This window comes from Prunus dulcis, chromosome 6, assembly GCF_902201215.1.
Source record: "Prunus dulcis chromosome 6, ALMONDv2, whole genome shotgun sequence".
Taxonomy (NCBI): domain Eukaryota; kingdom Viridiplantae; phylum Streptophyta; class Magnoliopsida; order Rosales; family Rosaceae; genus Prunus; species Prunus dulcis.
In genome coordinates this window covers 9,504,760-9,610,122 of record NC_047655.1, presented here as the reverse complement: position 1 = coordinate 9,610,122, position 105,363 = coordinate 9,504,760, and the positions used below count along the sequence as shown (strand labels likewise).

The following is a 105,363-nucleotide window of genomic DNA, read 5'->3' as shown; positions in this document are numbered from 1 at the left end:
ACATTATATTCAAAATGTATAGCCACACGGCCATACTATTTAAGAAAAGAGGACCCTCCTAATGGCATTAGTTTGTACTTTATATATATTAATTTGCTAGTTTCAATATATCCAAAGTAGATATTAATCGGCCAATATATAATATTGTAATATAATTTTTGTAACATATATTATTCTTATTCAATAGTATGTGAGAATTATTTGTATAATACGTGAATTTTGTGTGTCTTATTGCAAATTGTTTTTTAAAAATACGTGTATTAAACATTAGAAACACGTATGTACATGTACACTACTACTATTCCACATTTCCTTTTAAAAAAACGTGAGACGTGTATAGAACACGGATGTAGTATTAATAGAGACTTGGGTAATGGCCTAATAGTAATGGATAACTACTCTTATCGATAAACAAAAATCGGGGAAAAAATTAACAGAAGATAAGGATCCCAGTATACATATAAAAGACTATAGCCACTAGTTTATACTATTTATTGAAGACAATTTTTTAAATAAAAAAAAAACCAGTAAAGCGACCTGCCTATACTATTTTCCAAAAACATTTGAAAAAAATCGAGTATAGCCAATCGGCTATAATATTTACTATATAAAGAATATAAAAAAAGAGAATAGAAGCACAGTCCTTTGGTGCTCATGTGTAAAATAGTATACCCTTACGGCTATATTTGAAAAATTAAAAAAACTGAGTATAGCCATGTTGCTGTACTATTTTTTAATATAAAAAAGGACCCTACCGATTAGCTGCCAGAGGGTCCTCTTTTTTCTTTTAAAAAAAGAGGACCCTCTGGCGCCACGTGTCAATAATTAGAGAAGAAGAAAACGAGAGAAAGAAAAGAGAGATAGAAGAATAAATAAAAGAGAGAGCAAGAAGGAAAATAAGAATAGAAAACTAGAAAGAGAGAAAGAGGTGGCAGGGGTGGGCTATTTTTTTTTTTTTTTTTTTCAATTCACACGGGTTGGCTTGTTCTTCCTAATTATTATTATTTTAATTATTTATTTTTAGGTTAAAATCTCTAATTAAATTTAAATATTTAAATAATTATTTTTTAGTCCGACAGAACACTAAACATAGGTCTTCATTATTTTTACAATCCAGCTTCTTAGTTTGACACAACACTAAACGTATGTCAGTACTTAATCCATCTTAGTCCAATCCGAGCTAATCCAAGATAATTCTAGGATTTAGTCCAGTCCATGACAGTCTACCGTACCAAACAACCCCTTAAAGTTTATATAAGGAGTCTAACAAATCTTTCCAGTTGGTAAGGTTATTGTCAAAAGATTAAACTTTACAAGACGTATGGTCATTGGCCTGCCTCTAAAAGGGGATTAATTTCCTATTCCACTCCTGTTTATATATAGGAACTACCTTTAAAAAAAGTAAGCATACATATAATACATGAATTTGCTAACTAGGGTTATCAAAATGGCAGATGCATTGATAGCCCTAAGTGTGGGTGGAATTAACACGTGTGCCAAGGTATACCGACCAGTATTTAGATTAATTTTAGGGCTAGCTAAAATCTGACTTTTTGAGTGCCCATGTGCCAGAGAATTCAAAAGTGGAGTGGAAAGTAAAGAACACCTTTACTAGTGTGAGCAAGACGCAAAGTTTGATATTTTCAAGATCTTATAAAAGGGGAGGCCAACATCAATAGCAGTCATAATCACAAAGCTCAGACACACACATACAATCAGCACCAAATGGCTCAAGCTATGATGCGCTTAGGTGTGTTTTTGGTCATCCTCTTGATGCTTGTTGCGGCAGAGGCAGGAACTTCTCATCCAAAGCCTAAGAAAGTCCAGTGCAAGAACCAGGACTACCCTGATTGTTATTGCCTAGAGCTTACATGTCCTAGTGCTTGCCCTGAGCACTGTGAAGTTGACTGCGTCACATGCAGTCCTGTTTGCAGTAAGTTCACAAAACCTATTGTTTATGTAATTTATTAGAATGTGATTTCCACTAACCTCCTTCTTTTTCCTACAGTAATACGATTATACGACTATACTAGTTGAACATCCTTTACAGTTAATGTGTTAATTGTATAAAAATTATCAATTGCTACATCCTATTAAGCTAGAGTTGTCTAAACATATCTAGCCAAGCTTTTATATTTATTTATTTTGTGTACAATTTATTTATTTATTGTGTGCACAAGTAGTTTATAATGATTTTTGTGAAATTACTCTTTTGTCATAATGATTTAAATCATAACTCGGGAAGAAATAATTAGAATGGATTTTGATAAATCTGGGTTTATAGTAAACTTAGTCACATAATGAACTGATAATTACACACCACTAATATATGTGAGAATATAATATTGCAGACTGCAACAAGCCAGGGGCTGTGTGTCAAGACCCCAGATTCATTGGTGGTGATGGAATAACCTTCTACTTCCATGGCAAGAAAGACCAAGACTTCTGCATAGTTTCTGATTCAAATCTCCACATCAACGCCCACTTCATTGGCAAGAGAAACCAAAACATGAAGAGGGACTTCACTTGGGTGCAGTCTCTAGGTATCCTCTTTGGCAACCACAAACTCTTCATCGGTGCCAAAACCACGTCAACTTGGGATGACTCCAATGACCGTCTCTCCTTATCCATCGACGGCGAACCCATAAACCTCCCGGACAGCGAAGGTGCTAACTGGCAATCAATCTTATCACCAGGAGCACTCAGCATCACAAGGACGAAAAACACAAATTCTATAGAAATCGAAGCTGAAGGGAACTTCAAGATCAAAGCAGTGGTGGTGCCTATAACAGAAAAGGACTCCATGATCCATAAATATGGTGTTACGCAAGAGGATTGCTTTGCTCATCTTGACTTGAGCTTCAAGTTTTATGCCCTAAGTGGGGAAGTGAATGGTGTTTTGGGCCAAACATATGCAAGCAACTACGTGAGTAGGGTTAAGATGGGTGTGGTGATGCCTGTTTTGGGTGGGGACAAAGAATTTGCATCCTCTAGTATCTTTGCCTCTGATTGTGCGGTTTCAAGGTTTACTGGGGAATTTGTTAAGAACAACTCTTCAGACAGCTTTGAGTATATGAATTGTGCTAGTGGGACGGATGGCCGTGGAGTTGTTTGTAAGAGGTGATTGAATATCTCTTGGAGTACTATTGATATATGTAATAAATAATAAAGGCCAGGACTCGTGAGATGGGTATGTCTGGCTCTAGCAGTTTCAATTGATAATGGTGTAATATTGGTCTTGTATTGTTGATTTCTATAAACTCAAGTTGTTATTACGTGCGAAATTATTAGCATAATTTTTTATGTGCTTCTTAACACAAATAAAAGAAATATAAGTATATTCTTCTTAATGGCGGATCCAAATTTGGAACCTCTACTTGGATGTTCTCTATCATGATCTGCTTGACTTTTGTTGTTTACGTGTCACCTAATTTGAATTTCATCCCAAACCAAACGATTGGGTTGACCCATTAGGTTTTATAAAGAAAAACCGAAATGGTTCACATCAAACTACGTATCTTCATCACTCAATTTAATTTTCCTTCAATCTCTCACCATAACCACAAGATATTCCTACTCTATTCCAAGATCAAAATGTGATGGGTGTACAAGAGAGCATATGAAAAATCAAATCTGAGACTAAAATTCATCTATCTGGTTGATGGATTCACTACTACATTTTACGATTTGCGCGACGAAGCCAATTTCGTCGCGCAGAGTTATATTTAGTCACACAAACTCAAGTGCGACAGAAAATTCGTCGGGCGTAATCTGTCGCGCAAAGATAATGAAAAAAGACTGTGCGCGACCGATTGTATCACTCGTCGCGCAAATTTGTGCGACGGTTACTCTTCGTTACACAAAAGTTTCAGAGACGACGCAACAGTTCGTCGCACAAACTTATGCGCGACGAAAGAAGGTTCGTCGCCACAACAGTGCACGGCGAATAATATTCGTCGCGCAATACGTCTCGTAGACATTTGCGGCACCAAGAGTTCTTCGTCGTGCAATTCGTGTGTACACATATTGCACGATGAAACAATGTTGTCGCGCATATATTTTTGCGCGACGAAAATGTTTGTCGCGCCATACGTGCCGTAGACATCTGCGGCACAAAGAGTTCTTCGTCACGCAATTCGTGTCTACACATTTGGCGCGACGAAAAACTATTGTTGCGCAAATCTTTTTTTAGCAACGAAAATGTTCGTCGCGCAAGAATAAATTATATGTATTTTAAAAAATGAATCATTTTTATTTCATAATATATAAATTTGCGCGACGAGAAAGATTTCGTCACGCAAAATTAATATATATAATTATTATATAATTTTAATATTACTTTTTTTTTATTTTATAAAAAAATAAATTTGATTTTTTTTTTTTGGGTAATAAAATGAAATTCCAATAAAAAAAATGAATTGTAAAGAATAGATTTATTATATAAAATAAATGTATGCTGCAAGAGAAATATTTAAAAATTAATTATGAAAATAAAAAAAACTAATCAAATAATGTTACAAAATCTACATTGTCGTCTGGCACATGCGGTTCAGAGGTTTGAGGGTCTTCAGGGGCCGTCGTCTGGTGGGATGCTCGGGATGGACGGGCTCGGAGGTCGGCGCATCAAAATGCGGGACTGGAATGCCGGACTATGCGAGGGACTGCAGAATGACCGACATCTAACTCTGAAGAGTGGTCATCTGTGCTGTCAAAGTAGTGACCTGACTGTTTGACTGCGCTGATGAACAGGGTCTGGGTTCCCTTCGCCTGGCATTCCCCATCCCTCGACAATATGTCACCGGTCTCCTCCCTAGAGTCTGATCCAATGTCTCCGTCAAGATCTGAAACCCAGCATCCTGTGGAGGATCCACAGACTTGATCGGAGTATCGGGAGGAAGTTGGGAGGCGGACTCCTGAAGAACCAACTGGCTCCTCTCCACCATCGTTGTTTGTTTAGCATAACATAAAATATAAATTAAAACATTCATATAATAACCTTTAAACTTGAATGCGTAACATAAGAATTAAAATTAAATAATACTTACATGAAGGGACTCGGCCAACTCATTCCCGGGTCGAACATAAACGTCACCAAAGACGTCGATCTCTGGGAATTTGGACCCCCCTAAATTGAACAAGAGAAGAAAAATATTAGTACGAAAAAATAAATTAAGAATAATGAAATATTAAAAATTAAATAAAAATTATTTTATTATTACCTGACGCCGTGCATCCATCCTATAGGAGAAGGGCCTGGAACCCGAATGATGGAGAAGAGTCTTCTTCTTCCTATTGCCTTTATTGACTTTGGCTTTATTCTGTTATACAAAAAATAAAACGTATTAGTTGAAATTGAAATTAAATATAAAAAATTAAAAAAACATTAGTAAGAAAAATATAATAAATTTGAAATTCATATTACAAATTACCACAAAAGCGGGCGCCTGAAAATGAGCGCAGAGCCACACCCAACTATCCTCCCGCCCCTCAAGCTCCTTCGGGCAACCCTCCTAAAGAGCGACTTGCGGATCATCAAACGCCTCAAAATAGTGGTCCAAGTTGCTCTTCCACTGTTTGTACCTCTCAGAGAAGAGTCTGTTGACGTACGCAAACGACTCGTCGTCTAGGTCCTCCAAGTTGTAGTTCGTCTGCAATAAATTAATTACATACATTTAAATAATAGAAATATAAAGTTTGAAAGAAAAAGAATTAAAAGGCCTACATACCGACAACTGGCTGCGAACCTTTGTCTTGGTCTCGTCAGGCATCACCTTCCAAGACTTTCATTTCATCGGGCAATGGCTCCGAATGACATGACCAATGTCGTGGGCCAAGGAGCTATGCAACTCCGCTGTCGGTGCAGCCCGATGTCGCTCGTCGTATCCGATGTTGATACAACTGTTGGTCACCCGGGTGACCTTCGCCGTCTTCAACTGCCGACACAGCCCTTGGGTGTTCTTCTTGGCTGCAAAGAAAGATGAAATTAATGTTAAATAAATAACAAATTGAACTATAAAATACACACAAAAAACAAAAACAAAAACAAAAAATAAATTAAATTTATAAATTAAAAAAAAAAAAACTGGAGTATAAGGAAATCTATACCTGGCTGTGACCCCAACGCATCAGTGGATGTGGTGTCAGTGGTGCTGGCGGGCCGATAATGCCGCCTGGCGCTAACAGGCTACGCCACTGATGAAGCTGATGAAGCAGGCGCTTGGGACCCTGCGGGACCAACTACCAAGTGGTCCATCAGTGTTGGCGCAGTGGCAGCAGATGTCGGTTGAGCCGGGGGCTCCGAACTCTGCGTAGTCATCACCACCCTACGACGTCTAATTAGGTCTGACATCTGCACAATTTCATTAATACACATACAAATTAATAAAATATACGAATATTTGAAAGCACATACAATTTTATTAAGATTCTTGACCTAGGGTTTGCGAGTTCAGAGTATCCGGGACTCCGATCCAGGATCCGTCGAATCCTAGACGATCTTAGAAATACAAGGTACACCATACGTGACTTTGAGTTCGATCCAACGGTCCGAACATAACAAACCCGGAAATCGCACAATAGGCAAAATCCGTTCGAGACTCAAACGGTAACCAAATTCCAATCCGAAAACACCTACGCGCTCATGACAACTAGGGATTGCACTGGGACCCAATGCATGACTGCTACAGTAACCCACGCGCCACCACACGCGCGGGCAGCGCGTGGGTGTCCAAAGCGATACCAATCTCCAGAAAATTCTAAAAACTAAGGGCCGAGGTTCCTACCCTAGGTTCAAAACATCAATTGGAGCCACTTTTGTTCTCGGACCTACCCCAAAAAATGGCCAGAAGTGGCCGGAATTGAATTTCAAAAATCGGCCGAAACTTAGGGTTTCAACTCCACTGCCCTATTGTAACAATTACAGAAATCATACCCAACCATCAGCTAAAGCATCAAAAATAGGACAGAAACCATACATCAGTTGTCGGATTTGGTCGCCGGAGGAGAGAGAACGATGGCGGCGCAGATTCGGTGAAAACTGAGGAAATTAGGGCGGCTGGCTCGACGGTGACGGCGGGAAAGCTCCGGGGTACCACCGTTGTGGCGGGGCGGTCCAAAATCCACTGGGGTAGGGGGCTAAGCTGACAGCGGAGAGAGAGAGAGAGAGAGAGAGAGAGAGAGTTAGGGCAAAAAAACTAATATGGGGAAGAAGGAGGCCATCGCATCGTTTCTGAAATTTTATTCGATTTTGCGCAACGAACAAACAAACGCGTCACGCAAAATATTTTAATTGACTCTTGTGCGACGACATAAGTATAACTTCCGTCGCGCAATATTCTTAATCCGGCAAAATTTGGTATCAGGGTCGTTTTTGCGCTACGCATAACATCGTATTTCGTCGCGCAATGCTGTCAATCCGCCAAAATTTTGGGACTTAGGGTTTAGCGGAAGAGATTGAAAACTTTGTGCGACGCTGTCCTTATTCGTTGCGCAAATTTGTAATTCCGCCAAAATTTGGGGGTTAGGGTTTATTTGCAGACAGATTGTGCGACGAATATGGACAGCGTAGCGCAAGTCTGCTTTCTGTAAACTCGCAAAAAATTCTGACTAAGTGTCCAAGGAGGAAGAGGGTGAAAGGTGAAAGGTGAAAGGGCTGGCTGAGATTGCGCGACGACGAGGCCTGCGTTCGTCGCGCAAGACTGTTCTCTGCAGGCTTTGTGTGACCAAAGAAACTTCTTCGTCGCGCAATGTTGTAATTCCGCCAAAATTTGGGGTTTAGGGTTTAGGGTTTATTGGCAGAGAGATTGCGCGACGAATATGTACAGCGTCGCGCAAGTCTGCTTTCTGTAAACTCGAAAAAAAATTTGACCAAGTGTTGAAGGAGGAAGAGGGTGAACGGGCTGACTGAGATTGCGCGACGACGAAGCCTTCGTGCATCATTTTCCATTGAAGATTCTAAAAGTTGGTCAGCCACATTGTTGACGTTGTTGTCAGTTGGGTCTAGTTCTGGTATAGCATACACGTTCCTATGATCTATTTGAACAACTTTCCAACTGCTCCCGGCTTTAGGGTCATCTAGATACACAATTTGTGTTGCCATGTTTGCCAAAATGTAAGGGTCGTCATCATACCAAGTTCTGTTAATATTCACAGATAGTAAGCCATGGTCGATTTTAACACTTCCCGGCCTATTTGTGTTGCTATCAAACCATCGACACTTAAACATGATCACTTGGTATCGATCTTTGTAAAGCAATTGAACGACAGTTGTGAGTTTGCCATAGAAATCAATGTTCGTACTTTCGTCTCCACCTGGGACATGGACACCGCTGTTTTGCGTACACAACTTGTCATCTCGTGCAGCCCCCAAAAATTTGACGCCGTTAATATAACAACCCGAAAACAATTCAGCGCGAATCGGGCCGAACGCCAAGTTATATAACTCATCACTGTAAGTGGGGGAATTCGATGATTTCAACTTATTCACCTAATATAATACAAAACCATTCACATGTTAGTCTGACAAAATTAAATACTACAATTTATATTTGTCAAATACAAAACACTTATAACTTACAGAATCAAAAAACCATTGTGGAAACAATTCACGGTGTTTCTGGGCAACTAAATGTGATGGATGTTCTCGCTTCATCATCTCTTCATGCTCATCTAAGTATGCCATTATCTCATCACAATTGTTCAGTACGAACCAATGCGCTACCTCCATGTCATTTCTAGAAAACGACTCTCCTCGTCCAAGATCTCCAAAGGGCCGTGCGCTTTGGGCAAAAACAGAAAGTTTTTCCTTTCTCATACCTCCGTCATTATTGCGTTGAGGACGATTGAAAGCCGTCTCCACATCTTTTAAATACATTCCACAGAAAGTAAGCGACTCATATTGAACCCAAGCCTCTATAATTGATCCTTCGGGCTTTGCCCTGTTGCGTACACTTTTTTTCAGCTCTCCGAGAAGCCTGTCAAAATAAAACGATATGATACAAATTAGCAAGCCTGTGATAATGATGCATACACAAACGATAAGGATTATATACCTTTTTATTGGATACATCCAGCGATAGTTGACAGGACCAGCAAGCAATGCCTCTTCTGGCAAGTGAACCATCACGTGCATCATACTTGTGAAGAAAGCTGGAGGAAATATCATCTCAAACTTGCATAGGACTTGGACAATGTCATGGCGCAACTGAAACATGTCTGTCTTTCGCAATGTTTTTGCCGTCAGTTGGGAAAAAAATCTGGACAACAACATGATTGGCTTCACAACATCTTCCGGCAATAGATGTCGAATACCCACAGGAAGTAGGCGTTGCATAAACACATGGCAGTCATGGCTCTTCAGTCCAGTAAATTTACCCCCGTCAACATTCACGCAACGTGCGATATTAGAAGCATACCCATCAGGAAACTTTATAGACGATACAAACTTTAGAAACTCTTTTTTGTCATTCGGTTTCATAGAAAAGAATGCAAGATCCCTTCTAGCTTTATCACTGTCCCTGTTCATCCATAAACCCCTTCGTATGCCCATTCTTTCCAAATCAAGACGGGCTTTGATTGTGTCCTTTGTCTTGCCCTCGATATCTAGAATCGTGCCCACCAATGTGTCAAATACATTTTTCTCAACATGCATCACATCTAGATTGTGCCTCAATTTGAGTTTCGACCAATATGGGAGCTCAAAAAACATAGGCTTGTGAGTCCAGTTCATATGTGTAGAAGGTCTGGTCCGACTAACTGTTTTTCCGAACGGAGCAAAATCCAAACGGTTAAGCTGTTCCAAGATCTCATCACCGGACCATTCTCTAGGTCTGAGGCGACGCTCTGTGTTCCCGTCGAACTCTTTATCTTTTTCCCGCAACTTGTGGTCCCATGGCAACCATCTCCGATGACCAAGGTAACAAACTTTTCCCGCGTGCCAACCAGAAGTTACATCTTCCTTGCATACAGGACATGCCATATAACCCTTTGTGCTCCACCCAAAAACCATTGCATATGCTGGAAAATCATTCACAGTCCACATAACTGCTGCCCGCAAAGTGAACATCTTCCCAGTTAATTTATCGTACGTGCGAACACCGTTTGTCCATAAATCCTTCAGCTCATCAACCAGCGGCCTTAAGTAAACATCGATTGACCTCCCAGGATCCTCAGTTATCAAAACAGTCATCATCATGTATTTTTTTTTCATGCATTTCCAAGGCGGCAAATTATATGGGAATACGAAAATCGGCCAAGTGCTGTGGTGTTGGTTTAGAACCCCATACGGATTGAATCCGTCAGTGGCAAGTCCCAATCTCACATTTCGGGGATCAGCAGCAAACTCGGGGAACGTTCGATCGAACTCTTTCCATGCCTCCCCATCTGCAGGATGCCGCATCACATCATCGTCTACCCGTTTTTCCTTATGCCATCTCATGTCTGTGGCAGTATGCGTCGACATATACAATCGCTGCAACCTAGGTTTCAGGGGCAGATAACGCATGACTTTTTGTGGGATCTTAGTCGTTCTATTCTGAGATGTCATTTTGAACCTCGACTCATTGCATATAGGGCATGTATCCAACGTTTCATGCTCCTTGTAGAATAACATGCAATTATTTTTGCAAGCATGAATTTTTTTCATAACCCAATCCAAGACCATTCAACACCTTCTGCGCGTGTTTATGGTCTTTCGGCAAACAATTGTCCGTCGGAAGCATTCTCTTGAAAACCCCCAAAAAGTAATCAAAACACAGGTTCGACATACGATACTTTATTTTTCCGTGCATTAGCTCTACAATGGCCGTGAGAACGGAAAAGCTCTCGCACCCCGGGTATAACTCTTGGTTGGCATTTTTTAACAGTTTTTCATATTGTTCAAACTCCGCGCTGTCTATTGGTGTAGGCATGTCATCTTCCCTTTCGTGATTGATGTTGGTCGATGCAAATGGAAAAGCATCCTGTATAATATCCATGACTTGATCATTAGGATCCATAATAGGTTCAACATTGTCCATTCTTGTGGCATTTGAAGACGAAGCATGGTCTAATTGTTCCCCATGAAGGTTCCAAATGCTATATGTCTCAATCATTCCATTCCTTACTAAATGAAATCCAACATTTTCAATTGTCTCCCACAACGTGTTATTACACCTCCTACAAGGACATCGGATTCTAGTTGCACCCGGGTTGTGTCTACGTGCAAACTCAATAAAATCCTCGATTCCATCCAAGTATTCGTCTGCGCATCTATTCGGGTTCTGTATCCACCTTCTGCTCATAATTCCTGAAACCACAATCACAACATAACAATCACAACAACTTCATACGAAGTTATAATGTCACCTTATGCCTCCGGTAAGGGCCCTATCCCATTCGGGAATGCATAGTCCTGTCACGTAACCTACGGCTACATGAGATTAGATTTCAACATGGATGAATTTTGGCAGCATCTCGATACAGTTCTTGAGGTGGGCATAGGTATAAATACCTACGTACCACCCGAAGAACGTACCGAGATGACACCGAAATCTCCACAATCGAAACCTAATCTGTAGCCGTAGATTACGTGACAACACTATGCATTACCAAACTGTCCAAATAGTGGGACAATTCAAGAATTAATTGGACCGCAGTCATGCTTTACGCATCCATGTACGAAATCCAACTAATCTCAAACGGGAAACTAAATGTTACTAAACATACAAATAAAAGTACGAAGTTAATTTCAATTAACTTCGTACATCACAACACATTGTGCTACGTCACGCACAATTTAACAACATAATATAAATATAACTTCACAAAAAAAAATATACACATAACAAACTAACTTTAACATTTTTAATATATAAAACGAATAAAATACCTTGTCAATCGTTCTCCACCAATCGCTAATTACAAATATCCCTAACGAGAACAAAATTAATAGCGTTAGTACGAATTTACATTAATACTTATAAACTAACGACAAAAAATACTTACCTAATGAACGTACTGAATTTCCAGCAGAGGCAGCGGTAGAGAGGTTGAGAGAGAGGCAGAAAGGAAATTTTTTTGCTTTCTACCTCTGCAATGGCAGAATTCTGATATGAAGAAGAAGGACTTTGCGCGACGAAGCATAAATTTCGTAGCGCAAAATGCCGTCGCGAAAAACCATTTCTCCGTCTCATAAAACGAATTTTTTCGTCTCGTAAAAACTTGTCGACAAAAAAACTTTTGCGCGACGCATGACATTTTCGTCGCACACACTTTTGTCGCGCAAATTCTATATATCGTCGCGCAAAAACAAAAATATCCTTCGTTTTCTTACGCGACAATAAAAGCTTTCGTCGCGCTAAGTTGTCTTTTGCGACGAAACCTGTCGTCGCACGAGTTTTCACAGCCAATTAACCTCACCTTTACGCGACGAAGTGTCCTATTGTCGCGCTAGGTTTTCTTACGCGACGATTGCTCTCGCCGCGCAAGTGTTTGGCGCCAACAAAAAACCCGGGTTTTTTTCGCTCACTTTGCGCGACAAAGGTGTATATCTGTCGCGCTAAGAGATTTTGCGCTTCGAAAACTTTGGTCGCGCAAGTTTTCAATTTTTTGCACGACGAAACTTGTTTTCCGTCGCTTTATTGCATTTTGCGCAACGAACATGTATTCGTCGCGCAAATAGTAAAACGTAGTAGTGCATTGAACCTAACAACCCTAGATTTTGACTAATGGGAGCAATAGGCTAGACCAACCTACAAAAATGAAACGGTCCCTCCGTAACCAGTCATCCACAATATCAAATAAATTATTTTCGTTTTTGGTAAATTTACCAAGGGCTATAGTCATATGATCCTTCTATTCAACTACTTCAACCATTTTCGAACACCTCATAGCATTTTCCAAACGTTCGAGGCTTCTATCATTTATGTATTATTTGATTTCTCATACACTGCCCCTTCTTTTGAATGGGTTTCGAATAGAAAAATAATTTATTGGTCAGTAACCTGACCTAGTTTAATCCATGAACTCAATTCGGTTATCCCTTCCTATTCTTAATAACTGCCCGAACCATGAATTGTTTTATGATCCATCAATCAGATAGATGAATTTTAGTCTCAGATTTGATTTTCATATGCTTTCTTGTAAAACCATCATATTTTGATCTTGGAATAGAGTAGGAATATCTTGTGGTTATGGAGAGATTGAAGGAAAATTAAATTGAGTAATGAAGATATGTAGTTCGATGTGAACCATTTCGGTTTTTCTTTATAAAACCTAATGGGTCAACCCAATCTTTTGGTTTGGGATGAAATTTAAATTAGGTGACACATAAACAACAAAAGTCAAGCAGATCATGATAGAGAACTTCCAAGTAGAGGTTCCAAATTCGGATCCGCCATTAAGATGAATATACTTATTTCTTTTAGTTGTGTTAAGAAGCCCATAAAAAATTATGCTAATAATTTCGCACGTAATAACAACTTGAGTTTATAGAAATCAACAATACATGACCAATATTACACCAATATCAATTGAAACTGCTAGAGCCAGACATACCATTTCATGAGTCTTGGCCTTTATTATTTATTACATATATCAATAGTACTCCAAGAGATATTCAATCACCTCTTACAAACAACTCCACGGCCATCCTTCCCACTAGCACAATTCATATACTCAAAGCTCTCTGAAGAGTTGTTCTTAACAAATTCCCCACTAAACCTTGAAACCGCACAATCAGAGGCAAAGATACTAGAGGATGCAAATTCTTTGTCGCCACCCAAAACAGGCATCACCACACCCATCTTAACCCTACTCACGTAGTTGCTTGCATATGTTTGGCCCAAAACACCATTCACTTCCCCACTTAGGGCATAAAACTTGAAGCTCAAGTCAAGATGAGCAAAGCAATTCTCTTGTGTAACCCCATATTTATGGATCATGGAGTCTTTTTCTGTTATAGGCACCACCACTGCTTTGATCTTGAAGTTCCCTTCAGCTTCGATTTCTATCGAATTTGTGTTTTTCGTTCGTTTGATGCTGAGTGCTCCTGGTGATAAGATTGATTGCCAGTTAGCACCTTCGCTGTCCAGGAGGTTTATGGGTTCGCCGTCGATGGATAAGGAGAGACGGTCGTTGGAGCCATCCCAAATTGACGTGGTTTTGGCACCGATGAAGAGTTTGTGGTTTCCAAAGAGGATCCCTAAAGACTGCACCCAAGTGAAGTCCCTCTTGTTTTGGTTTCTCTTGCCAATGAAGTGGGCGTTGATGTGGAGATTTGGATCAGAAACTATGCAGAAGTCTTGGTCTTTCTTGCCATGGAAGTAGAAGGTTATTCCATCACCACCAATGAATCTGGGGTCTTGACACACAGCCCCTGGCCTGTTGCAGTCTGCAATATTATATTCATATATATTAGTGGTGTGTAATTATCAGTTCATTATGTGACAAAGTTTACTATAAACCCAGATTTATCAAAATCCATTCTAATTATTTCTTGCAGGGTTATGAAATCATTATAAACTACTTGTGCACACAATAAATAAATAAATTGTACACTAAATAAATAAATATAAAAGCTTGGCTAGATATGTTTAGACAACTCTAGCTTAATAGGATGTAGCAATTGATAATTTTTATACAATTAACACATTAACTGTAAAGGATGTTCAACTAGTATAGTCGTATAATCGTATTACTGTAGGAAAAAGAAAGGGGTTAGTGGAAATCACATTCTAATAAATTACATAAACAATAGGTTTTGTGAACTTACTGCAAACAGGACTGCATGTGACGCAGTCAATTTCACATTGCTCAGGGCAAGCACTAGGACATGTATGCTCTAGGCCATAACAATGAGGGTAGTTCTTGTTCTTGCATTTTCTCTTTTCTCCAGAGGTCTCTGAAGAAGGGGGAGGTGGAGGATATGAGGAAGGTGGTGTAGAAGTAGTGGGTGGTGGAGGTGATGGCGTGGAAGCAGGAGGTGTTGGAGATGAAGGAGTAGAAGTAGGGGGTGGAGGTGGAGTGGTAGTGGAAGGAGGGGGAGTAGGAACAACTGAAGGTGGAGGTGGTGGTGAGGGGTACGCCTTTGGAGGCGGAGGGGGTGAACGATGATAATACTTTGGAGGCGGAGGAGGGTGCCTACGTCTTGGTGGCGGTGGCGGTGGAGGTGGTGGTGGCGGCGGCGGCGCCTTACAAACAGGTTTGCATTTCTTACAATCCACAACACAAGTGCGGGGGCATGATGCAGGGCAATAGAGGTCTTTGTGGTAACACTTGTAAAACTTTTTGTCTTGGCACTTGACTTTCTTAGGCTTTGGATGAGAAGTTGCTGCCTCTGCCGCAACAAGCATCAAGAGGATGACCAAAAACACACCTAAGCGCACCATAGCTTGAGCCATTCGGTGCTGTATGTGTGTTTTTTAGCTTCGTGATTATGATTGCTATTGATGCTGGCCTCCCCTTTTATAAGGTCTTGAAAATATCAAACTCTGCATCTTGCTCACACTAAACGTAAAGGTGTTCTTTACTTTCCACTCCACTTGTTCTCTCACACGTGGGCACTCAAAAAGTCAGATTTTAGCTAGCCCTAAAATTAATGTAAATACTGGTCGGTATACCTTGGCGTACATGTGTTAATTCCACCCACTTATCCTCCTAAAACTTAATATATCAATGCATCTGCCATTTTGATAACCCTAGTTAGCAAATTCATGTATTATATGTATGCTTACTTTTTTTAAAGATATTTTTGTTTTCCATATAATTCTAAAAATACAAAAATGCACATTTTTTAATGCAAATGTATTATTCGCACATTTTATATGTATTTTGCACGTACTATTGAAAAAAAAATGATTATAAATAACAAAATTTAAATTCTTATATAATAGCCTAATTTTTCACCGTGTGTTTTTAAGAAATTTGCCTAATCAATTTTACATATGTATTATATCCGTCTCTTATTTACTAACTATGTTGATAATTTTAGTTTATAGGAGTAGAGATGTTCCAATTTAAAAAGAGTATTTACAAATCTATTTAATTTATGGTTTCGATGGGATTGACTGCCGACAAATTGCAAAGGGTCAATCACGTACACTTGGAATTAAAGGTAGATCCTATATATAAACAGGAGTGGAATAGGAAATTAATCCCCTTTTAGAGGCAGGCCAATGGCCATGCGTACGTCTTGTAAAGTTTCATCTTTTGGCAATAACCTTACCAACTTGCAAGATTTCTTAAGACTCCTTGTATAACTTTAAGAGACGTTATATAAATGTTGAGCTACGTTGCAGCTGGACCGGCTTTACCTGACCAGAGATTACCACCAAGGGCTGAAGCTAAGGTCTAAGATTTTGAAAATAACGAATTAGCCTACAGACTCTACCCATCTTTTAGAAAATTATTTCTGATTCCGTCCTTTTATCACGTATGTAATTCGAGATGGGTGTTGCAAAATGAGAAAAAATTAAATATGTAAATAGAAAGTGAGTACCTTGGATGAAATGAAACCCGGGTTGTGTACATATATACGTACGTAGTTACTAAAAAAAGAATTTCTTGGGTTTTCTTGATTATCAATATGTATATATGGTTACTGTAATGACCTTTAGTTTATAAATCAATCATTTAAAGACCTAGTCAAATGCAATAAATTAGACATGTACTGTACATGCCTCTTTTACTTGGGCATGCAGTATTTGAGAGAGAGTGGGTTTAGCTTCTTCTAATAGCTATGAATTTTATTTTATTGTTTTTGTTACCAAATAGCTATGAACGTGGACAAACTGAAAGTGAACTCAAACAAAATGTGAAGTGCAAGAGAAAGCAAGGACTTTGAACATTATTAATTGGGTCTTTGGGGCGGCATAAACGCTTGTTGCAGTAGGCATGATAGATGGACTCAATCGCAAGCCTACGCTAGCCTCAGCCTACGTGGACTCGACTTTACCACTAGAAGCCTAAACCCTATATTCAATTTTTTTTTTAATACAAGCGATAGTCTCTAAATTACAAGAGGTATGAGGATTTCTCACACTACCAAGGTGTCATATGGGTTCAAACTTCAAACCTTAGACCATTGGTCTGCAAGTCAAGACTCTTTTCTACTGGGTTAGACCACATTGACAATTCTGTTTCTTTTTTATTTATTTATATACAAGCGATATTTTTCTTTTGAAAATAAATTATGGTTATTATTGATGAACAAACAAAAGTATGGTGCCGAATATGGGTAAATCTTCTCTAGTGACTAAACACAACAACATGTTAAATTGATCTGGATAGAATCACATACAATCCAAAAAATGACTAAAATCCTCAATTAGCAACCAGAACCGTGGCTATTGATTTAAGGGGGAGTTTGTTTTTTTTTTTTGTTGTGGTGTAGCTGTTGCTTTGAAGGGAAGTTTGCCATTGCCTATCCCAAAAAAGGGGAGTAAACATTCTGACTTCAACTTTACTTACATATTATATTTCCAGTCATACATGCTTTCTACTGGTTATTTTTGGTTGTGCATAATTCAGGTTACCTTCTCTATTGCAAGTGGTCTTTTTTTTTTCTTTTTTGTTTTTTTTTGGTTAGGAATTCTTTTCATTCACTTTTAATTCGTTTAGGGGGACATTGTTATGACCAACTTTTGTAATTGGAGTTCTTGTATAGGAAATGCCAAAGGGGGAGATTGTTAGGACCATTTTTGTATATTGGCAATTTCCTATTACAAAAACATAGAGTAGGCTTTTGAGTGTAACATATATTTTTTAAGTGACATTCTGCAATCCTCGATCAATGTGGCTCAAAGATAATGCCAAGGTATGTTTTGCATCCATGCATTCATATTTGCACATTTGGAAGTTCATCAAAAGTGGTTGTCATATGTATAGGGCTGATATATGGTTTCAATCCTACATAATTCAGTGTCAGACATCGGTGAGTTTTGAACGATGATTTAATATGCTTTAGTTGGTGTTTATTTATGCATGGCTTCGATAAAAAGGTTCTTTTATCTTTTCAGCTAAGTACTTAGTTAAGTGGCTTTATTTATTTTAAAGAAAGACTATTTGTGCAAAAGCCCATTTTTGCTTCAAGTCTTTTTGTCTTTGACCTAGTCTTGTCTTGAGCGTGAAAAATAAGAAAGTAACTTCAGCCACTTTGTTCTTTGTGACTTTGAAAAGAAAATCACGAGAGAATATATATATAATTTCCACTCCTTCTACCAAGTACGGCATTAGCAATTGAAGAGCTTAGTTAGGATGGATGGAACTACCTCGAACTGGCTCGATAAAGTCTGGGAAACAACTGTAAGTAGAAGTTTCTATTATACAGGACTTTCTTTAAGAGAGTAGTGTAAGATTGGGGAGTCTAGTAGTGGAGGCTTTTTCGGCCTCCACTATTTTATTTTTTTAGAGAACTTTTGACCATTCATATTGAAAACTCATATGGTTTGTTCCTTGTTGGCCTCCATGAATCATCATCTTTTCATATATTTGTGAGTCCATGAGCATTATGCATGTTGTTGATCAACAATCGTGCCTTGAGGTGTGAGCAGCCGAGACCAGGGTTGTGTTATCTCTTGTTAAAAAGTAATTTATCAATTGATATAATAATTATGAAGAAAAAAAAAAAAAAAAGAAGTACCGAGTGTATAACCTAAAAACCCCAAAATTGATTGTGTTATCAAACCATCAAAGCACCACCATATTCCCAACCATCTAATCCCCCCCAGGCTCATGGCCGTCTCATCATGCATAATGGAATTGGAGATGGGCTGTCTCAGTTTTCATTCCTGCTACGCCACCAGGTTGCTAATATGCCTATATACATGGTCATAGTTCCAAATGAATAGAAGATGAGGCCGCTTGGCGTAGAAGCTGAAGAATTGCAAGCTTTAATCGCCTTCATCCAAATGAACAAGTCCAACAACAACATGTGGCAAAACCCATAAATTTTGTATGAAGAGGGTAAAATATGAAGGAACTTTTAATCCAAAATGGTTGCTATAGATACGGTGCGGCAAGGCAGCGCAACAGTCATCATGGTTGTGCGACGGAGCGGTGGCCGGTGGTAGAGAAGTGGAATAGTAGTGGAGTAGCAAGTCTGGTGCTGGTGGGAACGATGGTATGAGGGCAAGCTTGGTCGTTTAGGATTAGAAGTAGGGTTTTGATTAATTAAGTTTTAAGTTTTATAATTTTTCTTTGTAAAACAAAATTTACTAAATCATAATCCAAGTTAGAATTAATTAATTAAATATTTATGACGTGTTACGATGCCATATTATTTGGAACTTAAATTTGATGTAGAAATTTAGTGTCCTTAACATTATTGATAAATATTATATTATATAGTTATTGATTATATTATATCATAATAATACATGAGTATATTATATTATATCTATATATATAAAGCAAAAGACAGAGAATTGTGAAATATTCAAAAACTCCAAACATGTCCTTGATTAATGCAAACATTAAGAATTGAAATTATTAATTAAATGAGGATAATATGATAAATTCACACTATTTCATATTTTTAAAAATTACAATTAAAAGAAAAATCAAATAATAGATTATATTTTTATGGAACACAACTACCCATTATCTTTTTTTATTCTAAAATAAATTTAAATTTAAAACAAAAAAGCCTCTCTCAGGCGCGGAAGCACGTGCGGAGAGGTTAGTATTTAATTAAAAATAAATATATTACTTATTGGGTCGAGTATGGGATGACGATAACAATACCATCTACGACATGTCTTCGACTAGGGATTTTTAAAATTCAGGGATCCTGTGCCCGCCCTTGATTTTTCCCCAAAATATTCTCCCATTAAAATTCAGGGATGTTGTGCCCGCCCTTATGGTCGGATAAGAACTCCACCTGATGGGTATTTATGTCATCACTCATGAATGTTTGTCTGTGAAACCTCCCTCCCCATCATTTGTTTGGGGAGTGCTAGTAACTTTCTCTCTAACCTTTTCTTTTGGACCTTTTCCCTTCTTCTCATGACAAGTGTCACTTTCCTTACACTAAAAACAATGTCATTAATGCATCACACAAACTAGTTTTTGTTTTCCAATTTTACCCTTATTAAATGTATTAATTTTTTTTAAAATAACAAGCTAATTTTTTTTATGTAACTTTCTTAACACCTTGTTAAAAATTAAATAAGAAAATAAAAACTAAAGTTTTTTTAAATTTTAATTTTTCTAAAGAAAACGCGTGTTTTGTTAAAAACAAAATAAAGATGATAACAATGTCATGAAACAAACTTTATTTTTATTTTTTAAAAATATGACGTTTTTTAATGTTTTTTAATTTATTTATTTTTTAACAATGTGCTAAAGCAGTTATAACAAAATTTGAATAAATTGAAGGAAATATAAAAGCCAACACATTTTAAAAGGGTAAACTTGGAAAACAAAAACTAAATTGTGTTATGCATTAATAACATTATTTTTAAGTGTAAGAAAAATGACACTTATCATAAAGAGAAGGGAGAATATCCAAAAAAGAAAGTTAGAGAGAAGGTTGCTAGCATTCCTCCATTTGTTTTGTACTAAAAAACAAAACCAAAAATGATAGTAACGTGGTGAAATGGCATCGTTGTCATTTCCTCATACTTCAGGGGCAAAATAATCCAAACCGCTTCCCTTTCCCAGATGCGCGTAGAGGCCAGTGACAAAGATGTAGCACTTCCAGAACGCACAGAGCTCTCTCTGAAACTAAAAATGGCGTTCGCTTATCAGAAAGAGGTTTACTTCGTGGCTTAAATCACTCCATGTATGACCAGGTATCACAATCTCTCAGCCTCAGCTTCCTTTTCATATTTTCATATTCATCTTACTCTCAACTTTTATAAACTTTTTGTTTCCAATTTTGACAAAAACAAACACTTTCTTGCTTTTTAGGTTTTTTTTTTCTTATTGCTTTTCGGCAACATGATTTGTTGTTGTTTGAAATATTTTTCTTCTACTTTGTATAAAAAAAATCTTCTTGTAATGGAACAATAGGCTTCAGGAACATGCTTCCTAATTTTGTTTGTTTTTAGAAATTTTAGGAAACAACATTTCACGTATTTTTGACACAATTTGAATGCAATATCATAACTAATTTTCATCGAAATGTAAATTTAGTTGGAGATTTCGTTGGATTTTAGAACATATGTAGGCATGCATGAATAATTCATTCGCAAAAACATTGTACATAGGTGTGTATATTACTATATTTGCAAGTTTAGAAGTATGGGTTAGGAAAGAGGATGCTTCGTATATGGCAGTGAACTATTGGTGTACTATAGTTGGGGAAAGTTGTGAAGGAAGCAATTGGACCAGACTATGATGTAAGAGCAGTCACGTCATACTATGTAAATGCTCAAATCTGTTCTCTTAAATTGACATTTTACTTGTAACTCTGGCTACCCAAAATGAGATTTGTATTCATAATAACATCTTCTCATATTGGATATGGGTTCATGACTTTCCTTTATTGCCTTTTGCAGCAATGAGCAGGATGTTGATTCTCAGAGGCTCGCCGTTTTTGGCTGGTAAAATGTAAACAAGAACAAGCAGGTAATTATGACCTTCATCTGTTAATGAATTCAATTAATTTTTCTTTTGATGGTCATACGAGGAACCCCATATCATGAATGTATTGTCTGTATTTGATGAGTATCAGAGATAAGTATTTATGGAGTCTGCTCTTATAATTGCCCCTCATTTCTAAATTTTAAATTGAGTTTCCTCTTAAAGATATTCAAATAACATGCATACAATTTATAAATGGTTATTTTGTTGTTTTCTATGACTGTTAACTGAATGATTCATTATGCCGAATTACGGATCTCATTTAGATTGCAGATTTGGGTTTTTGTTTTAGGTAAGAAATTATATCATTCACCAAAACGACAGTTTATATTAGAATTATGTGGTTAATTTGCAAGATTTAGCAGAACCCTCACAATCCAATAGACTTTTGATCTAAATTGGCTGTGTCATTGAAACTTGTACTCATCCATCCCCCAACAAATAAATTTTTTTTTCCATATTTCTCTTGTGATCTTGACCTTGTATTGATTTTCATTTCTTTGTACTATTCATTTTAACTTGATAATTCTGGTAACAATATAGTTCCTTTTTAGATGATTGACAGTGTATCCTGACTAAAAAATACTAGTCATATGCTAGCGTTTGGAGCCAAGCTATAGACTAATGTTAGTTCAAAGAAAACAAATACTTCAACAAATATGCTTTTTTTGTTCCATTTTCTTACTTTTATGTATGCCAAAATTTCCTTAGGTGTGTGTGCGCTTGCTTTTATTTTATTTTTTATCCTTTATTTGTGCCCACTTTAATTCTATATTTGTTCTGTTTTTATTCATGTTTGATCTTTCAGTTGCTTGTAGGGCCCTCTATGGGCTACGAATGAAATGTTCCAACTATTAGTCTTAGATTTGATATTTAGGAGCATGCCTGAAGCCCTTTTTTCCTGTAACATGTAGATCAATTTTCCAGGGTTATAGCCTTCGGTAAAAATAAAAAAAAAATATTGGTCGGAAAGTTTATGAAAATTAATTTCAGTCTAACATTCATGTTTTGCGAAAGTATTTGGTAGTTCATTGGATATTATTTCATAGATATCATCAAACATGTGGATGCTAGCACTTGTAATAGGTTGAAAGAAGAATTTCACAGCTAAAACTTATCTGATTCAATGACCATGACTGCATAATTGATTGGTTTATAGTCCCATAAAAGCAGTTTTAGGTAATTTAATGTTTTCTATTTTATGGCTTCATGCATGTATTCCATATGTATTCTGTCTCAAGATGATTGCATAGTTTCACTTCCATGAGTTTGTTTTATATTATCCCTTGGATTGATGCAAGACAACCCTTATAATTGAATGCTGGAGTTTTCCTACACTGAACATTGGTCTCTAGAACTGCAGTTTGTAAGATTTATGGATGGGCATTAAGCTAAAAACTCAGTAAAGCAATATAGAAGTTAAATCATGAGAACAACAAAAGAGTTGTAAGAGAAAAGGATAGGATTTTTACTAGAGCACTGTAATCTTGTTTATGAATTAGTGAAATGTCACCGTTGAAAAAGATGTCTAAGTTGCAGAGAAATACTGGTTTTAGAATTTAAGTATCTTTTAAAACATTTGCTTATATATTCCCAAATTCCTATTCAAATATGGAAATAGCTTATGGTAGCTACTTTATTAAACTGAGACAAGAATGAGTTTGACAAAATTTATGATGGAACATCCAGTAGTTTGAAGCTATAGCCTAAAGGGTTGGGTGCATTATGATTGGTGTTTTTCTTTTGGAAACCTTTAAAGTTTGTTTTGTTTCTGACTCAGCTATTTTCCTTCATGGGGTTCCTTTGATACTATTTATGACAGTAGACTAACGTTTTGGTTTAGGGTAACAGAACATTCAACTTCAGTATTTTGAAGCTTGTTGTATTTCTCATTTCAATCACTAGTTGAATCGAGCTAGAGGCTTCTCCCCACATTTTTTATTTTATTACATCACTATTTAGTGTTTTACGTGCAATGTGATTTTAGGTCATCAGATCATAATTTTGATCCAACACTTGGTGCAGGCACTTCATATAGCTCAATGCATTTATTTGCAAAGGCATGATAGCATATATTCATTATGGTGATGAGCTGGGGATGGTGCATATAAGTAGATTATTAAATGATGAAACTTTCCTAATTGATAGCAACTCTGAAGAAGCAAGTTATTGCTAACCTAGAATGACTGAAAAGTAACATACTGGTAAGTTAACAAGAAAGATAATGCAGGAATATCTTGGAATTGAAATTTATGAGGGATGGTAAGAGGAATCTGATTCCTTAATGGGTTGATACGTTTCCGTTTCATCTCTAGTAATGAGAATGATATAATAATATAATATTCATCTGTGCAAGGCAATGGTTGTCATTATTTATTTATCTGAATTTGTCTGCTTAAGGTTCATGTTCCTTGCGGTTGCAACAGATTCCAGAATATTGTTACTTTTCACAATGTTTTGCATTCTGAAGAACATATATAAACTTTACCGTTTGTGACAGAATTATCTTGATTTGGATTCTGAATAGATCATGGAGCAAAGGGACAGTGTCTGCATGAAGAAATTGAGTTTAGTGGCTGTGATTATGATGTCAACACCGTACTTATAAAGCAATTAGATTTTGTAGAATAAGGGCAAAAATGATGTACTGATAAAGCCAGACTCAGCATTGTCTTAGTTCCTTCCATCTCCCATATTGATGTGCAACCTGGATCTTATCTTTTCAACCCACAATCAAATGCTAGTGTAGAAATCTAGTCCAAGCTGATGCGTTGTTAGAAATGCGCACGAGTTGCTGAACTTAAGAAGTGTGCAGTCCATTCTTGTTCAACACCTATAATTAAACTTGGCATTATACCAAGTATTGGTTAATGAGGCATTAGTGAATATAGTTAATGCTGCAGCATATATAGAATACTACAAAGATAGCATATCCAGCTCAACATCTCCTATTATATTTCCAAATAAGAAATTTGTCGTGTGATTCTCACTGTTCTGCCATGTGGCATGGAGATTGAAAGAACGCAGCTGCTACCATTCAAAACATACTGATAGGGGTCTACTTGAGAGCGTATAAGGATTGTTATCAGTTACCAAAGATTAGCAATTACCATATTTGAACAGAATTATTGATTAACAAATAGAATTTCTTTTCAATACTTTTTATTTATTTATATATTTCCCTGAAGTTGTCCATAAGGAACTTTTAATAAGCCTATTGCAGTAATTGCATACTGGATGCAATGGAACAGATCTGTGTTAGGCACCTGAGTTTCTTTTTCCGTTTCGGATTTTCCTAGTTAGGGCACTGATGAATCCATTTTGTTAATTGATTACTTTGTTTCTATCTGGAAAAGGGAATTGATATCTACCATAGAGCATTTTAGAGTTTACATGTTTATGAGTTTTCTGATAATGAAAAACTAAACTTAATGATACTGGCTGTTGCTTTAGAAAATTTAATGTTTTAGTGTTGGTTAGATTTTATTTTTAAAGCTTGATTGACTATATAAAATATCATATATAATCTTTTCTTAATCACACAATTGATTATATATGAAATGTGATATTGCTATAGATAATTATGAAACAAACAAGGAAAGTATTTGTTTTGGCATTTGCCTGTGACAGTGGCATAAATGTTAATTCATTCATTATATGTGTGAAATCCATAAGACACCATGCTAAACTCACTCCAGTCTGGTGCACTTTGTTTTTATCTGGAACTCATTCCTATAAACCACCCACTGAAGCATGGCCCTTCTCTCCATCGGTTAAAAACTCTCTCTCTCTCTCTCTTCCTCCCCTCCTCTTCAATCAATTAGGTTTTTTTACTGTTGCATATCTGAAATGGCTTTACCAATTCTGAAAGGACTTCTCAGAGGATATGTGCAGTCACTCTTTAATGAGGTGACAGATTCCTGATCAAGTGTTTTCTCATTTTGTTTTCTGCATTGTGGTATTTATTGTGTTGTAAATGAATTTTGGTGTTTCTGGATGATAAAGGAATACCATTGTTGTTGCATATCTTCTTAGCTTGTTCAAGTTATTTTGGGAAGTCTTTCCACATATAAATGTTCCATAGATATTCTGGTTGTGGGGTTTCAATAGATACATTGAATGTCACAGTGTGCTTAATTCAAGTTAATCTGTATTTGTATGAGATGCGGCAGATTTACTAGGTTCAGTAATGTTTGGAGAGTGCTTATTTGCTTTTCTAATGTGGGTTAATCTCATTTCCTGCAGGGTATCGTGAATAATCAGTTTTCACAGATTCAGACCTTGAAGAGTGATGCAGATCCTGATTGTGCTGTGCGGCTGATCAATATATATTTGCTTGATGTTGAAAGAATGTTATCAGAATTGACAAGCCTCAGGTACCCCTGTATCCCCAAAAGAATTAAATGAAGTTTAAGTTATGGTAGCTAGTTTCATGGCGTCAGTGAATTATCTCTCATTCTTGGTACTGTATTTGCAGTGATTTACCTGATGTTGATTTTTCCAAATTGGCTACACTGGCTCGCAGTATAGAGGAGAAAAGCTCATTGTAATGTCATTTTGGATTACCATTGAAATTGTCTTAACTACTTGATAAACATTTGAATGAGTTTGCAGGTTTGATCTTAGACGCGCACACACACACATACACTCTGATGAGTTTGCTCTTCTGCATGTCTGATCTTTTACACACACATGACTTACATGCATCTGCACATAAATATGTTCTCTGAAGAATGAAATTGTACAAAAACAAATATATGAACTAATAAATATCTTTTTGCGATTTCATTATTTTAGCTTCCTTTTTATCATTTCAATAGCATCATTACCATATAAATCCTAAAATTGCTAGGGTAATGGTTCCGTCTGACACTATCTAGATTTTCTGTCACATCTGCATAGTGAATTACCTAATGTGGAAGTTGAGTATTTAGTGTTTTTGTTGCTGTTCTGGATGCAACAAGACATGATTATGACCAAGGGATATTTCTCTTAAATGTCTGTTCTTCAGATATAATTGTCACCGCCAGGCAGAATGTTTTGCTTTGTTACTTTTATATGCTTTTATTTATCTCTTTAATGAACATGTCATAAAATTAAGGATATATTGCAGAGGATCTGCACATCACCTGAAGAACTGGTAATAATTTCAACTCCTTGATAACTTTGAAGTGCCCCTCATATCCAAAAATTTGGAAACCCCATTAACTATGCACACTACATATGCATCAGTGTCATGGAGACGATGTGCTGTCTAATTTATATTGGAAAATCCATGTTCCGACACCAGAAATTTTAGCGATACAGATAATCATGAATACAATTAATGGGCAATAACTCTCTCTCTCTAACGTGCACACTGATAGACATGCATGCACCTACGTAGTATGGGTACAGACATAGGACAGGTTATGACAAGATAACGGCACAATGACAGCAAATCTAAAAAATTTAGGACATGGACATATTTGTAAATAAATTTTTCACTTAGAAATTCATCTAATCTGGGAAGAAGTAGTATCTTATTTTATGCGGACGCATGTTTGACGTGCGTCATCCAAGTGTCGTGCCCAACACATGCCAGAGACAAACATCTTTATCATCTAGAAGTTTTCGTGCTCCATCAATGCTCTGAGTTCCAAGCACATATTCAGATCAAGATCTAGGGTATATGCAAATATGTACCATAGATCATTTTGATTTCATATTGTATAGTTGACCTTTTGAGAGATGAATACTGCAATTCTTAATGTTTTTTTTTTTCTTTTTAAGTAATTATGGTCATTGCACGAAATTTATGAATACTTAGTTTGGGCGTCATTTGTTGAGTTATTATGAATGTGTTATTTAAAGTATCAGCTGTTCAACTGATATTCTGGTAATTAGTGTTGTAATAAAATGATATCTTTTTGTGGTGAATGAATGGTAGCGCAGACTGCAGTTTGAAATTTTATTTTCAGTTCTGGAAGTTTGGAGGTTAATCTTTCCAATCTCTTTCCAAGTCGGAAGTTTATTTTCGTTTCTTTTTAATCTCTTATTGCAGAGTTGGTGCGGAAAATGTGAGAAGTGCATGTGCTGATCTCATTCAGGCTTGCGAACGGATGCACAAGCAAAAGTTAGCATTCTCTCATTCATCCATTTGTAATGTGAAATCTACATACAACTATTATTGCATGTTGTACAACTTATATATATACAGAGAGCTTCAGTTGAGGGATCTTATTTGACGGACACCCTCAACTGAAGCTCTCTGTATATCAGTCCCCTTCAAGATATACACGGTGCTTGAAGATATATATATATATAGGGGGCGGATCCATGGCACCGCAAATTTGACACAAGTTTTGACACAATTTTTTAACCATTAGATTAGGCTACAATGAATGGTTAAGATTAAACAAATTAATTCTTTTTCTTTAAATAATTATTTGTTTAAATTAATTTTAATTTACTTACTATAATATTTTATCTCTTCATTTATGTTTTCCCAACTTCCTAAAAGCATTAACATTTTCTCTCACGTCATCTTCTTTCTTCATGCCTTTACTTCTGTTTTTTCTTCTTCTTCCAAATCTTCTCTCTGCCTTTGACAATTTCTCTATCACTACCGGCACTAAACAAGAAGTAGCTCTTCTCCCTCCCATATTTCACATGTTAGCCATTAATTTTTTCCCCCTAAGATTTCAATCAATATAATAAATAAATGGTATGATCTAATTCTCTGAGTATGATTTTTTTTTTTTCTGATCCTTTTTTAAAAAAAATTTGTTTGGGGTTTGGTTCAACTACTGTCTTTCTCTATCTCAGCAAAATTTGGAGAGGTTTATCTTGCAGTCTTGTATGTTGGTTCTTTTGTTATCTTGAGCTTTGAGTCTCTAAATCCTTGGATTACTTTCTATTCGAATTTCTTTTTCCTCTTACATTTGTGGATTTCTTAATGTCTTTTACCATGAGAAGTTCAAGTTCATTCTCAAACAGTTTAGCATCTAACTGCAGCAAAAAGTATCCATAGCTTCTTAGCACAATTAACAACTAAGATTTTCAAACAATCTCCAGAATATTTAGCGAAAATTGCAGGAAGTGTTGGAATGGAAAAATCTGGAATAGATCCTTGCGTGTTTGGAGATCAACTCAGAACTTTTTTTCCAGATAAAGGAAAAAAAAATTAAATAAAAAAAAAGTTCAAACTCAAAACGTGAGAATAAATGAGATTGGAGGAGATGGAGAGATTTTAGCCTACATTTATGCTACCTTGAAAAGTGGTGAGTTTAATATTTTATTTTATTTGTTATGTTATCGAAATAAAATAAATAAATAATAAAATCACATTTAATCTTTGCCCTTGAAAGTGCTTGCATCTAAAGGCTATAAAATTGTGTCAAAACTTGTGTCAAATTTGTGGTGCCACAGATCCTCCCCTATATATATATATATATACACACACGAAACATTCAATTGAACCCTGAGGTCTGATGTTCATATGGTTTAAAGGCTCCATTTGGGTGGAGTAAATTGAAAGAAAGGATATGGATTTGCCAACAAGAGGATTTGGATTTGACAACAAGACTCACTTTGCAACAAAAACTAGAAAACATTAGAATGGAATGTATTTGAAATAACTAGATGTAGTGCAAATGGATTTGAAATAACTATATGCTAGGGATCATTTGAAATTTATTTCTTTGTTTTCTTTTCTTATTCAAATTTTGGCATACATGGATTGTAATAGTCTAAATAATTTTTTATTTATCTTATAATGTTATCTAAATCCCTAGGCTTGGAATTACTCCATCCAAATGGGCCATGAGCTCTAAGATTTTTCTTCTTTCCTGTTCATCAGATAAGTGTCAGCTGCCAGTTTATTAGCTGCCTGGATTAGTATCTTCTTCACAATACCTTGTAGATTCCCTGAGATTAATTATGGGAAAGTTTGTCAACATGGATGATACTTTATATTGAATTTTTTGTTCCTAGGTATTCATCTGAATGATACAGATTCTCTTGCATGTTTAATACTAATGTAGATTATTTTTTCTACAAGTCAATCTAAGTATTCCACATTTCACATAATTTTCGAATTTTATCTAAGATCAATCCTTTCGAGCTGTATATTCTTTGTGCAATATTCAAGTCAAAACTCAATTGTCATCTTTAAAATTTTGGCACACATCTCATATTGTGGACATTTTCATGTTAGGTGCAACTTATATTGGCAGTTACATGTCCTTGTTTGTGTATTAACTTTCCTTTTATTGTCTACCTTTATTCTGGACATTGAAGGAACTACTGGCTTTTATCTATATGATGAAAATAGAAAGGTTCCTTTATCACTTATGAAGAAAAACTCATTGTTGTGGTAGTTTCTTCTGTCTATGCTAAGCCCGTTTACTATATACATAAGCAAGATATTGACCCCTCTTTTGATGTTGAAATAAATGTTTTGTTTCAGTTTCCTCCGAGCCCTAGGTTGGATAAAGAATGAATTCGCTCATACCCGAAACAAGTTGGACTCCTTTGTTCAGGTACTCCACAATGTTGATTTTGCCATCTCCCTGTTGACTATATCTTTACTTGGCAAGAACTTTGCATATTCTTCATGCTCTTGTTCTTGAGAATAAATGATTTTCTTCTTTGACTGTATTGATTGTCCTTTTGAGAGGAAAAGTGTGAAGCTTTGACTTGTGAAACTGAAGGTTTGCAATAGGTGCATTAGTTGTTTTGTTTTACAGGTGGTGAATCCACATAAGCGCCCTTTATTTTGTCTAAGATATAGTTTTAAGGAAAGAGAATGAAATGATACGGCCCTGCTAAGGAAAGGATATTCTGTTACAGTTTTGTTAAGCAATATTGTATATCCTAATATATGATGTTACTAATACATTAGGTCTTCTGCAGCAAGCAAGGGTGGAGCCACCTTAGGCCCCGCGGGGGGGTGGTGGTGTACACGTGCCCCTTCTGACCCAAGGTGGTCCGCACAAATTTCTAATCAAGTTTATACAAAATTGTGCAAATGTTCTTAGGTTTAGTAGTATAGTCGCCCCCTTGAAAACAATTGCTCCCTCTTTCCTCCCTTCGGCCAGTTTTCTTCCTCTGCCACAGATCTGTAGTATAACTTAAGGGCTTCCTGTTTCTCCCCAGCACCCCTTATATCTCTGGTTAAATTTTTTAGTGATTCTTTGATTCCCTGGGTTAAAACTTAAAAGACTTTTCGATTCAGTTTTGGTACTGCCCTCGTTTTGTTTCTGGATTAATTGGTTATATACCATACTGAGGTATAGTTTATGAGCAATGGACGTTCAACAAATCCTTTGCTAGATTTAAGTCAAAATGGTTCTGTCATGAATTGTTTTCTCTTTTCGATATTCACATGGATAAGTAATTTCTTTCTTATTTTTTTGAGTACTTGCTTCTCTCAAACACATTGGTACAGATGGAGAGGAGGATTTTCAGAGTCGAAGGCAGAGAAGTGAAGTAGAGAGAGCTTGTGTGCAGTCAAATCTCCTCCAAGAGTGAGAGCGTCATAAGGATGTTTGCTTTCTTAGAATAAAAGTACTAGACGAAACTCTGCTGCGGTCTTTGTACTTGTTGCATCTTCACTTGGAATGCTTTTCTATAATAAAAGGGAGCATTGTAGCTCGCCACATTAACCAAAGATGCATGCTCACAACCATCCTTAAATGGTGTCACCTGTCCCATTGTTTTTTTATGAGAATAAAAAAAGAAATCGAAAAAGGGCCCAGAGCCCATCTTCCCCTCCTTCCTTTTTTTTTTTTTTCCCTTTCCCTTCATTCCCCCCTCAAATGGTTTACTAGTTGAAAGCCCTACACCAAAATTCAAAATTAAATGCAAACTAGCCTAACTACAAAACAATAAAATCTTGTTAAATCACAAGTAAAAACATGAAGAAATTCCTTGGAATATTAAGCTTTAGACAAAAACTGACGCTGCAATTGGAACTCCAAACGGCAGCAATCACTTTGTAGTAATTACCTAAACAAACTGCAAGTCTTAGAATAGTAACACTAAGAAATTCATAAACAGAAGATAATGACATTCCACTTTGACAAAATACATTCTGCACCAGCTATAAGATTTTCCAAACCCAACGCCATCTCTCTTCATTCATATACTACCAACATGGTTAACTATGACAATATCATCAATTTATTTATCCATGATCATATACTTTGTTTTGCGATGAATGTGAAGACAGAAGATAGAAGAAAAAGAAAAAGGTGGATAGATAAATAGATGGAGTGACTTACATAGTTTCTGCTGCTCCAGGGAGGCTGTGTTGTAACGTTAAGGGTTTGAGTTGTTTGAACTCCTTCTGGCGTGTATTTTTAATTTTTTTTAGGGTTTGAGTTATTTTGGAATTATAGTAAAGTGGTAAGGGTATTTTTGGAAGTTAATAAGAGAAAGCAGGAATGGGAATCGTATCGACTAATCCCCCCTAGTCGATCTGATACCTAGTTTTGAGGGAATGTGATTACGGATTTTGAGGTGGGGCCCATTTATTTTTTCATTCCTGATTGCAAGTAAACGCAGGGGAAGTCAGGAATGGAAATCATTCCCTTTCCTCCCATACCCATTACTGATACGTAAACATGCCCTAAATGAGATGTCAAATTAACCTGGTCGTACGACCATTTTGACATCTCAGGTCCTAGCTATTGGCTCACCTTGACAATTACTAGTTTCTGTCTTTATTACTCTTTAGAGAGAGAGAGAAGCCAACAAGGAAGTGCAGTGCAGTGTACTCTTCTGTTTATAAAATACAGAAGAGTTTTGCCCTTATTTTATTTTTTGCATCGATAACTTGTTTCTCTCTTGGAAACATCTCAAAAACATCAATAAAATGTCTGATTCTTTGCTGGTCTCTACTGTTTGTTTTTTCAGATATTGATGCTAAACTACTGGACACATTCTCAAAACTTGAAAATGCACAATTCTATTTGTCATTTTCGTTTTCCGAAGCAGTTCTTCAAAAACGATTCTGTTAAATGTTATAAAACGAGCCCTATTCTTCCCCCAGATCGTGTTAGTGGTTTGAGAATGGGGTTATGGCAGCTGAACAAAGGGTAAATAGGGGACATTGCGCTTGAAAAAGCTTTGTAGCCTTGCATGTTACGTTCAATTTTTTCAATTGATTAAAAATTGAAATCGTTAATGTGCCTTAATAAAAATTGAAGGACCTATTTGAAAACCATTTCGTTTTCAATTTTTTTTAACTTTTTTTAAAGTAAAAACATATTTCATTTTTGTTTTAAAAAAAATTAAAAGTAGGTTTCAAAATCACTCTTATTTATGAAAACAACTTTAAAGTGTTTTTAGTTTTTCCCCCCTTTCTCATTTACCAATTTATATAAGCACATATACATTGCACTCAAGTTACCAAAACTTTGTATTTGGGACCTCTCGACTTGGACCTGACCGCTCAACTCTTGCATTCGACTGAAGATCCAATTCGAGCCTCGAGACCTCTAGATCCAAAATTCACCTAACTCCAAAATAATTCATTGAAAAACATTACACAGTCTTTGTAGCATGCACTTTCATTTTATGACTTCAAATTCACAATTTGACTCAAAAAGGATTTCATTTGCAAGTTTCACATAAAACTGAAAACAGTTACCAAATAACTTTTAAATTGTTTTTCGTTTTTGATTTTGAAAAAAAATCAAAATCAAAATTGACTACCAAACAAGTTTTATGATCTCAATTCTTTCTTTTTAAATTAAAACTAAAAACTAGAAACTAATAACTGAAGTAGTTAATAATAGGGACCAAAGTTTTGACATAGATTGGGATGGATGGTGTGTGCAATTTTTTTGCCTTCAAATTATCCTGGGTTTGTCGATATGGACGGACCAAAAATTACAGGGTAAAACCGTCAATTCAACGTTACAAAATAGACACGCACAGCAGCACGTACATCCACGGCGTCGGAGGCCTTATCCTCTTCAGTTCTTCTGCCCCATTGTTTTTCTTCCTAGCGTTATACTAAAATGGCAACCTTACACTTACACAGCGTCCTACCCAATCCGACGTCCTTCAAATCCACCAAGGCCACAACTTCAACTCGGCGCAGGCTCCTAGCGAATTCGGTCAGGTGCGCCGAGGCAACTCAGGTCACCGGCGAGACCCAGCGAGTCACAGTGAGAAACGGGAACGATTCCCTGGACATATGCCGAGTCCTGAACGGAATGTGGCAGACGAGCGGTGGTTGGGGAAGAATCGACCGAGACGACGCCGTCGAGGCCATGCTTCGCTACGCTGATGCTGGCCTCTCCACCTTCGACATGGCCGACCACTGTAAGTCATATAATGTCAATCAAGCCCCCAAATTGTCTACATTTTTCCGCCCAGGTCTTATGTGCATACGTGGGTGTTTTTGATTGGGTGGTCTTGAAATATATCTGATAGGTTGTTAAAGTCGCGCTGCATTAGTCATCCACGTGTGGTTTAACAGTATTGCCCTTAGATGATGTGTGTATTTACAACAAAGGGGGTTATGCTTGTGTGCAAAAATGAAATCAATGGAGGAGAGCTACACTACATATGAAAGCTGATAAGATAATACTTGGTTGTATAAAATTTATGTAGAAGAAGAAAAACTGTGTTTTGTTTACATAGTTAGGCTTTCCCATTTGGAAATTGGAATGGCAGAGTTGTTGCACCATAATTCTTTAAGCAAATTCACCTTTAGTTCCATCAAGAAAACAAGGACCAAAGGAATTCAAAAACTCAGTTGGAGGCCGGTTCAGGGTGTTTTAACTGAAGACATCCGACGGGCCGTGGTTAAGAATGGCAAGGATTCATTAGACATATCCCGGGTTGTGAATGGGATGTGGCAGACGAGCGGTGGCTGGGGTCGAATTGATAGAGACAATGCAGTTGATGCTATGCTTAAATATGCTGATGCTGGACTCACCACTTTTGATATGGCAGATATATGTATAGCACTCAATTATCAATAACTTATAGTGTGTGTGCGCTGATTGCATATCCATCGTGATTTAAGTTGTCATCTTCCCATTTCTGTCTGTCACATTTGGACTTATATATTACACTTTTGCTGAGATAATTTTATGATGGTGACATAAATGGTAGTGAGGTTCTCCCTTCATTCAGAGTTATTGAAACTTTTTCTTGTGAGTTTGGACCTCAATTGCGCCGTTACAGAGCATTTTTCTATTTGTTTGATGGTGGCAAATAAGTTTATCATTTCTTTTTTGTAGTCCTTTCGTTCTGAATCTATCCCTGGCAGTTAATACCTTCTTAAAGAAAAAAAAAGAAGAAATAATTGTGAGTTTATTTCCTGGAGTTTATAGTTTGGCTTTCTGCAATTTGTAGATGGACCGGCTGAAGATCTATATGGCATCTTTATCAATCGAGTTCGTCAGGAGCGTCCACCAGAATTCTTGGAGAAGGTCAGAGGGTGAGTTGCTTCCACTTAATAGGTTGTAAATTACTGGCCGGCTATTGTTAGGAGTCTTCAGCGATTGCATAGAGCAATCATTTTCGCATCTTTGCTTGCATGCATAATAGACTGATTAACGTTTCACTTACTATGTTATATCTGAGTGAGAGTGTAGAATTGGAGAGTTTTACAATTTGTTTTCCCTGCTATATTGTGTGCTGCAGTCTTACAAAATGGGTGCCACCACCTGTTAAGATGACAAGTAGTTACGTAAGGGACAGTATAAATGTTTCACGGAAGAGAATGGATGTGGCTTCCTTGGACATGCTTCAGTTTCATTGGTATGAATTCTTTTTCTCAATGCAAGATGTTGTCGCAAACCTTTTGTCAAGTGGATTTTCCATTTGTTGTTAAAGTATCAATATGTGTTGATATTCAAATTTGAACCTGTAAAAGGGTCATGCTCCAATTGGAACCAAAGTTTTAAACTTGAGCAAGTTTTGATTATTCCAAATTAGTTGTGTTTTGCCCAAATTGACTCAAATCAGCTTACTCCATTTGTTTCTGAATGGAAAGAAATGTTGCACCATTTCCATTTGTCAGGTATATCCCTCATTGCAATGGCAGTGAGTTTTCATTATCATACTAGTTATGCTTGACGTAGGTCAAGAAGGAACATTTTTTCCAATATCAGATTTATTAGTTGTGCACTAACCAGATATTGAAATATCTTGCTGGAACCATGTCTTTGATTTTTGCATTTAATCATTGGCAAACCTTATCTACTAAGTTTCACTTTTTAAAAAAAAAAATTATAACAATTAACCCAGTTTAACATCAATAGTTTCCTGAGACCTGGAGTGCAATGATCACTGCATTAGCTTTCAATTTTATGTAAATTGTCATTTGCTTAACAAGGAAACTCCATTTGAATTGACCATCACATCGTGCACATTGTTTGACTAGTTGCTCCACTAATTCATTCCCAGATTTATCTCACCTGCTACCATCTAATGTATTGCCTATGCTTTCAACTACACTCTTTACCACTGTAGTTTGTGTTCAATGTAATGCATTTCTACATTGAATTACACTTACTTGAATACACCTAAAATTCAAATATTTTTAAGTGAATGGCTTGTGAGGCTAAATTTCTCTTTCTACTTGAGATAGGTGGGATTATGCAAATACCGGTTACCTTGACGCACTAAAACACCTCACAGATTTGAAAGAAGAAGGTAAGTGTATGACACTAGTAATTTAAAATGAAAATCTTGGCCCACATTTCAAGGTTTGATTGCATTACTTCAGCTACTGGTTTGCAGGTAAAATTAAGACCGTTGCCTTGACAAACTTCGACACAGAGAGACTACAGATAATCCTGGAAAATGAGATTCCTGTTGTCAGCAATCAGGTATATGCTTCATACACTCTATTTATTTGAATTTTTTCATATTGATATGATTTGCATCTCCTTATGCTTTATTATCACGTCCATATTACAATGTAATCAGGTCCAACATTCAATTGTTGATATGCGTCCTCAACAGAAAATGGCAGAGCTTTGTCACCTTACAGGAGTCAAACTCATAACGTCTCTCTCTCTCTCTCTCTCTCTCTCTCTCTCTCTCTCTCTCACACACACACACACACACACACACACACATACAGGTGCACACACTCACACACACAAATGCACAATGCACAATGCACAATGCACAGGACGATTATAAATGGTCAATCATCCACCACAACATGCTCTTTGCATCAGCTCTTATCTTAGCTGGGAACATTTCTGTCATAATCATCTCCTTAACCCTGGTGGTAAGGAATTGTACTTATCCCAAAACAAATAATGATCCTTTGAAGGAATAATCAATTTTTTTTTGTTTGTACGTTTAATAGCTTCTGTAGACTTTCAAGCATTCTCTTGTATTCCTTTTGATCATAAAGCTTTCTGTTGCAGGTATGGGACAGTAATGGGTGGTCTATTATCTGAAAAGTTCCTTGATACCAACTTAAACATTCCCTTTGCTGGGCCTCCACTAAATACTCCCTCACTCCAGAAGTACAAACGGGTACGTCGTATTGAACACATTGATTGCGCTGACAAATTAATTAGTTAATGTGGTCGTTAAGATGTACCCCAAGTTGCTTCCAAGTCAGTTTTAGATACAAAATCCAGCAAAAAAATTGGGTGGATGTTGCTTTCACACTTTGCATGATTTGAGGGAACAATTAGAATGAAGCTAGTTGGGAGATGGAATGCATGGCATAACGCAGAGTTGTTATTACCAGGACTCATTTTTGAAAGCATAGAAGTTACAATACTTATCTGTTTCGAATCCATCTTACTAGATTTGTAATGTGTATGGCAGATGGTCGATGCCTGGGGAGGATGGAGTCTCTTTCAAGCTCTGCTTCAGACACTCAAAGGAATTGCTTCAAAACATGGAGCCACAATCCCCAATGTTGCCGTGAAATACATATTAGATCAGGTAGAGCAAGTTTCAACTATTATGTCGGAAGTTATAGGCTTTTTTAACCTCAGAAACTTATTTACATCAATTAAGTCATAATATGCTTATTTCGGTTTTGTTCGTCTTGTAAAAATTGCAGCAAGCTGTGGCAGGATCGATGATAGGTGTTAGACTTGGGTTGTCAGAACACATCCAAGACTCCAATGCTGTGTTTTCACTTGCTCTTGATGAGGATGATATAAGCAGTATACAAGAAGTCACAAAGAAAGGGAAGAATCTTCTTAAAGTGATTGGTGACTGCGGAGATGAATACAGGCGTGCATGAAATTTTCACTCCAATGATCTTGTCGTACTTTTCTATACAGCACCGGGACCAAAACAAACTTTTTTTCTTTCGTTAGAGTATTGGTGCATTTATATACAATTGTCATTGAACATGAATATGTAACTATGTAAAACAAAAGGTTTGTGAACTATTTTGGGTATCCAAGGCATCTAGTTCCAGAAAGATTGATACTTTCCAATCACTTTAAGCTTAAATCGCATATATGAAAACTTTGCAACAACATTTTCATGCACGTTCAATTGCATTACACATCCTGAAGAATTGGAGGTACAAATCACTCCTATTTTAGGCTTTGTATTATAAGAGAAACATTCAACCATACAAGAAAAATATTCAAGAAACGGAAACTTTTCTGTGGCTAAATCTAACGTCTTCTCACTCTCTTGGATGCCTTTCAAAAAGCTTCACCTGCCAAAAAGAATGAAATTGAAATCACAATTCTACATGCTGAAAATTTTCATTTAAGTCTCACATACACTTGTGACTATGCATGCCAATGCCATGTCCAGTTACAAATTCTGCCAAATTAACTGACCACAGTTTATTACAGATGTTAAGACTCGAAAACTTACAACATTTAGGAATCTTGTCATTGCAAATGACTAGAAACAAAAGAATTTATTTAAACAAAAATGCAAAGACAAGCAGAAAAACATACATGACTATAGGGCATTTGAACCCACTTCTTAGAAAACCTGTGATGCTGTGTACTAAACTATCGCACCAAGACCTATTATGGCTTTTACAACGTTATAAAAAGAATTACATCCTTTAGGATTCTAGGTTTTCCAGCCAAAACATCATTTGGTTGCCTTACTTATTAGGATTTAGAAAATGAGTATTGCAATTGTTATATTATATGACTTATAAATCTCAAAAACTATTAAACTAGGATTATTATTCTTTTCTTAAAAAACAAATAGCTTATGTCATTGTTGATAGAGTAGAATATAACGGTAGTTGGAATGAAAGCAAAACCTTAAGAAGTAGAATGAGGTGAAGCTGAAGGTGAATCAGATGGTAAAGGAGGCTGATAGATACGTGCTTTGGTGAGGATTTCAGCCACAACCCAATGCTTACGCTTGCTCAAAGGCCTTGATGGGTCCAACCGCACCTGATGAAATAATTTGCTTAAAACACAATTAAAAGTAATCAAATAAATAAAGAGAAGGAGAAAGAGAAAGAGATATACTCGGTCTCCGATGTTGCACAGATTCTGCTCATCATGGGCCATGAACTTGGAGGTCCTCTTCACATACCGGTTGTAGAGCTTGTGATGGAACAGCCTGTCCACCGCTACCACCACCGACTTCTGCATCTTATTGGAAACTACCATCCCCACAACGGCCTTCATCTCGCTCAAACTCTAATATGAACAACAGCTTACCACTTAACCCTGGCCTTGGGGACCTTCCTGAGAGTCTCACATCCAACATATAATCAGACTTAGAATCGGGTCAAATTAGACTTAGCCCTAAACTATACAATCAGACTTAGCCTTAAACTATGCAATCAGACTAGCACACACATAATTTTAAATGGTTATGGTTCTGTATCATATTTCTCAGCGTAACTCCAAATTCGAGTCAAGTTATGGAACAGATATATAGCTCAATGATATTCATATTACCCACACAAAAAAACAAAAAACAAAAAAAAAAAAAAAAATCCACTTGCATGTAATAATATAAGAAAAAATTGAAGCTTGAAGCTGACTCATAATCCAAAATCTAAAAACAAATCCAAGTAACAAGATTGTAGAGCTAATACTAATTTCTGCTTATATGCTGCTAACTGAGATAACAACCCAGCAACTAAAACCTCTACCTAATCAGAATGACTCTCTGAAAAAACAAACCCAGTTTATGAATTCCCTTAAATCGAAGAAACAACCAGAAAAATGTTTAAATTTTCAAAACGAGACACAGACATTGCAGGCTAGTGAGCTGAATCAAATAAAAACAACACAGCATAATTTGCTAATTAAGTTAACGAAATCTATAACCGAGAGAGAGATTTGAACCTTAAAACTGAAGAGGGATTGGATGCAATGGAGCTCTCGTCGAATTCAGTCTGTGAAAGAGCGAGACGGAGGAGAGAATGAGAAATGTTAGGGTTTACCGGGAAGTCTATTAAAGTGAATGGCTTTTTTATTTTATTTAATTTTGGCCTATTTACTGTACTACCTGAAACTTTGGTCAAATCTCAATTTACCCCTTCAAAGTTAAAGTGACCTACTTAATTCCATTGACTGTGATTTTGTGTTCCACTTTACCCCCATCGTTAAAGACATCCAAAAGAACGTCAAAATTGATGACATAATAAGGGTGTTTAAGTAATTTCATATATGTGGCTTATTTACCCATCAATCTGAGTTGATGATATGGCAAAGTGGAGCCCACAATATAATAAAATATTCTTAGTCTATTAAAATAATTAAAAGAAATATCCTAAATTTATTTTTTTAAAATTTAGCAGCAACCATCTTCTCCACATCGCCACCATCATCCCTCCCGGCCCAGCTTGCTCTACTCTCTCCACTGATCTTCCCGCTCTCTCTCAATAATAAAAACAATCCAATAGCTAATCAAACCTTAAAATGTATTTTCATTTCAGATTTCAATGTTGAGCCAAATGGTGAAACGAATTTCGAGATCACTCGTGAAGTTCGATTTTGCATTCTAAGGTTGATTGAGAGTTGAAATCAGATGAACATGAGAAGAACATCAGAAGGAGAGGAGGAGTGTGCATCGGGGAAGGGAGAAACAAAAGAAGGGCGGCTCAAGTGGAGAGTAATCTCATAGGTTGGTGGGTTGTGGCTGGGGTATTGGATCGCTGGATTTGGTGAGAGAGAGAGAGAGAGAGAGAGAGAGAGAGAGAGAGAGAGAGAAGAAAGACGCACAGGGACAGAGAAGAGAGAGGGGTTGGGGCTGGGTGCGTTGGGTTTGTTATTTTCTCATCTGGGTTCATCTTTGTAAAATAAGGAATAGGCTAATGTTTTGATTCAAGCAGAATACTTTCTCATTACAACATCAATCATATTTATACAGTGGTGATCCTAGAATTAAGGAAATCATCAAGGAGCAAATACAAGAAGTCAGCTGTACTACTAAGGCAACAAATATACAGAATCAATTGTAAATCAATCAACCTAAACTATAGGGATTTCGGTGATATCTCAACACTCCCCCTCAAGTTGGAGAGTGGATGTCAAGAACTCCCAACTTGCACAGCATTGTTGAAAATCCTTCTTTTCCTAAAGGCTTTGTCAGGATGTCCGCCACCTGTTGTGAGGAAGAAACATGTTTTGTAACTATTGAACCATCTTGGATCTTGTCTCTGATGAAATGGCAATCCATCTCAATATGCCTTGTTCTTTCATGAAAAACAGGATTAGCAGCTATATGTAATGCAGCTTGGTTGTCGCAATGTAGTGTGACTGGTTCTGAATGTGTTAGTTGCAAGTCTTGTAATAGACACCGCAACCAAGAGAGCTCACAACATGTGCTAGCCATGGCTCTATATTCAGCTTCTGCTGAAGAGAGAGATACAGTCTTCTGTCTCTTTGTCCTCCAAGAGATCAACGAGTTTCCTAGAAATACACAGTAACCTGTGGTCGACCTGCGAGTCGTCGCACACCCCGCCCAATCAGAATCACAAAACGCCTTCAACTTTAAGTCATCCTGTGTTGGAAAGAGTATTCCTTGGCCTGGAGTGTATTTAAGGTATCTCAAGATTCGAACCGCTGCATCCATATGTGGGATGCGTGGCTCATGCATGAACCTGCTGAGCACATGTACAGCATATGTGATATCGGGCCGTGTGATCGTCAAGTAGATTAAACGTCCCACAAGCCTTCTATACTTGGCCGGATCCTTGAGTACCTCCCCATCATTTGAGAGCTTCATGTTTTGTTCCATGGGAAAACTTACTGGTCGTGCTCCCAAAATACCTGCATCTTTGAGAATCTCCAAGGTGTATTTCCTCTGGGAGATGCATATACCTTGCTTGGAACGGGACACTTCAATCCCTAAAAAATACTTCAAATCACCAAGGCCTTTGATTCCGAATCGAGTGTGCAAAAATTGTTTGAGAGAATTAATCGCAGCTACATTATTTCCTGTAATCAGAATGTCATCGACATAAATTAAGAGAGCTGTAAATGACTTCCCATTTTTGCAAGTGAAGAGTGAATAATCAGCTTTGGATTGGGTGTAGCCTGCAGCTTGTATGGCTTCTGAAAACTTTGCAAACCACTGTCGAGATGCCTGTTTTAAACCATATAGAGACTTGTTAAGGAGACATACCAAATTCTCCCCCTGTCGCCGACAACCAGGAGGCAGAGACATATAGATTTCCTCATGGAGATCCCCATGAAGAAAAGCATTGTGCACATCAAGTTGGTGAAGTGACCAATTGTGGGCAGCGGCAAGAGAAAGAATGCACCGAACAATGACCATTTTTGCTGTGGGAGAGAAAGTGTCGTGATAGTCAATGCCCTCTGTCTGGGTGTACCCTTTAGCCACCAAACGAGCCTTATAACGCTCAATGGATCCGTCTGAGCGATGCTTGATTTTATAGACCCATTTGCAACCAATGGGTTCTTTGCCAGGAGGAAGAGTGGTGATGGTCCAGGTGTGATTGGACTCTAAAGCATGTAGTTCCGAATCCATGGCTTCTTTCCAATGAGGATCAAGTGCTGCCTCTGCAAAAGAATGGGGTTCCATGCTTCTACTAATGTTGGCAATAAAAGAGAGATGTGACGGTGAATAGCGCCGGTAAGACAAATAATTACAAAGAGGATAACGAGTACCTTTAAGAGGACTTGGCGAGGAAGACGACATAGGGTCATGTGGGGGCATCGTCACCTGTGAACAAACATAATCGTTGAGAAGAACCGAAGGTGTCTTATGGCGATGGGATTGTCTCAAAGGTGGTGCGGAAACTGGTGGTGGAGAAGAAATTGGCAATGGTGGCTCTGGGGTGATATGCGGGTCATGATGTGGAAGAGGTGGTGTTGGTGTATTTGGAGTGGTGGTATCTTGGTTGTTGATATCTTGGCTGGGTGATGGGCTAAGTGGCGCATCATAAATAGGAATAGGTAAGACAGATGTTGTTGTGGTAGAAGATTGGGGCGCCAGTGATTGATGTGGGAAAGAATCCTCATGGAAGATGACATCTCTACTAGTGAAGAGTTTGTGAGTAGCAAGGTCATATAATTTATAAGCCTTTTGTCCAATGGGGTAGCCAATGAAAACACATCTCTTGGCACGGGAAGCAAATTTATGAGATGGGTTGATAGAAGTTGCATAAGCGAGACAACCGAAAACTCTCATGTGTGAATAAGAAGGAGGCTTAGCATATAGCATCTCATATGGGGTTTTGTGTGAAAGAATAGGTGTAGGGAACCTATTGATTAAATAAGTGGCTGTTAGCACACATTCACCCCAAAAATGGAGTGGGAGATGAGCTTGAAAACGTAATGCCCTAGCCGTCTCAAGAATATGCCGATGCTTGCGTTCCACGACACCATTTTGTTGTGGTGTGGAAACACAAGAGTGTTGAAAAATTATCCCATTATCCTTGAAAAAAGCACGCATAGAAATAAACTCTCCCCCATTATCCGCACGGATTTTTTTTACTTGAGAATGAAATTGGGTTTGAATAAAAGAAAAAAAGGATTTAAGTAGACTCTGTGTTTCACTTTTATGGTGCATGAGAAAAATCCAAGTGAACCGTGAATAATCATCAACCACTGTTAAAAAGTAACGTGCCCCAGAAAGTGAGGCAATTTTATAAGGCCCCCAAATGTCACAATGAATAAGAGAAAAAGGCTTCATAGTTGAAATAGAACTAGTATTGAAAGGTAAACGAGTTTGTTTGGCCAATGGACAAACATCACAAATATTATTTGAATGGAAGGGAAAATGTAACAGAGTTTTAGCCATGAATTGTAAACGAGATGAAGATAAATGGCCCAAACGCTGATGCCATAAATGGGTAGAGGTGGTGACAAGACTGCAGGAAGATTGAGGTATGGGAGAATAAGGTTTGGAATCTGAGGTTGCAGAACCCAACGCCACAAGGTGATAGAGACCCCCACTTTGTTTACCCAAACCAATCGTCGTCTTCGTAGCCAAGTCCTGCAAAATGCACCCAGTAGGAAAAAAGGTTACTGAACAATTCAATCCTTTTGTAAGTTTACTTACAGACATAAGATTAACCTTGAAAGAAGGGATATGTAAAACATCTCGTAAATGAACTTGTGAATTTAAAGATAAAGTCCCAGTAGAAGAGATAGGAGCCTTTTCACCACTAGGCAAGACAACAGGTGCCATTGAAGAATTTGAGCATTTAGAAGTAAGTGAATGCGAAGATGAAGTGATGTGATCGGTTGCCCCACTATCGATTATCCATTGATGTAAGGGCAAACTCGATCTTAACAAACCTGATGACAGAGCAGCAGCGTTTGCCTGGGACGATCCCTGGTCATTCATCTTCTCATTCATCATGGAAAGCATTTGTTGGTATTGTGTCTCAGAAAGATTAGGTACAGCAGCTTGTAATTCTTGCAAGGTGGGACTAGAAGTCACATGGTTAGCCGAGAAGGATGCAGCCCCATGCTTGTCACGATTGCCATTCCAATTAGCTTTCTTGGATTTGTGGAGGCGGTGTCCTGGAGGGTAACCATTCATTTTCCAGCATGTCTCAACAGTGTGATGGTCAACGTCACAGTGTGAGCAATGGAGAGGCCTACGATTGGGATTGGAAGTTCTTTGACTTTGTCGAACCGCCATGGCCGCAGTCTCTACAGCGAGTCGGGAGGATCCCAATTCCCGTTGTTTCTCTTCTTGGGAAATTAGGGAATATGTCTTGCGAAATGCAGGCAAGGGTTGCATGAGAAATATTTGTCCACGAGCCGCAGCATAGGACTCGTTGAGTCCCATGAGAAACTGCATAATTTTGTTTCGTTCTTCTTGTTCAGCATGAGTCTTCATTGCCCCACAGCTACAAGGAGAGACATTGTTGTATGATGCTAATTCATCCCAGAGACCTTTCAACTTTGTGTAGTACGCAGCGACGGTCATCTGATCTTGAGTAAGTGAAGCTATGTCATGCTGGATTTGGAAAATCCTGGGTGCGTTGCTTTGGGAGAAACGTTCCTCAAGGTCCTGCCAGATATCATGGGCTGTGTCTGAATAAATCACGCTATCGGCTATATCTTGTTCGAGTGAGTTCAGGATCCAAGATAGGACCATGTCATTGCAGCGCCGCCATAGGGAAAAACCTTCTGGATCAGTCTTCACTGATGGTCTTTTGACAGATCCATCGACAAAACCAAGTTTATTCTTGGCACTCAGAGAGATCTTGATGGAACGACACCATGTCCCATAGTTATCTCCATTCAAAAGCTTGGAAACGATGACCATTCCTGGATGGTCTGAATGATGAATAAAAAAGGGACTGGAAGTATCGTTAGTGCTTCCATCCTTGGAAGAATGTTTTTTGGTTGAGTCGTCAGCCATGATAGAGAAAGAGGGACGGCTATGCAAAAGGAGGGCTAGGGTTGGGATCCCTGCTCTGATACCATGTAAAATAAGGAATAGGCTAATGTTTTGATTCAAGCAGAATACTTTCTCATTACAACATCAATCATATTTATACAGTGGTGATCCTAGAATTAAGGAAATCATCAAGGAGCAAATACAAGAAGTCAGCTGTACTACTAAGGCAACAAATATACAGAATCAATTGTAAATCAATCAACCTAAACTATAGGGATTTCGGTGATATCTCAACAGTCTTAGATCTTCGAGAGCTAATAGAAAATGTTGGATCTAAGCAATAAAGTGAGTAATATTCTAGGTTTGAACAAAGAAGATCCGAATGATAAAAAGGGCAAGAGAAACAAGCAGCTATGTGATGATTTGAAACCGAGACTATTTCTCGAAACATTGGGACCTTTCATCAAGTAAACAAATCCCAGCTGCACTATAAAAACTAATCATTGGGACCTTTCATAAAGGAAACTAGAAAAGAAAATAGCAATGGAAATGTTCCCTTCTTGGCCAACGAGATCCACCAAACCTAAAGGATACTTCTTTGACTTTGCATATCTCTGTCCTTGATTTCTATTCACAATTTGCAAATTGGGCTTTCCTCTTTTTCTTGTTTTGTTTCTCTTTATGATATTCATAACTACACAGATGGAGATTTGATTAATTTTATGTGGGGATCTGATAACTTTGTTTTGTAATCAGTGGGAGAGACCGAGAGGGGCAAGGGGAGGGGTGGGGGATCTGAGTGGGAGGGGTTAGGCTGCTGGAGGGATAGTGGTTGATATGGGTAGGGTTTTTTAATTTTGCAAATTTTTTTTAAAATTTATTATGTAATATAATTGATTTTTTAAACTTAAAAGTAAAGAATTTTTATTAATTTCTATTTGAAAAGCATATGGGGTCCACTTTTCCACGTAGGATGCTAACTATGCTCAGCAATTGGCTACCGTAATGACCCTACCACGTCAGTATTTTTGACGGTCTTTTTGATGTTGTTAACGGTGGGGGGTAAATTGAAACACAAAATCATGGTCAATGGGGTTAAATGGGCCACTTTAACTTTGAGGAGGTAAAGCGAGATTTGACCAAAGTTTAAGGGGGTACTACAATAAATAAGTCTTTAATTTTTTAATACAACCAAAAATACTTTTTTAATGCCCCTTACCAAAAGCATCTCCCTACTTTTTCACTGAGGTAGAATTGGTTGGCATAAGAGCACTTCCACCCGTGCAGGCCAGCACGAGCAAAAGGCCTCTTAGTTCCCAAAACCCAACTCCAACGGTGAAGGCCAGCCCGGGCGAGGAGTGGGCTCCATCACATTCCCATGTAGACTTGAAAAAAAAGGCAATACGATATCAATATAGGAGCACTAAGGAGGCAATACGATGCTACTATAAGGGCAATACACCAGACATAATTGGTTTTAATTAATGTGTCTTTTTATGTTCAATTCAAATACCTAAATCCTTGCCCTAAATTCCAAAATTTGAAAGAAACTGAATCAAGAATTCAAATAAAAGAATAAGACGAAGAATTAAATATAGGAGCTGTACTATGGCAATACAAAAACTATATAATCCCACTACACACACTTGAAAAAAAAGGTGCTTGGGAGGCAATACAGTGGCAATATGACTTTCATATGAAACAACAATAATTTGCATTTTACTAATATCATTTGATCAAATCTAGGAACCAACACCATGTTTCTTTGGTCTCCAACTCAGCCACAACATAGGCGATAGGGTACATATTGTCATTTGGATCAATGCCCATTGCCACAAGTAATTGCCCTATCAAAAATTGCATAAATAGATTCACACATGCTGAACTTCCATGTCATTTCACAGATAAAGCAAGCACTAGAGGTTCTGAAAGGGGAGAAAGAGGCGGGTCATTTTCTCGGTAGGTGTTGAATCATCTTACTTCTATCCGAGATTCAAGTCCCATAATTTACTTGACTTTTAAAACGCTTTGGGCAACAAGGATCAACTTCCATGATAGGAAAGGGAGATCCATCTATTTATTTGACCCTAGTTCACGAGAAGGAGTCATAGGGATAGACCCGCACTGAGAAGAAATCAATAGTCATAAGAGAGTAGATATATAAACAAGTAAACCCGGCCCAGGAAGAATGTACCGAAACATCATACATATGAGACAGAAAGCTTCGTCTACCCTGTCTCTTGTGACACATTCCTTGAAATATATAAGACATATGCTAAACTATGAGACAAGCACATACCTTAGAATGTGCATTAAAAATGGCATCCATCAACACAACTAGCTAGAAATCCTTTTTTTTTTTTTTTTTTTTACAGCCATCCAAATATACATACAACCTTCGGAAATAAGGGGGCTTCATGCTTCATCATCATAGTGCTACCCACATTGGTTTGCTTAACCTCTTCACAATACTCCCACAACTTAGAGTACTGTAAAGCATAAGTTCCCTCAATTATTTCAACTGCCTTCTGCCTAGCCCTACCAATTATACTGAAACTGATATCCAAACCTGTGTCCCTCTTAACATAAGCATGGAGTGTCCTCAAACTTATCTTGGGCTGATCTCTAATTACATCAATGTATTTCTTTGCAAGAAAAGTCGAAGTAGCTTGAGGGTTGTTATAACTTTTGCTACAAGTGTGTCGGTCTGTCATACTCCTAATTTGCAAAGTCCATTCTTCCATGAAAGAAGCCCATAAATTCCACTTGCATTTCAGACACTTTGCTTGCATCCTTTTTAGTCACTTTCACTTCATAACCCTGTATGACAACATAATTTGAAATAGCTTCTCTCAATTCATCTTTAGAGCCAAATAACATTTCTATTTCAAATTGCGGGTTCTCCATGTCAGTATTAGCATTGAACTCTATAAACCTTTGTGTAACTCCCTATTGACAGCCTATTGCCCATCCTTCACTTAGTTTTTTTTCTTTTGAGTCATTGCTCTCTGAAATACTCTCATCTCTCTAGTCTCTTCCTCTTCCTCTTCTTCCTTCTGTCCATCTTTCACTTTTGTTTAGTCGTTCTAAGCTCTCCCAAATCCTCTTTCACAATTTGTGAAAGAGAGAAGAGAGAAGATAAGGGTTGAGAGAGACTAGAAAATTGTGAAAGAGGATTTGGGAGAGCTCAGAACGACTAAACAAAAGTGAAAGAGGGGCAGAAGGAAGAAGAGGAAGAGATTAGAGAGATGAGAGTATTTCAGGAGTTTTTATCAAAAATAGCCAAAATTTACCCCATACTTTCATAAATGTCAGTTTTTGTAAAAATTTTCAAAAATAACAAAAAACTCACCTAAAATTACTCAAACGCCCTCCTAAGTAAAAATCCACAAAAACTTTTTTTAAAAAAAATGCAATCTTTGTTTTCAATTTGATTTTAAACATATATAAAAACAAAGGTTAGATCCCATGTTATATCATTGGAGGAGTTGAACCATGAATATGACTTGATTCCTAGCTAGTTCGAGTACTGCATCAACCCAACATTGAGTTGAAGCAAAGCTTTTGTTCTATGATCTCCTTCATCTCCATTATCTAATTACTTAATTATCTCTAATAAGCCATATATTTGTATTATATATTTAACAAGGCACTCATAGAGTTATTGATTCATCTCCGCAAAGTTAAAGTTCATATCGGAATCTAATTAGCAACTTTGAAGTCAATATATGATAATAAGGGGCTGTGCGTGGCCTCCAATGGTGATAGCATCAACATGGCTGACGACAACAAATAATACCAAAGCTTCGAGCCCAATGACAGAGACAATAGATACTAACATAGGGGAGTTTTTGTGTTTAAAATCAAATGAAAACATAGATTACAGTTTTTATGTTTTGCTTTTTTAGGTTTTTGTGAGTTTTAGTTTTGAGGGCATTTGAGTATTTTTAAGTGAGTTTTTGGCTATTTTTGAAAGTTTTTATAAAAATTGACATTTATGAAAGTATAGGGTAAATTTTGGCTATTTTTGATAAAAACTCGTATTTCAGAGAGCAATGACTCATAAGAAAAAAAAAGAAGTGAATAATGGGCGATAGGCTGTCAATAGATAGTTTTTATAGAAGGCATTTGTGATTGAGTTTCAAAATAAAGATATTAATGAATAAATTAAGTGAGCCAAGGGTAAATTCGCCAATTTCCCTGGAATATTTGACGACACATTATAATTAGAAGAGGGTAAAACCCTAAACTTTAATAGAACAGCCATTAAAAAGGTTAAAACCACGTATTAAAAAGAGGGCTTATTATCACAAAACATCCCTGAGGTTTACGAAACTATCAGATTGCATCCTTAATGTTTTTTTGTGTCACTTATGGTCCTTAAAGTTAGTATGTGGAATCACAAATGGTCCCTGACGTTAGGGTCTGTCAAAAACTCTGTTAGTTTGCTATCGTGGCATACATATATATCACAAAACATCCCTGAGGTTTACACTCTTATCACAAATGGTCCTTACGAATTTTTTTTTAAAAAATTTAAAATTCATAAAATTTTGGTTTTCTTTTTAAAATTATTTATAAATGAAAAAATAATTTATAGAAGGATTTTAATCTTGAGGACTATTTATGAACCCTAAACCTTTAGTTTTTTTTTCATTTTTAAATTTTATGAATTTTAAATTATTTTTTAAAAACTTCATTAGTTTGTTGATGTGGCATATATATGGAGCCCACATCTACAATAATATAGTGTCACATGGATTTAAAATTTAATATATATTTTAAAATAATTATAATTCATAAATTTTAAAAAGAAAACAAAAATTTTATGAATTTTAAATTAAAAAAATTTCGTAAGGACCATTTGTGATAGGTGTGTGAACCTTAAGGATGTTTTGTAATATACATATGTGCCACGTCAGCAAACTAACGGAGTTTTTAACGGAACCTAACGGCAGGGACCATTTGTGATCATACATGCTAACTTTGAGGACCACGAATGACAAAAAAAAACATTAAGGATGCAATCTGATAGTTTCGTAAACTTTAGGGACTTTTTGTGATAATAAGCCTAAAAAGAGAGAAGCAAAAAAAAAACAAAACAAAACAAAACAAAACAAAAAAAAAAACCACCTATCGGCACACTTCTGTCCCTCTTCGTCTCTCAGCAGCACAGTCCCAAACCCAATTGACGCTAGCACCATCTCTTCAGTCGAACCTCAACCTCAGTTCATCTTTCTCTCTCTCTCTCTCTCTCTCTCTCTCATATTTCGAAGTCTGAGCATCTGCTTGATAGGTTATCGTACTATCTTTACTCCTTCTCTGAGACATGAATTTGAGGCACTTAGTTTCTAGGCAAGCAGTAACCAATGCGTCAAAAATCAGTGCAAGGCTGCGATCACCTTATGGCCACGGTTTCACAACTATGGCAGCAGACCCAGTACCTCTTTCATTTCATTCCCCAAGTCAGGGTGGCTCTAAACCTCTGAAAAACCCTAAATGCCCCAAACCCATTTCTTCATTTAATAGATATATTCACTCTGCTCAAGCTCAAGTGGGTGACCCTAAAATTGATTCTGAGGTTTCAGATGAGGAAGATGGAGTCATTAACGAGTTCTTGTCCCGATTTGTATGGATCATACGCCAGAAGCTCAATGAGGCTTACCCAGATTGCGATAAAGAAACCATTGATGGAATGCTCATGATTATTGTCCAGAAAGTTGTGTCAGAGATGGAAAAGGGCGGGATTGAGCAGATGCTTAGTGAATCACAGTCCACTCCATTGCAGGATTTTAGTGAGGATTTGTGGAAGACAGTGTGGGAGGTGAGCAATATGGTTTTGGAGGACATGAAGAAGGAAGTCAAGAAGGAAAAAATGAAGGGGTTTCTGCAAGAAGAAGAAGTTAAGGAGATGTGTAGATTTGCTGGTGAAGTTGGTATCCGAGGGGATATGCTTAGAGAGCTTAGGTTCAAGTGGGCCCGTGAGAAGATGGAGGAAACTGAGTTTTATCAGAGCTTGGAGCGTTTTAGAGAAGAGGACAGAAAATCCCAAGAAGAAGGGGAGGCAGCAGAGGGAATGCAAGCTGAAACCACAGGGGAAGAGGAGAAGTCTAAGGTTGTTTCTCTCCCCAAGAGGCGAGGGAAGATAAGATACAACATTTATGGTCTTGATCTATCTGACTCCAAGTGGGTAGATGTGGCTGATAAAATTCACGAGGCAGAGGAAATTATTTGGCCCGAGGAACCAAAACCCGTAACTGGGAAATGCAAATTGGTTACTGAGAGAATTATTCAATCAAATATGACAGATGACCTGTCTCCACTTTTGGCTGAATGGGTAGAACTGCTTCAACCTAGTAAGATTGATTGGCTCAATTTTCTTGATAGATTGAGAAAGCAGAACACTGGCTTATACTTTAAGGTACATCACTCTTTTCTGTTCTCCTTCATTGGATATCATTGCTCTATTAGTTAGATCCTTTTTCAAAATGTTGGTTTTTAGTATCTACTACTTATTTATGAATTTTGTATAACTTATGTAAGAGTTCAAATATTTTTTGTATGAAAATATGCTTAGGGTGTGGTGAGTTGAGAGGTTTATGCATGTATGTGGGCTTCAAGTTTTAGATTTGGGTTTTAGCTGTTGAGTGTATATGAATCCAAAGGTTATGTAGCTTGTGATAGAGGTGCCATTTATCTTATATTGGCCTTTTCGATGTAGTTGATGCTGAAAAAATTGTTTGCAGGTGGCAGAACTTGTATTGAATGAGAAATCCTTTGAGACGAACATCCGTGACTACTCTATGCTTATCGATGCCCATGCTAAACAGAACCACCTAGAAGATGCTGAGAGAATTTTGAAGAAGATGAATGAAAATGGTATCCAACCTGATATCTTAACGGCTACTAGTTTGGTTCACATGTACAGCAAGGTAGGCAATCTTGACGGTGCTAAAGAAGCATTTGAAAGTTTGAGGAGTCAGGGCTTCAAACCAGACACTAAGGTGTACAATTCAATGATCATGGCATATCTAAATGCTGGCCAACCCAAATTGGCTGAGTCGTTGATGAGAGAGATGGAAGCAAGAGACATCAAACCCACAAAAGAAATTTTCATGGCATTACTTCGGTCATTTTCACAAAGTGGTGATGTTGGTGGAGCTGGAAGAATTGCCAACATTATGCAGTTTGCAGGGTTCCAGCCAACATTGGAGTCTTGTACATTGCTTGTTGAGGCATATGGGAAGGCTGGTGACCCTGATCGGGCAAGGAGCAACTTTGATTACATGATGAAAGTTGGGCACAGACCTGATGACAGATGCACTGCAAGCATGCTTGCAGCTTATGAAAAAAAAAATTTACTAGATAAGGCGTTGAATCTGTTGATGCAGCTTGAAAAGGATGGATTTGAACCTGGAGTTGCCACTTACTCTGTTCTTATAGATTGGCTGGGTAAATTGCAGCTAGTTGGTGAGGCTGAGCAACTATTGGGAAAAATTGCCGAGCAGGGTGAGAATCCTCCACTTAAAGTTCATGTAAGCCTTTTTGAAATGTATGCTAAGGCTGGAGTTGAGAAAAAGGCCCTACAAGCTCTGGGAGTATTGGAGGCTAAGAAGGAGCAATTGGGTTCAGGTGAGTTTGAGAGGATTATAAATGGGCTTATAGATGGTGGGTTTAAGCAGGAAGCTCATAGGATACATGGGCTGATGGAGGCCCGTGGTTTTGTTCCATCCTATTCTCTTAATTTGGCCCTAGCAGCATCTCGATTGAAGCGTTCAGGCACAAGAGGCCCTCAATGAGATAGTTTGATGGCCATCTACAGATGCTTCACAATCTATTGGCTGCAAGACCACTGCCAAGAGGTTTTGTAGCTTTAGGAATTCATAGCTGTTTGGCCACATGTAGTAAGATACATGGAGATTTTTTTTTGGTCGAAGTCAGATAGGAGTTAGTGTAGTCTGTTCATTGCAGTATCATCTCAAGTTTACCGATTTTGTGATATTTACCTTGTTTCCAATGCCCGTATGGACAGAATGCAAGTTTAATTTTGAGCCAGAATTGATAATAAATTGTTTGAATGCGCTTAATGAAGTAGGCTGATTCAGCCTTGCAATCTTTTGTTTCAGCATGTTTTAATAATGTGCCAGATGACTGACATACAAGCATACCATGTATGTTGCATGCATTGAACTAGAAAGTTTTATGCAGGAGGTAGTTTCAAAGGTGTGTTTATGTTGAATTGCAATGGTGTGGATGAACACAAAACTAAGATAAGTTCCAACAGTAATGTACCATTTCAATGGAACTTTATGGAAGCAACTTGAATTGTGTACTTTTGGCTGTTATGCTAATGTTGAGGACCCTTGATCATCACAGCGGTTCTTTATCCAGATTTTGATTGCTAGTTTCAGTAGAACTGACATTCTTTATCATTTAACTATTTAAATGCCTTATGCATTCCTTCTTTAGCTGGGAGAATCTAGGAATTTATGGACTGTCTTTGGAAGATTGGTATTGCTGCATTTACAGAGGACATCCTGTCGTAAGTTCTTTATTGTGTTTTATTCCTTTTAATTTTAATTTTATTCTTGTTTGTCTAATTTTATGTTTATTTTGATTCCCATTCTAGTACTTTTACTTATGGGTGCATGGCAGTTAGGTGTCTGGTTCAGTTCATAGGAGAACTATTTCTTGGGTTCTTTAGTTGTGTTCAGTAAAAAGTGATTGAGGGACCAATAAGAGGATTTTGATTTGTAGCTGTTCATTAGCTTTCTAATTCGGAGATGGATGGTCATGACTACGATGCTAGTTGCAGCAATAAGCTGGTTTTAGAGGCATGATTGTATTTGCAGTGAGCTGTTTGCATGCCAATAATGTAACTAATCTTTCTCCGGATGAATAAAATTTGTAACACACGGTTTGCTCTTTGTGTCTGAAAAGTGTTTTACACTTTTGGATTCTAATCTTGTTTTCTGGTCTGAACTGTACGGCAACAGTGATGAAGCATTTTTGTGTACTAATTGGATGGTTTTAAACAAGTTGATCATATTTTATAGTACTTGGACTGTGTTGTGTTTCTTTGTGAATATATTTGTGGAACTTATTTATTATTATTTTGGCGAATTTTTTTACATCTAGGAGTTAGTTGTGATATGCTCTGTAGATCGTGTTAATGGACCCGCTGAAGATCCATATGTCATCCTTGTCAATTGAGTTTGTCAGAAGCGTCCACCAGAGATTTTGAATAAGGTCAGGCAGTGAGTGAGTTTCTTCCACTAAACCTTGTATATTACTGATTGGCTATTGTTTTGGGTTCTTCAAAAATTGCGTGGAGCAATCCTTGCATCTTTGCTTGGATTATAAACTGATAGGAAGATTGTAAATTGAAAACTTATACAGTTTTTTTTACGTACTGTATGATGTGATGCAGTCTTATGAAATGGTTCCACCGCATGTTAAGATAATAAGTAGTTTTGTAGAGGGGCAGAATAAATGTTTCGGGGAAGAGAATGGGTGTGGCTTTTGGACATGCTTCAGTTTCATTGGTATGAATTACTTTTCTCAGTGCAACATATTGTAGTGGACTTCTGTATGTGGTTTTTGAAAACTGAGCAAGTTTTTGATTGATTTAAGTCAGTTTACTCCATTTATTTTGCACTGTTTTGTTTATTCTTTTAAAATAATTTCGTTTGATTTTTGTCATTTGCAACCACAAGACTCCTAAATGAAAAATTGTCAAATCTAACATCTCTAATTTACTCTGGTTCAGTTTGCTTGTTGCTGATTACAAAGGTTTCCTGAAAATGTAACTGAACATGACATAGTCCCAAGCATGTGAAGTACGAAAATGGAGCTCTCCAACATGTAGAATTGTGATTCTTCTGTTCTTTCTGGCAGAAGCTTTTTCTGTAGGGCGTCCGCGAGGTTGCTAAGATGTTAGGTTTAGCCAAGGCAAAGTTCCCATTGTTTCTTGAATGTTTTGTAAACTACTTTCGGTGTCTTAGACAGAAAGCTTACCTCAGTAAGCTAGGGCTCTGCATCTGGACCCAAAAAATGGCCAAACCGGCTTGGTGTTGGTGTTTTTATTTATTAAATCGATGAATAAACTGAACCGAACTGGCGACTGGTTTCAGGATTCGTAAACCGTTGGTTAACAGGGTAAGATAAAGATTTTCCAAGTCACTTTGAGTTGGCATTCATTCCTCGACCCTTTAGGCCGCTTTAGTTGTTTTTGGTCAAAACGTTGTAAAAATAGTCTTTGTTGGTTGGAACGTTGCAAAAATAGTTTGGGAGCACTAGCTAACATGGATGTTCGAATTTTAAAAAATAAGTTTTTAAAAAATTGGTTTCTTATTGGTGTAATATTGTTCACCCTTTTTGATTTAGTTCTTGTGATGGTAGGGTAAAATTCTCCATTGGCTTGAAAACCATTTGTGGTCAACAAGTCAACTTTCTTTGGTGTGCAAGCGTGCCACTGTTAGTAGTCAAGACCCTAACAAACTTATGAAAATAAATAACTTGCGCCCCAAGTTATTGACTTTAAACAAGTGATTGTGAATTTGGGTGAGTAATATCTCCTAAGTAAGTTCTTTTCTTGCCTCAGAGTGGTGAGGACTTCACAATTTCTCAAAGTAAAACTTAGTAGTTTTGGCCAAAATGAATCTTAAAAATAAATCAAATTGTTTTAAAGAGAACTGCCTATTACACAATTTAAAACGAAAGGGAATTGCCACGTCTGAAAGGACGACAGAACATTGGGCTTCGATTTTTGCTTGGATTGTTGTCTGTGATTCAGGCTGGACTGGATATATCTGTGCTAGATTCAAATGTCAGCACCTTCAACTGATGAGGTTCAGCTGGAAATCGATACCAATATTAAGATTGGGAGAGCTTTAATTTATTTTAGCCATGGAGAGGCTTGTTGGATGTGTAGAACTGGGATTTCTTAAGTCTGAATTGGATTGGAAGTGACTAGATTGGGGATTCCTAGTTCGAAACTGCACTTCAGTGCCTGTTCTGCTTAATTGTGGATCACCTGCGATCTATTCTGATGATTCTCATACATCAAGGCATCTTTGTAAATTTGTTGAGGTTTTCATATTATGAAATACTTGAATTCTGCTTGATTGGCTTATGCTGAACCAAATTTGTAATGAGAGGAATCTCGTTTCCTTTGTGAACTGCCTCCCTGGGTTGAGTTGGAGTCAGAAGTCTGAGTTCTGCCTGTTTTGTTTAGAGGCTGGATGGATTTTCAGACCAAATGGTCTAATTGCTTAAGAGTCTGGAGGTCTTTTGAGATCGTATGATCTTATTTGAGTTTGTCAGTATGACTTGAGAGTTTTTGTTTTGATTGAATTTTTGGCTGTCTTCAACCCTGTTCACCTCCTCTCATATTTATAGAGAATAGAGTTTATTCCTTAATATTTGGAGGACAGATCTGTTGAGAGGATTTTCTGTTCCAACGCAAAAAAAAAAAGGGAGTAATTAGTCTGACAAGAAACCCCATCAATAGTCAGTTTCCATGATGATTAGTTTTGATTTCTTGTCAACCAACTCTCTTATCTCTTGTTTATCTCTTGTAAACCCCACTTTCCCTGATGCAACGTCCTCACGAGCATAGGAAAGAAACTTGGCCCTCTTTTCTGGCATTAAATGGTTATGGGGAGTGGTTTTCCGATTAAACCTTATACCAACTCCCCATCACATCCTCTACTCTATTGAAATCTTGACTTTAGAGTCACGTGGGCTTCTTGAGAGAAAGATCTTCCCCAAAAATATGCTGACTTGATCTTTGAAATTGTGATCAACGGTGATGATCAAATTTTGAACCTTTGAAGAGACTTAGAAGCTGGGTTTAGATTTTCATTCAGACATTTCCGTGAACACGTAGGGGCCCTAACTCCTGCTGTGTGTCCGCCCTTACATAGAGATTAGGGTGACACGTAATGGTTATGTGAGGAGAGAGATAATGATAAGAGAGCTTAAAACTGAGCATGTCTAGTTACATTAAAGAAAAGGATAAAATGCATTTCGGTCATTGTGTATTTCAATATTGGTCTCTATAATTTATTTTTTCTCAATTTTGTTATGTAAGTCATTTTTAGTCACTGTGGTAATTAATTAGATAAAATTCAAATTTCAATTTATGAAAGACAATTATTTATTATCGAGAAAAATGTTGTGGGGGAATTGAAATACTGATACATAGTTTTTCTTAAATTAATTTTATTTTCAACAATAGAGTCTAGCCGAGTGAAAAAAACATTGGCTATTTCATATCTATTCAATAGAGAAATTCCGTCTCAGAAATATTTTTAGATTTTTCCTATAATCTTTGGATTTCTTGTTGGAGAATCAAATTCAAAGTTATAGACATGATTTTTAACAACCTTTGAGCAATATTCATGACTTTAAACGGGTTTTTATTGTGATTTAAAGCTAATTAGGGAAAGAAAAAAAAACTTAAAATTTATTTTTAAATTGCTTATAGAATTAAACACAATAACCAACTTAAGAAAAATAAAATAAAATGACGGTAAATAAGGCAAAACAATTGAACTCAATTAATATATCGTTTCATAAAAACTAGTCTCTACTAGTCATTCCAGCACTCGACTGGTAGCTTGATCATCTGTGCTGCCAATTCTTTTCTGCTGGAAACGGTTATTTTCTCACACTCTATTAACAGCATATGAAATTATGCAGATGATACTGAAATGCCTAAAATCTAATTTTGTTTAACAGTAGAGTCTTTCTACTTTACCCATTTTGTTGAAGCCAAATATTCTCATATCTCTATTTCAATTGGGTTCGGACAATGCCCTCCATGCGTTTGACGAAATGCCGCATTTGAATCATCCTTCACGGAAATACTGAAACCCAATTTTCTTCCATCTTATTTTTGCTTGTCTTTGATGATTTCCAGGTTCGACTGACTTTCAGCACTTAAGTCTGTTTTGGGTTTTCGTCGTGGAAGGTTAAAAACAAGAAAGCAACCATGGATGGTATGTGTAAAAAACTGCTTCCTTGCTTTTGCGTTAATGTGCGTTCCTTCTGAAATTTTTACTTATGTGTTTTGTTGATGAAACTTAAACCTTAGTATACTGCGGTAACGGTCTGATTTCCCCCGCGTTGTCTCAGTTTTTTTTGCAATCAAGATGGTTTCAATCTTATTACCTGTGTAAGTAGCAATATGTTGAGACTTCAACTTTACATGGCTTATGTGATGCTTACAGAATTTGGTTTTTGCGGCCTGGAAATAAGTGTTGAAGAGCCCAAAAAAAATTTTAAAAACAAAAAGGAAAGGAACTCTTAGGAATATATCTACAAGGGCTCGTTACAATATTAAGTTACGAACTGATGAAGAGTTTTTGAATTCATATGCCCAGAATCAGCTAATTGATAACGTCTTTACCACTATCTGATTAGTGATTATTTGCAGTTAGTAACAAGCTCTTAATTTGAGATTTACAGCTTAATCTATTGAGGTCCAAATTCTTCATGTCCTCACTTTTCACTTTATGTTTTTTCTTCTGTTTTCTGTTGATGAGAATGGCAAACATTATTCAACCCAAAGATATATTGTCTGAATTTGCAACTGAGTTATAATGCTTTGTTATTACTTTTTGGTCTCCAGTTGATTCACAGCCAACTATGGAGGAAACTATTTTGGTAGGCGATGATCTAATGACAGGCCCACCATCACCCGTTATTCCACCAGAAATTGCTTCTCATGTGCTTGAAGGTGTTGATATGTGTGATGGGATATTGAGGAATCTATTTTTGTGTAAGTTCTGTGCTATTATTTCTGTAAAGGGATTTTGAGGAATCTTTTTCTTTTTTTTCAAAATTCCAGGAGAAAGTATTTCAAATGCATAGTGTATACTGTATAGGCCATCCCTGTGTTAATAACTGGAATTGGGGGTGTTTGTAGTTCTTGTCATAACTCCAAAATTCAGTACATATGAATCAACTGCTTCTTTCCAGTCTATGTCAAAGGAGATATACACATGAACATGCTAAACGTTGGTTCAAACTTGTGGTGTATCCCCCTTTTATGCCCTAAGAACTACAAGGAAACATAAGCTGAATCAGTTTTTGACTGTTAGAAAAATTGTCAGAGATTTCTTTGATGATAAAGTACTTTCTAGTTAGAACAATTCTGCCATAACTTGTAGATCTTATCTTGTGTGCTTGAACCATAAATTTTTGTTGGCAGGCAGTGTTTTGTAGTGATTTTTCTATGTACTGCAGGTCTGCAAATCAATGATATTGAGCCATTCTGTCAAGATGAGCTTGTTATGTATAAACAGTGCGCTGAAAAAAGGGTGAGATGTTTACTATGATTTTCTTTTTTGCATCTCTCCAATGCTTATTTCTTGTCTCGGGGTATGACCAAGTATTTGATTTCTGCAGTTTTGGTTTTGTTTGCACTGAATTGCAGGATAGGGAACTAAGGAAACGACTTCAAGACAGTGAGCGCAAACTGGGGTTATCAATGCCTTTAAATGAAGCAAAGGAAAGAGCTTCTCAGCTCGAAAAGGAGGTCACATCTTTAGATAGGTATGTTCTGAAATGATTAGTCATGTGGTAGAAGTAGTTATTAACTGAAGCTCCAGTCAGCTTTTCAGTCTTAGTTTTTGTTGTTAGTAGTCTTCCAATATTGTATTTTTCTTCTTCTTGAAGATATCTTAGTTAATTGCATCATATACCTTCTTATTGCCTCTATCAAGTCTAGAGTTCAGTTCTTAACCCTAACACAAGATTATGGTCCCTTGATTCATTGTCCTTACATGCCTGTGGAGGTTGGCACTGTACATATGCTGACAGGTTTATAGATATGTAATTTTTATGGTTAGTTTGATCACTTGGTGCGCTATTTTTGCTGCAGTCATGTTTTAGGGGTTCACAGAAAATTTTAAACTAGAGTTCTCTGCAACTTTTAGTTCCAAATATTATTTTCCTGGTTGTCTGCCTAAGATGTACCTTTCTCCAAGTTTTGTGGACAAGCTTTGTGGAGACATGATGACCTAAAAGTTGCATAAGTACCTTGCCAATGTTATGTTTGAAATCCTAAACAGTCTTTTGGTCACCCAGTGTTATGGGTGATTGGTATTGTTGTCTTTTTGGTTATTAGAACCATAATTGCTTTGGTATCTTGCTTGCAATAAATGATGCATAATCATTAATTATCGTTGAAAATCATTCTGCTTCTATAGGCGCTTGATACTTGCTAGTGGACTTGAAGGCATAGAAGGTTTTCGGCAGAGATGGAGTTTGCATGGTCGCCTTACAGATACCAAGTATGTTATCTTGCAAATAATTGCATTTTCATGAGCAAACTTGAAATTGAAAGTCTTTTTTGTTGATTCCCAAGACTTGATTGCTCTCTACTGGAATCATCCAGAATATTAGAGTGGTAAACCATTTATTTGGTTTATTTAAATAAATTAAGACAAATATGTATCAGTACTACCAGAAACTATATAGCAACTCTTCTAGTTTATAGGTACATTTGAAAACTGGGTAGTGATGTGCTTATGAGCAGCAAACTGCGATGGCCCTCCAAGCTTTAACTGCCACCTGATGTCCCTCCAATCTACTAGAAGTTTTCTAGATTTCCTTTTTCTTTCTTACATGTAAAAAATTGCAGATAATCAGATTGACATAAATTTGTATTTTATGAACTATAATCCGTTAGTCATGCAGTTTTCCAAATTTTCTTTTTGTTTTCCTTTTAACTAAATCTGCAAATTATTCCTGCCTAATTGATTCATATTTGATAAGGCATCATCTGTTTATTTTTAACTTATGCATGGACCTTAATCCTCCATCCTCCATCGCAGTGCAATTATTGCTTGTGATCTTTGACCTGCATCAGTTTCTGTGCAGGAAAAGGTTGGAGTCCTTGAAGCAGGGAATGGAGACCAGGAAAAAGGACTAGCTCGCTGGGCTGCGACTTTAGTAATATGGTTCTTCTGGTCAAGTTTCATGCTGCATGTGTGGAAATGGACCCGTCCATATGCCTGATATGGTTTGGGACGTAGTTTAATGATATACTCAGTTTCGACTTTCCTTCCAAGAATTTTTCAAGGATGCATTACTTTTGAGAAAATCTGAGCTCTTCAGTGATTCGCGCCTCTTTAAAAACCACAATGAAGATGTGAATGGCCAGGTTATATTAGTGACATGAGTGTAATTGGAAATTTGATTTTATCACCAGCAAGGGTCTCAGTCTTTGCACCCAAATGAAGTGTTGGGAAGGTATCATCATGATACCAATTTTATCACGTTTTCACCCAATGTCTGTTTATTTTTCTTTTAACGGAAGTTCGTTTAAGAATCAACAAAATACATATTATATAGTGGACAAGAATCAAGATGTACATGCATAACGGGAAACGTAAATAACCAAACGGGCTATCTATAAATTGTTAGACATGGAATACGTATTTTGGTCACTGGAATATCTATTTTTACTTTAAATTTGTACATTTAAATACGATACATAAATAACAGATACACTTACTAGGTAGACATGGAGTACATTTATAAAACCAATTTAAAGATATAAAACATAATAAACAAAAGGGTTAGATACCTTTTTAGTCACTCGAATATCTATAAATTGTGAACTTCATAAAACACAGTGATCAATTTGGCTAAATTTTTTTCTCAATGACCAAATTTAAATGTGTGTAAAATCTAGTGACCTAAAAAGTATTTAACCCTAAACAAAATGAAGAGTTGCGCAAATAGTTATTTTTAATAAGAAAAATTACTATATGCACATTTATACCTGAAATTAATACATTCGTAGCCTTGTAAAGACAGCATAATTCGTTTAGTTGTACAGAGAGAGGGAATGTAGAGAAATATAAGGCTTGGTTGACACAGTAAAGTTGATTTGAATTTTCACATTATTTGTACCATTTACAATATAATCAATTACACGTATTATGTACAAGTGAAATGATGGCTTTCCTTCCCTTTGCCCGTCCTTCCATGGCGACCGCAAACAATCTATCAGTTTGTGATAAATAGATATGGAAATCCTCTATTGGTTGTGGCATTTTAGTACCTCACCACAAATTGCTTCCGCATATACCTCACTGAATGATAATCACTTCTGCTTCATGCATTAAAAGGCAACTTCAAACAGCAAGAAATTTTAGCGGCTCACCAAAATGAACTGAAAAGCACAGATTAAGAGTGATCAACTTCTAAAATCCATTCAGTGCACTCTTGGAGAAGTTGGAATTTCTGATGAATGGCAATCTTCCAAATTAACTCCATCTTGCTACGGAATTTCGTTGCATCCTCCCTGCATTTATATGAGCCAGCACATACACATTGATCCGCTAAGTGTGCAGCTTTCACTTGCTTACATCTAAGGCATAACAGATCCTGTAGATGGTAGAGGCGCTCTCTCTGCCGTACAATCTGAAGAAGGGCATTCTCCATGACCTCTCTGTCATAAGGCTGCCCGCATTGCGGCACAACACAGCGCCACTCCCCAGTTAGTAGAGCTGAGTCACGGCACACGTCCAGGTCTCTACAATCATTGCAGTAGCTGCAGTAAGAAAAGAAAAAAGGTAAACAGCAAGTGGTTTGAAAATTTTGATATTATTAACGGGATGCAGGAAATCAAAGAAAACTCAGAAGCACTTTTAAAATTCTTAACAAGTTTTATGACTAGGCAATGCATGAGACCTATTAGAAACCAAATTAACAGTGCCCTCTGTAAAGTATTATAGGCCATTGTTTTTTTACTTTCGTACCTGCAAATCACATTTGGTAAGGTGAAGAATGCACAGGGATCACGAAACTCGGCTTCAGGTGCAAACTCCCTCACACGCAAATATTTCAACAGATTCCTTCTCATTACCTGTAGAATTAAGACATAGGAGCAAAAGCATTACTCGCTGACAAGAACTAATATAGAACAGTTCCAAAACATACCTAAGGTTGGTCAAAATTAAGGCAAGAGGGGGTTGAAAAAGACAAGTCAATGGATCAAAAAAGATGAGTATAAGGTCTCGTGTTAATGTGTGTGTGTGGCATATGATTCAGAAGGACAAGTAAATACCATAACGTCATGGTGAACATTTTGGTCAAGGGAGAAAACACCGCAGACATGCTTAATGAACTCCAGTGCTGCATCCCCTTTGTGGATATCACCAGCGAGTTGTGGCAGCCCAGGAGATCTGTGATGGCCATCCTCAGATTTGTTCAGCTCCTTCATGTGAAGTATGGTATCATGAACAATTCCCAGAAGTTTATCCGTAAAGTATGAGCTGATCTGTGGAACATAAAGCGGAACTCCATAAGAGAAGAAAACAATAAGGTTGTACAAGGGTTGCCAAATATTATCATCAATCATACCTGTCCTTTAAGAAAATCTATCATATGAGACTCAAAAGTCTCAGCAGCTGCAACAGTGATGGATGGCGTGCAATTGCTGTCATTCTGTAAAGATGTTCTAACTGCTGCCTGCTTCTGCTCATAATCCCAGGGAATATATAGAAACTGAGATACAATATAAACAAAATGGTCCTGCAAAATATCAGAAAGATGATATAAAATATTAGAAACCTGGAAGATCATGTAGCCATCATGATTACTGCTTGAATTAAAACCTAAAGTGTGATTATAATTATAGTTATGTTCCTTTAGCATGCAAATTTTGGCAGATTTATATACCAACCTGAATTTTCTTGGGTAAGTATTCAGCAATATTCCAGCTTGATACAATATCCATTTGAGCTTCACCATGCATGCTTCCATCAGCTCTTGCCGGAATTCCACCATAGTTATACTATCATAGAAAGCCATGGAAACTCAGACTAAATAAAGAAGAAAGGTAAGGTGACTACAAAATGGTTCAAACTTGTTACTTGGAGCATTAAATGAATAAAATTAAGCTATCTAGGAAACATAGAGTGATCTAATTGCATTAAATGTTCAACAATTTAATATCCCAAAGTATATTTAATGGTTTCCATAATAATACCAGATTTATCCGTCAACATGACACACAATTTATGAGGTGTTAACAAACCCCAAAAAAATAGAGCATGCCCTCTAATAATGGAAATTCGTGTCAGTTATGTAAATTATATATTAGTAATGAGTATTGCTAACCTTATGTAGATTAATGGAGAATTTTCAAGTGAGGATGCAGTCATTCAAAACAGAATGCGAACATCCTCCTAGGACTACCTCACAATGCAGTTCAAAAATCAGAACTGTCTTCTTTAGGTCTTTCAAGGGCCAATCATGAAAGATCAGCCACATCAGAAACTACTAGGTCATCTACATTGTGCCGACCAACAGTCAGTCACATCAAAATGAAATTATATGACAATTTTCTATTCGGAAGATTCATCACATGGATTGTCTTTCGAGGAGAACCTAAAAAATGGATAGTTCTGATCATTTGATTGCATGCTAGAGACAGGATGTTTGCACTTTTCTTAAATGCAAGCATCCACACTTGAAGTTTCAAGTAAATTACAAAAATTGATAGTTTTCCTTCAAATTCAAATATCCCTTGGTTTGCAACCAAAAAGTTTATATATATATATCCTTCTGTTAAAGTAATTTGCAATTATAATTGCTAAACATTTACTTCCAAAAGCTTTAAAAAATTAATCAAATTAAAGTGTGTGAGTGTGTGTTTGTGTAAACAAGAAGGAGAAGAAGAGAGAACAACGACCAAACCTGATCCATGAACAGCAGGGAATGCCAGAATTGCAATGGTTCAAGCTCAATCCACTCAAATAGTTCTCTGCATATCAAACACAAGGGATTTCAACAAGAAAGAAGAAAAAGTATACAAACAAATGTTCTCTTCCCAGACAATCTCACAACATAAGATGCTTATGTTGCCAGATTGTGAATCTGGACCATTGGATAGGTTGATTGTTATTGTGCTCCAGGTTCACAGTTTGGGAAGAAAACATTACCTGCACACACGCACACCTCTACAGAGACAACTCCTAAATGAAAACCAACCTTGCTTGCAGTGTTTTAAGCAAGCTATCACAATAAGCTTTGGCTCCTGACAGATCAAACTTTCCTGTGTCTATAATAACCTTGTAGAAATTCGCAAATATAATCTTGGCACCCAATTTGCGGAATTCGATCATTAAAATTGCAAGCACCTTTGACATGACCTATTGAAATTTAACAGAAAGAAACCAAAACCCAGTTGATTAGGCCCATTTTCAAACACAAAATAGATTTATTTGTCTAATCATCAAACTTTGAAAAGAATAAGAACTATCACCAGTCCACTTAACTATTGTGAAAAGGCTAAATTATTTAGTAGATGACATATCTTGCGTTGCAACCCTAATTTGATCCTATAATATCAATACAATGTTTACCAAAAAAAAAAAAAAGTGATGTTATAAAAAAACTGTTACCTTGTGGAGTATGCGGTGAAGAGTTGGATCATGAAGTTTAGACTGGGGGCTGCATTATGAAGGAACCAACAAGTATATGAGTCAAAACTAGAGGTACATTTAACAAGAAGGTATATCCAGTAAAGTGGGAAGCAGTAACAAGAGATGGGAAATGCCTTCGGGTTGAAAACAAGAAGGTATATCCAGTAAAGTGGGAAGCAGTAATTTTTTATTTTATTTTATAGGAGGGACAGCAGTAATTATATGAGACAAAACAGGAGTTGTATGAAACAAGAGACGGCAACCTGCAAAGCCATCGATATAGATGCTGCAGTAGTGCATCAGCATACACATTTCCAGATGTTACTGCATTGGCAAGACATCTCTGGATCAACTGTTTCAAGACACGGAGGGTATGTGCAGATGAGGTAGCTTCATCAAAGCCAACATGTAGATCAGACGTAGAGTTCACATCTGATTCAAATCCTAGCAAAGCACCTCCTTCCATTTCATTCACCTGGTTGCTTTTCAGAAGAGCATTTACAGCCAGATGATGTATCTACAAAGAAACATGAAGCAAATTTTAATACAACTGTCCCAAATTATACAAACTCAGGAAATAATTGGTTTACAATATTCAGAACCTTTAGCTCCACAGTGACCTTCCTATATGCTCCTGGGAAAGAAAAGTCATGTTGATAGACCTGTTCCATAGAAGGCACTCATAAGTAAAAAGAACATAAAATTAAAATTTGCTTATTGATAGACATTTAATACTTGAATGTTAGTTAATTCCATGATTAGAAGAGATGGATCCCAATTTCTTTTCTTAACACCTTAATGCCCTTGTATATTTATTTGTTAGTTTGAGACTAACCTCATCGGCAAAACATGTATCTTCTTCATTAATGCCTCCTAGATCTGGATTACCATCATCAGATATCCAAAGCACCTGTAAGAATCAACATTCAAGACTCAAGGACGGGGGAAAGTTTCAATGAACCGTGCAATGCATTATATAATCGAAAACCTAACATTTACAAGTGTTACACAACCACAAGACTCCAGAAACTAACACTCTCTCAAAAGCCAATATTTATTAAACTAGCACACTCTCATGTACAGCACCATCCTGCACATGGAAAGGAAGGTACAGCCCCACCCTGCACCTTAAAATGAAAACAAGAAGAAAAAAAGGAATGAAAAATTGGCATGGAGGTTTAGAATCCCGAAGTTCTGACAAAGCAGAGTGTTGATACCATCTTAATTCAACTATGGGATCCCAAAAGCTTAAGTTGCTAGGGAATAAGTCAATAATGTATATCAAGCTAAAAAAGATCTAAACCAATGGTCTTATCTTTGACAGATCTAAATAACGCTCCAGTAAAAAAGAATACACGGCCTCGACTGATTAAACCATCCAAACAACGTAAGAGCTTCAGTCCTACTGCTATGATACTACTTACATCTGAAAACTCAAAGATGTACAAGATATTAGCTGAAAGAAAAACCTGTTGCTGATCCCGTAGTGCTCTTGAAAAGAAGATATCTGCTGCGTGTATAAGCCAGTCAAGTTCAAAATTACCCAATGGTACCTGCACCAATAAGTTTGAGAAATTGATTTATTTACTATTAACAAACAGATTAACAGAAAAACATTGTTGGTATGAAACAAAGTTAATACATGGGCATATCTTGAGAGGGAAATTCTCTCCCTCAACCACTGAGGTGATGCAGCACAACGTTGCATTCCAATTTTTGCTGCCACTTGTTGCCACCCAAGAACCTGTACAAAGCAGTAAAATATTTTGAATCAGATGCTTAATAAAAATAGAAAATGCATGTGGAGAGTGAAGGTCTATTAGGTCTAAATAGACTACCTGATAGTTACTATCACGAGCATTAGAGGGAATGCTCACACAAGGAAAATCATCAAGAGCTCCTATACTCGACTTCATCAACTGAAAATTTGGGCATTCAATAACAGCAACTGTAGGTCCATGATGTTCATGTCTGTCAGGCACCAAAACCATATAAGGAATTAACCAAGTGTCTAAACAAAAAAGGGCATTATTTCCATAATACACTGCAAGAAAATTTGCAACCTACCCAGTTGAATACCATATAAATATAGCTCCCAGTGGAAATCTTGATAAACAACTTTTAAATAGTACGTGAAAGATAATTTACAAATGCTCTGAAACAATGAGAAAACTTGTGCATTCTCTGATCAATAGAACACTATCTTACATGCAACTTAAAAACATAATTAACAAATGACTTGTGAAGACAAGCCTACACCCACAAACAATGGTGCATTAGCAACATTGTAAACATAACTAATATTAGCCCTTCACTTTGTCAGGGGCAGTATACAGTTACTTTGGGCCAAATCAGAAAATATTTCAAATATATAGTGCCCACAAAACCTATCCTTGTGCATCAGGCAGAAACTTCAATAGGAGGCAACTATCTTGGATTTAAAAAAAAAAATTGCACTTTAAATAGCACAGCAACCATTTTTTTTTAAAAAAAGCATTGCAACAATATGGAATCAAACCTGTGCTCATTAATTGCACGGTGCAAAATCATTTCAGCATCCTTGGGAAATCCAACATAGTCAACCTAAAATTAGTACATAAGAAAAAGAGGACAAATATATGAGCCATTAAAAGTGGAAAAAACAGCAGGAAATTTTCACCCCAAAAAAATGACAAGTTCACCTTAATAATGATACCATTCCTAGGGGGTGGCTGAATTGATAATGCTTGGCAAGCTTCACGAAATTGTTTCTCAAGAAAAGATGCTGACAAATCTTTATTTTGATAAGGATTTACCACCACAACAGTTATTGTTCTTGATGAAGGAAAATAGGCAATAAATATAGCTCGCCCTTCAGATGTGCTGACATTAAAAACATTAACATTAATGGCTATATGTTCTCATTTGAAGGCTAAGAGACTATCGAAATGGTCAACAAATTAAGCCTATTAATTTACTACTCATTCCAATATCAGATAAATTTTTGTAGGGATAAGCTTGAAAAGAAAAAGAAAAAGAAGTTGCGTTATTAGCGCTGCAGAAATGTATGCTATGTTGCATGTGGAAACTGTAAAAAATTGTTTCCTAAGCCAAAATTCAGCATGGAAAAAATGCTTCATAACTTCATACAATCAAGGAGCCAATTTACAGGTAACATACAAAAAAGAATTACCTCTGGTACAAGTAAAAGAAAGAGATCGATTCGTCCAGATATGTGCACTCAGTAGTTGTCTTCATGTGCAGTTCACTCACACTCCAACCATCCTGGACGTTTCTCTTCTTAGCAGTTTTATCCACTTTACAGACACAACCAATCTGAACAATTGCATTGAACTCCAAAGGCACTTTTGTTTCATATATTCCCTGAACAAAGAATTTGAATCAAGCTGAAATGTATCAAGTAATCACTATAACATAGCTCTTATTTAAAAAATGAATCATTTATTGAATATGCAAGTTCTTCCTTCTCATCCCAAAAAAAAAAAAAAAAAAAAAAAAAAAAAAAAAAAAAAAAAAACAAGTAATGATTCTAACTATCTTCAAAATCATCACCAATAACAAGATTTATATGTATCAAGATAAAATTTTGACAAATCAGTGAAATACAGCAATAAATGATATTGCAAGAATGCTAAAGTGCACCAAACGATTGCATTGAAACAAATCAAGTAATACCACAATAAATGATTGTTCAAGAACAGTTAAAATGCATAGCTCTGTGCTGCAATTTATTTCCAAGAAGGGGGATACTAATTCAGAACTATAGAAGAGAGATCTTAAGCAAATTTGGTTAGAAGGCAAAGTCATAAGACCAATTCAGAACTGTAGAAGTTAAATCTTCATCAAACTTTGGTTAATCAGACTGAAAAGGAAAACCAAGAACTCCAGTCATTAAAAAAGTATATCATGACCAATAGCAAAGTATCAGTAGCTAAAGAAAAAGTGTCAGCGGGATGGTTCATATGAAATTATGTACTGACCTCAACTTCTGGATCGCCAAGAAGGGCTGCAAGTTTTTTGCTTAATGTTTTAAACCGATCCTCATCAATTATAGCCTAATCACAGTCAGGAAAAAAAGAAATATGAATATTAAACCTGAGATGCCTCTCAGAAAATAAAAGGTTAAGAACCACATTACAGCTTGAAAACAGTAAAACCAGAAGTACCTCATACAGGTTGTAGGCACGCCTTCCATGAGGAAGAGTCTTGTTGACATTCTTTCCTTGAGGTTTTTCTTCAGAAATTTTTTCAAATAGTTTTTCTATAGGTGCTTTAGAATTGATGTAAAAAACTCTTGGAACAGTAACAGGAATCTTAAGCATGATTCCTTCGACAACAACCCAAGCAGAAAATTGGTCACCCTGAGAACTGGGAACTAGTTGTATTATCTGAACCACATAAGTTAAGCAGTGATAAGGTAATTATTCGGGGCTTTCCAGTCAAATACATGAATTGAATGAGAAATACCTGCCAGTGACAGCGTGTTAGGGCTTCTTCATTCCTCCTAAAATATGAATTAACGCCTTTCCCCTGTGGTTCTTTATGATTTCTACCACCACCAAGCACCTCATTATTAGCATGGTGCACAGACCTTGCATTATTCAATCTGTCAAATTGGACAAAAATTTTCCTAAACGTTAGTTCATAGACTCCATTAAGAAAAACTGTTCTGAGCTCAACATAGGTACAACTCATACCTATGCACACAAATTAACACATACTGACAAGTGCTGTAACATCATCGACAGATAACAGAGATGATGAGGATCGGATTTAAAGATTATATAGACTATTTTATCTTGATTACTCCCATTGAATTTCCCATTCGGAATCATGCATTTGTTCACAACCTATTACAAACGTGTATAAGATACAGGTCCTGACTTGGCATTCATTTTTTAGCCTTCCCAGACCATAGGGACCAACACGATTGACCCTTATGAGATCCTACAGATAATATGGGATGAAAAAGAAGCGATCTAGGTAACCATAGGGTCCATTCATATATACACACATCATATTGATTTGCTCCGGAAATACTTTTGACTTTACCTGTCTACTGTTAAGTGAGATATCTATCTTAATACCAGGGAGGTATTAGGCAGATTTCTAGAATTTTGTGAACTTTTAGCACATGTCAATCTGCACAAGTAAGCTCCCTAGGCCATATATATGTAGGTAAAGAAAAGTACCTTTGCTTCTTCCTCCTGTCAAGAGTATCTTTCCATTTCCTCTTCTTTATTTGAAGCCAGCCATGATAATCTACATTTCTATCAATAGCTTCAGAAGAGACAGTATTTTGCACTTGAAGCTCATTTTCTTTATTATTAGTTCGTTGTTGCTGTGAATCTATTTGACCTGCTATCTCGACTGAATTTTTCTTGTTATTAACTTCATAACATCGGACAATTGGTCTGGGTCTATTTATGGAACTGCTTTTTCTGTTGAAGTCTTCCAAATCTTCAACAATCTCTTCATCAATCACATGATTAGGGCCGATAGCATCACTGTTCTTTTCCAGCAAATGATCCCTGTTCAATGATCTGAACATATCAACCAATTTGCGCTGTCGAAATTTGTCGTCTTTCTCACGAACCTTCTTATGCAGCCAATCAGGATGAGCTACCCTAGGAACAGGATTTGAGACCTGAAAAAAATTCAACTGATTTCAAGTACAGCTAGAGAAGGACAAAGAATGAGATGCAACAAACAACAGTTCACAAGCAAAAGAACCTTTTGCATTGCAGCCGGAATGGTGACAATTTTCTGAATTGCTGAACCAAGACGTTGCTTGTAATAGGACCAGTCAATAATGGATCGAATGCCGACATCTGATGAAACCTTGCACCACTTCCGTACATAAAACTTCATGATTTCTGATGGGTTGAAAAACAATCTCTCTTTAGAATACAAACAAGAAAATGAAAAGGGAGCTGTTGTTGACACTCCGCAATAGTCATCGTGCAGTCTTCTTTTGTAAAAAGATTAAGGGAGGAGTTACACTTTTCCCTTGTAAAGAAACAAGAGAGGATTGCAGGACAACAACTTTGGAGTGTAAATACCAGATCCCTACAACAAAAATAATAGCTGAATGTTACCCGCATCTGTTTCAAATATTGCAACTGGAACAGCACGCTCACTTACAGGTGTGCCCTACTCAAGTCAACACCACAAAAAAAACACACAAAAAAAAAACAAAACAAAATCAGATTCAGAAGAACCAGAGTTGAAAAGAAATTCAAAAACCACTAGAAAGGTGATGCCATTTTCTTTTTCTAAGTCATTTCGGTGACCCATCTAAGATGGCAAAGAGAGACCATACAAACACAGAAAACCAAATTGCAAGAGAGTCACAACTTTAACTGTTGCAAAATACTAGTCCAAATTGCAAAAAACTAGTCCAGAAAACCTTTTATTGAAAAATTATAGATTGGATGCAAGAAAGGATGCATAAGAAGTCCATATAATAAGCAAATTAAATTATCAAGAGAAGGAGCAGTGAGCAAATTATGATCAACATTCACCCCCACATCACAAAACAGACCAATCGGCGCACATGTACAACCAACCAAACGAGAATTTTAACTTTAGTAGGTGCACCAGTCTTTCAGATCATATTATATAGTTACTAAACAAGGGACACTTGGATAATGAAAAATTAAATTAAAAGAAGACCCCTAGATAGTTGTCGGAATGGATTGGATTCAACGAGATACTATTAATCTGAGAAAATAAATTTGAAAACTCTCTTAACTCCCTATCATAGGGTTAAGCTCCAAGAATTAAGTTGAAGATAAGGAAGATAAAGAGGAAACGACCATGTTATGATTCAATTGTTTTCTCTTTCTTTCTTTCTTTCTTCTTTTTTTCTCCTCTTTAACTTCCACTTATCACAATACTTGAACTTAGGGCATACCTGACCCACCCAAATGCATTACTCACTGTTCTCTCAATTTCGTGATGAAGATCATAATCCAAATAAAATAGTTTCCATTTACCTTTGGTTCACATGCAACTATATACTGGCAACGCAGTCCTTTATCTTTGACCATCGAATCACCGAGAAAATTAGCAAGACGTCTTGCAGTGGTCACTGCACATGACTTTTGCTCTCCATAATCTGCTAAAGACTTGCTCATTGTGCTTGACTCTGATATATATTCAAGCAACTCACTGTCTGCAACATCCTTTCCTTGATTCTGAGAGAATGGGGGATAATTAAAATAAGCATCGCTTTGAATCTTCACTTAACCAACAACTTTTAACATCCTTCAGTAAGACAATATGACAACGAAAGTCCCTCAAGTACATGCTGGGAAATATTCTAAACAAAGCAATTGCGATGAGACAAAACATTAAACATTGACATACATCAAGGAGATCGAGCCAGCGATTGGCGACAGAAGCGACTGCTGAATAGCATTCCTCTAAAGTAGAACCGTGAAGGAACTTATCAAAAAGCTCGGCCTGCAAACAAGAAAGGTATTTAATGCATGGGAGCGACAAGCGTTGTCTCGAATTTTCAAGAAGCGCAAACATATTATAAGGAGTCAGTCTGATAACAATTGAAGAACGTCAACACTAAAGCATTTAGCACATAAAACGTCAACTTCCAAGCGATAATTTTCACTTAGAATAGCTTCAACAAGTTAGGAGTCAGTCTGATAACAATTGAAGAACTGGAATGCTATCCATCAGGCACCTCTATTGGATGGTTAAGTTCAAAACTTTTTTGTCCTTTTTTTAGGTTTTGATTGTCCGCTACATATTTGTGGAAATATTACAATTTACAAGGAAAAGGGATACCTGGAAAACCTTGATGAGCTTCAGCTCACCTCTACGCTTGATCTCAAAACCTTTAAGTTCAGCAAGGGTCCCATCATCATTGAAAACCGCATATCGCTTCTTAATTAGAATTCCTTCTTCTTTAGAAGCCGGAAGAATCATTGCCTACATGAGAGAACTAGTTTGTTATCAAATAACATGAAAGCACTAGTCAAAATAAAATAAAAACATATCACTGTGTTACCTTGTAGGGTCCATCCACTTCAAATTCAATAGAACATTCACTATGAGTTGTGTAAGAATTTCCAGTAGGATCTGTAAGAGTCTGGTAAAAATGGTGTTGAGAATTTGGAAGGAAAGGCAAAGTTGTGCAAATAAGACAAACCAAATTGCAGTATACAATGCATTTTGCAGAGTCGTTCCCAGTGCAATGGAAATAAACAATTTAGAAAAATGTTCCAAGCTGACCTGGTATTGATCATTTGTATTGTTCCTTGCTACATCAACATTAAGCATAACACATGGATATGAGATAGTCAGCTTCTTCTTCAAGTCTCTGAATATGAGTTTCCCATAAATTAGAGTGGAAAGTAGCATTGCATATGAAACATAGACTTACCTACTAGAATGGAAAGTAGCATTGCATACGAAACATAGACTGTTGTTGTTTAAGTAAAATCAGTGGTCATAGAAATAGCAATCTGGCTGTCATTATGGTATACATGTAACCAAGTGAATTATTAAGATGAAAATCATACTTTGTTTTGAATGTAAAGTTCTCCGGAAAAGATCCAGGGAGCGCACACCAGATACCATCTGTGTCTAATTCAAGAGGTTTTCCAATTTTCTCAACCAACAAGCGAGCATTCTGAATAATTTTAGCTCCAGTATATGTAACTACTCCAGCCATTTCCATGGAATACCACCTTGCACCCCTGGATTAACATGCAAAAGCATCATAAAAAGGTAACTAGAATATATCACATGAACAACAGAATCTATCTTACAAGAATTCAAAGACGAAAGTCATTAAACTCACTTGCGCATGACATATCCATAAAAGGAATTAAGTATACACTTATGTGCAAGTTGTAATGAATCGTAAAGCACTACCATATCCTGCAAACATCAATAAACAAAGACATTAGAAACAGGAGAATGTGTTGGTGAGAATAATACAAAAAAGTGTTCAACAAGCTTATTTCCTTTAAATAATTTTTTCTTAAAAAAACACAACAAAATTGATACAGAGAGAGAGAGGTTTAAAAAAAAAAATTCATACTTGCGCTTCCTGGATTTTTATAGAATTCCCACTAGCCTTGGCTTCAGACAACTTCCCCTTCCAAACCTTATTAAGCCCTTTGTACTCATACCTTCTATCTCGAAAGCTTGAAGAACATCAATTGAACAAATGATTCAGCACAAAAGAGAAAAGAGAGCAGAAACAGAAGGAAACAAGTAATCATCATGTCGGCACAAAGACATTTTCTAATAACAATTATGTTACAAAAATTTCATGAGTAAAATCTATATATTTCCATTCCAAAGGATTTTTCTACTTAGTTCTTAGTTATGACTGCCCTTATTCAGATGAACATGCAAACTTCTCACCTGCGAACTGTGTCAACATAGAATGAATTTTCCCTCATGCAAATCCCTGCTTCCCGAAGTTCAGTGACTGGCTTGTCCACTACTCGTCTATACGCCTGTCAAAGAGAACCAAAATTAGAATGTTAGGCATTACTCTGAGAAAATATTTGATCAAATACAGTGTAGAATATACCTTCTGACAGTATTTTTTTAGACGCTCTTTGAGCCTTGATTGCTGCTCCATTTTAGGCAACTCAAGAAAAGATTTTGACAGCTTGGAATTGGCACCATCAACAAACTCAGACTCAATTTGCTTCTTCAAATGATAATAGTCACTGAAATTGAGCAAAATGATGTCCATACACAATAATTAATAAGTCTGTTGATAACATAGCAGAAGTATAGACAGAAGGGGGAAAAGAGAAAAAAGGAAAGATTATTAAACTAAACCTCTTCTTTGCCATGAATATTTCTCCACGCCAAACCCATTCAAGCTTGCGAAGACAAGTTTTTCCTGGACGGTTGAAATCACAAGCAGTGCAGATCTCATCTGTTACTATTGAGGATGGCTGGAAATAACAACAGTTGTTACGATATGCATTCATGGAATCTTCAAATGAGCAAACAGAACAGCCCCAACAACAATCTGACAATGCAAATCGGGAAGAGTACATTCTTGCTGAAAATATTGGTGCTGACCATTACAGCTGGACTACTAAAAAAAAGCATAATTTTCTATAAAACTTTGATTGGTTAACATGACTCCAATAGAAACAAGATAACCAGAAGCACTATTAACCACCTAGATCAACAACCCTTTTAGTGGACACTTTTCTACGAATATAAAAAACAAATGGCAGTTATAAACTGAAAAAAGGAAAAAAGAAAGATGAAATACGTGAGTAATATAAAATCGATATCTGCAATTACTGAAAGTAATTTATTAACCAACACACCTGAAGCCTATTTGTTAAAATAATGTTGGGATACATTGCAGCAACATCCAGATGATAAATAAGGGGGCTTTCTTCACGTATAGGTTCATCTCGCAGCCCCACAAGCTACAAACAAGGAAAGGAAATCACTAATGAATAAAGTTAAAAAATATATATTCATGACCCTATTCAGATTTAAATGAACATTACCTCTTGAAAACTAAGTGAATAACTAAATAGTAAAAGATTTAAATCCAACGCAATAGGAAGAGGGGTGTTCATTATCAAATCCAATCAAATTAGATCGGTTTCAATGAATTTGGCCAATGAGAATCAGGGATTGGATCGCTAAAATCAAAATCCAACATGATTGGATTGCATGACGGATGTCCCAGTGAAAATCCAATGCAATCCTATCTAGTTGGCTCCATGCTTCTTGTCTTATTGGAACTTGAAACTAAAAAAGTTGTGAAAAATTTGAGTCCTCTAGTGGAACAAATTTTGGTACTTTACATTTGATCCTGTTAATACGATTGGATTGGATTTGATGATAATCATTTTATTTTTCAATAGGTTTTTTGCTTCATTTGAAAAACAGATCATCCAATCTAAACCAATTCAATGTCAAATGGATTGAATTGGATTAGATCACATCCTAACCTCAGATTGGATTGGTTTGTACAACCTACAATCCAATCTACATTGGATCGGATGAAAATTGGCTACAGAATACAGATTAACAGTTTCGAACCGATGAACATCCCTAAGGAAGTTTACATCAATCACCAAAAAAACCTGCAACTTTTTGGACTTGATAAATCATATAAATCATATTATAAATAAATAAATACTTAGACATACATGAATGAAAAAAATAACAGATCTGCTTGAAAATAAAAATGATCAGCACCTTTTCCAATATAGAACTCTTCACTTCTTCATAATTGGACACGGATTCCAAGTCCATCTTACCCTCTACTCTTATAGCATATTGAAGATCTCGATCAAGGTTGTTGATCAATTGCTGGAAATCAGAATTCTCAAATTAAGTATACAATATAATGCGATATTTAGCATTTGTAGTTGAGTAGCATTGTTAGGACTACCATGGGGAATTTTGCATGACTTTCAGGAAATATTACAAATATCAATGGAATTGACAAGAAGTTATCCTACAGATATATACAAACAAATTACTGAAATTAGGATATAAATTTTGAGAGGATCAATTGGATTCAGCCCATTATACACTCACTCCTACCAAATTTGCAGGCTGGGATCACAGATCATGCACAATACAACCACTTCTCTGTTAGTGGACTAAATAATTTGTAGCAATGAGCCACTTGTTCATAGAGCAAAAAACAAATTCTGAAAAAGAAATGTAAGTGATCTTTGTGTTCTAAAGACAAATCCAGTATGGCATAGCACCATAGAAAATGACCATTAAAAATGTTATAATGTGTTTCAGACAAATTGAGTTGGTGAAAATAAATCAAATTCAGTATATGTTAATGTGGTTATGGATGTTATAGAGAATAACTAACATTGAAAATATGAGCTTCTAGTCATATGCAATCCATCAATATACAGAGATCATGCACCGATCTTTAATTAGAAGTGATGTTAAAGGAATGATAGTCCACAATAAAAACTTTAGAAATGATGGTACGCCAATCGATCAAACCAGAACAACCAGTCCATTTAAAACAACAGAAATAAACATTGGTAGTGAAAAAAGATGATGAAAACATACCTCATAAGCAGAGGCATCAAGCTTAAAACTGGTTGGAAGATCAGATCTAAACACACCACTTTCAAGGCATTCAACATGGCCACCTATATAAGTCTCACTCTCTAAAAGGTGATTTTTATAGAATTTTTCGGGGTCAGATTGGTGTTTGTTAGGGCAGATAACATTTGCCTTGTATGCCTGCATAAAATGCAAAATTAAATGTGAAACCGGGAGAAACTTAACAGCTGAAATATCTTTTTCTTTTTTTTTTTCTTGTAAGAAACAGAACTATTCATTAAGTTAATTGTTGAAATTGAAAATCAAGACTAGTTTTTTTAGTAAGAGAACTATAGAGGAGTTTTCTTCAAACAGACACAAAAAAGCATCAGCATTAGTGTATGATAACACACCTGGACCATGAGAAGCATTTCACAAAGGGTTCCACTACCCTTGCGCAAAACCTCATCCGGAGACATTGGAATAATAGTTGCAAGTGAGAAAATGAAAGGATGAACATAGGTCATATACAAGTAATAAGTTGCAACGGCATCAGAGACAGAATACGATGCCATCATCTGTGATTACATATTCAACCAAATAGAAAAAGATCAGAAATGTTCTTGCAAAAGAATGTACAAAAGCAAACACAACCAAAATATTCAGACACACTAGCATGTATGTTCACAAAGTCAAAATTTATGACAATCCAAATTCATAAAAAAAGAGTCGCTCTACCCAGCTCTTGGTATGGCAGCCAGATACCATCATAGTGCCCCAGCATCAGAGAATTTGATAATTTATCAGACATAAAGTAACAGTAATCACAATACAGACAAACACACCCACAATTTGATTAAACAAAAGAATTTTCTTCTGTTGACTTTTTTATACTTGTACGATCATCTTCGCATCAATCTATATAGATAGTCTAAGGTTCAGTATTGAATTTTAAAGGTTAAACAGCGCCCCACATGAGTATGTTTCTCCAACCCCACAGTTGGTTTATACATCCACTACTCAATTAGCCTTTCTGCATGCATTAAGCATGGTTCACATGCTAATCTCAATCAAGCTAGTAACTCTATACCCTACTTCATCCTTCACTGAAAGGGACAAAATCAACACTGAGACAAAAAAGAAAACATTGCCAAATCAATGAACATGGGTGTGTAAGCTGTAGTAGTCTCTACAGTACTTAATGTAGTTGTCAGTTCATATATTATGTCTCCCTTATCAATTATTAACCTTTTCTATCTAACTGCACCGTGCCAAAGCATTCCTGCAAACAACTGAAAAATCATTTCCACTCATCCATACCTGAGGTTTTTCCTTTGCAAAGCGAACCATATCCTCCGGATTCACCTCCAGGGGATGATAACCTAACTTTGCCTTTGTAACAGCCTGAAATAAGATTATATATAATAATATTATACTTTCATCTACATAACAAATACTAGGAAACAAATGAACATACTTCTTTTTCATCTGGTTTACACAATAATTGAAGGTGAAGTTATTAAACCCAATACAACCAAACTATAATTAGGAACGTGTAGCATTTGTTTCCTCATAGAGCTATGTTAAGTAAAAGATTTCAACAGTCTATAATGATACAAGATAAATTTTTTTTTGGCAATTCTGCTTTCAGGAGATCTTTAAGGGTCTTCTGATACAGCAGTGAAAAAAAGACCTTGAGAAATTAGTGTACAACAATATAAATTAATTGCTCCATCTATTGTGAAACCGTAATAAAGAATAAGAGGTTAACCATGAGAAATTAATATGGAACAACATAAATTTCTAAAAGAGTAACAACAACAGCAAAAACCAATTAGAAGAAGAAGAAGAAGAAGAAGAAGAAGAAAACAATGAGCTTGAATTGGACAATCAAACCTTAAGGCCTTGGCTCCCTTGAGGAAGATAACTATCACGTTTGACCCAAGCAAAACAATCAAGATGGCAAGCAAATTTAGCCCGGCATTCCCCCTGGTTCTTGTCACATTGAAATCCAACCTCCTGCAAGGTGAAGAGCAGGGGGGGAGGTAAAAGAAGAGCAAAAATTAGTGCAAAACTAAAATGTGAATATCTCTGAGATCACGCAGACACAAAAACAAAAATTACATTTTGCAATTTCCAGTGGAACGACAATATCAGTATCACAAAATCCCTTTGTGTGGTGAAATTTTTTTCATAGGTAGGAAGTACAAATATATAGATAACAACATTTTTTAGAGTTAATTCAATATTTTCATGTCATCATTATACCTAAAATAATCTAAACTGGGTGATGTTTCATTATGTCTCCACTGCTTATATTGCAATATTTATATATGCTGCGAATGCAGAAAGATAAATTACACATGTTCACAAAAATTATAATGACGATGCACATGACCCTGAATAAAACAATGGGTAAAAAGCTTCATATACATGTCACGCGCAGTTAATGCTTTAAATCTATTAAGAAAAGTAAACTGTTGTTGGCACTCCAAAAAAGGCATCCTGTAGACCCTCATGGTTTTACAGAGGATTGCAGGATGAATTTTTTGGGTGCCAATAACAGCTCCTGATAGCCAACTCTAGATCAACAATAATATTCAGAGCCCCCTGTATGTCAATCAATAAACATTAATGAAAAATGGCATTAATATTATTTACATAATATTAAAGAATAAGAAACTTCCACAAGCAGTGAAGATGATAATATTTAAGTTCCAGTCTTTTTGGTAGTTATTTAAGGCTTACAACCTAGAAGTCTGGGAACACATTGTTGTTTAAGTAAATGTAACTTGCAGAATTAGCAACATACATCACTCATTTTTAACCCATGATATGCAGCTCTGGTTTCCAGGAAAGGCCAGTCGAAATAATCACCATTGTATGTGACATAAATTCCAGGCTTCACCTCCCGCATATGAGCAAACCACTGTCTTAGAAGCTCTACCTGCAACAATGACCATATAATTAGAAAAAGTAACAAGTAATTAGCATTCCAAAACCCCTTATACAAACTAAACTAATCAAAATATCATATCTGGCGGGCTGGGATGTGTTTTGTGTGTGTATGGGGGTGAGGCTGGAGTTTCTATGGATGTCAATACCTCATTCTTCACATTTGTCACCTTGAAAAACCCTTCAAATTCTGGTTTTGGAGTGTACTCCAGATCCTCTATATCATCCCCAACACACTGCAGATACAAGAAAGTAAACCTGTCAATACATACATTTTTTTTTTATAGAAAACTTAAACCTATTGCAGCTAAAAAGGAAGTTAAATATATCAATACATACATTTAAATTCTATTTTTTGTTTTATATGAAATTTAAACCTGGTAACCCTTCAAATTTCAAATTTAATACGTACATTTAACTTAGAAGTGCAACAAATAAAATATTGATGGTGAAGAAAGCAACAAAATAGCACGTCTAGCATGAAAATACAAGTTTGCAACAATAGGCTTAAATAGATGCAAAACAAATGAACAATTAGTAAGCTTCCCAGTAAAGGAAAATAAAGACAGGACCTTGGCATCTTTTCTCAAAGAAAATTTTCTAAAATTCTTTCACATCCTTGCTAAATGAGAACACAACCAGTTTGTTGGATAAAGTTGAAGGTAATGAACTCAAAAGATCCCAAAACCAAGGACTTTAAAATGGAGCATCTAAACAACTAAACATATCCACTGCAAACATTTATTAAAACTATGCACACTCATTTGGCAACATACAAAATGAATCTCAAATGCAAAACTTGAACAAGGTAAGAAATTACTAGAAGGACATGAATCCTACCTCTCTGTTAATAATCAGGAAACCTTGTCCATCAACCATGTACGAAATCATCATTACTAAATCATATTCAGCATCTGGAAATTTCAAAGGTAGCTTAGTCGTCTCAATATCAAATGCACAAACATGAACTTCAGCGCGCTGCAGAAGATCTGTCCTCATCTCAAGCATAACACCAGTACTGGATACACTAACATCATACCACTGGCCACATCTTATATCTGAGTACCAAAACAATTTGAAAGGGGTTTAACTTTTTCAAATTCAGAAACTCAAAACAAAAGATAAAGGTCTAGAAAGCAGCCAGATGTAGTTTAAATCACCATTGTCAATGGCAAAGCGGACATGGTAGGGAACATCAAATTCACGAAGATCAATAATACAATCTAGAAAATCCTGAGGCCTTTGTTCTCTACAAATCAAGCAACAAAAGAGTATCAGGATCAGGAAACAAATACAATTTACGGTTCAACGCAACAGCAGACCAACGCAAGGTGCCTGTTAACCAAATAAGCTATCTACAGGCAAAGAGCTCAACATCCAAAAGGAACAAGAATCAATAACATAACCTCACCTTTTTCCTATTACTATTGACTCGTAAGCATCTGCAGCATCAAATTTTGCGTGGTTTCTTTCGACAACGTGTAATAGGTCACTCTTGACATTCATTAGTTGTTGAACATTATCAAATGATAGCTTTAGGTAGGACTTGCGTAGGCCAGACAAATGGTTTTTCTGTCAGGGAGTACAGAAGGATATTAGAATGCACGCATTGGGAGATACAATTAAATAAGCAATCAAATAAAGCACCACGATCATTATAATATCAGCAAAGATTGGAAAACTGAACAGCAAATCTAAGCAAACCGACTATATTCATAATATATGAAACAACATACTCAATTATAGGATGTTCAATCTTGAATTTAAATTAGATGGTGTTAGACATCTCACCACTACCGTACTATCATGATAATATTCTAATATATAAATGTATCTCAAAATCTTGCTAGCAATTACAGGGTTTGCCAATAGCCACACAAAAAAATAAAAATAAAAAGACAACTAATCAGATGCAATTTCTTTAGATGAGTCTGTAGAAATCACTTCTAAAAATGGCAAAAGAAAATTAGGTTGTCAAAACATCTAGTTAATGTTGGAAGATGAGACAATAGTCCTGACGCTAGGCAAGAATATAGTTAAGCTTAAGTGCAAGAAACTAGAGAGAACATAACTGCTCAAACATATCAGGTCAAGAATGGAAATTCACTGATTGAAATCTTTCCATCACACTTGATACCAAACAATCTGGTGTGGCAAAGTAGCTCAAAATATTCTAATTGGGTCCATGTTCATGTATGAAGTTCATCAAAGTAACTTTTGGAAGGTCCATGTTAAGAGATTTAGAAGCAACACCCTAGTAAAAGTCAAAGTCATGTCCAATGCTTGAGGGAAGTTCGGAAACAGTCTAGGAAAAGATAATTTCATGCCCAAGTGAAGTTGTTAGAAACTGAGCCACCTACCCATATCAAGAAATGAAGAAGTAAGACACGATTATGTCGGCATGAAACCTAAGTTTTTCCACATTTGACTGAATAGTGAAAGCTTTTATGTCAAATTGGTGACCCAATTGTCAGAAAAACTTGAATTGAAAGGAAATAGGCCAAAGGTGCATATCATAAAATGGAAAAGTTCTAAATAAAAAGACAAAACTTCTCACGGGTACAAATAATTTCTGTTCAAGAAATTGCTAAAGAAAAGGAAGGAAGAGACACCTTTGAATAGAAAATGACTATAAAAAATGTTTCTTGGTTTACGGGTGTAAAGTAAAACATGTGGCTCAACCAGGCATAACTTGATTTAACTTGGAATTGTAGAATGGAATGTCAAAAGAGTTAATAAGGGAAAATAACTGCCAAGGATTAATAAACATTGCCAAATTTTGGAAGGTAGAGTGACTGTATAAAGCTGGTGATGGAGGAAGGTACTTACCAGATCAAGGTCTTCTTTCTCCACTATTTCAATATCAGCAATTTGATTTTCATATCGTCGTCTCAAATATGCTTCAACATCCATTTCCGTTTTCTCCTAAAATAAAATAGTCATCATCACTGTGAAGGTAACTGATGGTTGAAGAAAAATTTTCAGAATCAAACATATAAGATTGATTGAGACCTTTGAGGCTGCATAGAAGTAAGGGCGGAACTTGTATTTTGACTTGAAAGCAGAACCATCCTAAAATTAAATTAGAAAATAGGTATATAATTAATCACCATAACATAAAACTGATTATGTTAAACATCTTTATAGAATATCTTACCTGCGAAACGAAATATAAATCGACGCAACTATAAACCTTACGGGTGTCTTGATCCTCCCAAGATGACTGCAAATTTATAAGGAAGCATCCATCATTTATAAATGCCAATCATTAAGGTATTTGAACTCAAACTTACCACCATGTGGTTATACCATATCGAAAATTAACAAAGAAAAACAAAAACATCAACAACAACAACAATAAAGAATAATAAAACTTCAATTATGATGGTTCATTTAGAAACTCTAGTCGAGCAGCAGCAGGATTTGTAATTAGAAACTTCAAAGGAAATATTAAGATTGGTGGCACTTACTATTGGTTATGGTTCTGTCCTTCAAACTGACATTGCAGCCTTAAAGTATGGTTTACATTTGGTTAAATTATAAAATAAAATAAAAATTATTAAAGAAGCGGATTCTAACGTTTTAGTTGATATTTTAAATTCTGGTACTACTAATATTCCTTGGAGTATTTTATCATAGGTTAGAGATATTCGAAGACTTCTTCTAAAACTGAGCATTTTGAGTTTCATCAAGTTTTCCAAAAAGCTAACATGGTTACAGATTCCTTATCAAATATAGAACATAAATATTCACAACCTTGTGTTTGGTTTTCCAATTTTCCTACTAATGTGACAATTAAAATCTACTTTGATGTACTATTGGGTCCCAAGGGGATCTCCTATGTAAGTCTTTTCCTTTTCATAAAAAATAAATTAAGTATAATGCAACTGAGTAGTAAACAAAGCTAAGTTTTTCAATTGTTTGCGGTAAATTGTTTTTGTTTCCCAGAAGGTGAATATTACACCAGTAAGCAAACTAATCAAAGAATGACAGTGGCTAGGCTTTATATGAAGCATAGAATAAATTGCATAAAATATCTAATACGAAGATAGAGATATTTCAAAAATCAGCAAAAATTCTCACTCACTTGGCCCAAGAATAATAACAAAATTCAAGTAATTTTATCCAACTTTCCATTACAAGATGGCTCCAAACACAGCTTAAGCTTTCAAAATCCCAAATCCCCCCTTTTACCTTCGCTATCTCAGTAACCAAACAGACCAAGAAAAAAAGCAGATTTCTAAAATGGAAGTCCAAATGGGGCAAAAATTGATTGGTACAGAATCTTACGGATGCGAAAGTGAGCAGCCATCCGAGCCGCTTATCGCCTTCGGAGAACAGATCGAACCCTAGCTTCGACTCGAGCTCTTCCTCGGCGCTGCGCATAACCTTCTGCTTCTTGGAGCTCCATGAGCTTCCACGGTCCCGTTTTCGGCTGTGGAAGCCGCTCATTGTGCTTGGCCTGTGAAATGGAAATACGTCTGAGATTTGCTCTCAGACTTTGAGACTTCGAGTGGGAGAGAGAGGGTTTTAGAGGGATCAAAGCGTTTTCCCGCGCTTGCATCTACTACGCCTTTATATTTTTTGGTTCCTATGACGGAAATGGCCCTTCGGTTGATCAAATTTTCGAGTAGTGCCACTATTTGAAAGTACCATCGGATAATTTGTGGGGCCCGACTGACTTGGACTTTGGGACAGTGTTCGGCCTGATTGGCTCGGCCCATCATAAAAAAAATTTATGGACACGCCTAGGAGCAGCAAAGAGAGGGCAGTTTTTTTGTGTTTTTTTTTTTTTTACAAGCGATATTAGAAGAGAAGAATCAAATTGAGGACCTCAAGTGCCGGAATAAATATTCAAGTAGTTACAAGTACCTTACAGTGGGAATCTACTTTTACGAAAATGATTTTTGTTTTATACACCCAAAGAATTGATCAGCGCATCTGTAGTTTAATGGCAACTATTTTTTCTTGTTTGGTGCTGAATTTGTCCTATGACAAGTTTTTATCTCCTTGTAAAAGGGCAAGAAAGAATGAAACTTGAACATTTAAAACTAAAACTTTTTAAATCGAAAAATATAATGTAAAAAATGGTGTACATGGTCTCCACCAACTTAAAGGATTAGTTTTGAAATGTTTTCAAATTTTGTTGGATGTATTGAACAAATGTATGTATTCAAAATTGAGGTACAAAAGTTTAGGGTTTCATAACGTTGTAGTTTAATTAGAGTTTTAATTTTTGGACTAAGTAGTTGATTACAGTCCGGTCCTTATATATATATAATATTTGAGCAGTAGAAAATCGGACTTAAGACCTCATGTGCATGAGTAAGCGTAAGTTTTTTTTTTTTTAAAATATACAAAAAGGAAAGTATAGTTTAGAATAGGGTATCCGATACAAGTCAAACTCAAGACTAGAGCTTTGGATGCAACGAGAGGTTATAATGAAGAGTCCTTAATAGCCGTCCGATTCAGTGCATAATTATTATTGTATTGGATTGCAGAATTATAATGAAGGGGTTATAAAATTATTAAACGTACAGCCGTAGACATTGAGATCAGAAGCTGCAGAGATGACGAAGAGGCCAAGGTTGTCAATGGCACTGCTAGCAATAGTGGTTCTGCCAAATTTTATATGTGTATGCAACGCGATTGAGTCACCACAGTACTCGGTGGTTCACTCAGAATCAGACTTTGAGATCAGACTTTACAGAGAGAACTCATGGATGTCTGCTCCTGTTAAAGATATCTCCTTTGAGAAGGCCACCAGAAATGGCTTCCACAGGTACTTCCACTTATATACTCACCTTAGCTTTTGATTTTATCTTCTGGGTTTTTAGTTTCATCAAACAATTATGAATTACCACCATGAAATTTTATATCTTTGAAATTGGTTCTTTATTTGAGTCTAATACCCCATTGTGATGGGTTTTCTAATTGTTTGGAACAAAAATTGTGAAATACCCACCATGGGTTTCTCTCTGAACCCACCATTTACCTCCTGATTGAGTAGAAAAATTCAATCTTTTGCCCATGTGTTTCCTCATTGATATAAGATAAACAGGAAATCATAGCAGATAATGTTATTGATAGCTTTCTGGGAATATCGATGTAGTTCTTTGAAACAATAAAGTTTTTTATGGATAAATAGGGAAAAATCTGAGAGGTGCTAAAAGAATGCAAAGTTAATTGAGATGGTTTTGATATTTCAATAGAAAGCATGCTATGGTGAATCATTTCTTCAAAACTATAGTTCTAGGATGCCCCTTTCTCGGGTTCAGTTAGCTTGGTTATGTTTGCCGATTCGCTAATGTCCTGAAATCATCATCACAATCACCTGCGACATCTTTTAGCAATAGATACATTGCCTTCCGCATGTAGATGAATCTGTTGGACAGTCTCCGATGTGTGCCGGTTGATGCAAGAAGTTGATATATGTGGATCCTCTTGTGAGTCCGGTGTACATCAATTGCTGACAGCCACTTAATGCATGGGAGACTGTCCAAAACAAAGCTTTTACGTGTACTGTTTCGTCAAAATAGAGACTCACTCACTGCAAATATATGTAGTTTTCTTGTGAACATTATATTATGGCAGAGCTTCAGAGGCACATATTATACAAACTCTGTTGGATATGCTTTTGCTAATGATAAACTTGGCTATGCATGATATGCCTTTCTTAACTTTGTTCAACCGATGGCTACTGTCTGCACTTTGCCTGGGTTATTTCAATTGTAAACTTAGATGTCGTTGGTCTATGCTAATAGTTTCCTGATTAACTCACAGGCTGTTCCAGTACATCCAAGGTGCCAATTTGAATTTCTCTCGAATTGCAATGACAGCTCCCGTGTTGACAAGCATAGTCCCAGGAGCTGGCCCCCTTCACTCATCGGCCTATTTTGTTAGATTCTACTTGCCTACAAAGTTCCAAACTACTCCACCCACACCTCTCCCTGAACTCAGCTTGGAACCCTATACCTGGGACAGTCATTATGTTGCTGTCAGGAAGTTCTCTGGATTTGCAAGAGATACTAACATAGTGCAAGAGGCAGAGAAGCTTGCCACCAGCTTGAGCAGGTCTCCATGGGCAAATTCTACATCAGAAGAAAGCAGCTATGCTTATTCAATCGCACAGTACAGCTCCCCATTCCGGATTATTGGGCGTGTGAATGAGGTTTGGGTGGATGTCAATCCATCTGGTTTGGGTGGCTATAAATACAGTGAAATAGGTACGTCCTGAAATTCTTCAATTACTCAATGTGACTTTGTAAATTTCTGTAACAATATTCAAGGGAGTGATCAATGAACCGGACAAGAAGTGGTACATCTTAATCTCCGTATGTGCATCTGTATGTACATATGTGTTTGATAATCTGCATGTAATATGTCTCTGCGTTCCATTTTTTTGGAAGTATGAGCCAGTGAAAAATAGTACAACATAACATCATGTCCAAAAATATAAAAACATTAGTCCTTCGTGATTTCCTATGTCGAAGCGTGGGAGAGATTATTGATATGCTACCAAATATTTGGCTGCAGGAAATGAACCCTTCAAAAATCTGTTTCACAAGTTTTTCTATGGTATTCCTAGCACCTCCAAGAGATGCGGCAATTTATCTCAAATATTTGCCTCATCAAAATGTGTTCGATATTTTGTCACTTAAGAGGTGAGGCAAATAGCATCCGTGTTGCACGGTCAAAACACTTCCCAACACGGTCAACTTATGGTCAAGACACGGCAGGGGCGATTTTGAAATTGTATTTAAAGAATGGCTCAAAACACAACTATTGAAACATGGTATGATAGTAGTTGACACTACATATGCAAGTAGTCTGCTATTATTATTGTGTTTGATTAGTAATATTCCACGAGAAAAAGTACAAATTATGTAAAGATTATGAGGAAGCAGTTCTGTATGTTTGGAACCTTGGTTGTTCATTTGTTGCTGTTCGTACCAAAAATGGAAAAAAACCCAATAAGGGTTAATTTGAGGAACTTAATTTATTTCCTCAAAAGTGCCCGGACTCAAGCATTTATGTCTTCACAATATAGGGCTTCTTCACTTCATAATTGGGTCATAATTTGGTTTAATTCTCAAGACCTTGACCTGTCAAGAAGTTAAAAGGTAACGGTCTTTTCATATGGCACATGCTGATTGGAGAGGAGACCAAAATAAACTATTTTTCTCAGTACTTGGAGCAAAAGCAAGGCAGTTAGGTCCGATCAAGATTTAAACAAAGCTTAAACATGAGCTTTCGGTGGTGCTTTATCTGTTACCTTTGTCTTTTTCTTCTCCACTTGAGATTAATTAACAAAAAGACAGAATTCGTAATGATGCTATTTGAACTCAGAATTTTATTATTTGTTCATCATCATCGTGTTCAAATATTCAGCTTATAAATAGAAAGCTATGCAGCATCATTTGAGGACTCTCTCTCCTTATCAAACGCAACGTCTTTATCTAATCAGACGCAACATCTTTAAACACTACAGACTTCAACCCGATCAACACCTAATCTTAAATTGAGTTCTTAGTTTAAACAAATCTCACTCCCAAAGATCATCCCATCAACAATTCCTGCAATCATCTTCTTTATTACTTTGCCAAATACTTGGTAGGTTTTTGGTTAAGTAATTTGATGAATGTTAGGGTATATGCCATGCTTAATATGAGTTTTTGCTTCTTGTGATTAAATTTATGAATGCGCCTAAGGTAAATATCATACTCTTAGGGTTTTGTGTGATTGTGTGAAGTTCTCATTCAACCTAAGGTCTTTTTATATGTTTATATTTATGCCTCACGCCAAGGATAAATTTCGTTTAAGAAGAAGTGGTTAATTGTTGTGACATGAGTTAATTATAATTTTGGAGAACTAATCATCAACATAACTTGGGAATTTTGATAGCATACATGCTAAGGTTTGGATAAGAGGAATTGTGGTGAAATTGTTGTCTTGGTAAGCTTCTTCAAAATCTTTTACAAACTTATTTAGTTCACGTTTTTCTTCGTTATCTTGTCATTTAATTTTCTTATTTTCAACGTTCTTTTAAAGAAAATCTTTCAAAATCAACTTTCAAAACTCATTTATTAAGTTTTAGTTGAGTCATTAGTTTTAAGTTTATTAGTTAGGGTGTCTAGAGTAATTTATGATTTAAATTAATTTATAATTCACAACAACTTGAGAATTAATTCAGTCTCTGTGAGAACGACCTTGTTCTTGCCTTGACTATATTGCATTAACCTTGTGCGCTTGCAAATTTATTTCTTGAATTTAACTATCTAATTTTCAGGTAATAAAATTATACATCATATAGCTCAAAGGGCTGGGAAATATGAATTATTGTTGAAAGAGGAGATTCAAAGAAAGAATATGTCCAAACCGGCTTATTACAAAAGTCTGATCCATCAGGTGGAAATTGTTGAGGAAATGGAAGAAGATAGACCTGATCAGATGCATGTTGAGGTGTCAGCTCAAAACTCCTATTACTTGCAAAGCACTAACCAGACCAAGCAGAGAGCAAAGGAATACTCCACCTCCCACTGGAGGATTTGTTCCCTACAAGCCAAAATACAAGTCTTATTCGTTTGATCTTTCCAAAGCAAACAGTATTTTTGATGAGCTATTAGGGAATAAAGTGATCCAGTTCAATAAAAAACATGTCTTTCCCAAGCCTGAAGAAATCAAAGGCAAGTCATATTGCAAATGGCACAATTCTTTTTCTCATACTATTGTCAATTGTGTACAATTCAGAGATCAGATTTAGGATCTGATAGCAGAGGGCAAGATCCTTTTGGATAAGCCTACAAGCATGAGAATTGATACTGAGCCTTTTCCTACGAATATGATCGCGGGGTAAACTCGCATTTCCTTTCTCTATTTAGTTTTGCTTTGAAAGAGAGTAGAGGGAAAAAAATGTCTCATTTTCTGCAAGTTTGTTGCCTTGATTTTGCTTAGTTTCAATTGGTATATCATAACCAACAAAATTGCTTTGGCATAGAGAAAGGATTGAGTATGTAACATATATCGAGACATAGAGAAAGGAAATGCGAGTTTACATCATATGGAGATGCTTGAGGGCAACCGTCGCAAGATTGGCAACTGACCCACAAAACATTAGTTCTAGTATCAATCTGGACATAAAAATCTATCGGAGGAGATCACAATTGCAGTTTTGTAAAGTAGAGCCTATGAAAGGGGAACAAATTCCATGAAAGGCAACAGAATTAGTAAGAATCCTCCAACCGCTAAATAGTGCTAAGTAGTAGACTTGGAACTGAGCAGAAGCCAAAGCAAAATGAAGGCAACGAAACTTGCAGAAAATGAGACTTTTTTTTTTTTTTCCCCGCTTCTCTCAAAGCAAAACTAAATAGTAGACGTTGGCCCCAGGAATGATGCCAGCCTTACTAAAAACCATTAAAACAAAGCACAAAAGGTGACAAATTACCCATTGATGAACTAATCAAGGCTTCCCCGAACAGGTAACTCTACGATACCATTAGAGGACTAAAGCATTCTTCCATGCCCAACTCTATCCCAGAGGTGTCAAATGGACCGAGCCGGCCCTAGCACAGCACGAGTATGGCCCGCTTAAGTAAGGCTCACGGCCATACCGGAACGAGGTAATTAAGTCCAACGGACCAGGCCGGCCTGGAATTCAACGGGCCGACCCATTTATTAAATTATGCTTATTTTAAAGAAAAATAATACATAATATTTTTACATTTATATCTTAATATCTTTCTTTTCTCTAAAATTATATATATATATATATATTAAATTTTAATGTTTTCTTTATATATAAAATAATAATTTTATTTTTCAAGTTTCAATTTTTAAAACCCAAACAATAATCTTGCCATTTTCTATGTAAATGTATTTTAAATAAAGTTACTGACTTCTTTCTTTTTTATTTTTTTATTTTTCTATAACTTATAATAAATCTTATTAGTATATGCATAATTGTAAAAAAGATATAAATAAACTTGTAAAAAAATTACCAAAAAATACAAAACATAAGTCAAATTTGGACAGGCCCAACACGGCCTGTTTCTTAAATGGGCTGACTCTAAACGAGTCGGACTAGGCCGACACGCCCGTTTGACACCCCTGTCTATCCCAAGCGCTGAGTTGACTCAACTCCACTCGGTGGCTATTAGGAAAAGCTCTCTATAGGGCGAGGGTAGCCGGAAAACTAAACACCACCACATCTGCAGGCATCAGAATTGCGCCGGTGATTAGAATTCTAGCGGCAAAGCCCATTTTTGCGGGTCTGTGTCAGAATCAGACCAATAAATCAATGGCAACAGAAGATTTATTAAGAGCTTAGAGCTTCCAAGAGCTGACAAGGCTTGTAAAGTTACTTTTAAACCCAAAAGAAAGAGGGCATTAGGAATAAAAAAAGGAAGAAAAAAAAAACTGATTCTGGTGACATGTGTAACTAAATATTGAAATGATACGCTTCTCTTATTTGAATGTCCAGATTTTCTTCTTGTGCGCCATTGTTAGATATATATTTCTTACATCTAAAGGCTTGTTTCGTATAACCCATATCTTGTACACTGCTCGCTCATTGAAGCATTTTAGTACAAAAAATGTTGAGGAATAGTAGTACAAAAAATGTTGAGGATTTAGAATTCTTAGATAGGTGTCCATGAATTCGTTGAAACAAAAACGTAAAGCATTACAGAGGTGGTGGTTGTGGTAGTGGTGGTGGATGTTGAGGAAGAGGTGGCGGTGGCAGTAACAGTGTGGTGGTGGTGGTGGTGGAGGTGGAGGAGGAGGTGGTGGAGGAGAAGGATGTGGTGGTTGTGGTAGGTGGAGGAGGAGGATGTGGTGGTGGTGGTGGTGATGGTAGAGGTGGTGGAGGTTGAGGAAGAGGTGGCGATGGCGGTAACAGCGTCGTGGTGGAGGAGGAGGTGGTGTAGGAGAAGGATGTGGTGGTTGTGGTGGTGGAGGAGGATGTGATGGTGGCGGTGGTGTTGGATGTGGAAGTGGAGGTGGTGTCATTTTAAAAAATTAATGATGGTATTTTGGGAATTAAAAAAATTCATTAAAGGTTCATCTCTGTTCTTTTGAAAACAGCTTAATTTGAAAAGCAACCTAGAACATGTTTTTAAAAGCTACTGTCAAATATTTTACTTTTACCAAACACCTTATACTGCTGAACTTTAAAATGAAGCATGTTGGTGACCAAAAAAGGCAATCCCAAACCGAGCCCTAGTACTATTAATTTCTTCAACAACAAAAGGACAGGAACTATATCAGAATAACAATTTAAATTACCTTAGAACTAGAAGATGAAAGAACAATTTTACAAAATTAAATGAAATCAAAGGCTTCAAGAGTAAATACAAAATTCTCTATTCAAGAACACAAGGGTTGATGATTTAGAGTTTCCTAACAAAAACAAAAACTAACAAAACTAATCGCATAGATCTCTTTCTTGGCAAGTAGTAGAAGTAGAACCGATCTCTGAATTAAGCATAGCCAAATAATCCTTGGTGTAAAATTCTCTTTTATTCCTCTCATCTAACTTACTAGCCACATTCTCTTTCAAACATTCTAGCAAACCCTTGTACTTTTTAAGTTCATCTAGTCCTAAATTTTCATCAATAGGCTCATCCCACCATACACTGACCTTTTCTCCATCCCCACCAGCCTCATCTTCTTTCTCTTCTTCTTGATGGGCTTCTGAATCTTCATGGCTATCCTCAGCATCAACGGATCCAATATCCTCTTCATCATGATTGGCTTCTAAATCTTCATGACCATCCTCACCCTCAACGGGTCCAATGCCCTCATCATCATGATCAGCCGTTGTACATGAAGCTTGTTCGCCAAGAAATCGATCAATGACAGTTTCCGCGGAGGGTTGTCCAAAGATGAAGGCCTTGTTACCAGGCGAAAAGGTGATAATCGCAATCTGGGCACCAGACAAGCAGCAAAGGTCAGTGGCTTTGCGGAAGAGTCCTTTGCGCCGCTTTGAGAAAGTGGCCTTTAGGTAGTTCTTGTTGTTTATTTTCTTGATGTCGATCTTCCTTTTCCCCATTATAAACTGGGGAAATAAGATAAACAGAGGGTTCGATTTCCTCTAAATAAAATGAATAAGTAAAAGTGCTGAAAAAGAGGTTGTGAACGTATATACATACAAATTCTTAAGTGCCCTGTCAATGCTGGTTTCCTTTTCTTTGGATTGTCTCCCAAGTCAACACGCTATCCTACATTAATATTCGATTGGAAACAATTAATCATAATTGGAAACAATTTTATGAGAATGGATTTATACGTAAGGTAACTAAAATAGGTAACTAAATTTGGAGTGTCCCCCAAGCTTGGGTTTCCAAACAAATTTATGATATTATCAATTTTTCATTTGGAAATTCTGAAGGGTTTGCAGTTTTTATTTTCTCAAATTCAAACTCTTTATTGTGGAAGAGTTGTATTTCGTATATAAAGAAGAGTAACGTTGGGAATCGGTTTGTATTCTTTCATATGAAAATACTGAGAATTTGTTGCAATTAAGTTGGTTTTTAAAATAATAATAATAATAATAAAGAGGGGCATAATTAAATTAATATAGGACTTGATTTTTAGTTTTTTTTCCCTACCCAAATTGCAGAATTTGAATTTGAGTTTGAGTTTCAAATTTGACTTGAAGGCTCTTTGTTTAATTCCTGTCAATTATCTCAGTCACCACTCATCGAGTCTTTATTATTTATTTGACTTTTATTTCTTTGTTTGGTTAATTCTTTTATTTTCTTGCTCGATTGTATCCTTACCATACTTTCATTCTCTTATGTAAATTTTGGGTTTTGCCCCTTTAAATAACTCTATTATTCAAAATCCATCTATCTAAGGAATCACTCTTGTATTCCTATTTTTCACCTTAATTATTTCGAGGTTTATAAGAACCCATTCTTGATAGTCTTCTTCTACATTTAAAATATTATTCTGCTAAGTGTTTTCATGAAGTCAATTGACCTTTCTGGGCTCTGAGACACTTTGGCCGATCTATGCTACGTAAGAACTTCCAAGCTTTCAAACAAAAGCTAGATATATGCAATGCCAGTGGGTCCTGGTGAAAAAAGACATTGACTTGCTGATAAGTGGTTTCAAATTTGAACCCCTATGATATCTTAGTAACACCCCTACTCCTTGTAATGTAGACTATCGCTTGTATTCAAAAGATACATAACTCATCTCATCCAGATTTCATCATTGAAAGGCATGTATGCATACACAGTTCAAACGTTGCATATAAATTCAAGACAAATAGATCCGAATATGCACAAATAGTTAATCAAGATATTTAGGGATCATCTAAATACTAAAGAAAAGAAAATACAACATTCCACATTGCAGATCTCACTCACTCGGTGTGAATACCTTTCTTTTTCTTTTTCCATTGAGAATCCAACATTCGTGAAAGTAGAGCTCTAAGCTGATCATGGAAAGAAAACAAATTAAAGAAAAGCATATACATGAAGATCACTTGACCCTTCGTCCCACCCATCACTGCTCATCACAATTATCAGAAACGCCAATAGAATCCAACGGCACCACACTGCTTCACAAATACTAACCTACAAATGCTGTGCTAGTTTGAAGGGAATAGGGGCAGTAGTAAAACTGGTAAAGTTGACACCTGGACACTCAAAATTCAAAACCCATAAATAAAATATAAATTATATAATATGTAAAGTTATAGAAAATTAAACTTTGTTGTATGATATTATTATAGCAACGAGGATGCAGTGCGGGTAGGTACCTTGCTGTGGATCTGTAGGTGCTTAAGGTGGAAGGAACAGAAAGTAATCTTCAGAGAGAGGTATTGGCAATTTGCGGGCAAATTCAGCGCTGTTAGTGGAGGCTGATGCAATCCGTGAAGCCTTGCAATATTGCTCCAGGCAAGCTTTTGATCAGGTTGAGGTCGAGACTGGGGGTTCTTTTTTATGTTCAGATTTTGGTTAGGTCCCTTCGTCGGGAGAAATTATAGAATTATACAGATGTATCATGTCAGCATGTGATACTCTCGTTCAAATATTACTATGTGTTCATTTTAAAATTTAAAAAAACTTTTTTTTTACAGCCAGATTTATTTCTTAATTTTATCTTATGAAATAAAATTAGAAAATTGAAAAACTTAAGACAAAGGAAAAATAAAAAGAGAATTCCCAACAGCAACCCCTCCTGAACCCAACACCTCTAATCCCAAAAACATGCCATGACCGCCACCCATCTCCACACTACCTGTCATGACTGTCACCCATCTCCCTTCCTCTTCCTCTTCCTTTTTCCTTTTCCTTTTCAACCCTTAGGCCCCGTTTGGTTCATGGGAAAAGAGGCTTGGGAATGGGAATTTAATTACTTTCCCATGTTTGGTAAGTCCAGGCATGAGAAATGGTTGTCTGGCACATGGGAAAGTAAGGGGGAAAGTGAAGCCCTCCTCTTAACTTGGGTTTTGTTTTCCCTCCTCATGGGAAAGTTTGGGAAAATGAGCCAACATTCAATTTTCATGATTATTTTGTCCCTATGTAAAATTTATAATTACAACGTATCATTAAATGCATTCTTTTTTTATTTGATTTAATATGGGTATAATTGAAAATTTATACAAACTTTGTTTTCCATTCCTACTCAAAACAAACATGAGAAAGAAAACAATGTGAAATCTCCTGGTTACTTTCCTGACATTACCAAATGTGGGAATCCATTCCATGAACCAATTGTAGGTAATGGAGTTTAAAGAGAGGTAGAGAAAACTAGTATTGATGATTATGATGATGATGAAATGGAATAGTGGAAGCGTTGGTGTTTGTGTTAATGGTTGGGAAATGTTACAGTGAATGCAAAACAAAGAGACCCTTTGAGAGAATTGTTGTATTGTATTGATTGAAGTAATTGTTACCAAGGAGTTACAGTATTGGATATGGGTTTGGAAATAGTATGATGATGGCAAAGGTTGTCATGATCAATTTCAGAGAAAGGGGAATTAAGAAGATGAGGGTTTGGACGCCGGTGGCAATGGTGAAGAGGAAAAGAGACAGGGAGGAAGAGGAAGAGAGAGGGATGGCATTTGGAACGCAGTGGGGTTTTAGGGAAGGGGTGGCGGTTGGGAATAATTTTTTTTTCTTTTTCTGTTTTTTAAATTTCAAATTTTATTTCATAATATAAGTCCAGCTGTAAACAAATATTTAATTTCTGTTTTAAAATAGACACATGGCAGTATTTGAATGGAAGTATCACATCCTGACGTGGTACATCCGTACCATTGTATAATTTCTCCCTTCGTCGGTGGTGTTTCTTTAAAAGTAAAGAAACTAATTTTATATATTTAAAAATTAAAATTAATTAATTAATTAATTAAAAAACTTCTCCCGATGAATGTTCGTCGGCACAGGTCTGTGGCGGCAAAATTTTCAGTTTGTAAAAAAAATTTCAAAAATAGTATAGCCGTGCGGCTATACTATTTGGGCAAAAAAGAGGACCAACCTAGTTATTAGGCGCCGTGTGTCGAAATAAGTATAGCTATTTTTTTATTTTTTTAAAAAATAAACGGGTATAGCTGCTCAGCTATACTATATATATAATGAAAAAGGACCAGCCTAGTAGGTGCCATGTGTCAAACAAATAATGCCAAGCGGCTGTACTATTTTAAAAAAAAAATTAGTGAAAACCCGAGTATAGCCGTCCGGCGATACTGTTTAAAAAAATAAATAAATTTAATCCAAGTATAGCCGCACGGCAGTACGATTTTTTGGGGAAAAAATTACCAAGTATTGCCGACAGGCTATACTATTATAGTTATTACTTTGCTAGTTTCAACATCTAAAGTAGATATCGAAGAAGTCTAAACCCGTGTCCACTCCGACTGTCAATGCCCATCGTTTGAGTTTTTAGGACTGTGAACCTCTAGCGGATTGTACTCAGTATATTAGTGTTGTGGGCGCCTTGCAATATCTCTCTCTCACCCGTCCTGATATTGCCTTTGATGTTAATAAGAGGTGTGCCAATTTCTACATCAGCCTACTACTGTTCATTGGCTCCTAGTGAAACACATCTTACGCTACCTCCTAGGTCACGGATTGTTTTACAAGTCAAGTTATCTTTCTCTTACCGCCTATTCTGAAGCTGATTATGCTGGTGACCAGGATGACCGTCGCTCCACTGGTGGTTACTGTGTTTATCTTGGGTCCAATTTGGTTTCTTGGAGTTCCAAGAAACAAGGTGTTGTCTCTCATTCCAGCACTGAAGCTGAATACCGACAACTGGCCTATACTATTGCTGCCATCTCTTGGTTTCGTTCTCTCTTTTGTGATCTTCATCTTTCTATGGCTCCTCCTAAACTTTGGTGTGATAACATCAGTACATCTCTTTGGCCTCCAACCATGTTTTTCACACTCGAACTTGTCATGTTGAAGTGGACTATCACTATGTCCGTGAAAAAGTTGTGCGCAAGGAACTGGAAGTTGGTTATCTGTCTACTCATGATCAAGTTGCCGACATCTTCACTAAAGGCCTCTCTTCCAATCGTTTTTAGCTCCTCGTTGCCAAGCTTCCTATCATGTGCTGCCCCGTTAGCTTCGGGGGGTGTGATAGATAAACGTTAGCTGCTAAACCTCAGTATAAGCTTATCTTGTATCATCATTATCTCACGTGTAATTTCCATGTAATTATCTTGGTAGTGTTGTGTCCTTATCTGGACTCTTGTAATTGTTATATAATGTACTAGTCATTCAATATAAAATATAATACCACAACCACTGTTTCTGTGTGGCCTTCCAGCATATCTTTCACCCCATTTTAACGGACAGGGAAACCTAAACCACGGGGAGGATCTTAGAGAGTATGAGAAGTATCAACTCGACAGTGCTTCATCCTCGAAACATGCTTTCTGCAATGTTCAGATATTATGTTTGATGCAGGTACATTTATATCACAACCTTTGTAGCCATATGCTCCGGCTTCAGTTAGTAGGAAAGCAGCCGACCATGTGACTGCCAGACCCAAAGGAACCTGAATTGTGTGGTATAGCATGCATAAGAATGAACTCAAACATGTTCTACTGAGATTTCTTTCTTCAATGGCCTTATATCATTAAAGTAAAAAAAAAAAAAACCCCTTTTCTCACTACTGGCACCCCCACACACAAGAACGAAAACTGACTCTTGGAGACTGCCCAGAAAATGAAAGGAAACTGACTCATCTACCAACTAAGCCACGTCAAATTGGTCAAACCCCAAATGCCCGTAATAGTCTGAAAAAACTTGAGACTTGTATAAATCTAAAGGGTGGTTTCAAGGGAGCATCTTATGCCGCTTTTTTTTTTCTTCAAATTTCAAAAATGTCTATTTCAACAAAAAATTTCAAACTCATGGAGGAATCCATACCTATCGGGCAGAATCGAGAGGTAGCTATTACAAGCCACATACATCACTCTTAAATAGGAGCAGCTCCTATCTACTGAAGATCGCTACATGAGTGATATATAATTTTTTTGTTCAGACATGATAAGGATGCCAACTATCAGCATAAACACCAACAAACAACTGAAACCATTAATCAATTCCCTCTATAACAAATGAAGAAACTTAAACCTACTTATCCACTCAAGCTGAGATTAGTCAACCCCAGTATCATGAGAAACAAAATATATCGTCCTTGTCATTCATGTGATTCCAACATAAGACTCCTTCAACTAGCTAGAGACAAATACCATTAGAACAAAGACTAGTTGGTAATTTAATCTGAGATTTGGGCCTTAAGTCTATCTCCTAGTCTCACCCTTATTTGATAATATCTTTCATTAAAATAAATAGTATGTTAAAACCCTTGGGACCTATTTAATCTTTTTAAAGAAGACTCAAAGATGTGAGCCACATTAAGTCCCCAACATTTTTCACAAACAAGTATCAAATGTCATTCATAATCTCAATCAAATAGACCTTAATGCTTCTATAGCAGATCCTCATTTGTGGTGTAAAGAACACTTAGAATGTTAATTGTTATAGCATTATTTTTATTCACCGTTAATTATAGTCAAAAACATAATCAATTAAAACATTCATAATTTAACTTTGAACAAAGTAAAATTCTAAGACTGTCATGCTAATTTACTGCGTAATTACCTGGTACGTAGAGGAGGAGGTCCACTTACAGCAAAAATTAAAATCCAAGCTGCAGTGATGAAAATACATCGATCACCTTTGTTTTCCTTGAAGGAGATATTCTGAAACTCTATAAGAGCTTCAAGGCTAAAATTGAAGCTGTCAAAGCAGGCAATGGGGGCAGCATAGTAAAATGGACGTTGGAATTTGAGAAGGCAAATGGAAATGCACCTGATCCAAAGGACTATGCAGATAAGGCAATTAACGTGTCCAAAGGCATTGATGCTTATCTTAGCAGGATTTATTAATTCATTTCAATGTCACCTAGGAAAGGTTTCTAGTTTCGAGTCCTAGCATCCGTGTAGTGTGTGAGTTTAATATATTATCGCCCCTCTCAATAAAGAAGGTCCTTAAAAAAAAAAAAAATCATTTCAATGTCTTTTCTATAACCAACTGTATTGAATCTGTATAGATATTTAATTACCAGAACCTGTTCGTAAGTTAAGTAAGTTCTTAACTAAAATCCTCATAATATATACGAAGCCTTTAAACAAGATCAATAGCCCAACTGTGAAAAGGCCCATAGCATTTTCTGCAAAATTCAAAACCCAATTATATGCAAAACAAGTCCTTTATAAAATGAAAAATATATGGCATTGAGACTATGTAAAATAAGTAACACCCATGGAAAATCCCTGTCGAAGGGTAGTAATTATGGTGTGATTGGGTTAAATGGCAGCAGAGGATTTAATTTGATAGGCAGGGAAGGATTGTGGTAATGTCGTTGGGCTAGATTCATAGCAAGGGTTGTTGTATCAAGGGGTTGGATGATGTTATGCACTGTCTCATGTGGTTCCTTGTCCATGCAATTCGCTGGGGACAAATTTGAGTATGCACTGTCTCAAGGCTTCAAATTTATTCCTTTTGTTCATATTTTGTGGATCTTAATTCTCTCTCTCTCTCTCTCTCTCTCTCTCTCTCTCTATGTATGTATATACATAGATGAGGAGTTGATCATAGAAACCAGATAAGGAGTTTAACTCAAATTAGGAAACTTCAAGATTAACCTCTAATAGACACTCCATTAATCTCAAAATAATATGTTTCTAAAGAAATGCACCTTTCATTACAAATTATTATTTTCACCATTATTTCTTGTAATCGAAAGGAGAGCTTGCTTCTTAGACCGAAACTTTTCTCCTTCCGGGCTTATATAAATCTGCACAACGAAGTTAAGGCATGAACAACGTTAGTTTTGGCCCACGTATGGAAGCAATTACATATATATTGAAGAGTTACATATGGGAATTAATTATATAATATGAAGGGAGTACTAGTACTTGTTTTATTACCTTGTCAACGAAACCAGTAGTCCGACCATTTAGGCGCATTGAGGCAGAGACCCCCCACCCAATAGGCAACCAATCTGGCCTATCAATGTCAATTGTGATCGAACCAGAAGGCCCAGATCTTTCTCGACCGCGTTTTGGTCTTTGTAGATCTCCACTTTCCACAACTGGTGGCTGACCTTGATCAGCCACACTTGGTGGTGGCTGCTGTTGATCAGCCCAAGCTGGTGGTGAATCTTGATCAGTCGTGGCTGGTGGTGGTTGATCTTGATATGCTGCGGGTGGTGGTTGATGTTGATCATCGGTCAATGGTGGTTCATCAGCCGCCACCATTAGTTGGTCTTTTTCTTCCTCCTCAGGCAATAAATTTAGGTCAAAGCGACCATCTACAGCTTGAGCTCCTTGGGGAGGTGGTATAACTTGTTGAGCTGATTGAGCTCGGTTAGGCAATAATACATCACTGCACCCTGGTGTTCAGCAATCACAAACATCATAGTCAATAATACATCACGCTTCATTTTCTTAGGAGGGCTATATGAACTTTAATTTGCTCAGGAAAACTTAGAAAAGTGATATAAAAGGATAGAAAATTTTCTCATGTGTGTTGGTGATATAAATAATTAGCTAATGAATCAAAATTGCTATCTTTGTGCCGTCTATGTATAGAATGTTAAATTCGTTGGCCTAAGTTGTAATGTATATTACCATATACGTACATTGAGGCTATACATACAATGTATCGAGTATAACATTCACATAATATATTTCTTTATAAACAAAGTATTGGAATAATAAAAAAAGGAAAAACGTAAAGAAAGAAAAGTACTATCATCTATATTCTTCTTTATATATTCATTAAAAGGGAAAAAAAAAAACTACATTTTCTTCTTTTTCCATTTTCTTCCCCTTTCAATTTTAGAAATAATAAATCTTATGCTTAGTTGTCATTTTTCGAAGGATATAGCTTTAGCACTCCCATTTGATCTTTTGGCACACCCCACTCCAACTGTGAGTATAAAAAAATTATAGTACTCAATTTGGAGTTTCATAAGATAATTGGGTGTGCAAGAAGGCTCTACCCTTTCCAAATTAATTCGTAGATTGAGTTCAAACTTATGGTTACCCATCCTATGAATTTGGGGGCTTTTGAAAATCATGCTCAAGCAAAGAAGTCAGGTATAAAAAGATTATATGGGCTTAAGAATTGAAAAAAACTCACTTTGCTTTATAATAAACAAACACATGAATTAATTTTCGGACATTTAAGAAAATTTGAAACGCAAAGATCGAGATGATTCATCATGATTCACATAGGAAAATACATTAAAGAAAAATCTTTCGATTAAATATATCAAAGCTCGCGATTAAGCAATAAATTATCACAAAATTATCGAAAGGTAGGGTTATTGATAATTGTACCTCCCAAAGATGCCTTCATTTCTTGGCTTTCAGATCTGTTTGATGAATTCGCCATCGTCTCTTTCTATGGAAGCGAAGTCTATTTGGTAATTAGAAATACCTTAGAATACTCAATAGTAACCAGCTTGCGGTAGCTTTGCACACATACCAGCAAGGTGTGCTTAAGTTAATTTATACATGAAATCGAGAATTCTAGAAGGACAATTTGGAAAAACAAGGGGCTTCACACCCTCTGGTATTAGGCGTTTTGGTAAAACTTCTCTGGCGCAGGTTTCCTCCACCAACACCTGTCTGGACGTTACCTACCACTTTTGGCTCCACCCTTTTTTTGCATGTAATGATGTGTCAATTTTGGCTGAGCTCCAGTAGGCTACACTTAGTGTTTGAAACGTTTTTATTTTTTTTTAATTTTTTTTTGTATCTTTCCCGTTGTAGGGTGTTTTGTTTTTTTGTTTTTTTTGTAACTTATAAAGATGGTGTTGATTCTAGCTTGATCCTAGCGCAAAAAAGAAAAGAAAGGGTTTCACTTTGTGTATGGTGCTATGTTTGACAGGACCTGCCCCTAATTCCTCGGAATCCACAATGGATCCTGTGGTATTTCCAACATCAATTTGATTTTGGGCCCACTTACTAAGAGGGACAAGACTTTCTGCCGAAATTTCGGCAGAGTCTCCCTTGAAAAACGGACATTTCGCAAATTTTTCAACCTGTTAAAACACAATGATATAATCTCAACAGCAGTATGCACAATGTAAATTCATGCAATTTACATAATAGGCCTCCGGCCTTACATACAACCATAGCATGGGTGATAATGAAGCATATCTAAAGAATTTTAGTTTACAAACTAAACAAAGTTCAACATAAATAAAAATAGATAAAGATTATCCTACTGGAAGTCGGGGCTTGGAAGTACAAGACTCGGCTCAAATCAAATACTATTTGGGGAGCAAAATAGAAAATTGTGAGTGGACAAAAATAAAGTTTTGTTATCTTTGAAAACAACATATAATAACCCCACTGTTTAGAAAACGACATGCGTTCAAAATCGATGTAGATATATATAGCTAAGCCAAAACCAAAGTGAAATTTGTGTTCTCGAAATGGTATACTAACACCCATCCTGTTTAAAACCTTTCCCATTTTCCCTAAACTACTATCTCGAAATACGTGCCCATTGGCACGACGAGCGATGAAGGATCCTTGCCAACAAATAAGAATGAATGTATATATGTATATATATATGACCACTACCAAACTTATACCGGGGAACAATCCAACCGGGGGATTGTTTAACTAGACCATACGGAAGAATCCTTAATTGACCATGTGGCTATGGAACGAGCCGTCCAACCGAGGGACTGGCTCACCAGCACGTACAACAGAATCCTCAATACTCATACGCCTATGACAAGTCCTATGCTCGCAGACTAACTGAGAATTGGTACTTAGGTGACGAGGGGTAAATTTAAAAGATATTCAACCAAGAAAACAAACTTCACACACTCTAGACATTGACCAAATACTCTTATGGCTAGTCAACTGTTAGTTATGAATTATACTAAACAATAATATACACAGAGCATACCAAGATGTACCTTCAAGCCTAGAGAATTACTAGTGACAACCTAGGCACTCAGAAGGACCCGTCAATCTTGGCATCCCCTGTGCTAGCAACAACTAGGGTGAAAGTGTGTAAAGACAACATAATCAAGCAAACATCAAACAGCAGAAAAAGATGATATTCAACCGCAGAAATCCAGATGACTAGTCAACTATCAAGAACACAAACCCAGAAAATTTACAGAGATGGAAACCAGAAATTGTTCACCTAGAAACCCACCATTGTGAAAAACTGGGGGTCATCAACCGACCAGGCAATCCACTAAGAAAAAAGAATTCTTACAAAGAACACTAGCAAGCTCAAGAAATTTCTAGGTCTATTTAGGAAGATGAGCTATACCTCCTTTGTGCAATCTTCTTCTCCAACTTAGTAAAGCTTGAAGCTCAGTTCTTCATGGCAATGACAGCTCCTTCTCCAGCTCTTTCATCCCATGACACTAGCTTGCAAGCTCTAACTGAGACAGAAATGAAATTTGGATTCATGGAGAAAATGACCAATTTCTTCAAGAAACCATACTCTTGAAGAAATCAATCTTGAATCTGACCTAGATGTATATGATAGAGTGTTTGATCTAGCAAGATGAAGTTTTCATATTTCAAATGCAGTTTTCAAAAAGAAACAATTTGGAAAACTCAAAGATGAAAAATTTGAAGGTTACTCTTGAGGAAGAAGAAGCGAAAGTTTGCTATGAAACTTTCCAAAACTTGTCCCCAAAAGTGACGGTGGCCAAATGAGGAATTCTTTGGCTTTTACCAAAATTCCTAGGTTAGAATAGACACATGGCAGCTGAGAAATTCGTAGAAAAGGACAAAAAAATGGTTAAGCACCAGCTGGAAACAGTGAGCTGGAAATCTTAATTGAAACAAAGGTTGACTAGTCATACGAAGGAAAAATGACTAGTCATACGAATGCAAGATGACTAGTCATACGAAGGAAAGATAATTAGTCATAATCTTAAGAAATTTAGTGAATGCAATGTAGTGTAATGCAGAATTTACCTTTGTCAAACGCATTGTTTTCCATCAGAATGTAGGCAGATAAGAACACCTAGAGAAGTAATTCTTAATATAAACTTAGAGCTTGGGAAACTACAATGATCGTCC

General features: G+C 36.6%; 11 protein-coding genes across 23 annotated transcripts; 6 read left to right on the top strand and 5 right to left on the bottom strand.

Annotated features, from left to right (window-relative positions):
• The first annotated feature begins 1,725 nt into the window (after positions 1 to 1,725).
• Positions 1,726 to 3,124, top strand: LOC117630243. The gene is made up of 2 exons (XM_034362986.1): positions 1,726 to 1,933; positions 2,352 to 3,124. The coding sequence occupies exons 1-2, from the start codon at positions 1,726 to 1,728 to the stop codon at positions 3,122 to 3,124; spliced, it is 981 nt and encodes a 326-aa protein (XP_034218877.1).
• Positions 3,125 to 13,598: 10,474 nt separating this feature from the next.
• LOC117630242 lies at positions 13,599 to 15,377 on the bottom strand. The gene is made up of 2 exons (XM_034362985.1): positions 14,750 to 15,377; positions 13,599 to 14,368 (listed from the first exon to the last, which is right to left on the bottom strand). The coding sequence occupies exons 1-2, from the start codon at positions 15,375 to 15,377 to the stop codon at positions 13,599 to 13,601; spliced, it is 1,398 nt and encodes a 465-aa protein (XP_034218876.1).
• Positions 15,378 to 20,607: 5,230 nt separating this feature from the next.
• On the top strand, positions 20,608 to 32,707 carry LOC117632905 (histidine-containing phosphotransfer protein 1-like). Of its 5 annotated transcripts, none has more exons than XM_034366529.1 (8): positions 20,608 to 20,768; positions 21,255 to 21,341; positions 21,477 to 21,546; positions 25,807 to 25,937; positions 26,039 to 26,107; positions 27,605 to 27,676; positions 30,011 to 30,083; positions 32,461 to 32,707. In XM_034366529.1, exons 4-8 carry the CDS (start codon positions 25,912 to 25,914, stop codon positions 32,644 to 32,646), a joined length of 426 nt encoding a protein of 141 aa, XP_034222420.1. In that variant the 5' UTR covers positions 20,608 to 20,768; positions 21,255 to 21,341; positions 21,477 to 21,546; positions 25,807 to 25,911; the 3' UTR covers positions 32,647 to 32,707. The 5 variants fall into 5 exon arrangements, 4 of the variants coding, with proteins under 4 accessions (XP_034222420.1, XP_034222418.1, XP_034222422.1 ...); XM_034366527.1 differs by having other exon boundaries at positions 21,186 to 21,341; XM_034366531.1 differs by lacking the exon at positions 32,461 to 32,707 and adding an exon at positions 30,992 to 31,213 and having other exon boundaries at positions 21,186 to 21,341.
• A 665-nt stretch (positions 32,708 to 33,372) lies between these two features.
• On the top strand, positions 33,373 to 37,972 carry LOC117630799 (flagellar radial spoke protein 5). 3 transcript variants are annotated; one of them, XM_034363581.1, is made up of 9 exons: positions 33,401 to 33,876; positions 34,918 to 35,002; positions 35,209 to 35,325; positions 36,158 to 36,222; positions 36,310 to 36,398; positions 36,499 to 36,578; positions 36,951 to 37,062; positions 37,363 to 37,482; positions 37,604 to 37,972. In XM_034363581.1, the coding sequence occupies exons 1-9, from the start codon at positions 33,570 to 33,572 to the stop codon at positions 37,787 to 37,789; spliced, it is 1,161 nt and encodes a 386-aa protein (XP_034219472.1). In that variant the 5' UTR covers positions 33,401 to 33,569; the 3' UTR covers positions 37,790 to 37,972. The 3 variants fall into 3 exon arrangements, with proteins under 3 accessions (XP_034219474.1, XP_034219472.1, XP_034219473.1); XM_034363582.1 differs by lacking the exon at positions 33,401 to 33,876 and adding an exon at positions 34,084 to 34,518 and having other exon boundaries at positions 37,604 to 37,854; XM_034363583.1 differs by lacking the exons at positions 36,499 to 36,578; positions 36,951 to 37,062 and having other exon boundaries at positions 33,373 to 33,876.
• Positions 37,973 to 37,978: 6 nt separating this feature from the next.
• On the bottom strand, positions 37,979 to 39,967 carry LOC117630800 (30S ribosomal protein S17-like). Of its 2 annotated transcripts, none has more exons than XM_034363584.1 (4): positions 39,834 to 39,967; positions 39,003 to 39,224; positions 38,789 to 38,924; positions 37,979 to 38,218 (listed from the first exon to the last, which is right to left on the bottom strand). In XM_034363584.1, the coding sequence occupies exons 2-3, from the start codon at positions 39,162 to 39,164 to the stop codon at positions 38,790 to 38,792; spliced, it is 297 nt and encodes a 98-aa protein (XP_034219475.1). In that variant the 5' UTR covers positions 39,165 to 39,224; positions 39,834 to 39,967; the 3' UTR covers positions 37,979 to 38,218; position 38,789. The 2 variants fall into 2 exon arrangements, with proteins under 2 accessions (XP_034219475.1, XP_034219476.1); XM_034363585.1 differs by having other exon boundaries at positions 39,003 to 39,232; positions 39,834 to 39,960.
• A 10,477-nt stretch (positions 39,968 to 50,444) lies between these two features.
• Positions 50,445 to 53,440, top strand: LOC117632626 (pentatricopeptide repeat-containing protein At2g32630). Its single transcript, XM_034366168.1, has 2 exons — positions 50,445 to 51,736; positions 52,062 to 53,440. The coding sequence occupies exons 1-2, from the start codon at positions 50,645 to 50,647 to the stop codon at positions 53,112 to 53,114; spliced, it is 2,145 nt and encodes a 714-aa protein (XP_034222059.1). The 5' UTR covers positions 50,445 to 50,644; the 3' UTR covers positions 53,115 to 53,440.
• Positions 53,441 to 57,869: 4,429 nt separating this feature from the next.
• Positions 57,870 to 61,612, top strand: LOC117631452. Of its 3 annotated transcripts, none has more exons than XM_034364609.1 (7): positions 57,870 to 57,977; positions 58,241 to 58,319; positions 58,952 to 59,101; positions 59,569 to 59,642; positions 59,759 to 59,877; positions 60,534 to 60,617; positions 61,207 to 61,612. In XM_034364609.1, the coding sequence occupies exons 2-7, from the start codon at positions 58,313 to 58,315 to the stop codon at positions 61,256 to 61,258; spliced, it is 486 nt and encodes a 161-aa protein (XP_034220500.1). In that variant the 5' UTR covers positions 57,870 to 57,977; positions 58,241 to 58,312; the 3' UTR covers positions 61,259 to 61,612. The 3 variants fall into 3 exon arrangements, with proteins under 3 accessions (XP_034220500.1, XP_034220502.1, XP_034220501.1); XM_034364611.1 differs by having other exon boundaries at positions 61,196 to 61,612; XM_034364610.1 differs by lacking the exon at positions 57,870 to 57,977 and having other exon boundaries at positions 57,989 to 58,319.
• Positions 61,613 to 62,114: 502 nt separating this feature from the next.
• LOC117631188 (DNA polymerase epsilon catalytic subunit A-like) lies at positions 62,115 to 85,298 on the bottom strand. Of its 4 annotated transcripts, XM_034364198.1 has the most exons (49): positions 85,053 to 85,298; positions 83,920 to 83,985; positions 83,775 to 83,834; positions 83,592 to 83,687; positions 82,174 to 82,334; positions 81,923 to 82,011; positions 81,603 to 81,820; positions 80,912 to 80,998; positions 80,620 to 80,754; positions 79,704 to 79,826; positions 79,128 to 79,211; positions 78,221 to 78,385; positions 77,832 to 78,008; positions 76,986 to 77,099; positions 76,097 to 76,201; positions 75,591 to 75,709; positions 75,334 to 75,475; positions 75,162 to 75,256; positions 74,833 to 74,938; positions 74,590 to 74,669; positions 74,309 to 74,485; positions 74,019 to 74,106; positions 73,795 to 73,875; positions 73,572 to 73,715; positions 73,137 to 73,232; positions 72,764 to 72,964; positions 71,864 to 71,918; positions 71,499 to 71,641; positions 70,958 to 71,412; positions 70,233 to 70,371; positions 69,932 to 70,153; positions 69,746 to 69,820; positions 68,938 to 69,128; positions 68,447 to 68,627; positions 68,284 to 68,348; positions 67,604 to 67,736; positions 67,408 to 67,509; positions 67,235 to 67,318; positions 66,601 to 66,675; positions 66,368 to 66,427; positions 66,029 to 66,282; positions 65,745 to 65,793; positions 65,332 to 65,492; positions 65,038 to 65,104; positions 64,022 to 64,132; positions 63,700 to 63,870; positions 63,404 to 63,616; positions 63,096 to 63,202; positions 62,115 to 62,887 (listed from the first exon to the last, which is right to left on the bottom strand). In XM_034364198.1, exons 1-49 carry the CDS (start codon positions 85,212 to 85,214, stop codon positions 62,521 to 62,523), a joined length of 6,651 nt encoding a protein of 2,216 aa, XP_034220089.1. In that variant the 5' UTR covers positions 85,215 to 85,298; the 3' UTR covers positions 62,115 to 62,520. The 4 variants fall into 4 exon arrangements, with proteins under 4 accessions (XP_034220089.1, XP_034220090.1, XP_034220091.1 ...); XM_034364199.1 differs by lacking the exons at positions 68,284 to 68,348; positions 68,447 to 68,627; XM_034364200.1 differs by lacking the exons at positions 69,746 to 69,820; positions 69,932 to 70,153.
• Positions 85,299 to 86,262: 964 nt separating this feature from the next.
• On the top strand, positions 86,263 to 88,240 carry LOC117631575 (heme-binding protein 2-like). Its single transcript, XM_034364809.1, has 2 exons — positions 86,263 to 86,544; positions 87,546 to 88,240. The coding sequence occupies exons 1-2, from the start codon at positions 86,333 to 86,335 to the stop codon at positions 87,997 to 87,999; spliced, it is 666 nt and encodes a 221-aa protein (XP_034220700.1). The 5' UTR covers positions 86,263 to 86,332; the 3' UTR covers positions 88,000 to 88,240.
• Positions 88,241 to 93,183: 4,943 nt separating this feature from the next.
• Positions 93,184 to 93,825, bottom strand: LOC117633126 (agamous-like MADS-box protein AGL62). The gene has a single exon (XM_034366815.1). It carries the CDS (start codon positions 93,808 to 93,810, stop codon positions 93,184 to 93,186), a length of 627 nt encoding a protein of 208 aa, XP_034222706.1. The 5' UTR covers positions 93,811 to 93,825.
• Positions 93,826 to 100,948: 7,123 nt separating this feature from the next.
• Positions 100,949 to 103,483, bottom strand: LOC117632750. Its single transcript, XM_034366314.1, has 3 exons — positions 102,637 to 103,483; positions 101,221 to 101,684; positions 100,949 to 101,087 (listed from the first exon to the last, which is right to left on the bottom strand). Exons 1-3 carry the CDS (start codon positions 102,689 to 102,691, stop codon positions 100,995 to 100,997), a joined length of 612 nt encoding a protein of 203 aa, XP_034222205.1. The 5' UTR covers positions 102,692 to 103,483; the 3' UTR covers positions 100,949 to 100,994.
• Between the last annotated feature and the right edge of the window lie 1,880 nt (positions 103,484 to 105,363).

What these genes read in the sequence shown, in the direction of transcription:
- LOC117632626 (XM_034366168.1), top strand. Translation starts at nt 50,645, where the DNA reads ATGAATTTGAGGCACTTAGTTTCTAGGCAAGCAGTAACCAATGCGTCA. An exon ending in ACACTGGCTTATACTTTAAG is followed by an intron (nt 51,737 to 52,061) that starts GTACATCACTCT and finishes AATTGTTTGCAG; the next exon opens with GTGGCAGAACTTGTATTGAA.
- LOC117630242 (XM_034362985.1), bottom strand. Translation starts at nt 15,377, where the DNA reads ATGGCTCAAGCTATGGTGCGCTTAGGTGTGTTTTTGGTCATCCTCTTG. An exon ending in CACATGCAGTCCTGTTTGCA is followed by an intron (nt 14,369 to 14,749) that starts GTAAGTTCACAA and finishes ATAATATTGCAG; the next exon opens with ACTGCAACAGGCCAGGGGCT.
- LOC117633126 (XM_034366815.1), bottom strand. Translation starts at nt 93,810, where the DNA reads ATGGGGAAAAGGAAGATCGACATCAAGAAAATAAACAACAAGAACTAC.
- LOC117630243 (XM_034362986.1), top strand. Translation starts at nt 1,726, where the DNA reads ATGGCTCAAGCTATGATGCGCTTAGGTGTGTTTTTGGTCATCCTCTTG. An exon ending in CACATGCAGTCCTGTTTGCA is followed by an intron (nt 1,934 to 2,351) that starts GTAAGTTCACAA and finishes ATAATATTGCAG; the next exon opens with ACTGCAACAAGCCAGGGGCT.
- LOC117632750 (XM_034366314.1), bottom strand. Translation starts at nt 102,691, where the DNA reads ATGGCGAATTCATCAAACAGATCTGAAAGCCAAGAAATGAAGGCATCT. An exon ending in AATGAAGGCATCTTTGGGAG is followed by an intron (nt 101,685 to 102,636) that starts GTACAATTATCA and finishes GCTGAACACCAG; the next exon opens with GGTGCAGTGATGTATTATTG. An exon ending in CTACTGGTTTCGTTGACAAG is followed by an intron (nt 101,088 to 101,220) that starts GTAATAAAACAA and finishes TTCGTTGTGCAG; the next exon opens with ATTTATATAAGCCCGGAAGG.
- LOC117632905 (XM_034366528.1), top strand. Translation starts at nt 25,912, where the DNA reads ATGTTATCAGAATTGACAAGCCTCAG. An exon ending in ATAGAGGAGAAAAGCTCATT is followed by an intron (nt 26,108 to 27,604) that starts GTAATGTCATTT and finishes CTCTTATTGCAG; the next exon opens with AGTTGGTGCGGAAAATGTGA. An exon ending in AGTTGGACTCCTTTGTTCAG is followed by an intron (nt 30,084 to 32,460) that starts GTACTCCACAAT and finishes TTGTTTTTTCAG; the next exon opens with ATATTGATGCTAAACTACTG.
- LOC117630800 (XM_034363584.1), bottom strand. Translation starts at nt 39,164, where the DNA reads ATGAAGGCCGTTGTGGGGATGGTAGTTTCCAATAAGATGCAGAAGTCG. An exon ending in TGTGCAACATCGGAGACCGA is followed by an intron (nt 38,925 to 39,002) that starts GTATATCTCTTT and finishes TTATTTCATCAG; the next exon opens with GTGCGGTTGGACCCATCAAG.
- LOC117631575 (XM_034364809.1), top strand. Translation starts at nt 86,333, where the DNA reads ATGACGAAGAGGCCAAGGTTGTCAATGGCACTGCTAGCAATAGTGGTT. An exon ending in ACCAGAAATGGCTTCCACAG is followed by an intron (nt 86,545 to 87,545) that starts GTACTTCCACTT and finishes ATTAACTCACAG; the next exon opens with GCTGTTCCAGTACATCCAAG.
- LOC117630799 (XM_034363581.1), top strand. Translation starts at nt 33,570, where the DNA reads ATGGCAACCTTACACTTACACAGCGTCCTACCCAATCCGACGTCCTTC. An exon ending in TTCTTGGAGAAGGTCAGAGG is followed by an intron (nt 35,003 to 35,208) that starts GTGAGTTGCTTC and finishes TGTGTGCTGCAG; the next exon opens with TCTTACAAAATGGGTGCCAC. An exon ending in CACAGATTTGAAAGAAGAAG is followed by an intron (nt 36,223 to 36,309) that starts GTAAGTGTATGA and finishes ACTGGTTTGCAG; the next exon opens with GTAAAATTAAGACCGTTGCC.
- LOC117631188 (XM_034364198.1), bottom strand. Translation starts at nt 85,214, where the DNA reads ATGAGCGGCTTCCACAGCCGAAAACGGGACCGTGGAAGCTCATGGAGC. An exon ending in TATGGATATGTCATGCGCAA is followed by an intron (nt 74,486 to 74,589) that starts GTGAGTTTAATG and finishes ATGTTAATCCAG; the next exon opens with GGGTGCAAGGTGGTATTCCA. An exon ending in CTCGTGATAGTAACTATCAG is followed by an intron (nt 67,510 to 67,603) that starts GTAGTCTATTTA and finishes TGCTTTGTACAG; the next exon opens with GTTCTTGGGTGGCAACAAGT.
- LOC117631452 (XM_034364609.1), top strand. An exon ending in AACAGTGCGCTGAAAAAAGG is followed by an intron (nt 59,643 to 59,758) that starts GTGAGATGTTTA and finishes ACTGAATTGCAG; the next exon opens with GATAGGGAACTAAGGAAACG. An exon ending in GGTCGCCTTACAGATACCAA is followed by an intron (nt 60,618 to 61,206) that starts GTATGTTATCTT and finishes GTTTCTGTGCAG; the next exon opens with GAAAAGGTTGGAGTCCTTGA.